The following is a 144,179-nucleotide window of genomic DNA, read 5'->3' on the forward strand; positions in this document are numbered from 1 at the left end:
TTCCACACACTCAGGATAAACGAGACTGGATGATGAGGGAACACAAGGTGAGTGGTTTTATGGCGAAGCTAATGAGGGAGATCGCTGACAGGTGTAGGTGATTGTGAAGGTGGTGCAGGTGTGGGCCAAGGAGGATGCTGGGAAATGTAGTGAAGGAGGTGGTGACTACTAGGCTGGTGACCGTGACAATATTACTGTTTTTACTGTATTTTTTTTTTTTTTAAACATTAAAACAAATCTTAACCCCTAACTTTTGAACGTTAGTGTAGACCAATATTAGTACAATTCTTAAACTATTAAATTAGGTAAATATGCTACTGAGCTTGAACTTATACCCTGGTTTCATCATCTCATTCTTTTGCCAATTGGCCGCAAAGACATTAACAGTAAAACTATCAAATTTAACAAACTCCAGCAGATTATAATCATTTGTTTGGTCACAATGTACATTTTTAAAGATGACTTGCTGTTTGTTTGAATCATAATTAATTATCGATAGGAGACAGATTACTGAGAATGACGTTCAAAAGCCTTCTAAACAGTTGATCGTACAAACAAATTGAATAATTTCCTGGAAACAATTATTGTTATATTGTGAATCATCAGAAGCCTGGAACACTGTTACATAGATGCTATAAATAACATTATTTTGCACATTTTTAACATGTTCATTTTATTAATGAATGAATTCCAATCAGCCTTCAAACACTTCTTCATGTTTTTCTTCTTCAGCTGTGGTTAAATAGATTTAGTCAGATTAATGGGTAACATATGGTATTACATTATATTTTGAACAGCCACACTGAAAAAAAAAAAAAAGATTTTCAGCAAATTGCCATTATTTCTTACATAAGGTTATGTGTTTCTAATAAGATACTCATATGTAATGCACATTTCTTAGTATTTGAGACTGAGGAATTTCCTATTGAGAAAATCCATGTATCGTTCTGTTAACAATTATGTTTAGTATCTTTGTTAAATCCTTACATCCGTATTATGTACGTATTTTGACTTCTCATACTGTCTAACAAGCGTTTACCTACTTAAAGTATGTTTTCTCTAAACTCTTAACACCTAACATCATACAATTAGCCAAATAGTTTATTTTCTGCCCCAAACCACATTTTGTTCATTAAATACCAAGTCTACTGCAGTTCAAGAAAAATCCATGATTTTGGTATTGGTTAAGCAATAAAGAAATTAAAAAAAATTTTTTTTAGAAATGTGTTAATTAATTGCATTGTGTGAAAACAACATGAACATGAATGGATGTTGTGCGAGTTTTGAAAATGTGACTACAGATTGGACAGAAGAATGTTAGCAATTGTAAAAATAAAATAAAATAAAAAAAATTAATAAACTAATAAAACAATACCGTAAAGGTTTTTGAAAAACTTTTTGTTATGCGACTAAAAATTATCAGAATGCATTTTTATTTAGTTTGGAATTTTGGAATTTAGTTGTAATAGATTTCTTTATAATGGATTTTGCTTTATTCTGTAAGCATATTTAATAAAAGTAAATAATGCATAATTAATACAAACATTATACAAAATATTTGGGAAGACCACAAATGCATTTCTTTCTAACAAGGGTCCCAAATCCTGCTTGGTAATTTCTTACAGCAACTACTTAATGATTTTTAAATAAAGTTTAAATAAAGAGAGAGAGAGAGAGAGAGAGAGAGAGAGAGAGAGAGAGAGAGAGAGAGAGAGAGAGAGAGAGAGAGTGAGAGAGAGTGAGAGAGAGAGAGAGAGGATTATCTAAAGGATTACCAACAACAGTGTGACATCATAGCGTCCCTCCCTCTTGTTAATAATCCAGTATAGATGGTGCAGTCGTACAATCACACACACCCATTTCCAAACACGCAAAATCATACCACAGTTTCTCTCACAGAGAGTGTCCATTGACACCTGATCTGAGATCACTTTAAAAGACAAGGAGAAAACATATAATTCATGAAAGAACAACTGTAGAAGTTTAAAGATAAGAGGTTTGAGTGGACTGTATGAGCTCTGTATTGTGTTTTCTCTGAGGGAAAAAAAGGACAACATGCAAGCCTTCCTCCTCCTCTTCCTCTGCGAGATCTTGCTGCTGAGACAGACCTCCGCAAGCACACTGAGAGGTACCAGAACAAACCAATTCAACTTTCTAGACAAGTTCAATATACATATTCAGACAATAACCATTTGAACAATATCAATATTCAGTTCAAATAATCAAATTAATATTTATGAATCATTTGTTTATATAAAGTGTTACAGATTTATCTCTTTCTACCTGTAATGATGAGTAGGGAAAAAAATCTAAATGCTTAACCATGCAACTTTTAAAATGAATTGCATGCAGAGGGAAAAAGACTGCATATGCCTAATGTAATGTAATATTATGAAGTCGTAAGTCTGGTATGCTGTGGATGCATGGTGCTGGTTAAAGGATGCAAGCTCAGCTGTTGTCAATATATCTGAATGTTTTTTATTTGTGTTTAGGATAATGCAATAATTTGCTGCAATTGTGACTATTTTACACCAGTACATTGAAAGAATTCATTGATAATGTTTTTGGTTAATCAGTAAATAATACTAACAGTGAATGTTATATTAACAGTGAATATTTTGAAAGTCTATTTGAAGGTCGTTTGAATGAATTTTTATTGGCTGTCAGTAATGGATTGTACTGAAATTGCTAAACAAATATTGTGTGTGTTTATGTCTTTTATTGGCAGCAAATACAAGGTCATATCAGGAGGCAGGTTTTTTGTGTGTATATCTGTTTCCTGTTAAAGCTTGAATCTGTGCAGTGGGGTTGTTTAAAAAAATTTAGTTCGTGAAAGCTGAGCGCATGGGTGTGGGTTGAAAGTGGATTAATTTAGTTTACTTTTAGTTTCCTTTGTGCAATATCAAAAATGACTTGTATGTGCTTGTAAAAAGACCCTTGACTGTTGCAAGTTGTGCAGACAGACAAAGCATAATATAATAAAAAAGTAATGCCATCAAGCATTGAGCTGCTCATCATATGGCGGTGTCTTATTGTAAAGCTGCGGTCATACTACTATGAGCCCGTAAAATTTCTACAGGCATTGCGACGGTTGCAAAATGATGTCAGGTTCTGCAGCATCTTTTTAAAAAACATAATTCAACCGTATAATACAAAAAAAATGTGCAATCTACTTTACAGCAACACTGCAAATTTAAAGGTTGCATTCTGTTAATTCAGTTAAAAGGTCACTCGTCTTCTCATGATATGAATTTGCTTGTCAGAGTTCACCAAACTTGAATTTTGGAACACAACGGAATGAGAAACTTCTTCGCTTGAATTTGTGTTTCCTGTCCCCCGCATTCAAATGTGTATGAATGGAAGCCAATGGAACGAAAAGTGTAGTGTGACCGCCCCTTAACACACCTCAACATTGACTAATTATCCCGTGGCCAGCCATCTGTTTATAAGGTCACTGAGGTTCGCTAACCAAAAAAAGTACTATAATTGCTATTACCATAGTTGTCGTGTTGTACATACTTTTCCAAAGGATTTCTTTCTTTTGGCGACGTTGCTTCTTCATAGGTCAAGAAACTTAAAGGGGACCTATTATGCAAAATTCACTTTTACATGGTAAAAATCCACCCACTCCTCTTTTTTTAATCATCATAAATCATATGCAGTGTCACAGAATAAGCCGTTTGTTTCTATGCAATGTGATGTCACATTGCACACGCCCCGCCCACGACTGCTGACAGACTCTGCGCTATTAGCATAGACTCCGCCCTGAGTGAGCTGTACACACTCCGCCATGTTTATCTCCTCGCCAGAGCATTCAAAGGGTAACTCTCGCCAAAATTAAACCTAGGCTCTTATCGTTAATCTACCCGAGTCAAACTTTCATGTAAAAGCATAATTAGAATGGAAACACCACTTCTAAGATTGACCGTAATTTCTTTTTAGGTCAAAATGCCTTTTGAATGGGAGTGCATGGGGCACTTCTAGCACCAAAATCGCTATTTTTAAAACACTAAGAAGGCTCGACCAAGGGGCAACATTCTAATCTGAAAAATGAAGCCGGAAGTGCGAAAAACTGCAATACATTGAAAATCCGCTAGAGGGAGGTCCCAAAAGGGAGCAAATCTCCATAGACCCCATGTTAAAATGTCCGTTTTCACAGCATAAATTCATGTTTTTACAGGTTGGTCCCATGGACTTTTATTGTATTTTTCGATAGGTTCCGAGTGCCTGACAACTGTGAGGGGTGTGAATTTTTTTCTAACTCGTTAGTTTAGATCGTATTTAGATATAAAATGTATGACAAATAAGGGCGTGGTTAACTTTGATTGACAGCTTGATTGACAGCTGATAATGAGCATAGGCTGCGCCAAGGAGAATGACAACATAAGAAGCGCCATTTTTTAATTTACAGTTGAAATAGAATACTACTGTTTTTGTATCATGAAATGTAGTTTTAAGAGTTTTTCAGGCAAGAATGTAGTTGTTTAAAGCTCAAATCTGTTGTTTATTTATAAAGATTTCTGAAAATTTTATCCAGGTTGTGAGATGCAGGTGATCACCGGGCGCTCGGCGCTCATGTACCCCACCTGGAACAGCCTTTCCTCGGCTAGTCCTTCTGACGTTTGCCGCTGACTCTGGCGTCTCTGTAGTGGTTAAACATGAGATATAATTAGTCTTGTGTATATCTAACGGGCGATTTTTGGTCTCGTGAATCTATAATTTGTTCCCTGGCCAATCGTTTTGGCTGAGGGCTAAGTAAAGTTTCATAACTTTATAAGCTATTTAACTTTACCGTTGTATGGTTAGACTAGCGCTGACTTTGTATGTTTGACTGAATTGTTTGCTTTATTTGTATAGCTTCTTGTACCTTTTACTTATTATACTTTTATAAAGGCTAATATTGATAAAACTGAAATTTAACAAAAAGAGACTGGGTTGAGTTTTGTCATTTTAAATTTTAATACTACGAAGATGATCTGTAATGTTGTTTACTGAAACATCTGTTGTTTAGTAAAAATGCACATATTGCCTGGACCATATTAAAATGTTTAATATTTTTATATTATATAAATCGAAAAGAGGCAGGTTTGTGTTTTATATTTCGTTTTGTTATAAATAGGCTAATGTTATATGCAGTGAATATAATCAATACGCGTTGCCTGAACCACATTTGTGTGGCTATGTTTAAGATTTCTTTAAATGAAAACGAAAAGAGGCAGTGTGGTGTTTTATAACATATTTCGTTTTATTGTTGCCTAAAATACATACAGAGACAACCGCAGTAGCAGAGCGAGCTGAGTGACGCGCACTGTTCCATTTGCAGAATAACTCCTTGGGAGTCATTCTCCTGAGTCGGACTTGGCAATTAAGTCCGAACTTTGCATAGGCTACTTGCTATCGAGAAACGCCTAATGTCGGCGCTTGGCTTCTTGTGACAAACACGCCGAGAAGCAAGAACAAGATCTGCTGTATGTCATCCATTGTTGTTTATGTTGCTTTCTTCACGCGAAAATGACATTGTTCCAGTCTCACACAAAGCCCGCCCTTTTACCCATATATGGATTGGCCAGAAGGTGGGCGGGGTTAGGATTTCCCGAGATTTTCCAAGATGGCGCCGCCCATACCCCCCATAAACAGCCTCAAAACCGTTCTTCAGAAAGTCTATGGGTGACGTCACAGACGCTTTGTCCATATTTTTTACAGTCTATGGGCTCGACACAACATAAAACTGTGCTCAAAGTATCACCAGGGGCTCTACACATGAATTTGAGCACTGACTACATTGTTTGTGTACACAAAGTTTACTAAAAAGAAAGAAAGGCTATATTTCAGCTACAATTCATAATTATAATGTGAATATTGTATTTGAAACTTAAAACTTAAAAACTTAATCTGCAGTGATTTTTTTTACTGTAAATAAAATGTATTTGTATTATTAGAATGTAATTTTCATTGACATCGAAAAAAGTCATGTGATTACATAATGTATGACACTTGTAATGCATTACTTTACTTGTTAGATCAAAAAGTAATCTGATTACGTAATGCATGTTACTTGTAATGCGTTTTTTTACTCATAACATCAAAAAGTAATCTGATTACGTAATGCATGTTACTTGTAATGCGTTTCTTTACTCATAACATCAAAAAGTAATCTGATTACCTAATGCATGTTACTTGTAATGTGTTTCCTTACTCATAACATCAAAAAGTAATCTGATTACATAATGCATGTTACTTGTAATGCGTTTCTTTACTCATAACGTCGAAAAGTAATCTGATTACGTAATGCACGTTATTGTAATGTGTTTCTTTACTCATAACATCAAAAAGTAATCTGATTACGTAATGCATGTTATTTGTAATGCGTTTATTTACTCAACATCAAAAAGTAATCTGATTATGTAATGCATGTTACTTGTAATGCGTTTTTTACTCATAACATCAAAAAGTAATCTGATTACGTAATGCATGTTACTTGTAATGCGTTTCTTTACTCATAACATCAAAAAGTAATCTGATTACGTAATACATGTTATTTGTAATGCGTTTATTTACTCAACATCAAAAAGTAATCTGATTATGTAATGCATGTTACTTGTAATGCGTTTCTTTACTCATAACATCAAAAAGTAATCTGATTACATAATGCATGTTACTTGTAATGCGTTTCTTTACTCGTTACATCAAAAAGTAATCTGATTAGGTAATGCACATTACTTGTAGTTGCATGTTACAATACATTACTCGTAACATTAAAACAAATCTGATTACGTTATGCATGTTACTTGTAACACATTACTTTACTTGTAACATCAAAAAAGTAATCTGAATGCGTTATGCTTGTTACTTGTAATGCGTTAACCCCAACGCTGATCATTTCAGATGAGATTGAAAAAACGTATCGCTAGGTTTTCTCAGAGGAGGGCTATGATAGAAATGTGCATGTCCATCTTGAACACAATCAGAATTATCAGCTAATAAGGGTAAATATCCATACTCTGGTGCACTGGAGGGAGCATCTGATTCCACAGTTGTACCTTGACAGGCTGTAAAAAATTCTGATGGAATCACGTCCTCATGTTCTGATATCAAAGATACGCGATGTGCAACTTGTATTAAGTTGTATGATGCCTTTGCAATTTATATTTTTTGTATATATTTTATAGTTTTCACATGATTTGATATAATTGTATTGATTAGTTTGTTAAATTCACATACTTTATCGGTTTGATTATTGTCTTATATTTAATACAGTATATCTTCAGTTTAAACCATAACCGCATGCTGGCCACTCAAGTGGACATCTGAAGATCTCTTTGAAAAATTTGTAAAAAAAATAAAATAAAAATCAAATCTTGTTTTTCATGCCCTAAGAGCAATAAAAACACATAGGGAAAAAATCCTGACTGAGGTTATCATAATTCACGCATGAAAGGGTTAAATAGGGCTGTGCTCGAAATATCAATATACAGCAATAAATCGTGAAGTATTCATTGCTGATACTCGTAGGCCTAAAGATACGGATGCTTCTTGCAAACACACAAAATCACCCTGCTTAAAGGGGTCATATAATGCCATTTTTGTACAAGCTAATATGATTCTTTAGGGTCTAAATTAAAAGTTTGTAATATACTTTAATTAAAAATTCTCATTAGTATTGTAAGAAAACACTAATTTTACCTGGTCAAAAACAGCTCTGTTTTCAGCACGCCGTTTCAGTGCATGTGTCTTTAAATGATAATGAGCTTTGCTCACCCCGCCCCTCTGTTCTATGGGTACACCCTATTTTTTACAGTCTATGGGTACACCGTATTAGACATTCTCTGACCGTATCTAACACAATAACCACGTGTTATTCGTTATAAACGTGGGATTATGAATTATATTGAGAACGTCGTACATAGAAAACATGCCGTAATGTACCCTGAGTGTAAACCTTAGACGCATTCATCGTGAAGCCTGCAGCAAGGTTTGCAAATTTCGCAAAGATTAATATAAATACTAATATAAAGGTTAATAAAACATTACACACACATCTTCTGGAGGTTCAGCAGGAACACGTTGGTACCGATCCGTTTTTTCTCGTTTGTGAAGCTGTCTGGTGTGAAATGATTCGCGCAAACATGAAAGCACAGACGATCGTGGGGAATCCCCGTGAGGGAATCCCCGCGTCAATCCTTTGGGCATATCGCTTCAAAAACAAAACTCAGCCACTGCTTCTTCAACGGCTCGGATTTAGGAACATCCAAATGACTGCTGTGTTCCTTATTACATCTAAGAACAGAACACCACAATCGCTTAGACGCCATTCTGCTCCAGCATATCAACAATGGCGGACTACTATGACGACGGCTGTCACAGCTTGCTCAGGGCGGGTCTTGTGTTGAAACACGGCTGTCAATCACAATAGCGGGAGGGGCGTACGATCTTATGACGTCACAATATCGAACGGCTTGATTTCAGAGAGGGTCAAACATATAAGGAGATTAAAACAAAACCACTGGATGGATTTTTATCATGATAGGATGGTTGTGTACAGGCACTGCCAACAGACATTTCAGTGCAATCAACTTGTAAAAGTGCATGTACCATTATGACCCCTTTAACAGAGATATACAAATGAACAATGGACATTTCGAGCTTTAAATGAACTATATAGCAGAGTAAAGGTCTTTAGAAGTATTCAAGTATAAAGGAGACCATAGCAGAAATAATTAACATTACCATTTGCTCCAATGATGAAAGAAAAAATCCACTACTGCCTTTCTGTGACTTTCCAATTGATGAAAAAATATATATCAAGAGAGAGAGCACACCCTTGCAGTAGTGCTTACTTTTTCTTTGTTAAAGTTAGTTATATAAACGAAGCAAATACAAACAAATCAGGTACAATGTAAAAATCTTACTACGAACCTACAGTGCACATCTTGTAGCCTAGTCCAGATTAAAATATAAAAATGTTTAAGTTTGAAAGTAAATATCCTTAAATCTTAAATCTTTACGGGGGTTGCCGGCAGGAGTAACCGCTGCATTTTTGCTGTTCCATCAGCGCAATCTCCTGTCAGAGAGTGGATGTGCATTTTTATTCAGTGCATCTCCTTCACCGGGGTTCCGCCTATGGTTTTGCCGGGAGCATGTCTATGTTAAAAAAATCTTAGAAATGTGGAAACATAGGGCTGACCCCGTTTTGGGATGCGCTTCTCGTGAGTGTTGGGCTTGTTTACGCTACATCAGTGCACGTGGCTCTTTGACACAGCATACAGCATGTTGTGCATAAACGGTTGATGGGTAAAGTATTCTTAAAATGCACTCTAAAAATCTGAACGATTCGTAATAAATAAATATTCGCGATATTTTGAAGTAGCCTACCCACGATAACAATATCGTGAATGCTCATAATCGCTATATCGTATTGCCGAATACCGGCACATGTCGGCTTTAAAACCTTTTTTATGTTAAAACGCATGCAGATAATTTCATGATGAGGAAGAACTGTAATGTCACGTGAGTGTAACCGCGATAGAGATAATAATCAAACCCAAACAGATTTTAGTTTTTGGAAGAGTCTCCAAAAACATAATGTTTTTCCTTCCACTCAAAAATGAAGACAAATGAAGATTTTTTTTAATAAAATCTGAGCCAGTTCTGTACTCTCCATTGACAGCTACGCAACTACCACTTTGATGCTTCAAAAAGTCGTAAAGAGATCGTAAAACTAATCCATATGAATTGAGCCATTTAGTCCAAATTTTCTGAAGAGACAAGAATGATGTCTGATGTCAATGATGTCAACATTGATCAGCGAACATGGAAGCTCAACCGAACCTGCTTGATGCCTAAGAACAAACCTCTTGTAGCTCAAACGTGCTGCATAACACGAGAATGAACCTTATTGTTGGTTCTTGCACGTCAAGCGAACATGCTTGAGCTTCCATTTACCACAACTGATGAATGTTTGTATGTGAATGAAAGCCTAAATTAAATCTGTTCAGTGTATAAAGCGATCGTGTCTGATAAAATTTGGACTAAACCAGTCAATTCATGGATTAGTTTTACAGTCTTGAAGTGTCAAAGTTGTAGTTGCTTAGCTGTCAAAAATTGCATATTATTAGAATGATTTCTTAAGGAGCATGTTACACTAAAGACTGGACTAATGGTTGTAGTGCAGCAGATTAGTAAAAAAATCGTTCACTTTGGTATAGAAGCATGAAATTTGGCACAGATACTCTCTAAGGGCCACTATTTTGGAAAAAGGCGTTGGCCACTCAAAAATTCAATATGCTATTCAATGCTTATTATATCAATTATTCAAACAGTGATCCAAGCATAAAATTTGATACAAATACTCTCTAAAGGACATGTTAATAGAAAAAGATGCTTGTCCCTCAAAAATTCAAGATGGCCACCATTTTTAAAGATGGCCACCGTTCCTGTCGAATATTAATTATTTCAAGTGTTCAAATGGTGATGCAAGCATAAAATTATGCAGAAATACTCTTCAAGGAACACTCTTTTGGAAAAAGGTATGTGCTACTCAAAAATTCAGGATGGCCACCATTTTCAAGATGGCCACCATTTCTGTCAAATAGTCATAATGTCTGCTTTGTCTGCCTCCTCTCCTTTGACCTGTCCAGCTTAGTTAAACTTGCCAGGGATATAAAATTCCCGCCGGCATAGCTCTCAGGTTCATTGGAGTACACAAGCCTCTCCACCACGGCAAGGTGTAGTCCACAGAGAGGAAGTGCCACTGTTAGAAAAAGGATACGCTGCTGGTACAGGTTGCACATACAGTGGGGAGAACAAGTATTTGATACACTGCTGATTTTGAAGGTTTTCCTACTTACAGCATGTAGAGGTCTGTAATTTTTATCATAGGTACATTTCAACTGTGAGAGACGGAATCTAAAACAAAAATCCAGAAAATCACATTGTATGATTTTTAAATAATTAATTTGCATTTTATTGCATGACATAAGTATTTGATCACCTAACAACCAGTAAGAATTCCGGCTCTCACAGACCTGTTAGTTTTTCTTTAAGAAGCCCTCCTGTTCTCCACTCATTACCTGTATTAACTGCACCTGTTTGAACTTGTTACCTGTATAAAAGACACCTGTCCACACACTCAATCAAACAGACTCCAACCTCTCCACAATGGCCAAGACCAGAGAGCTGTGTAAGGACATCAGGGATAAAATTGTAGACCTGCACAAGGCTGGGATGGGCTACAGGACAATAGGCAAGCAGCTTGGTGAGAAGGCAACAACTGTTGACGCAATTATTAGAAAATGGAAGAAGTTCAAGATGACGGTCAATCTCCCTCGGCCTGGGGCACCATGCAAGATCTCACCTCGTGGGGCATCAATGATCATGAGGAAGGTGAGGGATCAGCCCAGAACTACACAGCAGGACCTGGTAAATGACCTGAATAGAGCTGGGACCACAGTCTCAAAGAAAACCATTAGTAACACACTACGCCGTCATGGATTAAAATCCTGCAGGGCACACAAGGTCCCCCTGCTCAAGCCAGCGCATGTCCAGGCCCATCTGAAGTTTGCCAATGACCATCTGGATAATCCAGAGGAGGAATGGGAGAAGGTCATGTGGTCTGATGAGACAAAAATAGAGCTTTTTGGTCTAAACTCCACTCGCCGTGTTTGGAGGAAGAAGAAGGATGAGTACAACCCCAAGAACACCATCCCAACTGTGAAGCATGGAGGTGGAAACATCATTTTTTAAGGGGGTGCTTTTCTGCAAAGGGGACAGGACGACTGCACCGTATTGAGGAGAGGATGGATGGGGCCATGTATCGTGAGATCTTGGCCAACAACCTCCTTCCCTCAGTAAGAGCATTGAAGATGGGTCGTGGCTGGGTCTTCCAGCATGACAACGACCCGAAAAACACAGCCAGGGCAAATGACAGACTTCTACATGCTTTGTAAGTGGGAAAACCTGCAAAATCAGCAGTGTATCAAATACTTGTTCTCCCCACTGTATCTGCGAGACGGAAGGCGGAAGGACCATCAGAATTGAGACTGGTTTCAACAATATAGGTGACCAGTTCAGAAAGAGCCATAGGAAAGATGGCTGGTTGAATCGTTTCACTCTGTGACTCTTTCTCAAGCCTTCTGAGGTGGAGTTTCTCTCTGTTGTAAAGATGAATGAGACACAAATGATGGTATTTCAGCTCCTGTGCAATGGCATCAGCACCACTTAGTTGAGACAATAATTAAGCATCATTCAGTGTTTGTGCACATTCATGTAGTCTGTCATTCAGTTGCAGTGTCATTACCTGACGTAGGTCAGATTCAAGAGATATGTTATCACAAAGAAAGCAAACCTGATCATCTAGACTTTTTTGCATCATGGTTCTGCAATGCTTTGTTTGGCCTTCATCTGTCTCATTACATTGAGCATCGAATTGTTGCTTCTGGGCACGAAGTAACTTTGTGTTGTTGAACCGAAGTCGACAATTGTAGTGATACTTCGCTTGGTTCCTTCTCAAAGTAGCTTCTATACCCCCACCTTCATCCAGTCTTTCCAGGTCCAGGGTCATTGGCATTTTGTTCATCTTGTGAAAGAGTGGAATGTTGGTGGCAATCATTTTATATCCATCATGTTGAGAAACATGATGGGTAGGTGGTGATTGGAGGGGTTCCTTTGTGTCTGTCTGACAAAGACAACATTTCATCCAATCAGTTGGCCTCTTGGCTGACATGGGATTTTCATTTGCCATTTTGGGGGTTTGTTGTCTGATTAAGGCCGAGGGGTTATCCTTTTACCACCTCAATCATAGACTTTAAGTCCCATTTAAGTCCCGTGTGATCTGTACACCTTCCAGGTAAGCATACATGAACAAGTCATGTATTGCCCTGCTTACCCTTGGCTCGGCTCTCCCGCGCTGGCACAACCTGTCAATTCGGGTGCGGCTATCTTACTGTAGTGTGTAGTAGCCTTTATTGTAACTTAGTCACAAGTACCAGCGAAATTAGCCATCAACCTGTCCATACAAACATACATACAATATGACAAGGGGGTAGACAGGACAGGAAGACAGAGGATTGAGGAAAAAAATACAGCATAACATGAGGAAAGGTGAGGAGAAAAAAAAAAGGCAACCCCCCCAGACTATGCTCCTGTAAGGAGTACAGTTTGGGAACAGTAAAAAAACACCTCAGCAACATTAGCACATATCAGTACACTCTACAACATGAACACACAAGACTTGCAACAGGGGAGGGGAGTGGGGGATGGAGGTAACCCAGCACAGGCAAGCAGCCATCCGATCCTGCAGCCATTCTCGGCGCTGGTCACAGACCCGCCTGTCAGACTGGGGGTACAAAGCGTTGAAGGCGAGGGATGGGGGGTGGGGGGTGATTGCATATCTGTATATATGTAAGAGTTCGTGTATGTGTAGGCCTGGAGAGTCGCTACTCCTGGCATCATAATCTAAGTGCCTCAGTCCACAGGATTGTCGCAGGAATTTACACGGCTATTCTCCTGGTCCATTTTGGTCTCCGAAACGATCCATTTGTCTTTGCAAAGCTATGAGCTTCTCCATGATGTTATCCATATTGTGGTTCATAGTCACAGTCTGAGTGCTGACAGCTCTGCCCACTGCTTCAATCATGACGGGCAGCCCTGTGGGACTTTGGACAGCTGTCACCGTCTTCTTAATTCCTCGATAAATCAGGGCAATGCCTAATCCAATCAGTAGAAGACCTGTTATCATGGTTCCGAATAGGTAGATATCTTCAATGTCCTCCACAGAAAGAGCCGCCAGACACACGACCCGCCACCTCTCCCATGTGTCCATCGTGTAGCCAGCTGCGAACGTTGCGGCAGGGCAGTCAGGTTCCCCCGAACACAAGCTTCTCGTCGAGAAGATGGTGTCAATTGCGTTGAGAGACCAGTTGATCAAATCCATAATTCCTTAGTTTGGAGAGCAGTGCAGAGAGAGTCTCTCAAAGTACAAGACAGTAGACTAGACAAGACGAGAGGAGCAAAGCAGGGGAGGTAAGGGAGAGGAGGGGAAGAAAATGCGACCGCCTTCGTTGCGAGCCAAAGAAGTGGCTCTTTGGCTCTCTAACTACGTCTATTACTAGCTAATTGATGAGGGGCTGTTAGGCAGCATTTGGGACACTAAACTTAGCTATACTATTACTACTAGTCAAGAACTACAGTGTAAGTAAACCTAGATCAGCTGACACTGAACCCCATGCTGAGTTCCACAGCAGTGAAGTCACCAGTGTGCCCTGGTTGTGTAATGACGTTCACTCTATTAAACAAAACCTTCCTTAACACATTAAATTGAGCTCTGACAGAAATGGTGGCCATCTTGAAAATGGTCGCCATCTTGAATTTGAGCGGCACACTCCTTTTTCCATGATAATGTTCCTTGAATAATATTTGTACCAAATTTTTGTACCAAAAAGTGACTCTTAGAGAGTATCTGTGCCAAATGTCATGCTTTTATACCAATTTGAATGATTCTCTTGAAATATGCCATTAATCTGCTGCACTATTGCTGGAAAGTGCAGCTTTATTCCTTTTTTAAGTAAATTTCTTATATAAAGTATACACTACATTTTAAAACATTTTAAAAAATGTTAATGGTAATAACACAATATTACTGTTTTTTTTTTTTCTTCAAACAAATGCTCCCTTGGTAAGACCTTTCAAAAACATGAAAAAATATGATAAACTCCAAACTTTTGAATGGTAGTGTAGCTCTGATCATTTGATTTTGGAAGAATTTGATGAGAAATGTTTAAGCTCATGATGAAATCTCAGACTTTTGATAGCAAAAAGTTTGTTTTTTTTTTGACAAAAAGTCTTGGCAAATCTATGAAAATGATGTGATCTCTTCTGAAACTCTAAAGGAGAAATATGCGAGAAGCAGGATAAGTCTTAATTTGTTTTCCATTTATTCTCACTGCCGTCTAGGAGAAATCATTCTTCAGTTTCATATTCTATGGATGCAACAAGTGTTTTCTCACGTTACACCCACACATGGTTTCTGACATTTCTCTGAAACACAGCAGTTTATCTGCTGATTCCTCTGGGAGTGATACAGAAACCAGCTCTGATGTAATAAATGGGTTGTTTGTGTGATCTGGAGCTCTGTGCTCAATGCCAGGGGTTTCCCTCACAGCAGTAACCACTTTCTCTGGCATAGGACACTGTTTCATCATTCATTCTTCAGAAACGCACCACACATTTATGAGAAACTAACCACAGGGGTCCTGCACTGGGATTATTATACGTGTTTGTGTTTTGTTGTCATAGTTTGCAAATCTAGGTAATTTTAACGGCAGAACATGATGTTTGTGTGGGAGACATCGCTGGCGGCAAGTGCATGGGCGCATGACCAAAACACTTTCAGTTACACTGTATAAGTGTAACTTTTGGAAAGAGGAAAATCTGACACTGGACTGATTGTTATTCCAAATCTCTTGGCAGAAACGTTGTAGATACAGTCACATGACTTCTAATATCCCTAGCTGAAGTCATTATGTAAATGTAAGGGACTGAACTGAATCTGACATCACTTTTCCTGTGTATTTGAATCCTAGAGCAAAGACAAAACATGAGGGTGCGTATCAGCGCTGTTGGAGACACCATTGTATTCAAGTTCATTCGGCCCCACGTGGACAGCAGACTGGAGGGATATATCCTGGGCTATGGCAGTAGCATGCTCTCGAAACAATTCATTAATCTGCCTGAGGATGGACAACCCTTTGAGACTGAGATAGGTACCGTCTTTTTTCTTTAGCCCTCTTTCATAGAGTTTGTTGTTTATTTTAACTGATTCATATAATATTTTTAATCTTACAGTTCAAACTACAATCCGGCCTCTAGTTCATAAATGCCAGAGGAGAACTGGCCCCCGACTGAGCCTGGGTTCTCCCAAGGTTTTTTTTTTTTCTCCATTAGGTCACCTGATGGAGTTTTAGGACTCCATTAGGTCACTTGATGGAGTTTTTCGGTTCCTTGCCACTGTTGCCTTTGGCTTGCTCAGTTGGGGATATTTTGGGGATATTTTATTTTATTTTATCAATCAATAAATTCCACTAGAAACAAACCTTGTTGTATTATTTTAATTTAACACTGTGAAGCTGCTTTGATACAATCTGTATTGTGAAAAGCGCTATACAAATATACTTGACTTGACTTGACTTGACTTGACTTGATTCTCCTCTTTTTTCTAGATGCTGAGCCCAAATATCTGATTGCGGTACAATCAAAGAAACCTGAGGAACCTAAGAAACAATGCACAGGTAAGAAACACTGTTGGTCAGCCGATATGTCGCCAAAGCCGATCCCTGATTTTAAAATATGCTGTGCTATGTTGCCCAATATATCATATTCATGCCATTTTCACTGTGTGCTATATGTAAAATTAGTGTTACCTTGTCTTTATAGGAAAAAAACATGATTACCAGTGCGCACAAATTTACTTGATTACTGAGTGCCATTACAGTGTTTACTTCCTTTTTATTAATATATTTTTAAACAATTACTTTATTTGTGAAAAGTACTGTAATAGGATTGCAGAATCAATTGCCATCTAAAATAGAAGCATGTTTATTTTAAAGATTTTTTTTACATTTATTTTCATATTTATTTTTAATTTATTAAATATTAATTAAAATAAATATAAATTATATATCTGCACCGGCCATCAAAAAAACAATTGTCGACCACTACATGGTACCACAAATTAAATTTGACAACAATTTACATCTGCGCATGCAGTGGCCCCAAAAAATATTTGTCCACATAAACCACACTTAAAAAGAATGTCATTGCATTAGATTTGCTTTTATACAACAGTTTGAGAAGTCAATATTGAGTCAAAGTCAATAACTTAGTCTATTTTTGCTTCTCTGATGAAAATTGTTCTAAACAAAGTCTAAGCTGTTTTGTCTTTATCCTGAATGAATAAGGCATTTGAATAATCGATATAGTAAATGACATTACTGCGTCCCAAATTCCCTACTTATACTGTGACACTTTATAATAAGTGTACAGTAATAAAGTACTTACTAAACTATTCATTTATAGTTAATTCATAGTAAATGTATTGTAGTCTCTACATTGTTAGTATATGAATAGGCTGTATACAAATAATGAGTTCTTCATTCATTGTCACTGTAATTAACCAAATTATTATTGTTTAAGTGAATAAAAAAAGATGTTGATGCAGGAACATGTTGCACATGGTGAAATTGCGTTCACCATTGGAATAAGAACTTCGCAACCGTTAAAAAACTACATTAAGTGTGACTTAAGTGTCCATATTTTTTGGCCATTAGTATGCACTAAATTTGAGCTGATTACTGTCTTGTGACCTCCAGGGAAAGTGGATCTAGAAAAACCATTAAACGTTGTGATCGGCTCGGTGACAGAGTCGTCGGTTCTGGTGTCCTGGGGGACACTACTAACCACCTCATTCATGGATTCCGTTCTAGAGGACTGTATTGATGAAGGGTATGTGTCCTAACGCGTCTGTGTGTATGTCCATGAACCGTGTGGGTGTTATCTGGATGACTGGATTTAATCAGATTTAATGTTGTTGACCGTCTTTCAAGATGTGCAATTATTTTACTGACAGAAGACACAGAGCAGGTATAGGACCATGTGTGCAGATGCTCATGTGGTCCACAAACAACCAGACACTCTGATCACCCACATCAAGGGGCAAAACAACAGAACAACAGAAACAACAAAACAACTTTAATAAACTAAACAGTACCAAAAACAGTAAAAACAGAAAAAGGGAAACAGTAAAATGGAGTAATAAAATTAACAGATGTTTGAAAAAAAAAAAGAATTTGAGTGTGTATATATGTGCAGACAAATACACACATTTTATTTTTCTATCATGGTGGAGACTTTCCATCTTTTGTATTTGTACTAAACTAATGATGTTTTCTATCTCCAGTTAGTATGTTTATTAAGTCATGTTGCTCATAGATACGGTTGGCTGATCGCTGCAAGCTGACTTCAGTTTGACTGTCCTTGTGAGGACATATGGTCTGCACAATGTAGGCAAAACCTAACCCACTCACACTCTCCTTCCTTGGACAAGTTAGTGGAAAGGAAAGCTTGACTTCAGCCCTCTACAAAACAACAAATTTGTTCTCCAACTCCATAAAAACCTAGCAGAGAGAGAGAGAGAGAGAGAAATAACTGGGGAAAAAGAGGGCATACATTTTTAAAATCTGGGTTTTGCCAATTAGTGCCATATCAAAATTCTCCTTTGCCTGTTAATACTGCCTTTTTAAATTAAGTTATAGTTTCTAGAGTCTGGTTTTCCTTTTTTGTCTCCTCTCAGACAGTTCACAGTGCGCTACAGAGAGAAAGAACCCAGCAATACCTGGAACTACCAGACCTGTCCATCCACCAGCACAGTCATTGACAACCTCAAACCAGATGCTCTTTATGAGTTTGCGGTCCGACCAGACACTGACAAAAAGAGTGGAGCCTGGAGCCCACCAGTCACCCATAACACAGCTGGTGTGTCCCACTACAGATCATCATCCATTTTGTCTCACTCTATATGGCTGTAAAAAAACCTCTTTACAATATTCACAAATTTATACTAGAATACTTGAGGAAATGAATAATCACAATTGAGATTCAGCTTCAATATCTCAGTTTGCCCTAGATAGCAATTATATTAAATGGAGAGGCATGGAGACTTTTGTTTGAAGGGATAGTTCACCCAAAAATGAAAATTCTGTCATTAATTACTCACCCTCATGTCGTTCCAAACCCGTAAGACTTTCGTTCATCTTCAGAACACAAATGAAGATCTTTTTGATGAAATCTGAGACAGTTTTGTACTCTCCATTGACAGCTACGCAACTACCACTTTGATGCTTCAAAAAGTTCATAAAGAGATTTTAAAAATAATCCATATATATTGAGCGGTTTAGTCCAAATTTGGAGGGATCGAAAGAAAGCTCTCAGATTTCATCAAAAAGATCTTTATTTGTGCTCCGAAGTTGAACGAAGGTCTTACGGCTTTGGAACGACATGAGGGTGAGTAATTAAGGACAGAATTTTTGGGTGAACTAACCCTTAAGTCTTGTGTTTCTCAGTATTTTTCTTCTGAGAAAAAGACTTTAGGAATCTCATGTGTTTCTTATGTGTCTCATGTTGAGTCATAGATTTTAATATGCTATATCTCTCATCAGATTCTGAGCTGTGCTATCTACAACTACATCTACTATCTACATTAATTTTATAGTTATAGACCCTTATTGAGTCAACAATATCTGACACAAAACTGATACTTAAATGTACTGTAACTGAGAAGTAACTGTATTTTTTCCTACAGATCAAATAATAAAGCCATTTAATGAACTGATCCAGGCGAAGGTTAAAGTAAGTATATAGCTGTGCTGTAGGGACAAACTTTTTATTCTCCTTTTCTCTCTCTTTTGTTAACCTTGGATGTTTTTTTAAACAGAAGCCAGTCTTAGCAAGCCAACCATCATTGTTGCCTTCAGTGCCAGGTTAAAGACTTCTTTTTCCATCCTAAACACAGTCACTGATATGAGTAATGAATAAATACGTAATTAATTTTCCTGCCACTTTCTAGTCTCAAACATCATTACCCAGACAAGAGCAGCTCCTCTCCTCAAACACACTGGCCTTCCAAAGCCATGGAAAACTTCAGGTAAATGACACTCTCTCACCTTTGAAGCCAAGCATAATATTACATTAGCAGAATGGAATACAGGCATAATTCACACACCATACTGCACAGTATTTACTGCATACTGCCTACTATTTCTTATTGCTTGTAATCAGTATGCAACAATTGAAAAGGTTGTATGATGCCTTGTTGCCACATTACCTCACTACGTAGCATGTACAGTGAGGAAAATAAGTATTTGAACACCCTGCTATTTTGCAAGTTCTCCCACTTGGAAATCATGGAGGGGTCTGAAATTGTCATCGTAGGTGCATGTCCACTGTGAGAGACCTAATCTAAAAAAAAAAAATCCAGAAATCACAATGTATGATTTTTTAACTATTTATTTGTGTGATACAGCTGCAAATAAGTATTTGAACACCTGAGAAAATCAATGTTAATATTTGGTACAGTAGCCTTTGTTTGCAATTACAGAGGTCAAACGTTTCCTGTAGTTTTTCACCAGGTTTGCACACACTGCAGGAGGGATTTAGGCACACTCCTCCACACAGATCTTCTCTAGATCAGTCAGGTTTCTGGGCTGTCGCTGAGAAACACGGAGTTTGAGCTCCCTCCAAAGATTCTCTATTGGATTTAGGTCTGGAGACTGGCTAGGCCACGCCAGAACCTTGATATGCTTCTTACAGAGCCACTCCTTGGTTATCCTGGCTGTGTGCTTCGGGTCATTGTCATGTTGGAAGACCCAGCCTCGACCCATCTTCAATGCTCTAACTGAGGGAAGGAGGTTGTTCCCCAAAATCTCGCAATACATGGCCCCGGTCATCCTCTCCTTAATACAGTGCAGTCGGCCTGTCCCATGTGCAGAAAAACACCCCCAAAGCATGATGCTACCACCCCCATGCTTCACAGTAGGGATGGTGTTCTTGGGATGGTACTCATCATTCTTCTTCCTCCAAACACGTTTAGTGGAATTATGATCAAAAAGTTATATTTTGGTCTCATCTGACCACATGACTTTCTCCCATGACTCCTCTGGATCATCCAAATGGTCATTGGCAAACTTAAGACAGGCCTTGACATGTGCTGGTTTTAGCAGGGGAACCTTCCGTGCCATGCATGATTTAAAACCATGACGTCTTAGTGTATTACCAACAGTAACCTTGGAAACGGTGGTCCCAGCTCTTTTCAGGTCATTGACCAGCTCCTCCCGTGTAGTTCTGGGCTGATTTCTCACCTTTCTTAGGATCATTGAGACCCCACGAGGTGAGATCTTGCATGGAGCCCCAGTCCGAGGGAGATTGACAGTCATGTTTAGCTTCTTCCATTTTCTAATGATTGCTCCAACAGTGGACCTTTTTTCACCAAGTTGCTTGGCAATTTCCCCGTAGCCCTTTCCAGCCTTGTGGAGGTGTACAATTTTGTCTCTAGTGTCTTTGGACAGCTCTTTGGTCTTGGCCATGTTAGTAGTTGGATTCTTACTGATTGTATGGGGTGGACAGGTGTCTTTATGCAGCTAACGACCTCAAACAGGTGCATCTAATTTAGGATAATAAATGGAGTGGAGGTGGACATTTTAAAGGCAGACTAACAGGTCTTTGAGGGTCAGAATTCTAGCTGATAGACAGGTGTTCAAATACTTATTTGCAGCTGTATCATACAAATAAATAGTAAAAAAAAATCATATATTGTGATTTCTGGATTTTTTTTTTAGATTATGTCTCTCACAGTGGACATGCACCTACGATGACAATTTCAGACCCCTCCATGATTTCCAAGTGGGAGAACTTGCAAAATAGCAGGGTGTTCAAATACTTATTTTCCTCACTGTATATACAGACCTCCAGTTATCATCTCGGAAATAAATGGGACCATTGTGCATTCTTACCCAAATTTGCCAAAAAATGTGTCAAAAGGGAGATATACACAGTATACATATGAAATTGCTCTACATTGTCTCTTGCTGTTTAAAATCTTTTAACTATTTTTTGTCATATATTTTCAAAACTGTGTTTTCCATTGTCTTGTTTTCAATAGTTAAATTTTTTCCTTTAAAACTATCCTCTTCTTGAATGTGAAAAGGTCACATTTACCTCTCTTACAAAACAATAAATTGTTTTTACAACTAAACACCTGGTTTTCTTCATAAAACAACATTAGGCCTATAACTAAAATGACAAAAAAAAATTCTCACTGCTTTTCCACCTTTAAATGTTTAGACAACTTTAAACGCTAAACAAATCAAGTACACCTGCGTTAACTCATATTAATTATCCATCTATGTAAAACAAACTAAACTCTTCTGTTTTATGTCTGTGACCTGAATTGTTTTAATTGGACTTCTTGGACTTCACATGCAGTGGGTCCCCTGTCACAGTTTTCAAGATAAATTCCAAATAAATGTCCTTCACGTTTATCAAAACTCTGTGTGCCAGATTAGACTTTCCTGAGAGAGGGACAAATTGAAGGAAATGTTTTTTAGCATTGTATTGCCCTTCTTTTTGGTAGCTGACTTGGCATTGGGCAGTTAAAAAAAAACATTTATGAAAACGAAATTCAACTAATGTCTATAATTACTTTTCTTCTATACAAATTCATTTAAATTAAAACATAAAAATGTTCTTTTAACTTCTGTGATATGAGATCTACATCAGTGCCTTCTTATTTCTGTTTTTGTACTTGAACTGTCACATTTTCTTTGCATGTTTGTCATACATATTGTGTCTGTTTTTACAGTTTCATTAATAGGAGTGGAAAATCCCACAACAGCTGCTGATGATCAACCTGCCTTGAATGAGGCCCTTAGTTCCACTGACACACCTATCTTCCTGGCCACGCCAAAAACCACAAGCACAGTTCGAACTCAAAACCCCACCAGTCACCCTAGCACTACCCAAACAGATCCTCACACAGAGCAACATACTAGTTTAATCCCACATCTACCTACGACAACTCAGTCAGAACCGTCCACAACCAAACTACAAACCAGCACAACCCAACCACCACCCACTACAACCCAAAAATATACCATCAAAACACAGATCTCAGTTAAAGTTCAACCATATACAGCCAAACAGCTTCTGAATACAGCCCAGCAGTTTAGTGAAACAACACCTAGTTCATCTACAACCAAACTACCACTTCACCAAATCCAACAACACACCACAAGCACTGTCCAGGAACATCCCTACCCATCTAAGAAACAAGACACCATAACTCAAGAGAGTCTCCGTACAAGGAAAATTCAGCCCAGTACCAAGCTGCATCGGTTGAGCTCAACCCAACGTACACAAGGCACGTCCAAACACCAAACCACTCACACTTTCTCAAAATCCACTTCCTATTACCAGTCCAGCACAATCACACATTCTGAACAGCCAAACAACAAACCAACAACAACACCTAATTGGTCTACAAATGTCCATTATCCAACAAACACAGCTTTGAATTCACCCACAACTTTAGCAAACATTCAGAATGGATTAGTATCACGGCAGACTACCGATTTCATCAGGCAACCAGTATTTAGCACTAATCCATCTATCCCTGAAGAACATTCTGCATCCCATATTACCACAATTGAAGATTTGCCTCTTAGATTTAGCACTGATCCATCTATCCCTGAAGAATATTCTGCATCCCATATTACCACAACTGAAGATTTGCCTCTTAGATTTAGCACTGATCCATCTATCCCTGAAGAATATTCTGTATCCCAAATTACCACAACTGAAGATTTGCCTCTTACCGAAAACGTACAGGAACTGACTCCACACCCTATATATCCACTCACTTTTTGGTACCAGCCCCAACCCAATACCACAGCACAACATTCCACAACTACAAAACAGCAAGCTAGCACTGCCAAATTCAACCCCAAAACATATTCCCAGGTTGAAAACCAGCCACTTAACCCTGAAGAACAGTTGCCAGGTACCCAAAAACCTAAAACTGCTTTCATCAAATCCAATGCTATTCAAAACTCACCCGTGGCGGAGAAGGTAACAGTGAGGACGAGTCAACCAGGTCCACCAGAGGGTAACTTCTCCCCTAGACATATAGTATAGAAAAATATTAGTTCTAGTAAATTGAATTGTAGAAATCTGGCAAACTAAAATGTATCATTTAAGACAGGGGTGTCCAATCCTGCACCTGGAGGGCCACTATCCTGCAGAGTTTAGCTCCTATCCTAAATAAAGTAAACACACCTGAATCAACTAATTAAGGTCTTCCGGATTACTAGAAACTTCCAGGCAAGTGTGTTGGGGTAGGACATTGGTGAAGGACATTGGCCTTCCAGGAGCAGGATTGGACACCCGTTGAAGAAGTTCTTTGATGTTTTTCATTCATTTTCATATGCCTTCTTTTTAATTATTGGTGCCAGAAATTCCTTTAACAGCCTGGATAACCTAGACAGGCTAAAAGCTATTGGTCAGGGATCTTCTGAGAACATTATCATTACAATATTTTTACCTTTGAATGAGACTTATGTCAGTCTGCCTCTGTATGTCAGCTAGTTCCCAGCCAAAGGACGAACAGCTACTATCACTGCCAACACTTACAAATGAGGTGGCTAATAGGAATGATGGTAATGATGTCAGCTCCAGTTTTACTCCTTCTAACTGTGCTGTTTGTCACCTGTCCGTATTAACCGCATATATCTTCATTGTACACAGTATTGTTGTGATTGTCACCACCACTTCCAAACGTCATCCTGCTGGGCAATGCTATTACCACCTCACTAGAGCTGAAAAACCCCCACCACTTCCCCTCAATCGTCTTTAAACCATCACCTACGGCACCAACTCTCACATTACCATGCCATGCGTTCAACTCAAATGCCTGACTGTTTCATCCACTCTTAAAAACACTGCCACTGTCATAATGCTGCGCACACCATTTCACACCATCTTCACTTCTAGATTTGTTGGCTTCTGTTTTTGGATAGCTGGTGCTCTTTTGTGAGCTTCCCAGACACATCCCCATTCAGTCAGTCAACAATTCTGTTGCCATAATCTTTAATCATGTTCTCTTTCCCATCACTGACTGTGTTTGTGTTTATCTAGGCAGAGGTAACTTCCGTAACTCTTCGGTGTCCCGCCCCTTGGCACGAAATGTTACACAGAGACTGAGGCCGCATGGTCGTGTCCCTCTGATTCCCCCTACAAAGACTTTCAGGCCACCCCCTGTGTTTCGTAACTCAACTCTCAACAGGAAAAGGGGTATAAAAACATTGGCGGTCTTCACATTGACACAAACACAAAGACAAAGTTTTTCTTTTAATTAGGGCCTTTAACTGTTCAGCTTTCCTTTCATGCTTCCAAAGATCTATCCAGCCATCCTTACTTTCATTAATTCATTAATTCTGTCATTAATTTAGTTTTTATATATATTTATTATATATTTATATATATATTATGGATGTTAAACTTTCTCAGTTGATTGAATTGGCTTTTGTATATATCTATACATTCTTTTTTGCATGTGGTTTCTCTGTTGGGTTATAAATTCATTTCTTTAAGGGACTCTTAGGACCTGTTGACAAGATTTGTGTAATCTAAAGGGAAACCACACTCACACACAGTCTCTTTCTGCCAGAGGTCTGTTTCTCATCCTATCCTCTTCACACTGCCATTTAATTCTGCACTACAGCTGATTACTCCTGTGACACCTGATATTACAGCTGAAACTAAACATTTCAACATTTTAGTCTTTTTTTCCCTTCACATCTGGTCTCTTACTCTTAATATTTAACAAAAACACTCCCGTACTCATATTATTGTTTTACAGTGTTTCTGTATGCTTTTAACACATTTCTTTGTCATATCCTTTGAATGAAATGGGTTTGATTATAACAGTCTTTTGTATCCTGACAGTGCCTCATGGTGAGCGCCATATAGGCCTTTTGGCGGCCAAAACTCAGAAGGGTCCCAGAAAGCAACATGGTAAACTCCTTCATGGATTCTGAATGCTAATAGTTTTATCTTGTAAAGGGGGTTTCAATATATTTCCATTACAGTCCTTGTGATGTTACTGTAGTTTCAAAGCCAGTTGTGTTCTTCAGTTTTGAGTGATTTTGTAGCCCCTGTCCCAGAAAACTGTGAATCTAATTTTGCATAGTGCTAGACTGGATACAGTTTTAACATATTGTTTGAGATAGATGTCAATGTTTGGTAGAAAACATCTCTTGTTTTGAGAACGATTCCCTTGCAGCTGGATTTTATGACAATTCTAGGCCAAAGAAAATATTTATGTACTGTTCATGTCATAATGGATTTTCAGAGTTCTTTGGAAAAGCATGGCAAAACATGAGCATGGACCCTCTCACACTTTCTCCATCACCTTCTCCCAACCAAAGATAACACTGAAACTAGTCCCTCTGTCCTTATCCAATTGCTCATCCCATCCATCCAGTCCGACTTTTATTCAAAAGTCTACTGCCCTGAACACTTGATATATGATTGCTTGAGGAAAACGTGAAACTGTTTTACATTCATTCATTTTTTTCATCCTAAATTAGATTCCTGAAAATGATTTGGAGTGTTTTGCGAATCACATATTGGAGTACTGGACCATTAAAGAGAGCTGTGGGGAATAATCTTGTTTTGAATTTGATTAATTGACATTTTTTGGTCAATATTATCCTGGACTTCTATTTTGAGTGAATATCCAGAATTATAGCGGTGTAGTTCTGCACTCCATCATAGCATTGGTCCCGTAGAGCTGTTCTTGGAGACGTTGCAGTCCTGAGAGTCTGGACAGCATTAAAGGATCCCATTTGGCTCTCACAATACCCTGACTGTGCGGACATTAGCCTGATGTCATGCAGTATTTTTTTTTTTAAATTCCAACCATGTGAATGTTATTTGGAACATACTTTTTCTTCACTTCTAAATGATAGTCAGTGCAGTGTTTTCTGGCCTTGGACATTTATAATAATGTGAAATAGCTGTTCCTTTACGCTGCTATTATTTTTAATTGAAAACAAAATGAGAAGGACCAACACAATAAAAAAAGACATAGCTCTCTTTTTTTGTTTAGACTAATCTCAGCCACAGCATGACTTTATGGGTTTTTAATGTTTTCACTGAACCCTTGATTAACCAAAAACAGTTACCCCGTATCTCCTGCTAAACTTCTGTCTTCTTTTACAGTTAAGACAAAGCTAAACCAGGTTTCAGAGGCTGAAGAAAAGGGTGAGAACACTGACAAATAAAGAAATCAAAGTCGATATGGCGACAGTCTTGATGTGCATATATTTTGTTGCTGATTGATGAAACATTTTCCATGTTAACTTTTAGAAAATATTATTGATCTGAAGCAGATGGACCCAGTCCAAGATCTGAAACCTCTAGCTCCACCCACTACTGAAAAAGCAACCAATAAAGAAACTTCACAAACAACAACACCACAATCTGCTTTTGAAGGTATGTGGTAATTCATGTTCTGTGATTTGTACAGTTCATTTATAGAAAACTATGATGAAGACAACACACTGGATGCTGAAATTAGAGTATTTGTGTGCCAGTTTCTATTATAAAGTTGCAAGAAGATCTGCTGAGAATAATAGGCGTAATAAGTCTAACAGAGTTGGAGTCTTGATCTTTTGATTGTTTCATGTATGTCTTTGAATCTTAGGCAGTCGTTTTCACACCGGTGAAAACTCCTCTGTATTCAGTCCTCATCCCGTATCTGAGGTGGATGCAACGGGAAAGAAACGTTTTGTAGGTAGGTATATGGGTCAAAATCATTTATTGAGGAATTGGAGGTATATTTTACAATCTTTTGACAAGTCGTCGCCTGTCGTCTTTTTGCAGCGCCTCATGTGGTCTATAGAACTGACAAACGCCCGGAGGAGCCCTGCTCTGTCACTCAGTCTCTCAGCTTCTTTCCTGATGAGGAGGTGGTATACATGAATGTCACTGGCCCGCCCAAGACCCCTCCATCCAACCTTACTGTAGTCACAGTAGAAGGATGCCCCTCTTTCGTCATCCTTGACTGGGACAAAACAGACAATGAGACCACAGGTAGACTTAAAGTCGACATGAAATCAAAATTGACCCTATTTACTTTGTTAGCGCATATTACTAGTCTTGTGGTGAACAATTAATCCGTGCAAGTTAATACACAGAAAAAAATTTTTGCCGTGGTAATCTTTAATCAAAATCTGAAAAGTGACTTCCGGTCTGGAATGGCGTTCCTTTCCTGATGACGTCAGTTTGACGGCTTGGGTTGAAAACGCTTAACCACTCCCCTCAAACCGTTAGTCTGCTATGAGCAGAGTAGGAGAGGAGGAGTGCTAAAGTAAATCCCTGCCCTTTGTTCAATATTCCGTTTCACTGGGAAATACGTCACAACACTGGAGAAAAGTCGTTTGCAACTTCCGGTTCACGGGGACTTTAAAATAGAGAACTAGACATAAACTAGAGACAGTATAGAAGTTGGTGATGGACAATTTGAGAAATGAAAGGAAAAAGTTGCAATGCCCAATATGGCAGCTGTAGGAATGAAAGTTAAAAGAGCCAACAGCCTTTTCTGACGAATGCAATGTCTGTTTTTTAAAGGGTTCACTCAAAAATTACAATTATTTTATTAATTACTCACCCTCATGTCATTTCAACCCCCGGGGGGGGGGGGGGGGGGGATATCAGAAAACTCTCGGATTTCATAAAAAATATCTGTGTTCCGAAGATGAACGAAGATCTTACGGGTTTGGAAAGACATGAGGGTGAGTAATAAATGACAGAATTTTCCGTTTTGGGTGAACTAACCCTTTAACTCTGGAATGTGCATTAGCTGGACAAGCCTGAAAAATATATTTTTTTAGTGTTGGTTTGAGCTTAGGAAGTAAAATATATGATACCATTGTTGTCAGATTATATTGTTGATTTGAAATATGTCTTTGAACGGTACCCTTGACAAATTTTGACAGATTTTTAGTCTTTTCTCCATTCCATCAGAAAGGATCTGAAGTTTTATGCCCATTACTTACATAAAAAATAACTGCCCGAGAGAGGTGTTGCCAAGATGGCCGCCAAGTGAACTGGTTTGACTTGAGGCTTTGCTTAGACTTACTTTAGTTTGATTTAACATGATATATGAGATATAAAACATTTTTAAATCTGTCATTATTTTAAAATTTATTTTAAAATAAGTCAATCCAAACCTTTCATGGAAGAAAGGATATACACTGCCATTCAAAATTTTGTCTTTTTTTAAGCTGCCTCTTATTCCAAAAGCTGCCATTATTCCAGTCGTTAGTGTCACGTAATCCTTCAGAAATTATTTTAACATGAAAACAGTTGTTCCCCCTTGGATTCTTTAATTAAAAAAAAAACAAAAAAAAAACATTATTTAAATTAGAAATCTTTTGTAATTGTCTTTACTGTCACTTTTGATTAATTTAATGCATCCTTGATGGTTAAAAGTGTTACTTTAAAAAAAATCTTACTGGCCCAAAACTTTTGACTAACGACACCCCCCCTCCCCCCCATCCCCCCCATCCCAAAAGTACACACAAAAAAACACACACCATTAAATTATATTGAATACAATAAAACAGCTCAAACATTCCGGAAAACATCTCCTTCTATGTTCTATTAAAGATGTGAAACGACAATTTTTTTTTTTTGTTGTCTCAATAGAATATGACGTAGTTTCCTCAACCAAGGGTCCGCATGGAGAAGAGGTGTCCATCCAGACAACAAATCAAACACATACCGCTGTGGAGAACCTGAAACCAGAGAGCAGGTATGAACACATACCATGTTCTGTGTCATGGACTTCCTAAATTAAGCTAATTGCAGATGCTACACAGTACACACTAACCCATAGACCTATTTTAAAGAAGTCTTTAAGCAGATTGGAAATGAGGCCATCATTTAGTCCCTTCATGAAGCAGTTTTCATTGTGAGACCTTCAAGGTCCCCATATTATTTGTTACAGTAACATACATCTAAATAATAATATCTGGTTGTCTGACCAATACTATTGGCTCAGAATGGTTAACTCCATTTTCTCTTGCAGTTATGAATTCAAAGTTACACCCAAGAACGAGCTGGGTGCAGGCCCAACAAGTGATCCAGTCAGTTTTAGTACTGAGTCGGGTAAGCGGAAAGAGAAATGTTAAAGGCCTAAGACATGAATTCATTGTGAATAAATTGTGTGTTTAAGAATATCAGCGAAAAGCTCCAACCACAGTATGTTCTGAGATCATTGTGAAATCATCTGGCTCATCCAGTGACTCTGAGCTCTATTTATTCCAGAAGTGTCCCCAATTGGCCATTGTATCAACAAGAGAAGCATTAATGATTTTTACCTTCAGAGTCACTCTTTTCCATAACAAAATCAATGGCATGTGAAGTTCTAAAAAAGAAAACAAGCGCCAAAAAGGGAAACTTTCGTGCTGTTTCAAGATATCTGAAGCCATACGAGAGCTTTGTGTGAAAAACAGACCTTAATGTAAATCATTCAAAAACAATCGAAAGCATCGCAGTGAGTCACAAGTTGCGTGAGAGCCGATTGTGTTTGATGTCATTCAACAATTTAAATAAACTGGTACTCATGGAATAATAGAGTCAGGCAGGCCAAGGTAACTTAAGAACAAAAGATCGATCTCACAGGTGTGTGAAATTGGCATTGAACCATTGCTGTATAGTTAGCATATAAGCATTACTGTCAGCAGTGAGAGTAATGTGGCTAATGTGCCTAATAGTTCCAATGTGTTCACTCTTCTGTGTCTATTGAAGCCATTTAGGTAAAAAAAAATACAGTACTGGGGCCCTGATAAACTGCCAGAAAATAATAATAACCATGAGGATATCTGACACAAGCCCTGGAAAATTGTACATCATGAAGGACAACTCAGGGGAATTTCCTGGTGCTTTAGATTTTTTTGTAACTTTGTTAGAAATAAGTCCAAAAACATGCTGTTTTGATATATTCAGACCTTGAGTGGAGTTACTTACCTGATGGCATATTGTCTGGCTTATGTTTAAGGAAGGAATTCTTACCTTTGACAATTACGTGTTTGGATCAACCTAATTCACATATGTATAGTTTCATAGTAGGTATGGGGGAAAATGGTTAAGAAATGAACAATTTTATTCAGCAAGGATGCGTTAAATTGATCAAAAGTGACAGTAAAGATATTTATAAATTTAAAATAAATGTATGCTACAAATTATTTCTAATTAAACTAAATGTTGTTTTTAAAGTTCTATTTTTTAAAAAACATCATGAAAAAATATATTACAGTTTTCACCAAAATATTAAGCAGCACAGCTTTTAAAATTGATAATAATAATGTTTCTTGAGCACTAAATCATCATATTAGAAAGATTTCTGAAGGATCATGTGACATTGAAGACTGGAGAAATGATGCTGAAAATTCAGCTTTGCCATCTAGGAATAAATTACATTTTAAATATATTTAACTAGAAAATAGTTATTTTAAATTGTAATAATATTTCACAATATTCTTTTAAAAACAAACAAAAAATCCTACTGACTTCAAACTTTTGAACAGCAGTGTATGGCGCTCATGAAGCTAAATAGACATTATTGAAAAATCACAAAATATTGATTATGCATTTATGCATTATGCAAGTTGCTTTGACATCATGTTTCTTCTGTACTGCAGCTGATCCTCGCGTCAGTGAAACCCCCACTGGTAAGTGTTTCAATCCAAGTATACAATATATATTTAAAATACAAACACGCAATATACAAAATGTACAAGTCTAATCTAGACATGTAAAATGTCTAAACTATATGGGCTCTCATAGGTAAAAATGCCATCTGGTCATCGTTTCCGTTCAAAGCCGACTCGTACTCAGAGTGCAACGGGCGGCAGTTCATAAAGCGGACCTGGTACCGCAAGTTTGTGGGTATCCAGCTGTGCAACTCTCTCAGATACAAGATCTACCTGAGCGACTCTCTTAAAGGTCGGTGTCAACCATTTACAGACTCACCAAATATTTCTGCTAAAAGTAAGTTAGTTACTTTTTTACTTTTTAATTCTTTCTTCAGGGAAGTTCTACAGCATAGGAGATCAAACAGGGTATGGGGAGGACCACTGCCAATTTGTTGACTCGTTCCTGGACGGACGAACCGGTGGTCCTCTTCCGCCAAACCAATTACCACCCAGACAAGGTTTCTTATTAAAAAAAAAAACGTTTCTTAAACAAAAACACAATAATCTCAGACAAAAGATATGATGATTTCTCCTCTCTTATCAAGGCTTTTTCCGGGCCATGCGTCAAGAGCCTGTCCATTTTGGGGAGATCGGAGGAAATTCCATGATTAACTATGTGGCCTGGTACGAGTGCGGGATACCCATTCCTGGGAAGTGGTAGGACCTCGAGGAGCAGATGGAAGACATGACGGATAAGAAACAGCAGTTCCCATGGAAGAACCGGCCTTTTTTGATTGTCTACAGAGTATGCATCTCTGTTTTTCGGTTATCGAGCACATATAGAATTATTTATAGCTCAAACAGTTCAGCAAACGCACAGAGCTGAATAAATGTTACCATTGAGATTAAGAAGTTAAACTTTTGATAATATAGGGAAGCAGGCTCCCTTAAAGGCTAAATAAAGGTGTATATTATTTATCAAAATGTTGAATATGTCACTTAAAAAAATGCAGTAGTCACATATTTAAGTGAATATTTTTAAAGCTCTTTTCTTGCATACAATTTTTGTTATAGCTCAATTATTTAGTGGTGGGACTGTTTTGGGATGAGAAACTTCTGCTTAGGAATTGCCAAAGTAATTCCTAAAGGTGGATTGTTCTCCCAGTAAACTGACCTTTTTTGGACATTGCAAGTGTTGTGCTAAAGGTACCAGGTTTACTGGCTTTATATGGTCATGGCAGGAGTTGAAAAATTGGACATATCTGTAGTGTTTCAGTTACACTGGTCTCATGTGAATAGTCTCATTAAGTCTTTTGGCTTTGCTTATAAAATACTGTGTATTTTAACATTTATCTGGGTGCAATGCTTTGCCCCTAGACTTTGACCATGTTTTTTTTTTTTTTTTAAATAGAGTTGAGTTTTTTTCTGTTATTGTTAGTGAAACACGCTGTTAATAACGTACTGAACGTAATGAACCCAAAATATTCCTTCAACAGCTCAAGTTCAACATCAAACAAGGAATTTAAAGAGTTGGCATAATCCAAGCCATGCAGCTTTTCAATTAATTGTTGTAATTATCCTGTTTTATACTGTTATACTGTTTTTAATGTCATGCAATATCACTTTAACAAGGAAGTCTATTGTTTTGTACAGAAGTTCAGTGACTCATGATTTCCAGAGAAAGCTTTTAAATGCCAGATTTTATGAAAAAAAAAAGTTTTTACATTGATATTTAGATTTTATAGATGTTTATCTGCTTTACTAATAAAAGCACGAGCAATTTATTTAGTTTTATGATCTCTTTTTTTGTGGCTGTAATTTTTAAAAAGAAAACACAATTGTTTCTGAATCTGATATAAAAAAAAAAGTCCTGTTTTCATAGTTTTAGAAGAAATCTTCAAATCAGTTAGAGAAAGACCTGAATCGCAGATAAATGTTTATTCTATAAACAAATGAATAAAGCTCCCATTACTTCAGTCTCAAAGTCTTTATTCACCTCCTGAAAACAGTTACAGTTTATACAGAAATGATAGGCTTCACTGCAGAGGGCCAGCCAGGGGTTAGTAAAAACCAGGACATTTGAAAAAGTAAAGAAAATAAGTAAAGAAAACTAAACAAATATCACTTACTTTGATTATGATCATTTTCTAGTGTTTAAACAGACTCATTGTTTATGACAAAATAACACCAATGAGGAGACCGGTGATAAAATAAACTGCACGCGCACACACACACACACAGCTGTCCACTCCCACACCGTTTGGTCTCCCATGTGTGCAAACACACACACACACAACCTTCACTAGCTCACTGTCACACGCATTCATTCATACATGCACCCAAAGCACAAACAAACACAAACACAATATTAGGATGTCAAACATAGATTTCGGGGCTGATGTGTTGGAGACAGAGAAAACTTGTAGCGAGGTGCTATGGGGACATTAAAGGGCTTTTACCGATACCCAGGGCCCGGCTGGGTGTAGCCCTGGCCATAAGGGGGGCGGTTCCGGGCATAGGGGTTGGCACCCCCTGGGGGAGGGGTGGCGCCAGGCGGCGGGGTGTATCCAGGACGGGGCTGATACCCCCCTGTGGCCTGGGAGGTTGGAGGCAGGCTGTAGTTAGCTGGCTGCTGAGAGGCCTGGGATGTGTAATTTTGAGCAGGAAATGCTCCAGGTGGGTACTGGGTGGGTCCTTGGGGAGCAGGAGCCTGTGACTGGTTGGAAAACCCAGGAGCTGAGCCAGGGGCACCAGCTGCCTGAGAGGTAGTGGTGGGGTAATTCTGAAACTGCTGTTGAGCAGGCGGAGCCTGAGGAACACCAGACTGAGGAGTATAACCAGCTGCAAAAGAGTGTTACATTAATAATTTAAAATAAACAACATTAAGGCTTGGTAATATATATATATATATATATGCTTCGGAGTAAACAGAAAAAAATATTTCAACAAGCCACTATTGATTGCATTTCTTACATATATTTTACATATTTGATTATTTACTTTTTAGTAATTGTACAAGTTCTTATTCTTTCATTGTAATTACAGGTTATTAGCATATTTGTTTGTCTAAAGAGACAGATTTAGTCTTAGTAGCTAGATTGCTTAAAAGTGCAAATCAGAAAGTGCAGTTAACACAACTTTATGTACAAAAGAAAATAATATTAAAATAATAAATAATATATATATATATATATATATATATATATATATATATATATATATATATATATATATATATATATATATATATATATATATATATATATATATATATATATATATTTGTATTCACAGGCAAGGCTAGTTTTTAAATTATTTGCCATCCAATTTTGTCCAAACTTTTAAAATTAAGCATCAGACTAACAAAATAGTGTATGAATAATTGTTTGCAAAAGACTATCAGTTTTGTTATGAACCAGGCTTAAAGCTCAGCTGTAATTTAAGGAGAAATCATTAGTACGCATTTTAAAGAATTACCAGGGTACTGCATCCCGTACTGCTGCTGGGGTCCCGCTGGCGGAGGATATCCACCTGGAGCCTGATACTGCTGATACATCTGACCTGTTCAATCACAGAAAACAAGTTTTTTTAAGGATTAAGATTCACAGTGTTAAGGGAGGGAATTCCCATAAAAATCAGAAAGCAGCATATTGGATCCTAGTGTGGATATCCCACTGTTACTTGGTTTCACCAACAAAAGTTTGAGAAAAATCTGGAACACCAGAGGGCCATAAATATTCGGAACTGATCTCTCTCACTCTGCGTTGGAATATAATTTAATGTAGGACATCTGGCATGTTACTTTGGAATATCAACAAATAAAGCGCTAATACAGAGGAGCTGATTGGAAACATGCAAAATAAGAAAGCCATTTAATATTGAGCGTCAATGGTTCGATTAAACGCTGGCGGTCGGTGACAGTCTGACCGTCTGTATAGGGCACAGTTCCTGATCCTGACCAACACATTTTAAATACTTTTATACCTATTTCAGACAACACAACTTTAAATGTCGGCAGATCGCTGTGCTGTTCAGACTACATGACTTGCTGTCTGTAATCTGGAGTCTTGAAGTCGTTGTGGTGTTCACACTACGTAAATGATTTGCAACCGGGGCTCAACACTACACTACAACTGTCAGCCAACGACTCTATCCGGTCCCCAAACCACGTTTTGTCACAACACATCTGGAACAGGAAATGACGTGAAACAGGAGTAAACAACAACAACAACAACAACATAAAGGCATTCGTTCTCCTGCCAGTTAAAATTTTGCTCCATTTCTAATGTCCACACTTTTCTTGATGCCATGTTGCTGCTGCAGTTTTTCTTCCAGGGACCTCAACCCATGCCTTGGTCTTCATTGGCTGAAGCTCGGCGCGACAGCCGAGATAATTTATCATGCTAGATATTTGTTTGGCGTTGGAGAGGCGTCAGCAAGCCTCTTTGATGTCGTTGAGTAGTTCACACACAGAGATTGGCGAGTGCAGATCACCTGCTAGTTGACTTGCAAATCGTTCTTAAAATCCAATAGCCTGAACTTGGCATTAGTTGGATTCCAAATGAAAAAAAAAAAAAAAAAAAATATATATATATATATATATATATATATATATATATATATATATATATATATATATATATATATATCTTACAATTATCCTAATATTTTTAAAGACCTTAAACAGCAATATAATCTTGCACATCAACAGACCTCACATATCACGATGGGTAGAGGTAACAGCGCAAAGCACGCAGACAGATTATCCAAAGTTCATAAATGTTTGTGTGCATCGCACCAAGATACTAATGAGAAAAGGCTGTGTGTGTGTCCCAGTGCGGCATGCGATGGGAACAATAAAGCAGAGAAAAGCATCACAACTCCATAGCTCCATGCAACCATGGCAACCATCCGCACAATATGCCAAATCTAGAACAGCTCTGCACAATTTATCATGTGCACTGCGTCTATCTGGAAGAACTTTGGAAGAGGAGGGGGTGGGATCAAACCCAATGGACGGGCGGAGAATAACATTATGCTCTTGACGCGAAGGCCATTTGATTTGTGGTTTGTTTTTCTTCCGCTGGACAGATTCCCAAGGGCCTCAGTTAGAAGACAACATCTGTAAGGTGCTTTTATGCTGCAAACAAATAAGTTTTGTGTGCATTGTTTGTACGAGTGTGAGAGAACATGTGTAAGTACAGGTGTGTGACCTTCCTGCCAAATCGAGATTCAGCCTGCATTTCTCAAGTGCACTGGACTGATGTGGAAGTTTTTTGGATAAAGAATGAGGGGAGATATTCAATGGCCAAGCGGAGAACATCATGCTCTGAATCCACTACAAAGACTTTGTGGCCATATGATGCTTTGTTCATTTTTCTTTCGCTGGACTCTTTCCCATAAGCATCAGAAGAAAAACATCTGTAATCGGGATGTGCAAAACTACATTCTCAAAATCGACTGGCCAGACTGAAGGAAGCGCTGAACAATTAGACTGATTTCTACTTTACACTTTTTTACACTTTCTACAAGCGTACTGGAGTACAATTTGTAAAAGCGGTGTTTTACCATCCATGGTACTAGAGGGAGGTTGTTGGACCCCTGAGTAAGGTGGGGGAGCCTGGGAAGCCACAGCAGAAGGGGGCGCTGCAGAGGATGAAGAGGCAATACTGTCTGGAGTAGCAGAGCGCTCCTCTGCAGCAGCGGTGGCGGCTACAGCTGGAACTGGAAAACCAGGAACAGATAAGGAAAATGTGATTCATTATAAATCAGGTGGTTCCAGCAGACAAACACACCTGTGCCAGCTCATCAACTGAAACTTACATTAATGCAGCAAGTGGCTATAATAAACCATTGAAAAGTACGAACTATGAATGTATATAAAGTGCTATAGCTGAAAAAAAAATCTAATTATACAATTACTTAGCCATCTATTAACGAACATTGAGTTTCTTTTAAATATCATTTTAGGTTGTTTTTTTTAACACTGGGGAAAAGAACTCTGATTACAACAAGCAAATGAGAAATTTCACAATTAATAAGCCACAAATAAGTTCTATGAAATCTGTACATGTGTAAGGTACCTTGGGCATGTTCCTCAGACAGGCCAAATGCAGAAATGACATTCTTGTTGACCTCTTCCTGGTTCTTTAGGGGGTCAAACGCAGACATGCTAGCAGCACTAACCGGCGGGGCATACTTCATAGTTGAATCTACTGCATCATTCACACATTCTGTCACACAGAGACATCAAAACAAGACAGCTCAAGTACTGCCTTTCTGTTCCTCTCTAGGTAATTTATGAGGTTCAATTTAAAAGAGAAAGTTCACCCCAAAATTTTAATTCTGTCATCCTCCTCATTCTGTTCCAAACCCATATGATAAACGTGTTTGAATACATTCAAAAGAGACACATCAAGACATAACTTATTATTTATGAGTTGCTATGTTTCACGGTAGTAAAGTCTTATGGGTTGGGAAAGACACAAGGGTGTGTAAATTATGTTTTCACTGAAAACCCTTTATGTTCTCCAACTTATGCAAAATCACTCTAGAAGCTCACTTAGATTGTATGTTTCAAATGCTTTAGTTACAGTATTGGATATGAAGAACAAGAGAATAGCTCATGTGTGTACCGGTTTCTGGGTTGGTGCTCTCTGGGACAGACTCTGAGGGGGGCTCCAGGCTGTCCAGCAAGCTGTTGACTTTATTCCTCAAATGGATCAGTTCTCTACGCAGGTGCTTCACCTGAGATGACTCCAGTGGCCGAGGCTGCCCATTCACTGCGAAAAACACAAGCATTATTTTTGAAAGCACTGTCTAACACTTAGTTCTAAATATTTCCATAAAACTATTGTTCTAATCCATGTTAGTGGACTTCTAACCAGCTGCCAGACATTTCATCAACCACTTCATTTCTATTTTTGTCATGCCTTTGTTTCATCCAAATTCCTGTCCTAACATATTAAACATCAAAAATGTTCTGATTCGCTAGGATTTTGTCATTTCATGCAGCTTTTCGCTTTCAGTTAGGACGGAAAAATGACTTAACACTGAAAACTCGTCTCAATTCGCCTGGATAGGATGTCAAAGTCAACAAGTGATCAACAAAATTAGATCATTTAGATAGCCAGACTATATGATGAGGTAATCCCGAGTTTTGCCGTTTTGTGTGAGCTCTGAATGCTCTTTCCTAAGTCCATATGTGTGAGACCGCCTGCCACTTGAACCATTCCAGACTCTTCAGAGTTCACACAAGCTCTAGCAGGCGTCCAACCCAGCCCCTGGGAGCCAGTCACACGTTTGGGATGCATACATACACGTGACGTTATACAACCATGAACCAGCACATTTGAACTCTTAAAATCTTAATTCTTTACTTCAACCATCCAACAAAGGGCAGGGCTACATTTGCTAATACAAGGTCAAGACATGACTTCATCTGGCTGGAGCACAGATGCTTTGGACAGTGCACAACGCAAACTTGACCAAAAGTTATTAATTTTTATTTTTATTAGGAAGAGAAAGTTATATTTTGAGTTGGTACTAAAATCGGTTCTCTCAGATCACATGGTCTACACAATTTGAGCATAAATACTGGCTTTTGTTACACCCACGCAGATTGCAACCTTTGATTTTGGCTAGACTTGCCAAATAAATCAGTGCAAAATAGTGTATGAATCAAGCAGACCAAATCTACAGCTTCGGCAGCGTTTATGATGACACATTTGAAGAATAGTCGGCACATGCTGAGAACTGGCACTGACACTGCAGTGCAGATGTACCTGTGTGAGCCAAACATCGCTAGAACAGAGAGAGCATGACGTTATTGGGCAAATAACCGGGTCTAATTTTCCTCTCTTAAGAATATTTGTTTGTGCCACAGACCAGTTAAAAAGAAGAATTGCTTTTCAGCATGCAGCTCACGAAATTGAGAGTAGATTTAGAGCCTATAAAATGACCCTGACCCTTTAAATTGATGACATGTATAGAGAAGCTTGTTAGTTGCAGGGCTTCCACTCTTTTTAACCAATGAATTTACACGACTCCTCATGTACAGGACATGATTTTTTTAAATTATTTTAAACTCACAATTTCTACCCGATTAAATATTTTAGAGCTTGGTATAACTAGAAAAATGTATGTTCTTTATAAAACAAGTGCTCATGGCATTTTAAGATTTTATTAATTTTAATGACTTTTCTAGGTCTAGAAATCACATTTTTAAAATTAGGCTTCCTCATATATCAAGGTTTTCCAAGACCAAGGGAACCCTGGCTCTTCAAATAAAAAATACAGTTGTTGAGGAGGTGAATTAAAATACAAAATGTTTTATTTTAATGTTTGTTTTATCTTAATTTAAATCATTTTAAGTGATCTTGAGGTGCCCCGGCCCCCTGGTTGAGAACCAGTGCTTTATGTTAATCAAAAGAAGTCACTGGTCACAATGCATGTATCAGAAATACTCATTCTGTTTTAAGTACTGCATTAAATCTGTTAACATTTAGGATACATTTAAAAATCCAAATGTTGTGTCATATCAGTGGCCCAACAAGTATTTGGACAATCAAGTCACACTTAAAGGGGTTACCACCAGATTTTAAGGTTCCATTGCACCCAAAATCCCAAATGAACTCCCCACTGATAACCTCACATGGTCAGGCACGGTCATTTTCAGGTCAAATCTTGTTCTATTGCACCCTCTGCTGGACACTAAAAGCTCCAGATGTGTTATCATTGAAAGAGAAAAAAAACGATGACATCTGGTTGGATGAAATATGACCACGTTTAGCATTTTTAAGATTAAAAGAGCTTAACTCCGCAATAATACACCATCCATGCCGATGTGGGATTATGTGCTTAACAGAGAGTCTCTTTTTTATCTCTGTAAAGCTGCTTTGAAACAATCTACATTGTTAAAAGCGCTATATAAATGAAGATGACTTGACTTGAGAGTCAATTTTAACCCAAAGGTTAAAGAATACAGCACCATATAACACTGTTTTGAGTCACAAAGACACAATGTTGAATCAAAAATCTTTAACTTGATTTAACTTTTCTTTTTTTATGTAAAAAAACACCATCCAAAAAGCATAAAAACAAATATGGGCTGCATTTGAGCTGCTTGGTTCTTATAGTGCTATACACCTATTCTGTCAAGGGACACCATGACCACTGGAGCGTTTTTGGAATATGATCTTCCTGCAGGTAAGATAAACCTACACAAGCTCACTGACCTTAACTCTGAGCATGATTAGCACTGATGCGAACAGTGTTGTTGTGCCTGTATCTGTGGCCTGAAGTTGTTATAAGAATATAACTTGCCCCTCAGTTTGTAAAATGAACTAAAAACACATTTACAGATATAAACGATATAAACTTACAATGGAAGCCTAGCAGGCAGGTGGGCTGGAGGACTGAACAAAAATACAAGCTTCAAGCTTCAGATTTTAAAGCAAATAAAAAAAATCCCCATTAGAACAATAAAGTTGTTTTACATAGTTATTTTAAGTTGCGACTACTTTTTACACCAATTAACTTCTGGTTGTGCATTACATAATGTATTGTTTTAATTCTGCTATATGTAAACAATGATTTACGTAACATCACATTCCTTTCATGCTCCTTCATGGTGCAGATACCGAGTGAAAGTAACAGTTTATACATGGTAGTTGGTAATTCCAATATACACATCACCAGTTTCATACTGACACCCAAGCCTTCCACTGTAAGTGTATTACTGTAAACACTTTTCATTGACTCTAGAATCTTCCTTTATGTCAGGTTGAGGAAAAAACCCTAAGCATTGCTGGTTTCTTACCAAAAAGAGTGAGCTTCAATATTCTACTGCACTGGATCGCAAATGACAAATCAGAACTGTCAAAGATGGTGATAAGGTCATCATCTGAAAGAGAACAGACAAATGAATGATAAAAAAGATACAGTACAGAGTTTTAGAGATCTAGACCGAAGTCTGTGGTGCAAATCTACTGAGAGATTTGATTAAGAACATATATAGGTTTATTTGTCTTATAGCATTATACAACATGAATGATAAGCAAATAGATAAATACTAGTGCTGCCAAACAAACCTCTTCTCTGCATAAATTATAAATTGAATATAGATTAATCCTTACTAAAGCTACAAAGTTATTCAGTCAAGGTCAGTGAATGATTTTCTCTTTGTTCTTTGATTAACATTAATGACAGACAGCAGCAGGTTTATTAGGCTGCTGTCACTTTAAAACCAGACGCAGATGATGCGGATCTGACACGCATCCTATTTTCTCATAACTATTCACATTAATTTAATTCTTTTTAACTTATTTAAGACTCTGCTGACGAGGATACTGGACAAAACGGTGTGGTTTATTTAAGTGCGGGGAAAAAATTCAATGCGGCTCTGGCGCGCTGTCTGAAGTGGCATTCTGTGTGCCCGTTTCGGGTGTTTGTTGACAGAGTCGCTTCACAGACAGTGCATCAGTACATATTTGAGTTCTTTTTTGCATCTTATGCTTGAATGGTTTAACAGCACTTGAATGAATGATAGGGTGATCATATACTGTAGCGTAGCCCAAGGATGACACTCACGTGACATTTTGCATTATTCACAATCACGAAAGTTTATTATTTTTTTATTATTTGCATGCGTATTAAACCTTGGCAGTTAAACATTTTATTTGCACGCTGTTCTGACAGGCACACCCAAAGCGGCACACACAAAAAGCCTGTCAAACAGCGCGAGTACTAAACTAAGGTATATTTAGCGTCTCATTGCGCTTCAACTGTCAAATACACACAAGGTTTACCAAATAAGTAAGTTATGTCTTAAGTGAATGTAAACAGTAGGGAGAAAACCGGATGCGTGTCTGTGTATTAGATCAGTGCATGAGGTAGCCTATTAAAGAGAGCGGCCTACTAGACCTACTATCGCTTGTCATTAATGTTAATAAAAACAGAGAAAATCACTTACTGCTCTTCACTGAATAACTTCAGTAGCTTTAATAATAATCAACGTAAATATAATTTATACAGTGAAGTCTATGTTGTGTTTTATTTTTACATATATTTATTCAATTTCTTACTAGAACTGAATACTACTGTTAAATACACCTACTGTGAAAAAATAAAGCACTGTTTATTTCATTTCTATATTATATTGCATTTGTAATGTGTATCTTTATTCTTATTTATAATAACAAAGATAAAATAATGAAAAATACTTTCATCTTTGCCAACCCCTCCTTTGGCCTAAATGGACTGTCATTCTTTTATCTTTATTTATACATTTTGTTACCTTGTAAGGCTACATTTTTAAAATGGGTAAATTAATTTGGCTATAAAGCTCAGTCTCTTGGAAAATAGTAAATTCAACATGAAAAACTGTGAATCATGATTTTCCTGAAAAAAATCAGGAAAATTGCCATTTCACCCAGCCCTATATTGAGGGGGAAAGGAGGTTAATGTTTCAGATTAATGATTACAAGGGCATATGAATTTAAAAAAAATAAAATAAGGGCATATGAATAAAAAAAAAAAATGAGGATGTGCACGGATAAATCATTTATTATAAGCACTGCAACATTCTATAAAAAATAAGCATATTCCAAATAATTTTTTGATTTCATGGTGACTTTAAGACAGACCTTCATCCTTATATTTGATGGCGACTTCATCGCTGCTCTGTAGCTGCCCACGAAAGACTCGCTGCATCATCAGCAGGAGCTCGTCGTAGGTGATGTCTTCATTGTGGATGGGGATACGACGAATATCATCCCCCAGCTGAGCTTTAATGATCAGCTTTCCACTCAGGTCCAGCTGGCCATTCATACTGCTGGAAAAACATTTTTTTACTGTAAATACTGTATTTGAAATTTTTATATATATTTCAAAAAAAATGGGTTACACTGACCAATGCCTAACGAGCATGGTATCCAATTTAATACAATCGCAATCGAAATGATGAATCCACTGCAGACTAAATACAAATTGTCAAAATGGCCACTTATGCCAGCCAATATGACACTCTTACTATTACTGCACTATTAACTTTAGAAGCGGGCCATTTATAACTAATGCATCACATGCACATCTGATAGTACAACAACAAGAAGCTGAAACGAAACACACTATAAGAGCTTCAGCAGAGCTCTGCCTACATTAAATGTACGCATATACAGACTTATATAGCTAAGAGCCCAGAGTAAAACCTCTGGCACGATCTATGAAGACACAATCATTATGTTCTTCTATCAGAAGCACATAATTCCAATCGCAACACAACAGTTAACTATGAAATGTGATAGTTGTAACTCAATGAGTGTCTTCACCCACCACTAACTTTCCTGCTTTTGTTATGGATATTAAAAACGTCAGGGAATCACTTATGTCTTACTCAAACCCATACTCTATGACTCATCTATGAGGTTTCATCTGAAAAAGTGCTACTGTCCATTGCTGGGACATACTATAAGTTCATGAAAGTCTAAGGGTCAGGAGATCTAAGATGATTTGGCACATGTAAGTTACATGGCTCGCAATCTTTCCCGGTACAGACTTTGGCCTCAGACAAAATGATAGGGAGACACATTTGGGTTTTATATCACAATACAAACGGTTTGAGTGTGCGCGTTCAAACAAGAACGATCTCATCCGGACTTTCAAACTATGTAGCATGTAGACAGACCTGTATTTGACTCATATTGAATTCAACGACAAACACGATTAAAACTCTGCCAATTCTTGCCCGCTGGTGGCAAACTGGCAATCAAATCCTGATTTACTTCGCTCTTACATTACTATTTTAACACGTTGTATGAATTTGTCGTGCATATGAAGGTTTTCTCTGGTTGGACATGTTAAATAGGGTAGATGACAGTTTCCAATAACAACAGCCCATCAGCTAACGCTATCTAAGCTAACTGAAGATCGTTTAGACGAGAAGATGATGTGGTTTGGGGGTTTTAGGGCAACACCACACATCAGGCCTTTTAAAAGTCAAGCAAAAGAATGATTCGTTGAAACCATCTCATCAGGCCTCATTCACCTGATGATGCAGCAACTTCCTGCCAAAAAAAGGTCTGAGCGTGACAATTCTCCCGGCGTAAATAATTAAATAATTACTGGTAACAAATCTCACATAAGTTATTACAACAATCATTCCTGTGTTTTAAATACTGCTATTAAACTACCCCATACTGTTTTTTAAAAACACTGCCTTTTATACCAAACGTCTCTGTTGTTGTTTTTTTAGCTTGCCCTAGTTTCACACAGGCTAAGCTATGCTAATGCTAGTTTGCTTGATAACCGGCTAACTGCTAATGGTTATTATCCAGGATATTTTGCCCTACAAACCTGTAAAGTAACCATATAAACGTATGTACATGTTTGTACGAGAAGCCCCGAGTCTCTACCTGGTGGTTTGGACGTGTCAATCCCAGCAGCAGCCTGTGTGTCCTGGACTTCAGCTGAACGACGTCTGACTGACTGATGATCGGAAACGCCTCACAGCGACCTGTACGTGGCAAAACCACAAACGCGCATGCGCGCTATCCGGACACTTGTAAATTTAATTACTAGGCCTACTGATGAGGTGGCCTATATGGCGTCTGAATTTTGTTACTAAACCAAAAAAAAAAAACCATATATTCTATATTAAATTGATGAGTTCACTTAAATAAATAAAACTGACTGGAGTTTAACTGATTTATATTTAAAGCCGGCAAAAATAGATGCCTTATATGAGTCACATAGTAGTTGACTTTTATGATGTTATATAGGCTATATGACTATACTATGTTAGACCTTGTTTGATTTGAAGCTTAGAATGAAAGCATCAGTATAAAATACATTACAAAGAAATATCTAAAGAAATATTTTATTTATAACGCATTAGAAATTATGTGAATTGCTCTGTTTTCTTGGACGTGGACCAGACCTCCTGAAGAAACAAATTAAAATTAAACAGAATTCTAGGTCTTGTGTGAATAAATGTAAGATTTGTTGGCTTGCAAATATACATATTATAACATTAAAAATAATTGGATGCATTGTACAGCAACAACTAAGACAGAAAATGAGCATGGTCAAGTATGCAATAGTGTTTTTATTTCTTCTTCTTCTCTTGTGTTGAGTTGAACCAGGCATCTAGAAGCTTCTTGCTGTAGTAGATTTGCCATGCGTGCACCTGAACAGCAATCACCATGAGTAGATACATCACGGAGACAGCCGAGAAGCCAAATATAAACCGGTAGGCCTTCCCGTGTCGGTACAGCTGCTGGGCCAGTGGAAACATTTCCATTGCACCAAAAATCAAGGGTGCCACAGAGAACAAACCAGCACTGATCATGGAGATCACAAGGTAGCTGATGTTGTTCTTCGGCATGGCCAGGGCTCCAATAAACGAGGGCAGGAGACTCAAAAGGTAGGGATACTCCCACTGGTAGGGCATGGCCACCAAGTCATGCGACACCAGATTGAGGTGACTGACAGCCACCTGAGCCGCCACCAGTATCCATATGAGGAAATGCACTACGGTGAGCTTCTTTATCTCTGATTTCAATGAAGCACTGAAAGACATTTTCAAAATTCAAACACATTCTGATGTAAACAATTTCATTGGCAATCCTGTAACATATTGCTGTGACAGTTTGAAGGTTATAGTTACCTCATCTGATAGTGAGAAGCCACTTTCTCTCTGTGTTTAAAATCACTCCCATCAGTCCCTGCAGCTCTGGGGCCAGCACGCGATGCCATTGCCAATTTCAAGATAACTGTAACACCATACAAATGTTATGGCCTGACATATCAGTTTAGCAATTTGAGATTATTATACAGACAGAGCATATTTGAATTGAAATAGAAATATCCCAAAATGCTGAAATTAATTATTCAGAATGTAATAGCCTATTAGACACATCAGCAAGTCAAGTCAAGTCAAGTCAACTTTATTTATATAGCGCTTTTCACAATACAGATTGTATCAAAGCAGCTTCACAGTATTAAATAAAATAGTACATCAGTGTTTGTTTCTGGTGTAAAACATCCACAACTGAAATATCAGCAACTGAAAAGGACAATATTACCTTAACATTTAGGGGTCTGAATAGAAATAGTCCTGTAATATCTCAACATCTGATCAAGCTAACGGACAATTTACATTAAAGCACCCCAGCACATAAATGAAAGGGGGGGAAACTACATTAACCCAATAGCATATAAGCTATACTTTTATGAATTTCGCATGATTAGGCCTATAAGCATGCAAGATGAAGCATAACAAATATAGGCCTATGTCTATTTGGTACAGAAATTAAATAAAGGCATTAATTGTAGATTAACTGATATATTGAAGAATATAGGCACATATTGCCGGCCGGCTTCCGGATGAAGGATACATTTACCGTTTCAACTGCGCGGATCACTGGAAATAGAAAGCGGTTATTTCATGTGATGCGCCTTTTAATAAAATAACTTACCGTATGGATTGGTGAAATGCGACCGAAAGCAACAGTGACAGGATTAGATGAGGAAATGTTCACACAAAGGATTTTTATCAATGAAGGAAATGTTGCTCATGCGCACAAAAGAATCTCTCTGCCCCTCCGTGCGATGTGATTTGACAGCGCAGTATCACAGTCTGCGCATCCTCAGCATCACCGAGTATACTGAGCCGGTTGCTTGGCTCATGAATATTTATTAGGTTCATTGAGGTCCATTTGGATTTAAAGAAAGAGGAAGTAACAGCTGGCTGCTACTATGCCGTTGTTGTGGAATATTCAGTTCCTTTGAAAAACGGTTCCAGGGGGTGGAGTGTAGCCTATAGGCTACATGAATATTCATGATATTTCCGTGTTGTGTTTTTACTCTTTGATGTCTTTAGTTTTATTTATTTAATTTGTGAGGCCTTAAATTTAATTTCAATAGATAAAAAAATTGTTTTAAACATTTTTATCTGCCAACAATGTTTACCTTGTTGGCATTCGGTGACTACAGTATAGCCTATAGCAGAGTGTTGACAACAATGCCTAAATTAAACCTCTACAAATCTGTGCCCTAATAAAATGTATATAAGCTAGGCTGATGTGAGTATTTGTGTCATTCTTTAATTTTTTTATTTATTTTGTAGGCTATGGCTATAGCCAGTGTTTCCCAGCCTCCACAGTCGCTCAAGGCTCTCAAGTTTCCTTTCTCAACACCAAAATACTCGTTTTCCTTCCATTGTTTATCAAAAACAAAACACTGAGACGTTTTTCAAAATATGTCCAACTAAAGAAGTCATACAACTTTGAAACATCAAGTACATCAAGCTTCTCTTTAACAGTCAAATTAAGTTGAGAGAATACGATAAAGAACTGCTTCTAATAATACATATTAAAGGAACACTCCACCGTTTTTTGAAATAGGGCTTATTCACCTTCTTTCCTACATTTAGATAGGTGGGCAAATGCATTTTTGTCTCAGTGCATGCATTGTTTTAGTTTGACAGGGTCGGCGCTAGCTTAGCTTAGCATAATGAATGGAATCCTTTGTTGCCAGCTAGCATGTCCTGAGTAAAAGTAATATAAAAAAACAAAAAAAAAACACCTAATTACTTCTTGTGTGTATGGGTGTGTGTCTGTGCGTGTGGATGTCAGTGTGTGTGCATGCTTGCGTTTGTTTGTATTCCTGCATGTGTGTGTGTGACAGTATCATCCTAAACCAGCAACCCTTCGCTCAACAGTACCATCTACAGGCCGATGAGTGTACAGTCACTAAATGTGCACATAAATGAATTTATTTTATACCCCCCCATGGATGAAATTCTACAAAACTTAGCAGAGGATACCCCCAGAGGATGTCAAGTTAATCATACACATGAAATATGGTGCAGTTCTGAACATCTCCACTGAAGATAAGGGCGATTAAAGCAGAATAATATTGCATTTTCATTTTTTATGGGAGGGGCGCAAATCACAAATGAGTGATTATGAGCTAGGTTGATGTGGGCCCTTAAGAGCAACATACCATAAAAATTTCTTCATCCTCGGTGCCACGGTTCAGGTAGTTATTTAGGAAAAACTGCATTTTTTTGGTTTTGGGGGGGCCCAGCGCGGGGGGGGAGTGGCCCCCGGGGACCAAACGAAATTTTTCCGTAGAAGTCTAGTGGGGCTACATGCCCACCAAATTTCATGTTCCCCGGTGCTTCGGTGTCCCTGGTATCGTTGACGAAAAATTTACGGGGGCCCCAGCGCGGGGGGGGGAAGTGACCCCCGGGGACCAAACGGAATTTTTCCGTAAAAGTCTAGTAGACCAACATACCATAAAAATGTCTTCATCCTCGGTGCCACGGTTCAGGTAGTTATTTAGGAAAAACTGCATTTTTTTGGTTTTGGGGGGGCCCAGCGCGGGGGGGGAGTGGCACCCGGGGACCAAACGAAATTTTTCCGTAGAAGTCTAGTGGGGCTACATGCCCACCAAATTTCATGTTCCCCGGTGCTTCGGTGTCCCTGGTATCGTTGACGAAAAATTTACGGGGGCCCCAGCGCGGGGGGGGGGGGAATTGGCCCCCGGGGACCAAACGAAATTTTTCCGTAAAAGTCTAGTAGACCAACATACCATAAAAATGTCTTCATCCTCGGTGCCACGGTTCAGGTAGTTATTTAGGAAAAACTGCATTTTTTGGGTTTGGGGGGGCCCAGCGCGGGGGGGGAGTGGCCCCCGGGGACCAAACGAAATTTTTCCTTAGAAGTCTAGTGGGGCTACATGCCCACCAAATTTCATGTTCCCCGGTGCTTCGGTGTCCCTGGTATCGTTGACGAAAAATTTAGGGGGGCCCCAGCGCGGGGGGGGGGGGGTGATTGGCCCCCGGGGACCAAACGAAATTTTTCCGTAAAAGTCTAGTAGACCAACATACCATAAAAATGTCTTCATCCTCGGTGCCACGGTTCAGGTAGTTATTTAGGAAAAACTGCACCAAACGAAATTTTTCCTTAGAAGTCTAGTGGGGCTACATGCCCACCAAATTTCATGTTCCCCGGTGCTTCGGTGTCCCTGGTATCGTTGACGAAAAATGTACGGGGGCCCCAGCGCGGGGGGGGGAAGTGGCCCCCGGGGACCAAACAAAATTTTTCCGTAAAAGTCTAGTAGACCAACATACCATAAAAATGTCTTCATCCTCGGTGCCACGGTTCAGGTAGTTATTTAGGAAAAACTGCATTTTTTTGGTTTTGGGGAGCCCCAGCGCGGGGGGGGGAGTGGCCCCCGGGGACCAAACGAAATTTTTCCGTAGAAGTCTAGTGGGGCTACATGCCCACCAAATTTCATGTTCCCCGGTGCTTCGGTGTCCCTGGTATCGTTGACGAAAAATTTACGGGGGCCCCAGCGCGGGGGGGGGGGGGGATTGGCCCCCGGGGACCAAACTAAATTTTTCCGTAAAAGTCTAGTAGACCAACATACCATAAAAATGTCTTCATCCTCGGTGCCACGGTTCAGGTAGTTATTTAGGAAAAACTGCATTTTTTGGGTTTGGGGGGGCCCAGCGCGGGGGGGGAGTGGCCCCCGGGGACCAAACGAAATTTTTCCTTAGAAGTCTAGTGGGGCTACATGCCCACCAAATTTCATGTTCCCCGGTGCTTCGGTGTCCCTGGTATCGTTGACGAAAAATTTACGGGGGCCCCAGCGCGGGGGGGGGGGGGAAGTGGCCCCCGGGGACCAAACGAAATTTTTCCGTAAAAGTCTAGTAGACCAACATACCATAAAAATGTCTTCATCCTCGGTGCCACGGTTCAGGTAGTTATTTAGGAAAAACTGAATTTTTTTGGTTTTGGGGAGCCCCAGCGCGGGGGGGGAGTGGCCCCCGGGGACCAAACGAAATTTTTCCGTAGAAGTCTAGTGGGGCTACATGCCCACCAAATTTCATGTTCCCCGGTGCTTCGGTGTCCCTGGTATCGTTGACGAAAAATTTACGGGGGCCCCAGCGCGGGGGGGGGGGGGGGATTGGCCCCCGGGGACCAAACGAAATTTTTCCGTAAAAGTCTAGTAGACCAACATACCATAAAAATGTCTTCATCCTCGGTGCCACGGTTCAGGTAGTTATTTAGGAAAAACTGCATTTTTTGGGTTTGGGGGGGCCCAGCGCGGGGGGGGAGTGGCCCCCGGGGACCAAACGAAATTTTTCCTTAGAAGTCTAGTGGGGCTACATGCCCACCAAATTTCATGTTCCCCGGTGCTTCGGTGTCCCTGGTATCGTTGACGAAAAATTTACGGGGGCCCCAGCGCGGGGGGGGAAGTGGCCCCCGGGGACCAAACGAAATTTTTCCGTAAAAGTCTAGTAGACCAACATACCATAAAAATGTCTTCATCCTCGGTGCCACGGTTCAGGTAGTTATTTAGGAAAAACTGCATTTTTTGGGTTTTGGGGAGCCCCAGCGCGGGGGGGGAGTGGCCCCCGGGGACCAAACGAAATTTTTCCTTAGAAGTCTAGTGGGGCTACATGCCCACCAAAATTCATGTTCCCCGGTGCTTCGGTGTCCCTGGTATCGTTGACGAAAAATTTACGGGGGCCCCAGCGCGCGGGGGGGGGGGGATTGGCCCCCGGGGACCAAACGAAATTTTTCCGTAAAAGTCTAGTAGACCAACATACCATAAAAATGTCTTCATCCTCGGTGCCACGGTTCAGGTAGTTATTTAGGAAAAACTGCATTTTTTGGGTTTGGGGGGGCCCAGCGCGGGGGGGGAGTGGCCCCCGGGGACCAAACGAAATTTTTCCTTAGAAGTCTAGTGGGGCTACATGCCCACCAAATTTCATGTTCCCCGGTGCTTCGGTGTCCCTGGTATCGTTGACGAAAAATTTACGGGGGCCCCAGCGCGGGGGGGGGAAGTGACCCCCGGGGACCAAACGAAATTTTTCCGTAAAAGTCTAGTAGACCAACATACCATAAAAATGTCTTCATCCTCGGTGCCACGGTTCAGGTAGTTATTTAGGAAAAACTGCACCAAACGAAATTTTTCCTTAGAAGTCTAGTGGGGCTACATGCCCACCAAATTTCATGTTCCCCGGTGCTTCGGTGTCCCTGGTATCGTTGACGAAAAATTTACGGGGGCCCCAGCGCGGGGGGGGGGGGGGGGGGATTGGCCCCCGGGGACCAAACGAAATTTTTCCGTAAAAGTCTAGTAGACCAACATACCATAAAAATGTCTTCATCCTCGGTGCCACGGTTCAGGTAGTTATTTAGGAAAAACTGCATTTTTTGGGTTTGGGGGGGCCCAGCGTGGGGGGGGAGTGGCCCCCGGGGACCAAACGAAATTTTTCCTTAGAAGTCTAGTGGGGCTACATGCCCACCAAATTTCATGTTCCCCGGTGCTTCGGTGTCCCTGGTATCGTTGACGAAAAATTTACGGGGGCCCCAGCGCGGGGGGGGAAGTGGCCCCCGGGGACCAAACGAAATTTTTCCGTAAAAGTCTAGTAGACCAACATACCATAAAAATGTCTTCATCCTCGGTGCCACGGTTCAGGTAGTTATTTAGGAAAAACTGCACCAAACAAAATTTTTCCTTAGAAGTCTAGTGGGGCTACATGCCCACCAAATTTCATGTTCCCCGGTGCTTCGGTGTCCCTGGTATCGTTGACGAAAAATTCAGTAAGGTGACGAAAAAAAAAAAATAAAAAAAACTTTGACAATCCCTATATGACCGCTTTCGCTAGCTACGCTAGCGGCGGTCATAATTATAAAGCATACATCATGTCTGTTATTTGACCATGTGTTGCACTGAAAAAAAAACCTACTTTCATGTAATGTGTTTTATAATGGTGTGAAATCATCCAAAATTCTATCATCCATAATGTTGTGTTAATCGTGTTTAACATTTGAAAATCTTATTTAAAAGTATTTTTCCCATTTTACAGGTGAACAATACAACTATTTCTGATCTATACTGTAGGGCAGGGATTCCCAAACGGTTTTGTCAGCCAAACTCTGTTACTTGAAGTTCTCCTGAGATTAATATTATTATTTAAATAATTTAACAATACACTTTCATGTTCAGTTCTCTGATGTTGGTTAATGATGACATGACATGCATGTAAACAAAAAAACAAACATTTTTTTTATTTTTTATTTTTTTATTTTTACAGTTTTACGTTTTTTATCAATTCATGCAATGCAAAATTATGTGAATGTCTGGTGTCTGAGATAATTATTAAAACAGGGCCTTGGCACTCAACGGGAAAAGCCACCATGTGTGTCCAGATCACACTGCCATAGCTATACACTGCCAGAGCTACCAGTGACTTCAGCTCTTCAGCTCTAATGATTATTAATTAGGTCATGTGACTATAGCTATGTCCAGGGGAGGTTATTATGGAACGTGAGCGATAAAATGAATGTTCATGACTTTGAGCCAAGGTTTCGTCATAACCATAATTGTTATTTATCTTTTCTAAATTGTTAAAATGATTTTAATGGCTACTCTTAACAATAAATGAGCAGTATAGCATTTAGGTTCAAGATTAATTGCAACAGATCACATTAGAACTATAATTTTTATAGTATGTATTTTCATACATGGTAAACATTTATACTAAATTTGATGCTTTAAATTTAAGATATTTTAGATTAAAGTAGTTTCCCCTTACTATATGGCATGGTTTGCAAATTCCCCACATGATCATAATTAGGTGATGGTTTTTAGAAGAGATATATTAATACATTTCTGGTACAGTAAATTGATTGACATACAATTATGAATGTAAATCATCTTTATTACAAAATTCAAAGAAAAAGTCACCAATAAGTAGGGAGGGGGAGTCATTGGATTAGACAATTTTAGCACCGTTGTTCACCAACATATAAAAACAAAGGTTATTACACAATTTAAAAAAAGAGTAATATTTCAGGTGAAAATTCAATTCAGAGTTGGGTGGAAACAAGGGAATTGATATGAAATATGATTTGTGATAGTGAGATTTAAATTATTGTGAGAAAAACTCATTTTTATGACAGTTAACTTTGGGAACAGAAGTGGTTTTCAGACAAGTTAGTATTTATAGTTTAAAAATAATCTTTTTTGGGGGAGGGGGATCAAATAAAAATCTAGCACACATGCTCTCTCTCTCTCTCTCTCTCTCTCTCTCTCTCTCTCTCTCTCTCTCTCTCTCACACACACACACACACACACACACACACACACACAAAGTCATACAAACAAATTTGTAATTTGGTTGCAGTTCACACAGCGCATGTGTTACAATATTAGAAGTGTGCAAAAACTTTAACATTTTTTAAAATCATTGATAAAGAAAGACAAATATGATGTGATATTTTTGAAAAATTGAATGGCTTTTCTCATCTCATTTAAAGCAAATACATTATTTATCATGCAAATGTCACAATGACATTACAAATAGAGTTCTAAACATTTTAAAGCATATATACTCATGTTGGATACCATCAATTAAGCAAATACATAAATACATTACAAAAACAATCTTCTCAAAAAGCTGTTTAAATGTGGTGTTGAATTGAAGTTTCTTACTACAATCTGTGAGAGTCTTTGTGCAGGTTGTATCTTTATATACAATGTACTCTGTAATTTAACATTGCATATACTAATACAGTCTGTAGATTGATATTGTTGGGTTGAGTTTAAAAGGGCTGTCTCTGAGTCTTCTGTATTCCCTGTGAGAATGTACTTAAAAATACTGACATTTTTAAGTCAAACATTTTAATGTCAGTTCTTTCTTCCCTCTCTCTCCTTCAAATTCTCTCACTTATTCTTGCAATCTACATTGGGTAAAGTAAAAAGCCGGAGAAGGAGGAATGGACATACTGTCCTGCATAAAATCCAGCTGCCTGGTCAGATGGTAATTGTAAATAAACTGTGTCTCCTGGTTGTAATGGAATCACTGCACTCCCAGATGCTTGATCCAGGAAACCCTTCTTGTACTCATCATATGTATACATAAGTGGCTCCCCATTCCTGTAGAGCCCCACCCATACATTGGCACCCTTGCAGTGCAAATGATAGGCAAAGTAGTAGATGCCTGGGAGGTCACAGGTGAACACACCGGTCTGAGGGTTGTAATTCTGACGCCCATTATACAGTAGTTTGTCAAGCACTATTGGTGTGCCAACTGGAGGGAATGGTGTGGTCAGCTGGGCAGTGAAAGCAGGCATCTCCAGACCATTGGCACCCATCATATCACCCCCACCGGCATACTTCCCTTTCTTGTATCCACCAGTTTTAATACCATCAAGGGCAGGGCCCATCTCAGGAAGAACACTCATCAGGTCAGGGGAAGGAGGGGGGCCTGGGGGTCCAGGAGGTCCCGGTGGACCTGGCATTCCTGGCTGACCTGGGTTTCCATTTTGGCCAGGTGGACCTGCGGGACCAAGAGGACCAGGGATTCCGGGGCTGCCTTCACCGGGTGGACCAGCTTGACCTGATGGACCAACTTCTCCCTTTGCCCCGGGTGGTCCAGGAGGCCCAATTGGTCCTCCAGGCCCTGCAAGACCTGGAATGCCTTTAGGACCCTGTGGTCCTTCTGGGCCGGGCTGACCAAGTTCTCCTTTAAGACCAGGCAGGCCAGATGGACCTGGGGAACCAGGTAGACCATTGCTTCCTGCTTCTCCTTTGGGACCTATGGGTCCTGGTGGTCCTCTTGCCCCAGGTTCTCCATCTCCACCTTGGAGGCCTGGTTGACCAGGAAATCCTGGAGGACCTGGTTGCCCCATAGGCCCCCGATCTCCCTTGTCTCCTTCTAGACCTCCCTCTCCTTTTAGCCCTGGGGAACCAATTCCACCTGGTGCCCCCATTGGTCCAGGAGGGCCTGTAGGACCAGTTTGACCAGGTGGTCCAGTCATGCCTGGTTGACCTCCATAACCTTTGTCTCCTTTTGGTCCTTGAGCACCAGGAAGCCCTCCCACCCCTTTATCACCCTTTGGGCCAGGGTATCCAGGTTTGCCAAATCCAGGTAATCCAGGTTTGCCAGGTAACCCTGGTGGTCCTTGTAATCCCTTGTGGCCAGGTGCCCCTGGCTGGCCTGGTAATCCACTTTCTCCTGGACTTCCAATACCAGGGGGCCCTTGTGGTCCTTGAGGGCCCAGTCCACCAGGTGGACCCTCTGGACCTAGCTCTCCAGGCTGTCCAGGTTTCCCTGGCACACCAGGTGGACCTGTTACACCAGGAAGACCAGGCTTACCCACACCTGGTAATCCTGCCTTCCCTGGGAGCCCAGGTGGCCCAGCTGGCCCTTTGGGCCCCAGTGGGCCTGGTTGTCCAATTCCTCTGTCTCCTTTAGGCCCAGGTAACCCTGGGAGACCAGGGAAACCTTTATGTCCTGGATCTCCTTTACCCCCTGGCTGTCCTGGTAATCCTTGTCCACCAGGCTTTCCTATTCCTGGCAGGCCTGGGGGTCCAGGAGGGCCGTGTGGCCCAGTCATGCCTGGTGGTCCCTCTTCACCTCTGGGTCCCTGTTCACCTTGCTGTCCAGGCTGCCCAATACCTCCTGGCTTCCCGGGCATACCTGGCATTCCTGGCTTACCAACTCCAGGGAATCCTGGAGGACCAGGAGGTCCTGACCTTCCAGGAGGGCCTAGCATTCCATTACCTTGAGGCCCAGAAGGTCCTTGGGGCCCAGGTGGACCAGGGGGCCCTTGAGGTCCAGTCTCTCCCTGAACACCCTGCTCACCTCTGGGAATGGTCTCACCTTTGTAAAGGAAAAGCAGGGACGGGATTAGGTATCAGTGACCATAAGAAGGTGTGTCAGCATAAGTAACTAAAAAAAAAAAGTAACCACATTTAAAAAAAAAACAAATTAACCAGTGAATAAAGGGACTTTATAAGTCATGTAAAATGTATATTATGTACTGTATAAACTAATTATAATCACTACAAACCCTGTTATATATAAGAACAAATAAGAACAAACAAACAGTAATAATGTAGGCTATACCATGTATATCATGTACAGTGTGACCATACGTTCTAAGATAAACAAGTGTTCATACCTTTGGTATCTTTGCCTTTGTTCAGGTGCATTGGTAGGTCTTTTCTGTAGTGTGGATATGGCATGTGTGGCATATCCTTTCCCATGCCCATATGAGGCATCTGTGGTAAGGATTGGTGCTGTTGAGGATGTGGCTTGTGTCCATAATATGCACCCCCAAAAACTGATGGCAGTAGAGCCAATTCCACGAAAACTACCAGGAAAGCAGCCATGGCCATGGCCTGTGGGGGAAAATGAAATAACCATTAACTGTAAAATGACCTAATAATATAAATGTACATATATTTCTAACAGTATCAACTAATTATATAATATCTGCTGTCTGAGGAGAGCACAATAATAGGCTTTTTCCTTCACAAAGGAAGATTATGAAATATTCTTTATAATCAATTTCAGTCTTTCAGCTAAAAACAAAAGAACCGTCCATTTAGTTTAAAATGTTGAGAGCAAATTCTGAGAACATAAAATACTTCTTTCAAAAACATTAAAATCTTACCAACCCAAAACCTTTGAACAATATATATTAATTGATAATATAATCAATTTCAATGTTAACATCACCCTCCATAATTATATCTCCTCATACCTTCTTCTAACCTGATTTGAGATTAGACAACATTACTTTCTCAGGCATCTAAATTTAGCCTATACTCTTAAACGTGACCTTAAAGCTGACTTTTTAACTGTAAAAGCAAAGGACAGGAAGCAAACCCTTTATTGGAATTTCTCACTTCTAAGAATCTCTGGGGAAGTTCTCAGTAACTAGAAAGAAATTTCCAGCAATTCACCTTTCACACTGCAGGAATCCCAGACAGTAAACAGTAATGTCCATTTATGTGCACACCGCTTTACATTTTTGCTTGTCTCTTGTTAAATGACCAAAAAAGTTTTCATAACACGTTACTGTGATGCTTTAAATTTAATGGGAAAACAATAACAACTTAGATGTGAATGAAACAAAGATTGCATCAGGATGATGGGAGAGACAGAGTTGACCTTTTGGCTTTTTCTCAGGCTGCTGAGAATCACACAGATATGCCATAGGCCCTCTAGGTTTAAAGCTTTTTGAGAGAGATATAGTTTTGGGCCAAAGACCTAAAGACCAATACGAATGTGCCGTACACTATCAAAAAACATTGTTCGGTTGATTTAGCTTCATGTAATGCTGATAATAACGTCCACTACAAAAGTTGTTAGAAAAGCATTATCATGCATTAGCCTACCCTTATTTAATTGCACATATAAATGTTATCATAAGATTTGACAGTGTTTATCAAATGTTTTGGCATAAGACATGTAGTTTCATCCAGCCATACTAATTTATTGTTGGCTACAAAATGGTTTAGAGCAAAGTAATCAAATCCCACATTCTAAAATGGGTGTTTGCACATGTGACAATATGTGAAATTATGAATGTATGTTTCTAGATCAGGTCTGCATGGATGTCATTTTGTGATGAGGAATGTTAATTCCAGTGATCATGCCAATTGCATAAGAATGATCTGAAAGACTAATATATCTAACCTACTTTTCCATGACCAGGTAAAAGAGAGAGAGAGAGAGAGTGCAGAAGGGAAGAAAAAGGAGGAATGTAAGCTCAGCTGATGAAAAAGAATAGACCAAAGTCTACAGCTGCAGACAGGTAAACACTGATGTAGACCTTTTCACCCTATCAGCAGGCCTCCTTTCCCTCCTTTCTATGGATTTTTTTTTTTTTTTTTTTCAAAGGTCAGAAACAGTCTCATTCACCCACTAAAAATAGAGCAATCAAATCAGTAAACAAGTACAATGTTACTTACAAGGAGAAAAGTCATTAACACTCATTAGCACTAACATTAGCAATGTGATTAGTTAGGCATCACTACAATGACTATAACAATATACACTGAACTAAAACAGTGATCATTATAACAACATATTAACATATTGTCATAACTATATTGGAAAACATAATTAGAAAGAAATAAACAATTTATGTTTACACTATGGCCCCAATCCTGCCAATAAGTTAAAATATGAATTGTTTTCTAAACATAAATTGTAAAAGGTAAAAGACCATGCTAATGTCCTGAAACCACTTTTATACATAATAATGAATTCACAGGAATTTTAGAGATGTATATGTCAATGTCTATATTTATATACAATTATCAGCAAAAGATATAGATATTTCAGTGATAGTCACCATGAAATCAAAAATGTTTAATGGAACACTGCAGAATTTATTATATATTATTAATCCATGCACATCATTATTATCAAATTAAAATTCATGCCCTCGTAATCTTTTATGCCCATCTCTCTTGCATCAACATCTCTTCTCTGATGACGTGTTTACTGGCGCAAGGGTGGAACAACCTACCCATCACTCACATGAGATCACAGCAATAGCAAACCACAACCATCAAATCAGTTCTCGATGGGCATAATCACATCACATCCCTCCATACATCTTTTCCTGTTCAAGAAGCTGTTTCACTCTGATATACATCACAATGGAGAATAAATGACTGTAGCAACTTCCATTTCATATGACTTTTAATTCGCTTATGGCATATCATCTGTGAATATCATAACTCTTGATTTTGCAATACACTGCTTTCTAAAGGGTAGGGTTCAGTATGTTTTTTTATTCATATTTTTATTCGGCAAGGGCATGTTTATAAAGACATTTACAAAAGATGTCTACTTCAAAAAAATAATTCTGGGGGGAAAAGAATCACGGTTTTCTCAAAAATATTAAGCAGCCTAACTGTTTTCAACATTAATAACAATAGGAAATGTTTCTTGAGCAGCAAATCAACATTTTAAAATGATTTCTGAAGGATCATGAGACACTGAAGACTGGAGTAATGATGCTGATAATTCAGCTTTACCATCACATAAATAAACAGCCTTTTAATATGCTGTTATATAATATAGGCTATAATAGAAAACATTTATTTTAAATTGTAATATTTTACAATATTACTGTTTTTACTGTATTTTTTTATTTAAAAAACGCAGCCTTTGTGAGTATGAGGGACTTCGTATAAAAACATTCAAAAATCATAACAGCATTTTAAATGGTGGATTACAATGTAAATATCACCTTCCATAATTATGAAGTCTTTTCAAACTTTTGATCTCAGGCAGCTACGTTTAGCCTATACACTTAAACATGACCTTTGACCCTAGTAAAAATGAAAGTCCTCCGTGCTATTTGTGAAATGTTCTTCAAGAATCTCATTGCTTTAGTAACTGAACGTATGAACAACACGGCAAATAAGTCTAGTTAAATAATCACATTCGGCCTCTCACTGAGACACAGATGGCCAACAGTGTTTACAGAAATCCCTTCCCTGCTCTTGTCTGCCTAGTCCCTCATTCTCCCATTCTGTCTTTTATTTCATTCAGTCTCTCACACCCTTTTTTCCCATCTTTACAGAGCAGTGTGTTCACAAAGAAACACATAAATCATCAATGACAACACGTTTTTTCTGTCTTTCTATGGGAAAAAAGGAGGGAGATGATTCTTTCAGCAAACCAAGGGAGGACTATAAGAGGCTGTGATCCAGTAAGACAACATATTCTAGATTATGATTTTAACTAATATCTAATAGATTTAGATTTTTCTTGAATAGAAATGTTCATTTAATTATTTTAACATGTGAAAGGAATAATACTGTGGAATAAGTACTGTAGCTATTCATTTTCAATGTCCATGTTGAATTACCTGATGTTCCGGGACAACTGAATTTTGGGAAACCAGAAGGAGTGATTGTACTAACATGCATGTGTTGCAGCAGACCAATCAGAGGGCGCTCAAATAATTCATATGCCAGTCAACCTACAGAATATTGTGATGTGACACACATATCTCCTTTTGTACAATGTAGCAGACAGACTATATTGACTATATACCAGCTGTAGGAAAAAAAAACAGGCCTTTTTGAGGTACAACAAGGTCCTCATTCTCTTTGAGCATCTGTTGGGTTACTTAGAAGCATTTTAACAGCTGAGCGTTAATAAGAGTGAGAAACACGGCAAGGGTCTGCTAGCCTCAAAGTGCATGTGTGGGGAGAGAGGATGTGAAGAACGTATGTCGGAAAGAATCTATCTATCTATCTATCTATCTATCTATCTATCTATCTATCTATCTATCTATCTATCTATCTATCTATCTATCTATCTATCTATCTATCTATCTATCTATCTATCTATCTATCTAGTTTAGATCTGTTTTATCTATTTACTGATACTCCACTGATACATTAAAATGTTCTATATAATTAATGACGAGTTATAATCTGTTATAATAACCAAAGCAACACTTGCTATTTTAGTAAATCAATGGAACAAATCACCAGTTACAGACAATAATCGTTAGAAACATTTATGATTGAATGGAGAGCTCCATTCCATCTATCATCCAAATAATTAATTTATGGCTCTGTTTTTCAGGTTCACTTGCTATGAGATCCTTCATTAATCTGGATTGTATCGATAATTAGATACATTTGAAAGTTTCTTTTCACCTGTTGTCTCATGAGCAGGTTTGATGACCCACTAAAGTGATACTGAAAGCTGATTGGCTTGAATGCTTACCTCTGACAATGATTGGTTATATTTGCAGAAAGAGGCTAATTTCTTTTTTATTACTATTTGCAAGTGTTAAACTCCAACAATAATATAATATATTTATATTACATTACTGTTGGAGCTTAAAAAATATAAGATAGGTCTGCTAGCCTCAAAGGCTAGTAGAGTACTAGTGCTAGTACTAACTAGTGATTACTAGTAAGAGTTAATAGTAAATCCAAAGCAAGTACTTTGCAATTAGTTTGTATAACGAGGCGAAATTCATTTCAGCCACATTTTGGATTGAATCAAACAACGTTTCGTTATTTGAATGAACATTCTGATCTGTCTGTTCACTAATGAGAAGAGACTTTATGCAACTCAAAAGTCTCACTATAGAAATTTCTAGAAGTGGCATTAATCACTCACTACACTGTAAATTATTATATGATCAATAAGCTATGACACAGCAACGTTTTTTAGTGTATATGCTGAAAATGCTAGATTGACAATAACACAATTTATTTCTGCAATAAATGTAGAATGTACTGAAACATTCTTTCAATGTATGAATTGTTGAAACAATGACACAAGTCACATCCCATTGTGCCATTAATGGATGTCTGCTTTGTATTCGTCTCCCAGCCGAGAGTTCATCTAACAGTCCACTATCAGGTACACACTATCACAATCACACATGCATGCAAAGACACCATATGGCTGCCACCAGGAGGGGGAGCTAACACATTAACCTAGAAACTGCACACCAAACTTGTTAAAGCAACATGATGTTTCTGCTCAGTATTTCTGTAATAAAATTGAACAGAAAATAAAATATGCATATCAAGTAGACTGTACAGTACAACTGTATACACATCTATCACTTTATAAACCACCCATAAATGATTAAACATGTTAAAAGTGAGTTTGCTTTATATTAATCACATTTCTGCAGTAAAATTCATCAGCTTCATTTGTCAGACAGATGAGAGATGAGATAAGAGCCCAAAGATAAACAGTGTTTTACAATCTAGTATGAAACGCAAATGCACATCTTTGCCTGTTACAATAAATGCAGTAGGGTAGCTTCTAATAAGGTTTCATTTTAGTTTTCAACACGCACTATACCTCAAACACTGACACAGAATTATGCTACAAATGGGGGAAACTATTTACCTTATATCTATGCTGAACCACTTCCCTTTTCATTACTTGTCTATTTGATCATAATTATTTTGAAATTACAAATTAGATCAAATTTTTCCAATAGTTTTTACAGTGTACATCAATGAGAATCAAGACAAGCAGTTAATAAGCAGACTAATAAAACGATGAATATATTAAAGTGTATTTTCTTACCTTTCCTTTGAACGGCTGTAGGAGGAGATAATCTCAAGGATTTTCAGGCTCACACTCAGAAAGACCCTGAAACACACACCTTGACCAACTGACCAATGCAAACTGGACTTAAACAAGTAACAGTCTGCAGACGACCACCTTTTATTGACAGCAGGGTGGAGTCAGAGAGCAGGGGAGGGAGAAGAGAGGCCGATTGAAGAGAGAAAGGTTGCTACAGTATGGGTGAACATGTGACAGTATAAAGGTGCAGTGTTTTCAGGATAGACATTGAGATTTGTTTGATTTTCCAAAATCGCTGTCTACTGATGGAAGCTACACCCTTACTGTGGTGCATGATGTCTATAGCCTTTCCTCTTCACTGATTAGTCATCACATTCTCAGTTGAGGTAGAGCTGCACAGTTAGGGTTATAATCCTAAACTTATAAGATTCCTCTTAAGTTAGGATGAGTTCAATATTGAGTTTACTGTATCGGTATTAATCCATATATTTTAGTTATAATTAAACTTATTGAATATTTTAAATATACAAACATTTTAATATAATATAATATAATATAATATAATATAATATAATATAATATAATATAATATAATATAATATAATATAATATAATATAATATAATCAAGTGTGTGTGTAGATTAGAGTTGCTAATTTTTTTTTAAAAGAAGTATGCTCACCAAGGCTGCATTTTTCAGAAATACAGTAAAAGCGGCAATATTGTGAAATACTACTACAATTTATAAATTTGATGGAAAATCTGAAATTTCAGCTTTATTATTCCAGTCTTCAGTGTAACATGATCCTTCAGAACTCATGCTAATATGCTGATTTGGTGCTTAAGAAACATTTCTTGTTTTTATCAATGTTGAAAACAGTTGTGCTGCTTTACATTTTTGTGGAATCTGTGATACATTTTTTCGTTATTCTTTGATGAATAGAAAGTTCAAAAGAACAGCTTTTAAATGAAATAGAATTTTTTTGTAACAATTTACTGATACTGTAATTGTTGTTACTGACACTACTAATATGTCCTTGCTGAATAAAAGCAATAATTTATTTAAAAAAAAACTTTTTTTATTCTGAACAGCGTGTAAATGGCTGAACAGCATATGATTTTGTGTATTGTAATGTGCTGTAAAATTGTTTCATATTTTTGTGATTCATTATTAAAATGACTATTGGACTTAAGCTGTATGCAAGCTCAAATGAACAGAGCTCATTAGTGGAGATATGAGATCTGAAAGTTTGGGACATAACACCACACGCATATTAGTTGTAGAAGAGGAGCATAGGGTCGTCATGGGGACAGGTGCAATCAGTGTACTTAGCCTTTGGTAATCATTGTGGGAAACAGGCTGATATTGCCCTCAACCCTGTGTTAATGAACAGTCAATTATGGTGCTGTGAGGATTGAGGTGGGGGTGGAGTGTGTCCACTGTGACGCCACCATGTGAACCTAAATGCTTTTCAAACCTTCGCCTGTTGCACCAAAATCAACTGTAATTACTCACTCAGTATTTCGTTCATGCCTGCTTTTCTATTCATTCTGTTCCTAGAATGTGTTCGACCAACACGTCATTAACCTTTGCAATAACAGCTGTTATGAAGCAAGCCCACGGGGAGATGTGTTATGAAGTGCAGAATTTGTGCACGTGCAATAAATCAGAAACATTCATACAGATCCATTAGAACATCAGAAATGGTGCGTTCTGTTCTAGTGGATAACTTTGAAATTCATGACAAATCTTGTGTTAACCCCTAGCTAATGATCTTAGGCCTGGTGTCACAGACAGGGCTCAGATAAAGCCAGAATTAGGCCTTAGTTAACCTAGGACATTTAAGTAGATTATATAAACATGCCTTAGAAAACACCATTACAGGTGTGCATCTTGAGACAAAACAATGGCACTGATATATTTTAAGATATTAAGCAAGTTGCTTTCAGTTAAGACAGCTCAAACAGCTCAAACTCATTCATTCATTCAAACATGCACTTTAGCCTGGGACTATAGGCTTAAGCCTCGTCTGTGAAACCCGGAATTCAAATTTTTACACAATCGCTTAATAAATAGCACCCTAAGGATAGGACTCTCCCCAGTACTGCACATTCACACACTTTTTCACAAAGGCACAAAACTCAATTAGCTGTAAGCATGTTTGCTAATCACAAACACTGTCCTGGCATCTGTTTCACGGTTTGCCCACAGGAAAGAAAAAGGTTTCAGAAATAGAAGCAAGGGAATGATTATTGACATGAACAAGATTAAAAGTCTCTCAGATGTGAAGTCTTTAAATTAGCTTGTTAGCACTCTCTTATTGATATCACTACTGTAGCCTCTCAGTGCATCATAATTCAATTAAGTACATAGTTTTCTTGCAAGAGTACAGGTTTTCTGTCACATCTCTCATGTAATGTCCCAAGTCAGATGCCTGTATGATGCTATGTTTACTTGTTTTGCATCATGTTTTGTTTATATTGTATTCTGCATCATGTACTGTATATCTGCAGCAGGGTTATTGTAAACTGAAAACATTGAAAACGTCTAGGTTACGACTGTAACCTCTGTTCCCTGAGAACAGGGAACGAGACACTGCGTCGATGGCGCTATGGGGAATGCCCTCCATGTGAACCGGTGTCTGAAAAGCTATCCAATCACGGCAATCGATATTGACCGGCGACAGCCTATGATGTCACTACTAGTGCGACCCGGAAGTATAAAAGGGGCACCTAGAGAACATGTCATCCAGTTATCGTCTGAAGGGACTGTTCAACAGGTATCTGAACGAAGGCATCAGAAGGCATGGCGAACTCAGGGAACAGAGGTTACAGTTGTAACCTAGACATTCCCTTTCGAAAGGGAACTCGCACTGCGTCGATGACGCTATGGGGAACGATATACAATCCCACCATGCTGAGGGGCCTAACAAGGCCGCTCAAAGGCTTGGAACCAACAGCTTCCATGGAAGGGGTTCCTTTAAGGGAATATGGCCAGGGGGTCCGAAAGGAGTCCCGTCCAGTCACTTTCCAAGGTGAACATAAAGTCAACCCCACATGCCAACAGGGAGGCTGACCTGGTCATATTTACTGACCTAGTCTTGCCAACAACCTGTATGTTTCCTAAACAGAGTCTCTCACAAAATCCAATAGGGAATTAATGGCAGTAGTTCACTCACAAACCAGATCATAGAGATGGGCATCCTGGAGAGTAGACCTCAGCATAGCGCTTTATAACCCTTGCAGACGAGGGGAGTAACTCTACTCGATCCTGGATCTACACAGTGCTTCATAGCCTTGTGGAGGCTAGGCACTCTAAAGGGACCCTAAAAAGGGGGGCGCCTCCAGCTCTTGGCTGATCTAACAGGGAGGCCTCGTGAGAGTCCTTCGACCTGCCGACCAGACTTAGGGAGTTAAGTATTCAAACAGAGCGATCCTCAGATAGATTCTGGAACACTATGCTCAACCTGATAAGTACTGACCAGGCTCTGGGCTAAAATCAGGGAGGCTCCATGGAGCCTGCAACGTGATACTTAATGCCTTTGCAATGCTAAGCATCCAACTCGTTGGGGAGCCTGTTAAGGCCTAACTACTTGATAGCAAGGATGTTAGCAGAGTCAGCCTTCCGAAGCCTAGGTGCTCTCACTCACAGACATTTCTGTGGGCCTGGTTATACTTATTTAACATTGCCAACAGGCAGTGTACTCAGCAGAAGTGCTATCGATCCTTTGAAGCAAGGAGAGTACAATCTTAAAGGAGAACTCCGGTCAATTTTAACATTGAGCTCATTTTTTTGTACATTTGGAGTGCTGTCAATACAGAGAACAACGACAAAAATCGGTGTTGCCTACACCGAGTTATTCTATTTTTAAAATTTGCACCCTGTTACTTCAATAGGGCAAGTACTAAACCTGCTTTTAGCCTCTTAACATCCTTGATGTGTCATTACAAGTGCACAGAAAATGTGAGTGATTCCTTCTGAGTGAACACGAGTGGATCTGACTGCAGTAGATGTAAAAGAAATGTATAAAAATTATGTTATTTAAGCCAGCGCAAATACCTTTGTTTACATCCTGTTTTCGGGTGAAGCCCAAAGTAGTCGATTGCCGAGTTCACGCGCATAGGTTTAGTACCTATGATCACGCGCGTGAACTCGGCAATCGACTACTTTGGGCTTCACCCGAAAACAGGATGTAAACAAAGGTATTTGCGCTGGCTTAAATAACATAATTTTTATACATTTCTTTCACATCGCGTTTGTCATATAGTTCTTTATGTTCCGACCAGGGGGGCAGGGTTTTCTATTATTTTGAAGGTACCCCCGGGCGCCGCCATTGGCTAGCGGACCCCCACCTGCTGTTAGCATCCCATTGACTCCCATTCATTTTGGCGTCACTTTGACAGCGAATAACTTCACATCTGAGGCATTTAAAGACCCCATTTGTCCATTATTTATTTCTAAAGAAACACGAAAATGCATAAAAGGCTTCATTACCTTGTAGCTTCCGTTATGGCCCCGTAGAAGCAGTTTTTGTAAAAATAGGCTAACGATTGCGTCATAACCACGCGACTCTCTGTCGCACAGTAGAGAATTACCGTATGGACAGGAGGAGAAGCTCGCGCGCAATCGGGGGGACGTGGAGGCAAAGTGACAAAATAATTAATCAGAATACATAGCAAACGTTGCTCCTGCTCCTAGCTCATGGACAGCTCCTACTCACGCTCTCCGTCTCTGCAAGTTTCGGAAGGGAATGATTCAGATTTTTCTTGGCACAGCTACTAGAAGACAGACGGGTTGCTCACGTCACATCTACGTCGTCAAGCTTAGTTTGAGTCTGCGCAGTACGTTCGACCCCCAAGAAGTAAGAGTTTCTAATTGACTTCACTTTGTCTCCGTTGAATCCAATGGGGTCGCTGTGTCCATTTCTTTCTATGGTTCAGACACCAACGAGACCAGCAGCTCTACATTCATCTTGTCTTGCATCTTCCTCGTCTTATTTCTTTCTGGCAGTTTAGATGCTACTTGGTGTATATCTTCTTCACCGTTACGTATGTGTGCTCGGCAAGACCGTTTTGTGTTTGAGCGCCCCAAAGTTGTGTTTTACTGTAACTTCAGAAGCTCCAGCCACGTGAACAAAAGCGCCAATCTCATTGGTCGGATAGTTTTTGACTATCCAAACCAAAAAAACGAACCCGAGGCGTTTTTTAAAAAATGACGCTTTTACGCGTGGCGTTTTTCGCGCCGGTGTGCACACTCACATTGGCACCCTTTGTTTAGTCACGAGGCGTTAAACGTCGGTGAATATCGCGCGCGAAATTCGTCCCGGTGTGAACAGGCCTTTACGCTACCGGAGTATTGAGGAGGCCAACTGTAAGGCCTAGAGCTTTGAATGTCACGGGCGTCAGTTTAGTATATTCTCTACTAAACCCAAGGATATGGAGGCCTCAGTAAGTGGTCAAGGGCATACAACCGTTTGACTTGAATTCTTATATTTCAAGGGGCTCAGAAGAAAAATCCTTTTTAACTTAAGGCCTTGCTGCCAGCTACTACACTCGATGCTGTAAAGGGCCTGAGCACACTGCTTCTTACTCTCTAGAGAGAAAGACCTGACACATAGATACATAGATATCTGCATCGGAGGCTTTTCGAAGGTAGCCTGCTACCTATGCTGCTATCTACCCTGTTACACCACTAGCATTTACACCTAATGCAAAAGGCGGGCCTTGGCCAGACGACTCTTGAGTAAGAGGAGTAGTGACGTCATAGGCTGTCACCGGTCAATATCGATTGCCGTGATTGGATAGCTTTTCAGACATGGTTCACATGGAGGGCATTCCCCATAGCGTCATCAACGCAGTGCGAGTTCCCTTTCAAAAGGGAACTTTGTTTTTTTAACTGGAACAAAGCTGAGATAAAATATTGCATAAAAAACTTAAACTAAACGTAAATTAGAAATGGTGTCTTGGCAAAGTTTAAGTCTTTTTAAGTGCTAAAATAAATAAATAAAAATAAAACTGAACTAAAACTGAAACAAGTTTATAAATAATAATACTAAAACTATACTATACTAAAATACCACTTCTCTGCAATGACAAATAATGAAATGAGATATATTTATAAATAGATTAGGAAAAGTATGCCTTATATGCAAACAGCATCCCATTTCAAACGTTAAAACGTCTTTAGCTAATCCATCTAAAATAATCTTTGACTTCCTTAAAAAGTGTAGCTTGCCAATGCTCATACTTCTGTAAATATTTGTACTGTTTACGATTAGCTATATGTTAAATGTATTGTGAGCCAGGTTGCTAGGTGACAGGGTCTTCGTAGATTGTATAGTGAACAATGGCAGTAAAATTGCTACATTCCCACAGCTGCTGTTGTTCTGTATTAAGGCCTCGGAATGCAGAAAGCATGCAATCATTACCACGGAAACCTATCATGGGACTCCAACCCACAGAGGGCAAATCAAAAGTAGCTCAAATCATTCTTGTAAACACCAACACCACACACATCATCAAAATCACTCCAGCACAGGTGGTTCAGGCCCTTTTTTACTGGACAAAAATGTAATGAACTACTAATCATGCATCAGCACATTCTCATTGTGTGCATGGAATCGGGTGTTTGAATGAGTGTGTGTGAGGTCTGAACCCCCCTTGGTTCTAAGATGCTGACCTGACCGGAATCTGTTCTTGTTGTGGAGACCTGCGGCTGATTGGCTGCTTCCTCTGGGACTTGTAAAGCCATCGCCATAGAGACCTAAACCTGTCACCGGTAAGATTTAGGGGTCCCAGTGCTGGTTTTAAAAGTTTCAGTCTGACAGCAGGCAGCAAAAGTTTGTTTCTCTGAAATAACACACTACTGTATATGTCAGACTACATTGAGATGAAGGTACTATTGTTCATGGGTACAGCTACAAAATCAATGCATTTTATGCTTTTGAGGATCCACTTACAGACTTTGAATGCTGTTTGATAGAAAACATCTTATCAAAATGATTTAAATGCGTTGTTTATTGCAAATGTCCTAAATCTGGAATCACTGTGACTTCAGATCCAGTTTCATAAAAATGAAAAAGGCATAAAATGGGTCATAAACCCAATTAGTCATAAACAAACAATTATCTTCCCAATAAAGATATAGTATGCACTGACGTTCAAAAGAAATTAAAGTGTCCAAAGTGACAGTTAAGATTTTGTACATTGTTGAAAAGAATTATTTTCAAATAAATGCTGTTCTTTTGAACTTTCTATTCCTTAAAGAATCCTGAAAAAAAAAAAGTATCACAGTTTCCACAAAAGTATTAAGCAGCACAACTGTTCTCAACATTATTTCAGAAGGATCATGTGACACTGAAAATTCTGCTTTGCCATCAGGAACAAATTACAAAAATGTTGTAAAAAAAAAAAAAAAAAAAAAAGGTATTTAATGTTTCATAATATTACTGTTTTTGATTCTATTTTGATTTTAAAAAATGCAGCATTGGTGAGCATTAGACACTTCTTTCAGAAGAAAACAAAACAAAAGAAAACACGTTTAGTTCAAATTCTGCACTAGTGTATGAAATATGACAAAAAATATGGACAAAATGTCTCTAGTTATCTCTTTAGATTATACATAATTTATACTTTAAATGATCACCCCACAACAGAGAAGATTTTATAAATGTTACAAATCCAAACAAATTGTTTAAATTTGCACCAACACCAATATATCCAATAATCAGTTTATGGGATTAATACGTTTATCATATGTGAACCCAAGAATTGGAAGTTTTATTTAAATTAAAGCAATACCAAATACTAAGGAGCTCACACACATACACACAAATGTTTTATGTGTGTGTGTGTGTGTGTGTTTGTGTTTGTGTTGTGTCTGATAGAGCTATAAGAGAGGGTCACTGTAGTGTAGAGGAATAATGTTATAATAATGTATCTGTGTGACCGTGTACTTCACATAACTGTGTTACTGTCTCCCACCACACACTCACTGTCAGTCCATCTCGCAGTGGACATACATTTAGTTTAATAACAGCATACTTTCTAGTCAGTAAGTTATCGCACAACTATCTGACTCTTTGTGTGAACTTGTCTAAATGTCATGCTTACATTATTGCTGGTGCCGTCATGTTTGACCTACAGATTGTGGGTGTGTGTGCACTGTGTGCAGTGTGTGGGTGGGTTGTGTGTTTAGCTGTAGGAGTTTACTGTGAGTGTGTGAGGCAGATGGCTCACCCCTTACACTTCCATGTTCCTCCGTACACACTACCCAGAATCCTTTGTCTCAGTCAACAGCCTGTAACATTCCAGGACCGTGAACGGTCGTGGGGAAGGTGACATCATCATTCTGCAAAAGTCAGATGGCATCGTGACTATTGCCATTTCTACATTTAAAAAGCTTTAATAGTGGCCCAAAAATGGACCAAAAATAAACCACCAAAAGCGGACAGTTTCCATCTGCATGGCTGACGTGTCTCTCATTGAAGTCTGTCACCTTTGCCACTGTGAGACATCACTGTCTATGTGTCTGTGCTCACACATGTGTGAAAACCTATTACTAATAGTACTGGAGCCATATAGCTCGACACGTGATAAATGACAAAGTCATCAGAATATATTTTGACAAATTCAGAAAGCCAAATAACATGTTCATGTTTAAAGCAACACACACTTCCTAAGCTTGTGACTTTGTGTTTGCATGCTCGTGTGTGTGGCCTGGCGGTTCTCAGGGAACCGTGGAAATGGCTGCCAAGCTTAATTTAGGGTGGACAGGCAAAGCCCTCTCCCTAAGGGCCCCGACCCCACATGTCTGCCCGAATGCTTTTACACATATGGACAAAAATTGGGACATGTCAAGTTGCAATACTGCCAGATGTTGTATAAAGTATGCATGAAAAGTCACAACCTAAATATCAACATGTGAATACATAACAATAAAAAAAATGACAACTATACTATTTTAAAGACAGAACGGAAATCATTTAAATTATGATGTAGGGTAGGGTTAATCTACCGTTAAAAGGTTTGGGGTCAGTAAGATTTTGTTTTAAAAGAAATGAATCGTTTTATTCAGCAAGGACCCATTCAATTGATGAAAACTTATAGTAAAGACATTTATAATGTTACAAAAGATTTTCTTTTTCTAATAAATGTGGTTCTTTTGAACTTGAAAAAGGCCTGAAAAAGGTATCATGGTTTCCATAAATATATTAAGCAGCACAACCGTTTTCAACATTGATAATAATAAGAAAGGTTTCTCGCGCACCAAATCGTATTAGAATGATTTCTGAAAAATCATGTGACACTGAAGACTGGAGTTGATGAAAATTCAACTTTGTAAAATCAGATCCACAGCAAAGCAATATGTTGCTCAAATTGGGTGCTCAACAAGGAAATTGATAAAAAAGGAAAAAAGTCGGTACACCACGGCTCCAAAAATGTGAAAAATGTAATGATAGACTCACACAGGTGGTAACGTTTCGAGCACATAGGCTCTTCGTCAGACAATTAAAAGTTTTTTTGGAAAATTCAGCTTTGCCATCATAAGAATCATCATTTACATTTTAAAAGATATTAAAATAAAAAGCTATTTAAATTGTAATAGTATTTCACAGTGAACAGTGAATATAATCTTAGTATCAAAACTGATATGTTAATTAGGCTATAATCTATAGGCCCGGTTTCACAGATAGATCTTAGATTAAAGGAGAACTCCGGTCAATTTTAACATTGAGCTCATTTTTTTGTACATTTGGAGTGCTGTCAATACAGAGAACAACGACAAAAATCGGTGTTGCCTACACCGAGTTATTCTATTTTTAAAATTTGCACCCTGTTGACTTCAATAGGGCAAGTACTAAACCTGCTTTTAGGCTCTTAACATCCTTGATGTGTCATTACAAGTGCACAGAAAATGTGAGTGATTCCTTCTGAGTGAACACGAGTGAATCTGACTGCAGTAGATGTGAAAGATTCACTCGTGTTCACTCAGAAGGAATCACTCACATTTTCTGTGCACTTGTAATGACACATCAAGGATGTTAAGAGCCTAAAAGCAGGTTTAGTACTTGCCCCATTGAAGTCAACAGGGTGCAAATTTTAAAAATAGAATAACTCGGTGTAGGCAACACCGATTTTTGTAGTTGTTCTCTGTATTGACAGCACTCCAAATGTACAATAAAATGAGCTCAATGTTAAAATTGACCGGAGTTCTCCTTTAAGCCAGGAGCAGGCCTTAGTTCAATTAAGACATTTAGGTAGCTTTTATAAATGTGCCTTAGAAAAAAACATTACTGGTGTGCATGACAAAACACTGACAATGACACTGACATATTTTATGATATTAAGCATTAAGCACGTTCTTAAGGGGGGGATAGTATATTTATGGTATATTTATATTATACAATCTAAAATTAAAATAATATGTATTAAAACTTCCCTGCTGTCAAAGAAACACAGCTTAAAAGTAATTTTCTACAGAGAGAGAGAGATTAAATAAATTATAGATCTCATTATTTTACAGGGAGGGTAGTTCTAGGGATATAACATTTTGCTGTTCCCAGTGTTCACTGACTTTGCAAAACATTGGTGTTGATGCCTTTTCACTTATGTAAAAAAAATTCTATCTGGTGTTACCTTTTGGCCTTCTCACCTCAGATGGAGCTCCGGTCAATGTTAGATATCACTCAAAACTACAGCTAGCACACCCTGCTGTAGTTTCACACCCTACAGTCAATTGTGATAACATGAATGACCTCTCTCACACTGAACTATACCTGCCTTGGCCTCCTTGTCGTCTGTCTAGTCCGACATGTGTATATTGTCTGTACAGGAGTGTGTTATGGTCTCCGAGTACAAATTTGATGTCAGATTTAGAATGTGATGTTTGCTCAGCTCTTCTGATTCAGTGTTTTGGTAAACATGTGACAGATCTAGCATTTTGACGTGACGTGGGAGTTGTATGAAGTCTTGGACTTCATTCTTCATTTTAAATGTGCTCACTGCTCAGAATGTTTTTCTTTACTTTAGGGCCGGTGAAACTTACAGAATGTGTTTCACACTATATTCCCATTACATGCTTAAAAATAAATGGTCCAAAATGAGGTTTTACAGTCATAAGAAAACTTTTATTTCTGTAATGAACAAAGGTACTGCTACTGTGCTCTGTGTACTTCTGCTGTACTGTAACACAACTGTGTTGATTATAATGAGAGCGTTCTCAATTTGTTTTATTGTGCAACTCACTATATAGTGTAGTACAGGCTGTGGACAGTAAGACTGTGCATGCGCAGAAACACCCAGTTCAAGACTTGTGGGTCAGAAAGTCATGTAAAGCAAATTCCTGGAGAGGAGTGGTTATGGACCTAATATTTGGTTTGCAAAGTGATTGTAAGTACTGCCAAATAAATAAACGAATAAATAAATAAATCTTGGAAAATATAATATGAAGATATGATTGAGAATATACAGTTACAACTACTAAGAAATACTGTACATACCATTCAAAAGTTTGGAGTTGGTAAGATTTTTGAAAAAGTCTCTTTAGTCCCTTATGTTTTTGAAAAAAGAAACAGCAGTCATTATTTGAGTTTTCAATCTTGATCCTTCAGAAATCATTCTAATATGCTGATTTGGTGAAACATTTCCTCTTATTATCAATGTTCAAAACAGTTGTGCTGCTTAATATTTTTGTGGAAACTGTGATACTTTTTTTTTTGTAACAACGAACAAGTCTTTACTGACACTTTTGATCAGTTTAATGCATAGTGCTTAATAAAAGTATTAATGTCTTAAAAAGTATATATTACTTACCCAAAATTTCTAAATGGAAGTGTATTAATATATTTTCATATATGTTTGTTCAACAAGTGCTATGTCTGTTCATTTTAATCTGACTTATTTTATTCTTCACTGCAAAAAGTAGGAAGTTAAATAGTATAACCGTTAACCCAATAACATGATGTGATCTAGAAGAGGGAAATCTTAAAAAAAGTATGCTTACAATTATGTAAATAAAAAAATGTGATCTAATTAAAACTAAAATATAGTACTTGTATTATAATAGATGACTGTGGTTTAGTAAATGCTATGGTTTCTGTAAATAACTGTAATAATTTCAATATACAAATACACACAATCATCCACCCACGTGCCTACAAATACACACTGTGTATAATAAACGTGTAACTTGGAAGAGAAGGAAGATTGTGAGTAACACTGAGGTGCAGAAATGTGGAGAATGTCTAGCATGTTTACATGGAACAAACATGAACACACATACAAAGAATTGTCCTATCTGCGGGATTATTATTCAGTCAAAGATTAGTGATGCTGTTTGACAGAACATTTGACCAAAAGACTGCAATAGCAATATAGGCAAAATCCAAAATATAGATCCTGTGTCATAAGATTTGTGATACCGTAACTGGTTTACAAGGCTGTGTAAAGAATTTAAAGGACAGAAGATGACAGTGGCATGTGTTTGGTCTTATCAGCCCTCTTCTTTGTTAGTGTGTTTATATGACTGGGTTAGTTATAATTGTCTCTTGTTCTTGAGAATGTTGCTCAGACAAAAAAAAAAATATTTGCTCAGATGTTGCTCTTTCAAAGCTGGAATTCTCAGTTTTACCACTGAGTACTAATGTAGACAGTGATATTAAAAGTCCAAATTCAATATACAACTTATTGATGATGCATAGGGGAAGAAGATGAGCCCAGAATATGAAGGCAACATGCTAAATTGCACGTTGTGTTTTTTTTTTTTTTTTTTTTTTTTTTTTTTCATAGAAAACCATAAAGAAAACGCAAGCAAGGCCTACTGCATTAAGACAGTGCTTCATACCAACCGATCTACAGTAAATTTTCATGGTTTGAAATTGAAACAGATGGAAAATTGACAGACCTGTGCTGCATGTCTGTAGAAAATATGTTTTTACCTCCAGATCGCCGCACCCTTCACGTGATGAAAACTGTGAATATATGTGGTATGCTGAAGAATAGTACTCATTATAATTAACAGCTTCTTAGCCTATATATAAGAAAACTGATAGTGATAATAATGAGATAGGCTATATATCATTTTATCACTATCACTATCAGTTTTCTTAAGTAGGCCTAGGCCTATTATTTACAGATTTACATTCAATATAATAATTATCATCATTAATGTTTTCATCTAAATGCTTGTTACAAATATTTCGGGTTCTATAATAAGCGCTATTGCTTCGAATTAATTCAATATATTATTATAGTTAAAGATGGATGCGTGTGATTGGTTACACGTGCGCGTGCGCGTCAATGCGTACATTGGTAACTTCCTTCTCGCGATACGTTTCATTCACGATAAAGCAACGGTGTACGCATCGCTTGGACGTGCATTAATTAATATCAGCCTTTTCAGGTATAAAATGCACACCATCATTGTTCTAATATCTTCATAAGAAAGACTGTTTACTATACTAATTGTTTCCCAATGTATGAGTTTTAACATTATGTTAACGTGGTTAGCAAACGTACCGCGATTAGCGCGTAAGTTACACGAGTGATGCAGAGATAAAGTAAGGAGTATTCCTTTATTCATTCATTTTGTGTTATGAGTTTATTTCGTGCTTTTTCACTGATAGTGTATGTATTTGACATCATGGGTATGTAGTCGAGTGAACTTGGATGAACATAACGTTACATGTTATGAATGAAATTTGAGTATTGCAGCATGTAATTTAAAGCTAAAAGTGTAAAAGTGAGACTATACACACACACACACACACACACACATATATATATATATATATATATATATATATATATATATAGTTGATATCATAGTTTAGATCATTTATAGTCTAACTTACAAAGAATTTGATGCAAACACAGCAGGAAATTTTGACAATCTAAATATGAAACAATCCATATTTAGAAGATGTAGTGTAGTATCATCTGTTAATATAACCCCGCATTTATACTGTGTGTGTCTACACGGGAGTCAGACATGTAGCCGCGGAGCTGCTAACATAACGTAAAACTAAATTAATTCAGGTTGGTCATTTCACATTTCAGTCAAGACCCCACTTAATGCTGACTGTCACAACTCTGACTGAGACTAAAGAGGCACAAAGACAAAAGTGATATAGCTACTGGGACAACCTTTGACCTTTTTGTACAGTTTAGTTATTTTTTAGCCTTTAATTTAATCACCCTGAAAACGGCTGTTAAAAACACAACTTTTATACACATCCCCATAACCAGTCAGACATAACCTCTGTAACTTCTGTGACCTCTATAAACCAAGTACCACCAGACAAGTGCTCTTCCTCAAGCACAATTCATGAGTCATACACACATAGGCCTACACATTTATGCAAACAAATTTCAGAAAAAAAGATTTAATAATGGTACATGATGGGCACATTGTGTATGTTAAACATTAATATAAAATTCTTATATGTAATTCTTAAAAAATGTGTTTGCAAACACCACTTGTTTTGTTATTTTGTTCAAACATTTAAAAAAAAATGTGATTGTGATGATTAAAATATTTTATATATATATATATATATATATATATATATCAAATAAAATAATAATTGTTTTTAGTTCCTCTCTGTGGTCTGCCAAGACATCAGCTGTGAAGGAAACGTTACAGCACAGCGGTCAAATTCTTCTCTTCTGCAACCCACCAAGTCTGAATCCAACCAAATCTCCTCACAAATTAAACAAATGCTTCCACAGTGACTGACAGGTGAAGAGACTCTGACCTCAAGGTTAAATAGGCATACTGTTTATTGGAATGAAGGGCTGTGTGTATAGATGTGTATATGTGAGGTGGGGTTGAGGGAATCAAGGAAGACTTGTCTTGGAAGGGCTGCGTTTACAGTGGGAATCCATGCTTGCTGGAAAGGAAAATACACATGAAGTAGGAGCGAGAGAGTACTGATGGAGATCACACAGAGAAAGAGAGAGAGAGAGGAAGAAACCAGATGGATCAAGAGACTTCAACATGATTTACAAAGTCTATCTGCTTCATCCATGTCTACAGAATTCCAATCAGGAATTTCTGCATTGAAGTTCAAGAGGGACTGGCGTTCAGAGAAAATGGTATTATATCTTGTCTCACCATGCAGTATTCATGCATTTCAATTACATGTACAGCACAAATGTTCTCAGATCCATCAACGCTGTTTTTTGCACGCCAAGACTTAACCATAAGCATGAAATAAACAAATAAATAAAATGACTTTAAGAATTCTTATAGAATTGTAGATGTGCTGTGCATACCTGTCCCACTTTCTGAGCAGATCTTCCGTTTAAGCGTTTCATGTACCATTTGACATTTCTCCATAAATCCTGCATGTTGATTAGTTGGGGGGAAAAACTAATTCAACCGGTTACACTGTAAAATCTCGAAAAGTCGCAACACACACAAGTACACAAAGGCAACTTATTTTACACTTTCATTCATATCATATTAAATTTGGCATCTAAACTGATTAAGGTCATTTCTTCTCAAATCAAACACTTTTGACCATAGTTGTATTCTTGCTTGGACCCTTTATAAATAGAGAAAAAAGTTGGTGTTTTAGATACCATCTGAACTCATGCTGTAGTTTGTCCTTCAGAACAGACAAAATCAATAAAAATTCCCCTCAAGAGCACAGGAAGATATTGTGACTCATGTACTTATGAGATGGACCACACTCTGTGTGTGAGTGACAGTTGAAGAGTCATTTTTAGCAGTGATGGACAGACGCATACACACACAGCTGTGCCTCGACCCAGAGTAGATTATGCCCCATATACCTCACACATAGCTACTACTGGAGAAGGTAGGCCTACAGAGTAAGAAAATCATCAGCATCTAGCTTATTATTAAAAAAAAAAACTAATTGTAAACTCCCATGTCCATTATGATCTTCAAGGAGCTGTGTGTATGTACGTTTATGTATTTATATGAGTATTCCGTATGTGTGTGTTCTCCATATGTGCAGTGAAAAGGTCTTTTGTCCCTTGCCTTCCCCACCCCGGCCTACATTACATGCATTTTCACTCAAAGTATACATGTGTTTTTATAGGACAACGTAGCAACATAAAACTTTACAACCATGAATATTTCATATCAAACAACACAACATGACAAGAACAAATATCATTAACATTTCACGACATATCCTACATTAAAACAATGACAAAATAATACAAATTTGTCCTAAAAGCATTAAAAGAAATGGTTATTACCTTTCAAATTCAATCCTTGTATGCCCACAATAAACCAGCTTAGTTGTAATTTACACTGCAAAATTAACTTATTGTTAAATATGAAGCCAGCAAACCAATTTGTGCTTTATAAATAAAGATGCAGCAATGAAACAGCCTGTGTACAGTTAATAATGATGAGTTAAACCTGTAGCATATCCAGAACAACACAGCTAATAAACAGTATCAAGCATCAATAATGAAGAAGCAGTATAACATATCACAAATTCCTTGTTGCTGAGAGTTATTTCTAAAAATGAAACCTCTGTTTCTTTACTAAATGATCAATATAGGGTTTAAGCAGCAAAATGTAATCTCTCTAGTATTAAAGGTGGGCAAAAAAAAGAGAGTTATGAACCATATCGAACACATCAGGAGTCCATTAGATATCCTGATGGTTCCCTGTGTCTACAATTTGATGAAACGCTCAAAGCTTTGAGGATTGTGACTGATCTGCTCATGTCTCCCAACTGCAAAGCAATGCTGAAACTCAGACTGTGTGATCTAGATGTTCTGCGCTGCTCTGCTGCGCTCTTTGTTTTGATAGACTGTCTGAGTCGGCCACCGAGGTGCTGATGATCAATGTCGACTCTCAGGGGTCACAGAGGCAAAGGAGATTCACTCTGTCTCTTCTTAGTTAATGAGGTGTAGTGCCTTAAACAGATCCGAGAGCAGTTCATCAAGCCTTGGGCTTAAAGGCTAAAAAACGAACAAAAGTATCATAGGAACATGGTATTCTTTGAGGTCCTTTTGAGTTACATGCGGCCTATGATATTAAAAATAACGGTTCCAAAAGGAGGCTTTCACCGTGATGCTAACTAAACTAAATATCTATTTTTTATTATAAAGAACCTTTTGTACAATGGAAATGTTTCATGGTTGCCAATGTTTCATGATGCCATAAAGAACCTTTATTTTTGGTATGTAGTATATTATACATAAAATAGATTAATGTAGTAAACATTCAGACCCCTTCAGGGTCCAGATCCAGACCAAGACTTGTTGGACAATTTCAATAGACGAAGAAATACAGTAGAACAAATGGACTTATTGCAGTGTTCATTTTCAGATAACTATTTTTTGTTGTTGATGCTGTTGTTGTTGTTTTTTGACTATGCATGCATCTATGGTTTATGTTGGAATGTACTTGTGATCTGTGGTCACTGTTCTATTGTTTTGTTGTGTTAAATAATAATAATAATAATAAAGAATTCTGTGCTATTTGCACAGCACCATGACCAAAACTTAAAGTGCCATATTTTTTTGGTGCCACTGACAGAAATATTTGATTAAGCTAAACATAGAGATTGACGGAAAGCACAAAAGAGGGAAAAGATGTGATTTGTTCATCTGTGTTTGACATGGCAAGGCAGGATGGTGTGACATGTCTGTGCTCTCATCTACTCATTCCTTCACAGCAGACATCTCTGACCCACATCAACCCAAAATTAAAAGAACAAGGAGACTCAAAAACAAGCTTTTTAGTCCAAGAACATGTAACGGACTGTTGTACAACAAAAAGTTCATAGCAACAAATTAATGTTTATGATTGCTGTTGAAGATTTAGTACCACAGAAAGTATTTGGACACTTATGCCAAATTTAATATTGCATCAGATCAACACTAGAAGAAGAAAAAAAAATCATTTTTCTTCAGGTGCCTGGAGCCAAAGAAATATGGAAAACGAGCAAGAAGCCACACACTGGATTCAGTACAGAAATGATCACAAGTACAGCTCTATCACAGGTGGAGCTCCGAGAGAGTCTGATAATTGGCATGCATGACAAAATATTACAGGTATTCAATTATAGCAAAAAAAAAAAAAAAAATATATATATATATATATATATACAATTTCTAATCTTCTTATTTTTCCCCCTTTCTTTGTGATTTTTCTCTTATATGCATTGTTTTTATACTTTTTTTTGGTAAAAAGTCTATTAAGCTCATTATGTCTGCATTTATTTGATCAGAAAATAGTAAAACAGTAATATTGTGAATCATTGTTACCATTTAAAAGAACTGTATATTTCTATTTTAATATATTTTAAATATAGGCTAATTAAATATATTATATTCTAATTTGTTCCTGTGAATTTTCAGCAGCCATCACTCCATTCTTCTGTCTCGTGATCTTTCAAAAAAAAAAACATTCTAATGCTGATGTGGAGCTCAAGACTCATTTCTTGATCTGTGTTGAAAACAGTTGTGCTGCTTAATATTTTTTGTAGAAACATGCATAATTTTTTTTAGGATTCTTTGATAAAGAAAGCATTAATCTGAAAGCGAATTGTAATGATTTCTTTCTTTCTTTCTCAAAACATTTTCTCTTTATCAATTTGTTGTTTTTGTTATTGGTGTGCTTGTGATATTTTCCCTTTCTTAAATATCACTTGGTTTTTATATTTTGTTTTTTAATTCAACAATATTTATATCTAAGTGTGACATAATTAGCAAAACATCATTCATTTTGGGCCCACTGTTATGTCCGTATAGCGTATCAGACTGCTTGCACTGCCTCGTATTTCCACGGTGTGACAGTAGTGTTCTTTTAGTAATTCATCAAGATGACAAGGAGTCTTCCACCTCTAGGTGGCGTCATAGCGTTAGAATTTATGATTATCTGCTATTTCCCATGTCCACATAGAGAATGTGGACGTGCAGAGCAGACCTTGTTGTGTAGATAAAAGATAACAACCCTGGCTGAAGGACACTGATTCACCACTGAGCTATCCCAAGGACAGAAAGAAAGGAAATTAGATATAGCGAGAAAGAGTGAGTAAGAAAGAGAGAGATGAATTTGGTGTTCTTGTGGTCCAGGGGAGAAAAACATACAAAAGTTAAACTCCTTCCCTGATATTTTGAACAAAGTGTGAGGCATTTAGAAGAGAACAAAAACTATTTGAATCAAAAACAGAAGTCCATGTTTCCATTAAGATGACACACTATTTATCGTTAGCAACCACTCTATAGAGATTATGACACTTTGGGTGTTATTTTAAACTCTACTTTGTATGAAAAATATACTTGAAGGCCTACTTCATGGTATCCTTGCAGTGGTTGACAGTTTTCATATTGAAGTAGGCTAACTTAGAATTTGTACAAAAATTATGCTTTGATTCTCAGAAACTGAAAGCTTGAAATGTAGTAAAATATATGCTTTCCTCTCAGTTACACTATGATAACAACACATTTTCATTTGCAAGGGAATGTGACATTAAACCTCCAATCCACTGATCTCATAATAATTTCAGAAAAATGTCATATGTCTCTTCATTCTGTTTTTTTTTTTTTTTTTTTTGAAATTTGACATTTATAAAGCCACCAAGTGACTTAGTCTCAGAACTTCCAACAGATTCAATTATAGCTCTGCATCAAACAGAAATATAAACATGTATCATTAAAACAAAACATTTCTACATTTCCAAAAGATGGTTAAATAGCCTACCTCTTCTTTTTTTATTTCTTCTTTTTATATTTCAGAGTTGTGTCTGTTTTTATACTGAAGGTCTTTCTATATTTCACCCTTAGGTAGGACTAAATTTGCTTATATCATGTGTACAACCGTGATATTTGATGAACCAGAAAAACAAAATAGCTACTGTTTAATAGACGTGTGATCTTCATAATATGATTATTTTGTCAAAACCATACATTTTATGTCTGACTGAGATGATAAATAAGTAGATCAATGACAGTTAAAATAAAAAATATGAATTAATCCCTTGAAGTAAACAATAAATGCCAAATTGTATGTATTTTGTCCTACTCAGTGTTAATCACAATCATCATAAAAGTTATTATTATTGTGATTATTATTAGTAGTAAAACCATTACGTAGCCAAACAATAGAAATGTTAATTTATGCACAACTTTAAAAGTCTTTATATAAAAAGGTCATATCTGATTATTAATAGACATAATAATAGTAGCCTAATATAAGACTTATATTGCATAATAATAAGACTAAGAACAATTTATTAAAATACATCATTATTATCTTTAATAAAACAATTTACAAATTAAAAAATAACATATTAAGGTCATATACAATGTTTTTTTTTTTTTTTTTTTTTTAGCTTTTACAATCATCGTAACATCTCAGCTTTAATAATTTACTTTTACTTGTGTTTTTATTTCCAGAATAACTTTGACGTTTTGTTCTGAGTATATATTTCTGTCAAACAAAAACAAACCATTATCACTCCTTATCCACAACAATGTATGGAATACCACAGAATTCCCATCTAGGGGCCGCTGTGTGGTGGGAGGAGCGGAAGTTGAGGAAGTCGTGTATTAGATCGGGGGATGAAGAGCCCGTGTTTGTTCTAACCGTGCGCCGCAAGAGTTCAGGAAGCGTCAATAAAACCATCCAGATACTAAACACACACGGTCCCTCGCGCACACTTATCGGGACTGTGACACGCGCACGGCTGGATCAGGACACTTTTGCATTATGCATTCGGACTGCAGGCTGCTGGGATGGACGCGTCGGTAATGGTGGGCAGAGGGACCGGAGGGGCTGCGGTCTTCATCCTGATCGTCTTCATCGTACTCCTCGGTGCCAGAAGCTCGCGGGCGCAGAAGGGTACGTGATCTTCCGATGGGGATTAAAGTTTTTATGAGTTGGGAAACTTCTCATAAACCGCTTCACCACCTCTGGGTTTGGGACAGATTGTGGTTTCACAACAAACTCTCGGGGTGGTGTGCTGTAATGGTACATAGTGGTATCTGAAAGGTTGTAGGTTCAAACCCAGGCTCGGTTCATGAATAATCACAATTGTGTGTTCGATCAAGACAGACACTAATCCACACCAGTAACTAACCAAGACTAGCAGGACTGAACCTGTAATAAATCAAATGGGTAAACACTATAAATAACGGAGTTTGTGCTGAATAATTGCGCGTACATTCTTGCATTCTTACATTGTTGCTGTGCTACAGCTGGAGCAACAGAAGAACGTGATGACGCAACGCCTGACATGGGCCGCGCGCTGCCCTCGCTGCTTTCCCAAATATGTAGTGAGTTCATGAGCTGTCCAGTGTCAGGCTGCTGCATTTAACAGCAGTATGTGTTTTTTTAACAGATTTAATCCTTCTCATGTAATCTTAAGTTAATTTAGTAAGTTTTTGCCAATTAGTTTTACACATACAAAAACAGCACTTATGCGAAATATCATACAAATATACTCACTCACAGAAGTTGAAGACTGGATATCAGCCCTCTAGATAAAGATATTTGATTCTACATGGAGCGAGTTGCCCCCTCATGGATGCCACCATTTTGAAGTCACACGATTTGTCATGTACTTCACTGTTACTAGATTTCCTTTTCTCCAAAACTCCCAAAAAAGCCATTAAAAGGTAGAGTAGGTAATTTTCGGAGAGGCTAGCAATAGTGATCTAGCTTTGAAAGCACAAGATCCCACCCTCCCTTCAAAGCGCTCTACAAAGCCACGACACCTTCAAAACACATGATTTCATACAGCAGGGAGAAAACAAAACCGCCACGAGAGACAGCATTAAACTACCTCATGTCTCAAAGCACATAACATTACAATAATAATGTACATAAACAACTCAAAGAGCACTGACCTGTACCACCTGACTGCTGCAGATTCATTTCGGCGTTGATAGTGTTGCCATTGAAACGCATCATTTCGAGTCACGGTTCGCTCTGAGTATACGGGTTTCCATCTCTTCCATGTTACAGTAGTTATGGCTTAAACGCAGCATAAGCTCGTTGTTTTGGTTCAGGAGGACCGGCTGCTGTTTCAGTTGCGATGCTCAGTGATTGACGTCTGTCTAGCATGAAGCGCGCTGATGATGATGTGTGATGTCTGCGCGAGCAGGGTGCGCAGAGGTATGAAAATGCATACACTGAAAGGCATCAGTTGCATCTGAAATTGCATACTTCCCTACTATATAGTAGGCAAAAAACAGTATGTGACAAAAGTATGTCTGAATTCACAGCACCAATAAAAGAGAAGGCCAAAAGTACCCAGATGACCCACTTGCCATGAGGCCACGGAGGAGGATTTATGAATGGCAGTGAAGCGATGTGACTGATGCTGGTAGGACACATGATAAGGGCAACATGGCGAATGTAGTACGTCCGGATTACATTCATACTACACACATTCGTACTGTATAGAACTTACTTTTTAGCGGTCGTGAAGTAATTACATATTCAAAATAAGTGCCTACTCAAGAGAGTATGCGATTTGGACATTTTAATGTATTAGCCTATTGCATATATATTGCAACGATCGGACAAACATTTTATGGTCCTACGCCTTCCACAGACGAGATATATACACATAATTACATTTAGACCACTTAACTTAGTTATTGCTATCAGGATGTGAAGAGACTTTCAACCAGCATAACGACAAATGTTTCTGGAACAAATCGGCTGCCATGCCTTTAATATTGTTATATTGTCACAAAAGGTCAAAGTTTGTTAAATAAACTGCTGCTTAATATTTTTGTAGGAACCGTGATACATTTTTATCAGGATTCTGTGATGAATAGGACGTTATAGGACAATATCTTTTGTAACATTATAAATATATTTACTGTCACTTTGATCAATTTAATGCATCCTTGCTGAATAAAAGTACTAATGAGAAATTTTCAGTGAAACATGTGACAAATAGCCCCAGTTTCTCATAATGGCTGTTATCTGAATTAGCTGACAGTGCGTTCAGGGCATAAAACTTTGTAAATGTAAGGTTTGTGTGGGTGGAGTAAAGCTGAGGGAAACACTGAGTCTAGAGGTGTAGGTGTGTGTGTGTGTGTGTGTGTGGAGGGGGCTGTTGTTTTTGCTCCGGGGGTCTGAATATTGTCCAGCAAGGATTACGTAACAAGAGCGCAAGCTGAGTTTCATTCGGTGTGTAAACGCGTGACAGGCGGCGCAAGCAGCTGCAATGCAATGCGATCTCATCTCTCTGTCTCTCTGTTTCTCCCCTCTAGAGATTCAACAAGGAGCTCTTTTACACAATTTCCAAGCTAAACATTTCACCAAATGAAGTTTAAGTCTTAAGTGACTAAAAAAATATCTGTTCTTAATTTGGGTACTTTCTGTTTGTCAAATGGTATTCTTTGAATTGCCTTGGAATAACATTTTAAGATCACGGTGCATTATGTATATATATATAAAAGTACCTTTGAATTTGAGCTCTGCAGGGTGCTTGATCGTTTCTGGATGTTTTTCAGGGGACGGCTGTGGACACACTGTGTTGGGTGTGGGCAGTGGGAGCCTGGCGTCATTGGGGTACCCTCTGTCCTATCCCTCGCACTCCGTGTGTGAGTGGGAAATCAGCGTGACCGCTGGACTCACAGTCCTTGTGCACATTGCGGATCTTGATATCGATACAAACAACTGCCAGGTCTCTTACCTGCGACTTTATAATGGCATCGGCCCAGGACGAACAGAAATTGGTGAGAAGCACTTTTGGACTTGATGTGCATTTGTCGTTGTTGTTTTTTCCTGGTCCTCAGTCCCATTTGTACTTCCAATACAAATAGAGAGAGAAGATTAAAAAGTTATTTTTCTTTTCAAAACTTTTGTGATCCACAGGCCACTGTTCCACTTGGTAATAATAACATTTGTTGCCAACAAATTGCCAGAAACTGATGTTAAAGTCACCGTGAAATCAAAATTGACTGTTATTATTTTTTAATGGAACACTGCAATGTTTGTTAATAATGTTTTATCTGTGCACAATACATTATATATCAAAATTCATGTGCCCTTATAATCTTTAAGCTAAAATATTAACTCGCACCCACAAGATCGCATCAATTAGCAAGCAACAATGAACCAATCGATTCCCACTGGATAAAATCAAGTCATGCCCTACAGTATTTCTTGTTCAAGAAGCAGTTTCATTCTAATATACATCAGAATATGGAAGAAAATATGTATACAATTTCTTTTTCATATCAACTTTAAAAATAGGTGTAAACAGGGTCTTGGTAATGGCAACAAAAATGTCCACTAATGTACAGATTGTTGCCAAGTAAATGGAAATTGAGTATCATTCTCATTTCTCTCTCTGCAGTGAAGTTTTGTGGAGGGAAAGAACGGAGAGACCCTGTCATAGAGTCGGAGGGGCATCGGGTCACAGTTCAGTTCATGAGTGGACCACACAACAACGGCCGTGGCCTCTTCCTCTCATACACCAGCAGTCAGCACACAGGTAACCATTCTGGAACAGATTTTTTTATATATTTATTGATAGTCTTCACCTCTTTCAAAGCTTGGTGTAGATACAGACCATGTAGGCTACTAGTGGTGGAATGGTACATAAAAATGATGGTTCGGTACGTACCCCGGTTTGGTATGCTATCAGCACAGCAGGGGTGGAAACAAACCATGTTGTTGTTGTTGTGTTATTAAACTAGTTTACTGAACAAACTAGGTCTTTCTTTAAATGAATAAAAAGTCAGTCAATATTCCTGGAACTTTCAGCAACATACACTGCAGTTTATGGTGCTGTTGTAATTGGGAGAAGAGATTTGAAGTGCATACTCTTTTAGGTGCAAAATGTGTTATTTTAGAATAAGATTAGTATTATTGCCTTTCTATTTCGGCAATTGTCCATCACAGACTTAAGTGTCACATGATCCTTCAGAAATCATTCTAATATGCTGATTTGGTGCTCAGGAACCATGTCTTACTATCAATGTTGAAAAATGGTTGTGCTGCTTAATATTTTTGTGGTAACAAAATATTTTTTGTTGATCAATTTTACGTGGTTTTGCTGAAGAAAATTTCAATTTCTTTAAAAAAAAAAAAGTTTTAAAGGGTAGTGTATGTGTGCAAGTGCAAGCTTGTGATTTGTATGAATTAGTGTTGTTGAAGTAGGCTTGGATGTCTCGGGACACTAAAAAGAGCTGCTATGGAAACTTTGTGTGTGTTTGTCCATCCAGATGAGAGTGACGGACATCATGTGAAACTGATTATTTCAGGAGTATGTTTCTGACTCTCAGGGTGTTAGGGTTTTTCCTGGTTCCAGGGTGCGTCCTGAGAGCTTATGAATGACAGGCGGTTCATTTAACAGATAATTTAAAGTTATTCATGGAAATGATGTAATGGCCGTTGGTTCTTATGTCATACTGTGCAAAGATATCTCAGAAATGGAAATGCATCCAAGCAACTAGATTTTTTCCACTTTCTTACAAATGTGAACACTTTCCTGTGCGAAAGTGGATGCCATGCTGCTAGGGAGTTGTGGGTGGTTGCCAGGTGGTTGCTTACTTGCCAACTCCTGAGTTTCTGTCATATTTTTGTCCCTAGTTTTGGCTCGGGTCCCTCTTTCAGTGACTTTAGGATTTTTCATCTTTACATCAGGTGGAAATCAGATTGCTTAGAAAGTCAAGCCAAGTCAAGGTCTCGAAGTTAAATTTCTGGGATCAGTAATGGCAATTATAAGTAATAGCACACCTAGGTTAAATACGCTGAACACTGAATGAAGAAAAATAGCATCCATGTCTGTAGCATTGATGATGTCTAAGTTTAGTATTTAGAGAAGTCCAAAGTATACTTCAGCTTTAATGTGAATGCTTAGCGTATACATACAGAATACATAAGTTGTGGTCTCACGGCATGTTGAAATTTCCACAGCTATTATGAGATTCGACTCGAGATTGTAAGAAGCGTTCGCATCTTTGTGGAACGCTTGCTTGTTACATTCTGGTTGTGTCTATTGATTTCTACAATCGATTCATTTTTGATTTTGGTGTTAATAATGTTGTTAATAATTGAGTCTGAGCAATAGTTTGCAGAGTCAGTTTCTTTTTTTTTTATGGTGAAACAGTAGGCTGGGTCTATTGTGTGTTAGTACTAATTAGTCAAAAAAAAACATTCAAGGTACATATGTGAGAAAAATCTGCCTGTGTGTGTACATTACATGCTAATAATTAAAAAAATTTGTCACATGCACTATACACATACTAGTGTAGGCTATACTTAAGGCTTTAAAATATTATAGCTGTGTACGTCACACATACCTTTATGTACACGTAAAAACGAGCAAACATTTGGATTTTTTCAATTAGTGATGTGATTGAACTCTAAGCATGAGAGAAAGTAGTGCTAGTTATTTAGTAATAATGTCTAATGCTACAGGAAAGTTTCAGTTTGTGATTGTTGAAACTTCAGTGTAAGCACATTTGTGAAGGTGCTCTTTACAGCATGGCGCATCCTGAGCCTCCAAATCTCTGGAATCACAGCTGTGCACTCTTGTGTTGGATGTGTCTTAACAATAACATTTGCACTTTGACCTCTGGGGCTGTCTGAGGTCAGGGGTTCACACTGCCATGTGGGAGCTACACCTGTTTACCGCAGTGCTGAGAGACTGTGTGTGTGTGTGTGTGTGTGTGTGTGTGTGTGTGTGTGTGTGTGTGTGTGTGTGCGCAAGAGAGAGAGAGAGAGATCATATTTCCCATGAGTCAGGAAAGAGACAGATGAATCCATGCTGTGGGTATGAGTAATGGGTACAATAAAACCACAAAATACCTTGAACCTTAGATGCGCTCACACAGTCATACACAATTGTGGCAGGACATTTTGCACCACTCACTTTTTCTTAAAAAAAAAAGTAACGGATGAAAATCTAGTTGGTATTGATCTGTTCATTCAGATAGAGGCTTTTATCCACAAAAATGAAACCTAATACACCAATATGTTACACCACTTACTGAATGGCCAGTGTGCACTTAACACACACGCACAAATGGCTGCATATTTTCTTTGTGTGGAAGGATGACATTAATCAATAGTTACCATGGCAACCATCTAATGTGCTTTTTTATAAAATGCGTCTCTCTTTTTTCATCTTTCAGACCTCATCACCTGTCTGGAGAAAGGAGAGCACTTCAGTGAAGCGGAGTTCAGGTACCCACATTTATAGCTGTCTGTGTGTGTGTGCATGTTCTTGCGTATGTGTGTCTCATTTTCCCAACCTGCATTTGCAGTAAATTCTGTCCTGCTGGATGCCTGACTGATTTCGGAGAGGTTTCGGGAACCATACCACACGGATACAAAGACGTAAGTATGCCACTATTGAGTGGATTTTGGATTAAAGGGTTAGTTCAGGCAGAAATGAAAATTCTGTCATCATTGACTCACCCTCATTTTGTTCCAAACCTGTATGACTTTCTTTCGTCTGTTGAACACAAAAGATGTTTTGAGGAATGTTGGTACCCAAATAGTTGATGGTAGCCATGGACTTCTACTGTCAACTGTCTGGTTACCAACATTCTTCAAAATGTCTTCCTTTGTGCTCAACAGATGAAAGAAACTCATGAAGGTTTGGAACAACATGAGGGTGAGTAAATGATGACACATTTTTGGGGTGAACTATCCCAAAGCGCAAAGTATACTTCAGTTTCAACGTGACCATGACCATACGCATACACCCAAACGTGCAGCCTTTCAAAGTATACTCTGTTTGATAGTGTGTGCAAACACAGGTGGCCAAAACACACACACACACACACACACACACACACACACAAACTAGTCAAGTATATATGTATAGCGCTTTTCACAATACAGATTGTATCAAAGCAGCTTCACAGTATTAAATCAAAATAACACAACAAGGTTTGTTTCTAGTGGAAAAAACGTCCACGTTTGGTAAGGCTGATCAATAGTATTATTGATTGATTAAATTAAATTAAATATCCCCAACTGAGCAAGCCAAAGGCAACAGTGGCAAGGAACCGAAAAACTCCATCAAGTGACCTAATGGAGAAAAAAAAAAAAATTGGGAGAACCCAGGCTCAGTCGGGGGACTGCCTTACCAAACGTGGACGTTTTTTTTGGCGTTTATGAACTAGAGGCCGGATTTAACTGTAAGATTAAAAATATTATATGAATGCCTGGCTGAAGAGATGGAGCTAAATGTGAAAATGCTGTCCCTCCTTTGGTGGATCTGGATATCCTAGGTATGACCAAAAGCCTCGAATTTAGTGATCTTAAAGAGCGCGATGGATTATAGGGCGATAGGAGATCCGTTAAATAGACTGGAGCTAAGCCGTTTAGGGCTTTATAAGTCAGTAGCAATACCTTGTAATTAATACGGAACTTTATAGGTAACCAATGTAGTGATGATAAAATCTGTGTTATATGATCATATTTTCTTGATCTAGTAAGAACTCTAGCGGCGGCATTTTGGACTAACTGTAGCTTGTTTATTGAGGATACAGGACAACCAGCTACCAACCAACCAACAACACACTGGTATAAGGATTCATTCTTGTCCAGTGTTTTGCTATTTCTCTCCAGAAGTTAAGAGTGATAATTTAAATGACTTTCTTTGTACTCTAGAGTTGTACTGTTGAGTTGCGTGTATTATCCCCTCACTTTATTGCTAATCTTTTTTTGTTGCGGTCCTGGGTGGGTTGTAGCTCTTGTTGTTGTTCCATCTCTGTTTCTTTTCTTTTTTTTTACTACTTGTGAAAGTGGCTGGGCCAGTATTGCCAACTTGTGGACAAACTAATTTGGAGAAATAATGTGTTACGACTAAAGTATAATTCAGTTTTGACGCGAACGCTGAAAAATGTGTACATTTTTGCGAACATGCAGTCTTTAATAGCCAAACACTGCATTTGATAGTGTGCGCGAACACAGACTCTTGACTCATGCACACTTGAAAGTCTTTATCTTTGACCAGTGTCTGTGCTATTTCTCTCCAGAATGACCGATACAAATGTAGTTTTTTAAACTAGAGTTGTCTGTATCTCTTAATTCTCCTCATACAAGCGTTTGTCAACGCGGACGTCAATTGTTGTTGTGTTCTTGCTGTTGTTCCGTTCCCCCATCCCCTAATTAGTGCAAAAACGAAGGCACACATGCGAACTGAGCGTACAGGGTGCGCAGTTAGAAGAATCTGTCTGTGCACATGTAATACTAGCATACTATGCTGATGATGAAATTCACGCCACATGCACTGTAGTGTACACATACCCTAGTATACACTTAAAAACCGAAGCATACTTTGGGCTTTAGTCACTCTTTTTCATGCCGCTACATTGAATGAGGGTCGAAGCTTTTAAGCCTCAAAAATGAAGTAAAAGCACACTAAAGACATTTTAAAAGTGCTCCATTTGACTTATGCACTATATTCCAAGTCGTCTTAAGTTGTACCAGAAAACGACGGACGTTTTAAGCCGCTATTCATTGATAATCTTCTCTTCCAGTGAGCTCTCAATTTGAGAACCACTGCGACCAGATTGAGTCATTGAGTTCACTGAAAATATCTGACTCGGACAAACCAGACACCGCTCAGGGACACAAGAAGTGCGAGTGCTCTTGCCTCTTCATTATATAGTTTGTTTATCCTCTTTAACTGTGGTGATTCAGTTATTGCTCTTCAAAGTAAATTATTCTCTTTGGATCAATGTTTGAAAATGTTCCATCTGAATTCTTTACATTCTTCAGCAATGTTAATAAAAATTGTCCTTCATTCCATAAGGAATGTGTATTAATGTGGTGCAAGAGAGAAGCTATTTAGAAATTCTTTCTTCAGTGAACTGCATCTTTTTAGAAAAGGTTGGTCATTGAAAACATTGGTAGCTGCAGAAAATGGTCTTTCAGGCTCTTGAGGTTGCACAATTGCACAGCTAAGCGATTATATCATGTAATGTTTAACTATTTGCTCATACTTCAAAGCAATAGCATATTTTAAAAACTAATTTAGCGTTTCTGCCTGCTCTCTTATCAGGCTTCCATTGTAAGTGCATCGCCTATAAATGTTTTTAAAAATGAAGTCAAAATTATTGTCGCGGTCAGCAAAAGCATGCTGAAGATGCTTTCAGTTGCATTTAACAGCAGAATATTTCTAAGAGTGACCACACACTGTTTTATCTGTACATTAGGTCATTTCTGATGACCTCATCATTGCTTTAATGCTTCCTGTTTGCTTTAAACTGAATGATTTCACATGTGAATTTGTCAGTTTGAACACAATAGGCAGTTGTCTTCTGAGAGCGTGTTTTTAAGCTTGAACGTGGTTGAGTTTGAGGGAAAGACAGAGCGAGAAGCAGGCGTTCTTTTGAAGTTAAGTCATTGTAAATAATTTTGTGTGTCACTTTCAGAGCTCTCGGTCTCCTAGGGGCGTGTTGGTATGCGCGTCTGTGTGTTTGGATGTATGTGCGCGTGTTTTTGTGTGTGTATGACAGTGTGTTTCTCAGGGAGATGTTAGATCAGGTTTGGCTGAATGGTTTTCTAATGCAGACCAGCTGACAACAGTCTTGTTTCTCAGCTCAGATACACCCTCAGAATTAGTGTGGGGCCCATATGACGCCTTGCGAACGTGTGTGTGTGTGCCGAGTTTTTTGTGGTCAGAGCAGTGTTTTATTTTGCCCAGAGGAAGTGGTGTGTGTTTGCGGTGTCGTTGTGTGTGGGTGTTGAGAGTTTGCCTAGTGTGTGTGGGTGTTGAGAGTTTGTCTAGTGTTTGTGGTCTCTTATTGGTTTGGAGTCCCAACTCTGTGTGTGTGTGTGTGTATAATCAGACCTGATTTTTTTTCCCTTTTTAAACTAGCAATTTTACTATTATTCCAGTGCCGGGCAGCAAGTGGCTCTGGCCATGTACACATTGCAGATAGATGCAGTCGTCATTTCTCTTCGGAGTGCTTTAAGTCCTCCTGCTTATGAGTTTTGGAAGTCGTGATTTCACTATGATGTGCATTCGAGTGTCACCGTGAATGTAAGTGAAACATAAAACGCGCATCTGTGGATCAGATTGTTTAAAAGTGTTTATTAGGAGTGTTTTTCTTACTGACAGGCTTATAAAACTGATTTAAATGCCTCTGATTCTATTGCTTTCACATGCACTACAGACATTTCAGCCTTAACTGAAGTGTGCAGGCTTGATTATTTATTTGATTAATTGTGCATCCTTTGGACACAGACAACTTATTAAGAAAGACATGAAGCTTTTAAGCTCTAATTCAACACAATTGAGGGAAGGGTGCACATTAGGTGTGTAAATGATACTTGCATTTTGTCCTTTATGTGCTGCCACAGCAGATGGCAAATGTGGTACATTTCCTGTCTGTCACCTCATAAGCTGCTAAATGAGTTGTATTTTCTGGCAAGCTTTATTGCTATTCTTCTTCAATAGTCCCCAAAATGCATGCAGAATAACACTGTATTGTCAACATTCACAACTGAAACCTAATCTCAATACCAAGTTGCATCTGACATGATTCTTTAATGGCCACCAACATAATTTAGTTTAAGAATTCACAAATTCGTGTCGGCAACCAATTTTTTTTTTCTTAAACAACTCTACAAAGTAGATGATGAGAGCAGAAGAAAAGAAAATTGCCATCGTTTATTCATCCTAATGTCATTCCAACCCTGTTTGACTAATTTTCTTCTGTGGAAACTTTCTTCTTTTTTGAAAAAGTCTATACAAGAAAAATCAGTGGGGTCCAATCTTGTTTTAGTTTTTTTCAAACAGTTGAAACATTCTTCAAAACATCTTATTTATCTTATTTTGTGTTCCACATGCAGAGCAACATGAGGGTGAGTAAATGATGACTCAATTTTAAGGTTTGGGTTGACTATCCCTTTAATTAACAAAAACTAATTGGTACATTTGTCAGCTGTAGTTTACTAAGAATTACAGAATAATAATAATATGTCTCTGGTCGCTATGGTTAGTTTGTTGAAAAACACCTTACATGTTTCTATGGTTTTCACAATATCTGCAGTAACCCTGAGTTTAAGTTATATGAGCGACTCATTTATTCTGTACACAGCACACACTGAAAGATAATTTAATGAGTTTCTTTCCCGTAAATACACTACCAATCAAAAGTTTGGGGTTGGTAAGTGTAAAATATGTTTGAAAGAAATCTCTTATGCTCACCAAAGGCTTCATTTATTTGATCAAAGAGTAAAAACAGTAATGTGAAATATTATTACAATTTAAAGTAAAGTTTTTCCTGTGATGGAAAAACTGAATTTTCATTATCCAGAAATCATTCTAATATGCAAATTTTGCTGCCCAATAAGAAACATTATTATTGTCCACAGTTGTGCTGCTTAATATCTTTGTGGAAACTGCAATACATTTTTTTCCAGAATTCTTTGATGAATGGAAACGTCAAAAATACAGTATTTATTTGAAATGGGAAATCTTATGTAACATTATAAATGTCTTTACTGTCACTTTTGATCAATTTAATGCATCCTTGCTGAATAAAAGCATTCATTTCTTTAAAAAAAAAATCATACTGACCCCAAACTTTTGAGCAGCATTGTATACGCATTTGTCATTCCCAAAACTTTACAATGTGTTTGTGGCCTTTGAGAACTCTGTGTGTAACTCACTCTAAACTCTGCAAGAAGTTCCTCTTATGATTCATCCATCATTCTTTATCATAGTGGCATAAATGATACCACTGCAATTCTGCTTCAAGGATGTGACCTCATCATGCCAAGTCACAGCTTGTGGGTTTTAGGTGAGTGAATCAGTGTCAGCTGTCTTAATGTTTCACCGTCTCTTTCTGCAGTCTTCTCCACTCTGTCTGGCCGGTATTCATGCGGGTGTGGTCTCCAACACTCTGGGGGGGCAAATCAGTGTGGTCAGCAGCAAAGGCATCCCACACTACGAAAGCTCACTGGCTAACAATGTGACATCTGTGCCGTGAGTAGCCCATTTGCATTCTTGCTTGCTTTCTTCATGGGAAAATCTATTTAATTTGATTACTGGGCTTGCAAGGCATTGCAGTTTTGAAATGTCTCTAAACTTTTTTTCTTATTCGTTCTGCAAATTCATTCTGTTGAACTGCTTAATGCAGGGGTTCTGCATTAGGAAACATTATTATGAAAATATTATGTTTTTTATATATATATATATATATATATATATATATATATATATATATATATATATATATATATATATATATATATATATATATATATATATATATATACATATATATACATATACATACATACATACATACATACATACATACATACAAACATACATACATACATACATAATCTATTATGTTGTGTGTTTTTTTACAATTATGGAATTAGTCAAGTTTTCTAACTAGTAAAAATCATCGGTCTTTCTTGAACTTGTACTTTCAAGTTGGAAAGCATTTTATGATTTTACAAGATTTTATGAAAGCTATAGTCATATATTGCACTCTTATTTTGCAAGAGCGTATTGAGGTGAATTAATGATTAAGTACTGTCATAAACATCAAAGCAGCACTTGGATCCATTTTGGCTTTATGAATCGTTTGTTGCCATAGAAACAAATACTTTGAGTCAGAGGACCCAAACTGCTCTAAATTGTCATCCTGGTAATTATGGTAATTCCGACATGACGTGAACACAGCATAAGTGACAGCTTAACATTTGCATACTGGATGCATTTATTTGCAACCTTCTATAGCCGTCTACACTGCAAAAATCGTGTTTATTCTCACGTACAAATCTAGTACAAATCATGCTGTGTGCAAAACATCTCTGATGCAGCATTTCATTTAAACCGAATCGAAGCCCACAACCTAGACTTACTAAAGCATTTTGCTGCCTTGCAAGCACTGGTATTTCCTTCTGGAAATTCAAACCTAGTTTGATTCCTTTCTTTGATTGAGTTTTTTCCCATTTGTGTAATAAATTGATTGATTGGTAGACAGAATGATAGCTCTGTGTCTTTCTCCCTCTTACAGTGGAAATCTCTCCCCCAGCCTTTTTACTTTCAAGACTAGCGGTGAGTGAATCAGTAATGTATAAAACTTTTTGTCTTCTCTATTTTTTGAATGTGCAGTACTCTCCAGAAACCAAAATAGATAAAAAAAAAAAAGTTTATATAACTTGATTTAATAAAGAAGTTTGTTCTTTATTCCTGTCACTTCTATAGAAATGACCTACACCTTGATGATCTAATAATAGAAACTTTCATTTTCTCTCTCTCTGTAAGGTTGCTATGGCACTTTGGGTTTGGAGTCGGGGGTGGTCAGCGACTCTCAGATCACAGCCTCGTCGGAGTGGGAATGGGGCGGTCACGGAAAGGAGCCCACCGTCTGGGGCCCCACAGGGGTCCGCCTCAAAACACCGGGTCGCCCGTGGGCAGCAGCCAACAGCGACACAAAAGAATGGATTCAAGTGGACCTGAAGAAAGAGAAAAAAATAACAGGTAGAGTTTGTGTGTGAGAGAAAAGATCAGTGTTTTCATCTACTGTATGTCTTGATTGATCATTCAGTCCGAATGTACTTCTCAGGTATTATGACCACTGGCTCCACCCTCCCAGAATATCAGTTTTACATTTCGTCCTATGAGGTGTTATTTAGCCATGATGGACGGCAATGGAAACCCTATCAAGAAGTGGAATCAGATAAAAACAAGGTATGGAGGATTTCCTATTGTAATACACCTAAAAAATACAAATATCGGGTAAAACGAAAAAAAGATACTTTTTCTTTTAAGTATCAAATTAGCTAGGTGTATTATCAACACTTGACTTGTCCCATCTACCACCTTGATTTTATATATGTATATAGGCATGTATATATATGTGTGTGTGTGTATTGTCGTATTCTAACTGCTGCAGAATGACATCACTGTTTGTATATTTCCAGGAAAAAGGGTTTTACATTCCTGTGGTTTAAGGACCCTGAAATTAAAGTGCACTCTGTGGTCATTAATTATGAATGTCCATCGACTGTCAGAGAGCTTAACGAGAAGCGCATTGATTTGGCGTAAATAAGATGGACCTTGGTCTGAGGCCAAATGTTCTTTGTTGCCAAGACAATGTGTCCTTGTGTCTCTGTAACAGATTTTCCAAGGCAACACCAACTATTTCCAGGAAGTACGGAATAACTTTATTCCTCCAATTGAAGCACGGTTTATCAGAATATGTCCCTTCCAGTGGCACCAGAGGATTGCTCTTAAAATGGAGCTGCTGGGCTGCCAGCCGCATGCAGGTGAGACTAATCTGAGAAATCTGTTTCCGATTTGGCCAAGTAGCTATGCTAAACATGATTGGATCTCTTTCTGTTGGTCAGCGAGGCCAAGAATCTTCCATCCAGTCCCTCCTCCCCCTCGCAGAAAAAGCACAGTGCCCCCCCTGCAGGAGAGGACGACACACACGCCCAACATCCGAAACACCACCATGCCTCCGCACTCTCATGATGGTAAAAGCATTGTTTATTAAGTTAATTAACATATGTGCTAGTGAGCTGTCTCGCCGTATATTTAGGCAATGTCATCTACTTTCTAAGGGGTCATTTGTTTAAAAATGCAAGATGCAGGGCTGTGAGATGAAAAAAGGTCATGTTTTTGAAAAGTTTGAACTACTTTGAACTTGAGCACCAGGTTTTTAGAACGGTGTTAAACATGTCCATCTAGCGCATGTTTACATAGAAAAAACAATGGAAAAGCAGCACAGTGAATGCAAAACGTGTTCTTTTTGAACGGCCTCTCAGGCAGCATTCTTAGTAAAATGGAACATCATAAATGATCGATTTAAGATGTTTTATATAGACCACAAACTCGCTTTTCACACAAAAAGTGCTTTTCATATGAAGTGCACTGATTTAGGTTTTACAGTTGATTCCAGCAGTCTCATTTTAGTATGTTGCCAAGTTAAAACTCAAAGTAAACAACAAAAAGTAAAAAAATTGGGTGAAATTGTCCCTTTTTAATTAGTTGAATCAATCTATCGATACTGTTTAGTACTGAATACAATATTTATAATCAATCCTTAAATCGATGTGTCATCTTGCATGAAAATTTCTGAATTGTTTTCTGGGATTGCCTTATCCACAAAGGGCACAAGCAGTGCTATCTAGATATTGGATAGTGATGCGCAATATATCGGCACTGATATTATTATTTTTTCCATTTAATTTTTAAGTATCATTTGATATTTAATTGTGCATGCTAATTTTCCAATTTAACATTTAGATTACCTTTGCCATTAACTTAGTCACATAATATTTTATACATTAATAATTTGATAACACTGTTAAATTTAATCTTTAACAAATCTCCGTTTGTATCCAATTTGTATGAATATACTGTTTTTTTTATACTGTATATTATAATGTTATGATGCCAAAATTCACACATTTTTCATTTTTATTTTAGACACAATTTTATACATTTGAATATTTAATATTGGTTATCAGATGTAACATTTAACTGGAATAGCCTTTATGTCAGGAGCATGCTTATGATGCCTAAAAATATTGTCTAGGTAGGCTGATCACTAGGGTTTTGAACCGTTCTAATGGTAGATTAATGTTATTAATGTGCTGTGTAAATGTTGCAGAGGTGGCATTGGTGGCAGTGTTGGTCCCTGTATTAGTGCTGGTTCTGACAACCCCGGTGTTAGTGATGGTGTGCTCGTGGCTGTGGAAGAACAGGTCAGTAAAAAAAAAACTAAACGTTTAGGTATCTCAAATGATTTGGTATCTGAATAGTAAAAAAAAAATCACCAGCCAAAATATTTCAGCCTCCTTTTAAAACCTTGTTGTTCATAAAAATTCAAACCTACAGAAAAAGCCCAGAAGTGACTTATGAACTTCCGCACTGGGAACGCACAGGTGCGTCTGTTCTCACTTGTTTCCTCTTATGCATTTTCCCCTACATGAATTATTAAACGTGTGTAAATGTGTATTTTAGTGTGGTGGAAGAGTATGAAACAGCTGTTGCCCTCTAAGCTGGATGGAGACGACTGTGTTCGTTACAGTTCCACAGCCCGAGTGGACCACCAGAGACCCCGAGTGGAGCCTGCAGGTACACATACAAACAAACTTGTAGATTTATGTTCCCCAACAAACCCTTTAACAATCTATTTTCTGCCTTTCCCATCTGCTTAGAATACGCCCAACCACTTGTCACCGGTACCATGGCCTCTCTCGGACAAAGGTCAACGTTTAAACCTGAAGAGGGCGATGCCCCCGAGTATGATGCACCAATTCCCCCGGAACATTACCATGATTACGCTGAGCCCCTTCCTGCTTCTGGCACTGAATACGCTACGCCAATCATGATCGACAGGGCAAACCACCTATCAGGAGGCACTCTACCATTCAGGGGCCGTGGTTTAGTGGCTCGGACAGACAGCAGCCAATCAGCAAGCTCAGCCTATGACACGCCCAAGAGCACATCTGATCAAGCCACACCCACAGAAGGACAGTTGTACCAAGTACCACAGAATACCCACAATGCACCGTGTCAGAAAATAGACTGAACAATCACAGAAGATTGGACCCTTTTGGAAACCCTCGGCTGAACACTACCTTTCCTAGAAATCTGCAGATCAGAATGTGCGCAAACGTTCCGCTCCTAGCCATCTCAAATTGTGCGCCGCGCAAGTCCTATCACTGAAATAACACAAAGGAATGTCAGGAGAGAGAGAACAGCAGAGATCTCGTTACACTACTGTGTTTGGTGGGTGTTTTGTGTGTTCATGCGTCTAAATGTGTGTGTACGAGTGCATATATGTGACTATGCTCTGCTATCAAACTGTGAGTCTTTAGATATCTGTGCATTTTTCTGAGAGCGGAGATGTATTCATCTCGATCGCTCATTGTCAGGCACATTTTCTCCCCCTTAGGCAAAGATATTTTCATCAAAACCGCCCTTGTGCAGAATAACAAATGATCAAATTTCAAATGAATCGACAAACACTCTCATAACACTGTGATTCACTGTCATTTTGCACTGTTGGATTGTATTCTGCTGTTACATAGGTGCCTTCTTTGTGACATAGCAACACATACTGGTTTCTCTACTTCTGTTCCATAACCTAGTGAGTTAACTTGCTTTGTACTGCCTTAATAGTGCAGTGTACCAACTTATAGGGAGTACATTTGACATTGATTCTCCTAGCTAGCAATACGATATTTACTGATACCTCATAACATGCTGCAATACATTTACAATTTTATTAGATAAAGGGGCCTGTGATCAATATTGATATTTTATGCCTATTTTAGTTCATAGTTCAGTTACATTTTTTTTATTAACTTACAAATGCAACCAAAATATAATTATTTAACTCTCAAAAATGTGCAAATCCTACATCCCAATTGGGACATCCACAACAAAAAATACTTATTTTTTAATAATACAGAAAAATAAATAATGAAAATCATCATTTGCTTATGCAAAGAGATGAGCAATGACAACAGTCAAGAAAGTCTTTCAGCTTTCTGTGCTCCCAAAATGTGCAAATCCACATTAGGACAAACAAAATTAGGTACTGAAAAAAATATATACTTTTTAGCTTTTAGCCACAGATGTTTTTTTTTTTAGCTTCAGACTTTAATTGCATCCAGTCAGAGGATATCAAACTGGAGGATATTTTGAGCTGATTTTTGTTTTTATTTGTCATGCAATTCCTAGCAACGAGGCAACTGTTTCTGGTTTCTGAGTTTGTGTTCAGAATGACTCCAAGTCAATAAGTATATGATGCCTAAAATTGTACTTGTTCAGATTTGAAAAGCGTGTAGTGTATTCCAGCCTTTAGATGTCATGCTTTAGATAGGCAGCAACTCGCCTGCTCACAATTTATAGTTTGATGTTAGCCTGTTGCTAAGCTAACACCTCAGCACTCTAAGCAGCACAAAAATACATTGTACACACAAATATTGATAACAATACTCTTATATTTTACTTATATTTAACTAGGTTTTTATTAATACATTTCAGTATTTAAAGACGTATGTGATTATTTAAAATCATCAGAACATTTGTCTCCACTCATCCGCCATCTTGGATTAATTTTTTCATTGATGTCACTGCAGTAAAGCCTGCCATTTGGAGCATGACTGTGATGCCTTGATTGGCAGCTCACAAGGTTTTGGAACAGATTTTTGTTGATTTTGCATCATTTAGTTAAGTCTGAATTAATTAAAGAAGAACCGACTGACAAACATTTATTCAGCACAGGAAATAGCAATGCCTTTGTTTAAAAAAAAAAATAATAATAATTGGTACAGCAATGGTGCTGGTGCTGCATTTTCAAATTCCATGGAAAAGTCCTCTGTGCATGACTGCACATACACATTTATGCAGATATATCTTTAGTCATGCTCGTGAAAACCTGTACCATGCAAAGATCCATTTTTTCCTGCTGATGTGTCTTGTTTTAATATTCCCAAACCACTAACAGGTCAAGTTTAAGCTACCAAGCATGCACTGCTTCCACGGTTACACTGTCCTAGTGGATCCTTTACGAAAGGTGAACCTTTAGTGGTCAAAGGTTAAAGAGCAAGATACAGGATGCCGACATTCTTGCCTATAATAGGATTCTTTCTGTGCCAAGTTGTCTTTATATCTTTTTGTTTTTTTTGTGGTTGACTTGAAGACCAAACAACTTGATGGATAATCAGTCCAAACATATTATCCATTTGATTTTAATGTTATCAGACCAAACGTTGCCTCACGCTATGGATTTTGGATACCAGGATGTTGCATGTTCAAACTCAGATTTGTACACTGTTACGTTTGTCATTTACTACAATATCTGACAAGTCATATTTCGGTACTTGCGTTAGTTTACTGGCTTAAAGCAATGAAATGTCTACAGTGGTGGCACTATGGACATGTATGTGTGTTTCAATGTATTTGTGAGTTTAAAAGTATACCAGATTCAGTCGTGTTTGTGCATGTCTGCTTATAGTTTTTGAAATCTTATCAGAGTTGTATGTAATGTGTTTCTGTGCACTGTATCCACAAGCCTGTGTGTGTTCATGTTTGTCTGCCGTTCACTGTACATCTGTCTCTAAATGATTGGTACTGTAGATTGATTGTATAGAAAAACAATTTAAAAATTGTAAATTTAAGTTTTATTAAAAAATAAAATGTAATTACAAGAAATACATTTTTTTAGACTGCTGAATTGAGGAATAGTTCACTGACCTTTAATTTATGCAGCAGTGCTATTTCTCATATTTATTTATTTGCTATTAATATAACACAATTTAATAATGTGACCTGAGCAGTTGAAATCCCAAAGCACAATATCAAATATTTTGAGCTTCAAAATATTAATGGGTAGATGACAATATAAGAGTCTCCCCAAAGACAATAAGATAAATATTTCGATTTAACATGTATGTATGTGTATACAGAGCTCATGTGATACAAATTTCCCCAAATATTAGCGTCTGACTGAATGACGAATGCGTTATGCCCAACGTTTCATGCTGACAAAAAAGTCACTTTGTAAACTAATTGGAGTGCTGAAAGCGCATAAATACATACGCCAAATGTGTAAACTGATGCATTCTTCTTCAAAAAGAACACAAATTGTATGCTGTATAACAAGTAAATGTAGTGTTGAGCAAACACAGGTGGTGGTTTGTTATCGCGTGTTCACATATCAGGATTTCGTATAATGTCACAGACGCCCCCTGCTGGTAGTTTACTGATATACTGCGTACTAATGGAGTACGTACTGTATCCTTTTTTTAATAGCATGTTAAACATTATGCAATTCTTTCTGGTTAATTAAACACACTGGAAATGGCAGATCAAGTCAAACGTCCCCTTTGTAAACTGCACTTTTGCATACGTACTTTTACAAGTATGTACTGTAGAAAGTAAATTTGCATACTTTGCACAATATAGTCATTACAGAAAGCATAGAGAAGTTAATAGTATGCTATTTCAAACTTAGATTATGTCAGATGTGAAGAGACCTCAGTGCAATGATTTTAGACATCTGAAAATTATAATTATCACAGATAAAAAAATTAGCACAGATCACGCACTTAATCTCTATTTTTAATCCCAGATTTTCAATGTGTGTTTTTGAATGCCACTGTATATAAAACTATTAATATTATTATGGAACCATACAAAATGAGTTTTGGCCAAAAAATGGTTTTCTCATAATTAGATAGGATGATATGTACAATGAATATGTACAATTAAATTGCTTCCAATATGCCTATAATGGCAATGTTTGTCATTCTTTTCTGATGTATATTTCCTTCTTCCTTTGGCTTATTCCTCCATGTTCTTGCCCTTTTTGCCCACTTTCACAAACACCATTGTGAGTCCAATAGCTGCCACCAAGATTAGTCCACCGGTCACCAGGTATGCTATGGGCAGGAAGTAATTCTGCCCACCAAACCAGGTCACCATGGAGATCACCAGCTCCTTCTGACCTTGAAAGGGCTCAACAGGAAAATCTGAAGGTATTAGTCAAGGCTAAATCTAAGATAGAAATGAAATGGATATATATAGGCCCGGTTTCACAGACAGGGCTTAGATTAAGCCAGGATTAGGCCTTAGTTCAAATAGGACATTTTTTTATAAACGTGCCTTAGAAGAAGAAAAACATGGTGTGCATCTTGAGTCAAAACAATGGCACTGACCTATTTTAAGATATGTCAGATATGCAAGTTGCTTTTAGTTCAGCTCAAACATGCATTTTAGTCTGGGACTATCTTAAACCTTGTCTGCCAAACCAGGGGATAGTGTCTTAAAGGGATAGTTGGCCCAGAAATGTCAATTCTGTCATGATTTACTCATCCTTATGTCGTTCCAAGCCTATATGACTTTCTTTCTTCTGTGGAACATCAAGAAGTTATTTTTTTAGAAATGTAAGAGCTATACATAAAATATGTTGTGCTCCGCAGAAGAAAGTAAAGGGATATTTCACCCAAAAATGAAACTTTTGTCATCATTTACTCACCCTCATGTTGTTCCAAACCTCATAGAGTTTCTTGTTGAACACAAAAGAAGATATTTGTTTTATATTATTATCTATTTGTTAGATACTACCAACATTCTTTATAATATCTTCTTTTGTGTTCAACAGAAGAAAGACACCCATTCAAGATTGGAACATCATGAGGGTAAGTAAGTAATGACAAATTTTTCATTTTTGTGTGAACTATCCCTTAAGTCATAGAGGTTTGGAACGACATGAGAGTGAGTAAATGATGACAGAATTTTCATTTTTGGGTGAACTATCCCTTGAAATGAACTAAGAAAAGCAGACTTCCCATTGTGACCATCCAATTTTGTCAGTGGTGTAATAAGTTAACCAAACCAAAAGCCTGGCTGTCAGTGCTGCCGAACCCTTTCCTTCCATTTCCAACCAATTCTGTCCTCCATGAGCAAAGGATACTGTAAATTATAGAGACGCTGTAGTTGCCACTGGGCAGGCCTTGATTGAAAGGCCCTTGAGCACGATTGAGAACCCCATAAAGCTTTTTGAAATTAGGGAAGGCCGCCTCTCTCATCCAAACAATCAGGTCGTCATTTATGAAGCCATTGTTGTTGGAGTCTGTGTCATCCAGCTCATAAACCGGACGCTGCCAGTATAAGGGCCGAATCGTGCCTGAGAACAAACAGAGAGACAACAATGAGAAAAACAGACACATGCTCGTAACACATGCAGCATATGGTGGTGTGTACCTTCAAAGGCTTGTCGGAGTGTGAATGTGTTGTTGGTCGGAGGGTTACGGAACTTGACATTTTTGTCCGTGTACCAAGCGATGCCCTTCCTGTAGAGTGGGACTTGTACTACTGGCTCATTCGTTGGATAATAAATCACTGTTAATGAGTCTAAAATAAAAATAAAATGGTATAAACAAATCACAAGCAGCAAGCAAAATGGCTTATTAACATTATACTAACATGTGTCTCACCGTTGAACATGCTGTTGGCCACAGCACCACATGGGGCAATGGGTACACTGTTTGCATCGTATTCGAACGGAGCGCAGTACGAACTCGGTGCCTACGTGAGCAATAACATCTTGGATGTGATAACAGCGCTACTAATATGAAGCATAGTGAGAGATCAAATAAAGACAGACGTTATTTTAATCAGTGAGTGGGAGGGATGAGGAAAGAGCGTGAAAAAGGAGTGCAAACAGAAGGGGAGAGAAAGAGACGTCCAGCACCTTCAGGTTGTTCTTCCTCCCCACCATCTGTGCATCATCGCGGGAGTCCATGTACCTCCGCAGGTTCTGATGAAAGTTCCTCAGACCGTAGTAAAAGAATACATCGCCCTGAGGGAGACAGCATGCTATCAGACAAAGTACTACATCATGTTGAAAGGAAACACGCTGATGACAAATTATGAGGCTCATATGGTATCTCATTTAAATTAGGAATCAGACATTTGTAATATGAATTTAATTTAGTATGTCTTCTCTCTCTTTTTTTAAAGTACGGTTTGAATACTCTAAAATCTGAAGCACAGAAACTTTACCACAGAAAATAATTTGAAAAGTTAGACAATTAATTACGTTATTTGAGTTTATGTAAATCATCGTTTTACCAGTGGGACTTTTCTAGGCAGAAAATGCTCTAATTCTGCTGGAAACCAAAGTTAGGTTTACTGGTTTTAAATAGTCATGCCAGGAGTTCAAAAATGGTATATTAATTATAAAATTGGATTTAACTTTGTGCAGACAAGGCTAGTGAGTGATACACTAGTATTATGTATGCATAAAACTAATTTTGTATTTTGCACACGATTTTCCTTTTCAAAACATCATTGTTGAAAACAGTTGTGCTGCTTAATATTTTTTTCAAAGCCATAATGCATGTTTTTTCAGGTTTCTTTGATGAATAGAAAGTTCAGAAGAACATTTTCACTTTTGATCAGTTAAATTTTTCCTTGCTGTATAAAAGCATTACTCTCCTTAAAGAAATCTTTAAAACTTTTGAACGGTCAAATCACTTATTGAACTGACCCACCAAAAAGTTTTGGGGAATGTAGAATTGGACTGAGCATGTGCAGGGCGTTCCGGTGTTGTTGGCGTGCTTCCGCATCTCGAAGCATCGTTCACACGTTCCAGCATTAGTGTAATCCACCTATGCAGCAGAAAGAACAACATACGACATGAGTGTAAAATGTGACTGTGGTTGGAGTTATGGCAGCACATACTCCAAAATGTTGTGATGTGGTGCTCGTGTGGTTTGAATCCCATTCACCCCTTTTCTTTCCATCATTTATCAATGTGACCATACTGAGAAAGTTTCTTTATAGAGGTATCATAATGTAGCAAACCAGATTTTTATGCTTAATAAAAACAGAGTGATGCCCATGCAAATGCTGCTGTCATTTTGCTATATGGTTGCTAAGATGTTCAGGGTGGTTGTTTACTGGCCCAATTCAAAATAGCGCACCCCCAAGGCTATGATATTCTGGTCTATAGATATGGCTCCCTTAGCAAGCAATGCTAATAACAAACAAGACAACAATCATGGTCATATGTAGTTAGTCAGCTACTTTAATTAAACAACTAAATTGAATGGTTTAATAAGTGCTAATGTAATGACTGTGAATAAAAAAAGTCTAACAATTTGTCTTTTGACCACCAACCTTGAGGAAAAGTTTAATAATAGTGAAACGAAACCAATATTTTGAATTGATCAAATGACAAATGTTAGGTCTACATTATGAGTAAAAATAGCAAAAGGACTTGACTAATACATGAAGTTACACTATAAGAGCACAGTAAATTCATTTGTGGGTTGTGTGGATCTTGTTTCCAGAGGAACACATCCTTCTGGTCTGTTTCCCCACTTCCTGCTGTCTTGCACATTGGCACTTGATAAAAAAAAACCCATCTAACCTTCAGTTCGTGTGTTTTCTGAACAGTGATGAGGAGCCAGACGCCCAGAAACAAGCACACGAGAGAGAGGATGTAGAAAGTTGGCAGCACGGTCTGTGCCGTGAGAGATGGAGACCAGGCGGGTAACCTCTGCTGTTTAAATGCGGAGTTATCCGGACGCCTCGAGAATGGCCCTGTGTCTGCCTGCTTCTTTCCCATCTCAGATTCTCTGCAACTTCACCAAAATAGTAATAATAACACAAATTCAAATAAGAAAGCGTTTCATTTAACTGCCACCGAAGGAAGTTTTCCCAGTTCCCAGTATGACTGAACCTTTGAACCTTATGTGACTGTTACTTATTAACTACAACCACCCCACCTTATACACACAGAGCAGTTCTCCCTGTCTTTAGCTCTGACTGTGAACCTCCCCAGTGCTCCACACATTCTTTTCTATCAGAACTGAGTCTCTCCTCATTCCTGGACTCTGCCGTAATGTGTGGGAGCCGCATTTGAATAAATGTGTGCGCTTGGTGCCTGAGCATGTGTGTTGTAACAGGATATTGCATTAAGCAAAATATTCAGAATAAAGTATAAACAGTCTAAAATGGGAGGGGCTCCTGATGCACAAGACAAAAAAAAAACTGACAGATTTTTTTTGTCCAATCAGATATTTTTATTTTTAATTGTAAAAAACAAACTCACACATGATATTTTTTCTCTTGCAGCAGACATATTTCACTAAAATACATTATAATAGCTCTATCAAATACATGTTTAGCAAGTAAATGAATATGAACGTGTAAATAACAGAGAACAGACTGTCTGCTCAAAAGAGTCCTATTTTAAATGTTCCTTCCCTGCAGCTCTGAATTAGACCACGGTCCATCATTTTCAGTAAGTCTTCTTTCACCTGAAACACAAAAAATCTATATTTTAAGCTATTTTCCCCACAGTTATTAGCCAGTAAAACATATTTTTTAATGGCTGTGATGTAAATGAATCCCTTTTGGCTGTGTACTGTCGATATGTCCTATTTTTACAGGAAATATGTTGGCAGTAAATAGTCTGTATTAAAGGGTTAGTTCACCCAAAAATGAAATGACTGTCATTAATTACTCACCCTCATGTCGTTCAAAACCCGTAAGACCTTCGTTCATCTTCGGAACGCAAGTTATGATATTTTTAATGAAATCCGAGAGCTTTCTGACCCCCCATAGACAGCAACATTATTACCACTTTCAAGGCCCAGAAAGGTAGTAAAGACATTGTTAAAATAGTCCATGTGACTACAGTGGTTCAACCTTAATGTTATGAAGTGACGAGAATACTTTTTTGTGCACAAAAAAACAAAAATAATGACTTTACTCAACAATTTCATCTCTTCCGTGTCAGTCTCTGACGCTGTTCACGTGAGCACCACTACCTTTCTGGGCCTTCAAAGTGGTAATGAAGTTGCAGTCTATGGAGGGTCAGAAAGCTCTTGTATTTCATCAAAAATATCTTCATTTGTGTTCCAAAGATAAACGAACACTTACGGGCTTGAAACGACATGAAGGGTGAGTAATTAATAACAGAAATTTCATTTTTGGGTGAGCTAACCCTTTAAGTGTGTATCAAAATCATCCATAATTTTGTCTAGTTACATTAGATATCAATATTTTATGTATATTTCATCTCTATCGGTATTATAATTCTTTAAAAAGTATCTTTGTAATGTTGTAACAAACATGTCTGTCCTATATGAAAACAGCATATCAGTGCTACCTCTGGTATATCCACCATTCTCCTGAGCTTCTGGTCTCGGTAGTTCCAGTCCAGTACCAGATACCTCAGTCCTTGCACAGTCAAACCCTCTAAAGCACAAAAATCAAAGAGCGAAAAAATACGTTTCACAAAACTGAAAACCATGCAAGTTGGTTAAAATAACATTTACAAGAAATGTGCATCAAAACAAACCTTTTTCTAACAAGGCAGCAATTCTCCCAGGAGTTCCAACAGCAATATGGGTCACACCTTTACTCAGTGACTTTATCTGGTCATCCACTTTGATGTGTTTTGCGAACAGCTTTAGCACTTTAGCTTGGCCTTTAAATGCTATCAGCTGCCTTAAATGCAAAGAGAGAAAAAAGTCTAACACTTGGGAAAACAAACTCTGTATTATTCAAAAAAAGAACAACTGAAACTCACTTAATGAGATCAATAGTTCTGAGAGCGGATCCGCAAACGATGAGCAACACCACTGACTGGGTCTGGGTGTGCTGCTTCTGGATTTTAGCCCACTTTGGACAAACTGAAATAAAATGTGTAAATATGAATTGTGTTAATAAAAACTATTTACATGTATTCATTAAGCAATTAACACAATGGACACAATTTATAAAGCCCCCTGACTTGCCATTAAACAATTTGGTGTCAGTAACTGTTGCTTTTATTCAGGAAGGATAAAAGTAGCATTAAACTGATCAAACGTGACAATAAAAACAGTATAATGTTACAAGAGATTTATGTTTCAAATAAATTATATTCTTTAATGATGTACTTTTTATTAATCAAAAATCCAGGAAAAAAAATGATGGTTGTCAATATTGATAATAATAATAATAAATGTTTCTTAAGCAGCAAAGCAGCATATTAGAATGATTTCTGAAGGATCATGTGACACTGAAGATTGAAGTAATGATGCTGGAAATTCAGCTTTGCCATCACAGGATTAAATTACACTTACAATATATTAAAATAGAAAAGTTTTTTAATGTAATATTTTTTTCACAATATTACAGCTTTTACTGTATTTTTGATCAGATAAATGCACCTGTGGCGAGCATAACAGACTTTTTTCAAAATCATTAAAAATCCAAACTTTTGAATGGTAATTTATATTCTGTAAAGGGTAAATCTTTGCTTATTCAAAATGAGTGTGTCAGACGCTCCTGGTTTGAGGTCAATATTTATTTTTGGGTGAACAATTCTTTTATTCTTCTGTTGAACACAACAGAAAATATTTTAAAGAATGTTGATAATCAAACAGTTGACGGTAGCCATTGACTTCCATAGTAGGAAAAAAAAATACTATGGAAGTCAATGGCTACCGTCAACTGTCTGGTTACCAAAATTCTTTAAAATATCTTCATTTGTGTTCAACAGATGAAAGAAACTTGAGGGTGAGTAAATGAAGACAAAATTTTCATTTTTAGGTGAACTATCCTTTTAAAAAATTGAAAGACTGCATAAAAAGACATGTTTTACCTTCTTTGAGGTAAGAAGACAAGCTATGTGTAAGGTCATTACAGCTGAGGAAACAAGAGTCTGAAACAGAAAATACAACGAACAAAATCAACCTCCTCATCTAATATGCAGATTCAAGCGAAAGCAGACACAAACACGCATTAATCGACTCACCCTTTAGCGTCAGGTCCTCCTGCTCAATAACAGAACGGGTCAGGCTGAAGTGATTCTTCAGAAGGCTCATAAGGTCAGCTGGAGAGCCCGGCGCAGGTTCAGAGCTCGTCAGGACATCTGTGATAGTTTTCTTCTTCTAAAGACAAAGGAGAATTATACAATAACATGTTTTAAAGCAAATACATCAGTGGCAGAGACAGTGACAAGAAATGCAATGAATGAATTCAGATAAGCTCCGTCCTCTAATATTTAAGAGGCAATTCTCTTAACATACTAATAATAACCAAGACCTATGAAAACTGAGAAATAAGCTATGGTCCGTAAAATCAAAGCATCTCTGGGGTAAGGTTGTTCTTTTTGTCACTTTTCAATAGAGCATGAAATGAAAAAAAAAAAATCTAAATCAGCATACTGAACTGGGCAAAAGAGTTTGACATCTACAGTAACATTAATAGAAATGTGAATTATAATTCTTACCTTTCTTCTCTTCTTGTTTTTGTTGGACTCCTTATCACCCTTTTCCTCTGATCTCTCCTCTGTGATGAAACATTCTTTCTGCAGGGAAAGACAGTCTTTACTTAAAGATGCCCTGGTTCTGTTTTTGCTCACAAGACCTTTTGTCTCAAAGACATCTCTTTGATGAAAGACTTAAAAGCCTGAACCCAAGAAAAAAAGATTTGCAAAGTCGAGGTAACAACATTTTTCTAAAGTGCCCATATTATGCTCATGTACAAGTTCATTATTGTATTTTTGAAGAAATCTTCAAAAATAGAATTCTGCTAGAATAAATTTACATGACTTAAAGTTCAAAAAACATTCTTTTTCTCATATTATACATTACTGTAGCACCTCTTTACACCCTCTGTCTGAAAAGCTCTGTTTTAGTTCCTTTGTCTTTAGAGCCTGCCTTTCCAAAAAGCCCAGTCTGTTCTGATTGGCCAGCTGGTCCAGTCTGTTGTGATTGGTCAGATGACAAGAGCATGTGTCGGAATGGCCCTTAACAAAATCGGGTTTCAGCTCCTGAGGTTTCATGCGCAGCTGTAAACTATTATTAAACTATTATCTAGGATGACATCGGTATTGAAAGCCCATATAATGTTTTTTGTTTGTTTTTTGCCCAGGAAGCAGAAAAAAGGTGCCTCCTTGCAAAATCACTTATTCAACGGTTCTTTGAGGGTGGGTCAAAGCCAGACATTATGTAAACTAAAGGGTTAGTTCACCCAAAAATGAAAATTCTGTAAGTAATTACTCACCTTCATGTTGTTCCAACCCCATAAGACTTTCATTCATCTTCGGAACACAAATTAAGATTTTTTTACAAAAAAAAAAAAAAAGATTCGCACAAAAAGTATTCTCGTCGCTTGATAAACTTAAGGTTGAGCCACTGAAGTCACTTGGACTATTTTAACAATGTCTTTACTAACTTTTCTGGGATGGCAGATATCGATTCCCTAGCAGCCTATGATGGAGTGAGTCACCTCTCAGATTTCATCAAAAATATCTTAATTTGTGTTCTAACGCCTTACGGGGTTGGAACAACATGAGGGTGAGTAATTACTGACAGAATTTTTATTTTTGGGTGAACTAACCCTTTAAACTCTCTTTGGTGTGTGATCTTTGTAACCTTGCAGATGGTTTACATGTTCAAACAGCTATATTACACACTAAAGGAAAGGCAAAATAATAGAAGCCCTTTAAATAGAAGTTAAATATTTTTAACAGATTCTAAAGGAACCCCCACCCCAAACCCACGGCACTGGTTGAGCCACACTTGAGCTTTAAAGGGCTGGTTCAGGATTTTTGACATCGGACCTCATTTTTAAGTCAGCCTGGTTGTTATTCATCAGTGGAGACATTTTTAAAAAAAAAAATGATCCAGTCCTTATATTTGGATAGTTAGCCGATGCTAGGCTAGCGCGAGTCAAGGGTAGATGTTAGCCAGCCATTAAAAACCGTTTTACCCACTCCACAGTGCACCAAACGCAAATCAATTATAACACTAGATATCGATGCAAATGTCCGTTGAGAGAATAATGTTAGAAATCAAACTTACCTTTCATCACATTGCATTAGTTATAATTTGTTCCCTGTAATCATAAGCCTTGTCTACAGCAGCAGCGGAGTGATATTGATTACCTAGGCAACCGAGTGAGCCGGTACACACATGTACTACACACACTGTAGAGCGCTTCTTTTCTGTGTTTACTTTTTGCCGCATTACTAACTGGAGCAAAGTAAAATTCCGCAGCTGCTGAGAAACTAGTTCCTTTGGGATCATTGAGATGAAAGGTAAGTTTGATTTCTAACATTATTCTCTCAACGTACATTTGCATCGATATTCTAGTGTTATAATTGATTTGCGTTTGGTGCACTGTGGAGTGGGTAAAACGGTTTTTAATGGCTGGCTAACATCTACCCTTGACTCGCGCTAGCCTAGCATCGGCTAACTATCCAAATATAAGGACTGGATAATTTTTTTAAAAAAATGTCTCCACTGATGAATAACAACCAGGCTGACTTAAAAATGAGGTCCAATGTCAAAAATCCCGAACCACCCCTTTAACAGAGTGCAACAGTGGCAACACACTTTTTCAATGTGAAAAATATAAAAATCTCTTTTCTTTTGAGAGCATAGGGAGATTACATCATTAGCAGTGCTTCATGGATGTGGGCGGTCGCTGCAGAGCTCTTTTGAGGTGATTTGCTTGCTGTGATTATGATTGTAGCTTTCTTTGCTGAATCATGGGTAATGTTTTTCACCAGGAATTCAGCTTGAACGCAAATAATGAACACGGATAAAAGGATATGTTGAATTATGTGAAATGATGGCTTCGACAAAAGCACTTACCATTGATTAATTTCATCTCAGTAGATCTGTCTTTAAAATGGTTTATAAGTTATCTTTTAAAATCAATTTTCCTATGAACTGAAAGGGCTTTTTATTTCCGGGACCTGACTGTTGCATAGCGTTGCCACCCGTCCCGGTTTTCCAGGGATTGTTCTCTTTTTTGAGCAACAGTCCCGGAAAATTTATATTCTTTCCCGGGACACAAATTGTGAAAATGTACTCCTAAAGTAGAATTAACTGGTTTCAAATTAAACCGTTTCCTTCTACTGTTACTGTGTTTTCTTCATGGTTGTGTACATCCAATCCTGTGTCTGTAAACGGGTAAAACAGTGGATTGGCCAATGCCAGGCGTTTACTTTAATTTGATTGGAAGCTCAACTTGTCGCCTATCGCCTAGCAACTGCCTGTCGGTCGCACGCATCCACACACATCCAGGATGAAACAGTGTGAGTTCAGTTCCTCGCTAGCTTTCTATTTACTCAGTTTTGTGAAATGGGGGGAGAGATTCGCGTTTGGTGTGAACGCACCATTCCAACTCAGACTGGGCGAAAAGAGAAAACTTTTCTGAATAGGTAAGGAGACCCCCCCACCCCCCCAAAAAATTCATCTGAGTGTCCCGGTTTTTCACAAATCAAAGGTGGCAACCCTACTGTTGCACACTATTCAGTTTGATTTTGATTTTATTTTTTTTGCCTCACAAGCATCACTTTTGTGTGTGTATTACCTTAACAGTTTTCTTCTTTTTCTTGGTGCCGTCTTGAATATTTTTTTCACCCTTCCTTTTCTTTGATGTGGATTTATTTGATTGTTCTTCTGTAAGTGGCTGTGTGTCCTCCTCTTGAATCTGTTTATCACCCTTCCTTTTCTTTGATGTAGATTTAATCGGTTGTTCTTCTGTATGTGGCTGTGTGTTCTCCTCTACCTCTGACACACCTCAATGGGACAAAGTTTACACATAAACGAAATGTCATGATTGACGTTAATAACCAAATTAATAATAACAAAAAAGCTCAAATACAAACAGTACTACAATACTACAACTGTTTACATGGGAGAAAACTACATATCCCAAGATGCACCGCAGACAGGACAAACACGTGTTTTGCGTAGTCTGAGTCTAGTAAGAAATGTTAAGCCATAGATCCGCCAATATGAGGCTAACCAAGTTCCAACTGATGCTCGTTTGTTGACAGAAGTTTCATGTAAGTTACAAAATAATTATTAACGATCTAACATAACCTTGTTAGGCAGAAGTTTCTAGAGCACTAGTGTGCCCTAGCACAGAAGGCTGTTTAAAACCGACACGCGCAGAGCATAAATACATGACACACACACATTGCAGCGCTAAGTATAGTTCAAATAAACAAACAAAAAACTATGTTTTTTACCTAAATTATCTCCCTGGGTCCACCACTCGTCTCCCAAATCATCAGCCATGTCTCAAACCGCAATCGCATGTCTGGAGTTTGCGCACGGCAGATTCGCATAGTTCAAAAATTGCGCGAATCTACCCGGTAAAAACAAGACTATATTATATAAAATAAATAATAATCAAATACATTTATTTTACAATAAGACTTATATAATTGTAAGCAGAAAGAACATTCGAGTATACTAAAAGTGTACGTTGTTTTCTATTGTTCTTTAGTTACTTGATTGATTATTGAGGTTTATTTGTTATCTAAAAATATATTTTATCCTAAAAAATTAGGTTTTCATGTGGTTTCATTATGCGGTAGCCTATTCAGATTAACTTAGTCTGAACCACTAGGCGGCGCTGAGTCCTATAAAATTATAATGATCACTCTGCAGGGTGTTTACCGTCTCTATGTGTGAATGTTGGACCGGGATGGAGAATTTGAGATGTGTGTGTGTGTGTGTGTGCGCGTGCGTGCGTGCGTGCGTGCGTGCGTGCGCTCGTTTGTTCCACTTTCCACCACACTTGTTTGACTGGTCATAGCTCTATAATTTATCCTTCCTCATTCCGAGCTCGCGCCTCTCTACCCCTCCATGCGCGCACGCATAGACACACACAAGAACGCGCAGGCAATTATTTATTCATCACAAACATGAATTAAAAATCTCTGTTTCCCTTCAGCGTACAGCACTGAAGGAAACTTCACAGGCTGTTCATCTAACACAGAGATCACTTGTGGTTATCCAAAGATGGAAAAGATTTTGTAGAGAAATTCTCTAAAGCCATATCTAATTATTCAAGAGCAGTTGGCAACTAAGAGAAGGGTGCCTAGTTTGCTTTAATGCTGTTGTCCCAAATACTGGTGAAAATTCTCAGAATTTTAAAGTCAAGACCAAGTTCATCTTATGAACTGTTTTTCAGCTTTTTTTAACGTAATAAAATTAAGATTGCAATTCCAACTCGAGTAGGAATATTTTAGTCTTACACTTTCAAGTGCAACCTTTAAACACACACACACACACACACACACACACACACACACACACACACACACACACACACACACACACACACACACACACACACACACACACACACACACACACACACACACACACACACACACACACAAAGGAAGAGAGAAATATAGGCTACCCTCAACATTGTAATTTTCCCCTAATTGCAACCATTTTCTTTCTTTCTTTCTTTCTTTCTTTCTTTCTTTCTTTCTTTCTTTCTTTCTTTCTTTCTTTTTCTTTCTTTCTTTCTTTCTTTCTTCTCTCCCTGAGTGATCCTAGTAACAAGTAGGTTCTCGTCATGGCAACATGCTCTGAAATAGACTGTGAAGCTGCGTTGGATTCAAGCCGCGGTGGTCAAAAGACTGATGGAGTGTGGAATGCGTTCTCTGCATTATGGGATTCATTGTTTCAGTAGATTTTCTGTGTTATTGAGAGCTCTCCTTTGGTTTACAACACTTTAGACCCACGGGGACGCAATGGAGTAATGCAGCAATCAAATAAATGCTTAAAACAGAGTGCAAATTGTAGTCACTGGCATGTTACCTTTTGTAATTTTGCTGACGCTTTGATCCAAACTGACTTGCAGTACCTAACTTTATTACAGGCCAGTCCCTCTGGTGTTACCTGAGGTTGAGTGCTTTGATCAAGAGCACAATACTGTAGTTCATAGATCACCCCATTGTGGATTTTGAACGTGCATGATTCATTTAAACGCTGGTTTTCAGTACAACCCTGCTCTCGCTTGGGTGATGTTGCTTTCCCTACAACAGTTTTATAAACTAGATGTTAATATTGTGTGACATTTCAGACATAACATGTCCAGTTATATATTTTTATGTTTGCTCCGCTAATGAAAATAGTCTCAAAAGAACCCAGAGCAAGATCAAGTGTTGGAATACTATGCAGCTGCATTCTACAGTGAAACAATTCCAGTGGTGTATATTGTTCAAGAAACATTTCTTATTATCAAAACTTGAGCTGTTTAATATTGTGAAAACATTGTTCTGGATTGTGTACTATAGTGTACTGTATTTACATTTATATAAATATTTATATATATATTTCCCGGTTGTGAGCCTGGCAACAGAAAGGATCTCATTAACACTCATGAACTAAGAAGGAAACCATGTGCTTCTGGGGAGCTGAGAACGTGCCGCTGAGATGAATGGGAAAGCAGATCACTTTTTACAGGCATTTTATAGACTTCCTTGATTGTAACTTAATACAAAACTATATATGATAATAAAATAAGTTGGCCTTTATATTGATGTAGGACAACTTGTTGTCCTGTTGCCTTCATGAAACTGAACCTCAGCAGTTAAAACAAAAAATTACCTGAATAAGCCTATAGTTTTTTACAGGCTCTAATGTTGTTTGGTTCCCATCGTTCCGCAGAATGCCTTCATTTTTGTGTTCCACAGAAAAAAGTAGGCCAGGTTTGGAACATATAGCCTAAAGGTGAGAAAATGATGACAGAATTGCCTTAAATTAAATGTATTAATTTAAATTAATTTCTTATTTATTAAAATGCATTGTTTAAATTAATATATTGTTAGCTAACTGCTTGATTTGTATATATGCACATTTCTGAAATGCATAACTTGGACACAGTCACCTCTGATAACAGATCACTCTAAATTGCAATGTAGACACATCGTTTTAAAGCAGCTTTACAGAAAATGCATTATATAGCACTATACAAATAAATGTGAATTGAATTGAATTGAACTATCCCTTTAAGGGGTCGTTTACACGACACTGTTTTCAACTAAAAACTGAAACTTTTAATGCGTTTTTGGCCATTCATTTACACTACAACCTGAAAATGCAAACTTTTAAAAACTGGTTTCATAGTGCAAGTTTTTGGAAACGATACCATTATTAGCCGCGTGTCCATTACCCTTCAAATTGCGCAAATTGAAAATATGCCCAATGGAAACACGAAAACTCCCATTTATCGCAAAAACGTTTTTACACTCGCATGAGGTGGTTTTTCAGGCAATCCAATATGTTTGGAAAGAATACGAGACAGAGTTCTTTATTAAATTCATATAAGACAAAAGAATTACAGGAATAATGGATTCTAAACCTCAAATAAATGCCACAATCAAGACCTCGAAGCAGGTATGAGGGAGAAACACCCAGAAACGCCTCATACATGCCGCTCACAAGTATAAGGGTCGTTCCTTCCATTAATGCTTGGAAAACACACATAGGCCTACGTCTCCTTCAATTAATAATAATGGCTAGTGCAGTGGCCGGGATATAGTAGGCCTACATAAACCTACCAACGTCCGTTGCCATGGTTTTTGGATTTACTTATCGCGAGAAGTTGTTTTAGTCGCATAACATCGGTTAATGGAAACACCGTCATTTCGCAATAGTTTTTTGTCGGCATTTAGAAAAAATTGCAAACGTTTTGAGCAAATCTGTAATGGAAACGCGCCTACTGTCTCTGTGTAAACGACAAAAACACGAATTTGTGAAAACGGTGATGTCACGAGCATGCTTATTACTAGTTTTTCTTTACAAAGTGACATCGGCAACTACTGGTTTGCTACATAAAACCGCGTTATTAGTCATTTACGCAGATACGTGTGAACGGGGATTGTTTTGACAACGTTGTTGTCTTTACGCGAAAAACGCAAAGGAAAAACTTTTCTGTTTTAGTTGTGTAAACATACCCTAAGAACTAATATTGACTATTCTGTGCCCCAAGCAGGCCCTTCCCTCAATCCAGACATATCATTTAGTACATCCCAAGGTACGGCTGTACCTGTGGTTGAGTATGGGTTCAGTATGCATAACAAATAAGACTCCCAGTGTGGATGCGAACTTTACATTGCAGTGGCCTATTTAATATCAGCATGCATATGATGCATCTCTTATATATGAGCACCATATGTAACGTAACAAGAGACAGGGCAGTTAGGTTGGCTGGAAGTTGCAAGAGGTTGAGAAATAACAGGAATAGGTCATGCCAGAGTTTCTAACAGAGCTTTGAGAGCCCCAATTTAAGCAGCACAAAAGAATGCGGTTTATGTTCAGAGCTGAGAGTCCTTACTCAAACGCAGTGCTGACAAATCCAGGTCAGAGCTTCTCTCTTGGAAATGATAAGAGTTTACTGTTGCTGGAGATTCAAATGCTGCAGAAAAGTACGAAACAACTGACACAATTAATTTCACGAGGTGCAGAATCTATTTTGCATTTTTTGAATTGTCATTGTCACCGTTTGCCCTCCTTCCTATGATGATGATTTGAAGATTAGAGGGCAATTTGCCGGGTCCCCATCTGAAAGAAGAAAGGTGATTTAACTCGGCTTTGAAAGGCAACAATCTAATCTCTCTCTTTCTAATCATTCTAGCTTATTTTGCTCTTCCTTTTTTTCTGAGAATTTGACCTCTCTATTGTGTCGAGGCAGTGTGCACCGATACACACGCAAACACACACTCAAACACATCTGTAATATATGTGTGGGAGCTCAAATGGTGGCAATTTGTGCGGCTATAAGCGATTGGTTGACACGGAGGTGCTGATTATGGGGTATAAGTGTTAGGTTCCGATGGACCCATCCACATTGATGCCCTGATTATGGATAATTTACCCCTACTGTGGCAGCATGGGACTCTACCCACGCTCCCATTCTCTCTCTTTCTCTCTCTCTCTCTTTCCTTCGCTTGTGTCTCGTCTGATATCAGAGAGAGATGGAAAGAAAGGTTGTCATTGATGCTTTCGATACCACTACCATGCCAGTCGTTTCTACGGTAATGCAGAAACTCATAAAGTCACTATTGAATTGAATATCTGCAGTCTAATATTCTTTGACAGGCCCATGAGGTTTTTCTCTATTCTACCAACCTTATGACTCAGAATAGCAAATAACCGCAAATGACGATAGTCAAATCTCTCTGGTATGCTAGATGGCATGCTGGGCCTTTTTTATTTAGCCTTTTCTGCATCTAATATTGCACCCAAAGTACCATCTATAAATTACACAGTGTGTGTAATATATAATCTGGTGCAAGTGTGTAAGAAACGGCCTGCGGATCAAGCACAGAGTGTAGCGCTCCACATTAAATCATTTATGGAGCCTGCATTTAAGCAGGCCGTGTGCATACAGTGCATACATCATTTAGCGGAGCTTCGCACACATGGCGTAGCGACATCTCCTTTATATTTGCGTTTGACCACATCTTGAACTCAATTCAAATATAACGTATAGTATTTTGCCGGGAAAGGCCAATGAATACACCCACGTCGTCTTGCTTGTTACTCGCACGGGAACGATCCACCCACAGTGACACATGCTGCCGTTAGTGTGTGGTTGAACGCAAGGACACAGATTTCTGCAATATGGATTGTGAGGCTTGAGCTACAACTGTGTTAAAGTTGATTCTTGATGTCCTGGAAGAAATGACTGGCAAAACAATAACATTTGTGTGATGAAAGGACCAGCTTAAACCGGAATGAATTCCCAAGGCTGGTTTGGTGCTGGTTTGGCTGGTGGACATCAGCCCACCAGCATAAAAAAACAACAGCAATGCTGGGCTCTTTCTTTTCTCTCCATTCCGCTTCTCCCTTTATCTTTTTATCTCTCCCTCGAGCGTTCCCAGCATCATTCAATAAAATTTGTCAGTCCTGCATTCTCCCAGATGCAATAAGTCTTTGATACTGCAACCATTCCTTTCCATTAGAGTGGATTCCTCTTTATCAATACTGCATTTAAATGCTGCGATCAATAAACAAATTATTCACTGAGTGTGGCATCTTTTCCCTGCTGTCTCACACCAAATAGTTCATTAGCCCATGCCAATGCACTCCGTGGAGTGGAAATATTCATACGCGCACATGCATACAAGGTATTGACTAAACATGAGGCCAAAAGTGCACTGCTAGTTTTGACATTAGTGCTATATGCAATAATTGCACACAGTTAAATAGTATTTCATCACTCTAAATTTAATACTACCAGAGTTTACAAAACAGCATGTAGCAGCCATGCAAGAGTGATAACTCTTGTTTAAATTATACTATAACACTGAATTGTAGCCATGATTATTTTATTTATATATATATATATATAGTAATAAAATATAATAGTTAATAACTTATATGTGTCACAGGGCTGGTTGTATAAACATACAAGAAGATGAAGGCAATAATGTAATATTAAATAAATCCAAACTGGCACAGAGCAAAATACAATGCATCCACAAAAGACAACACCGGACCCCTAGACTGAAACAGAACTGAACAAAAATACAGGTGATAATGATGGTGATTGATGAGTCCACAGCTGAAAATCATCAGTGTCCATGACAACAAATGAGTGATTAAGGCAGATGATGACAAAACACAAAGAGTCCAAACAAACGTGATTGTGACAATATGATTAAGTTAATACCGATCTTTGTAATAAAAAAGGTTTTTTTTAAAAGCACAGTTGGCATGGGTATTGATTAATGTGGATTTTACAGCTCAGTTAATTTGATCTTGGACAAGTTTGATGAGAAATATTTGAGTTAATATTAAAATCTCAGACTTTGATATTCTGGTACAGTTGAGGGCAGTTTGAGACGTCATAGAGATCTCTAGAGGACACGTGTGAGATTACCCGGGTCTTTTTACCCAGCAGATGATTCTGAGAAGCAGAAGACCTCTCAAAACCTCAATTTGCTCTCGATTTAATCTCACAGCTGTTTAAACAAATGAGAAGTTAAATAGATCCCATTTGTGATATTTCTTCTCTTACGGTAAGCTTCCTCTTCACATAGGCCTAGTGTAGGTATAGTTTCAGTTTGGATACAGAACAGTTATTATATGAAATGGAAACTATATCCATATCCTGTACAAAATGTCCTCAATATGCTAAATGGCTGAAACGCTGTAAAATTGAGTGACAGTATGGTACAGTTATGTATTCCCAGGTGATGCCTGCACAGATTTTACATACCCAACAGCTCAGCAGAACCCGGGAAGAGCATGACTCAGAGAAGCGCTCATACTGCCAAATGAGGATGAAAGAGACACTGGTTTAATCCACCCAGTAGATATGAGGAGGGGTTGAGAAAGAGAGAGAGAGAGAGAGAGAGAGAGAGGTAAGTCCTCACAAACTGTGTCCGATTCTCCCTTGAAAAGCTGCAGGGTAATTCACTCTTCTGAATAGTGAACTGTCCACTCAAATAACTCAAGACTCATAGTGATGTATCAAGATCCTCTCTCTGGAGGATTAGGAGAAATATGATGTGCATTTTTATGTTAAGGTGGATTTGTGCGTGCGTGTGTGTGTAGGTGCGTTGTGCTGTGTTTAAACGTGTGTGCATGGCAGATCTGGTCTTAGTCTTGAGGCGAGCCAAGTGTGACCCACTTTCCCTCTGAGCTTCTCTGCTAGAGATGCACTCAGGCAGGCAGACAAGCACACACTCACACACACACAGACTCACACGCAAACGCACACACGCTAAACGCCAACATCAGAAGACCGAAAGGAGGGGAGATAGAGAGAGGGAAGGAGCAGGGAGATGATGATACATAGCCGCTGCTGCATTCTTCAATTCAAAAATCAATCCCTGTTCCAAACCCGCCCCTCCAGCACTTTGTCATGTGCAAAAACACAGCACCCATTTTGCTGGGGGATTTTCATCCAACAAGTAAGCACAGCTGCACCCCTGTGTGTGTGTACTTGTGTGTGGGCGTGCATACGTTGCATATGCATGCCCAGAGAGTCGTCAACCTCGGCTACATGCCAGCGTGCGAGTCCTCCATATAAAACAGCCTATATACATTAATAGTTCATTTTATATTAATGAGTCCCAAGTGTAATTGAATCACTGGGAAGACCTGCATGGAGATTACCAATCGAACCCTAACCGCAGAGCACTGCAGGCCGCTAATGTGTATTTATTATCAGGTCAGTGCTCGTCATGCAGTGCACTACGTAGTGCACACTAATAATTTTTGTTACACGAATGCTGTCACAACAGCACTACTAAAATGATGGTGTTCAAGAAAAATGTTCACACTCAATCAAATTTAAAGTCACCATGAAATCTAAATAGACAATTCTTATTTTTATTATGGAATATTGTGGTGTTGTTTATCCATGCGTATATATATATTTTTTTTATTCATGCGCACTCGTAATCTTTAATAAATAACATTAACATTAACGGTAACACTTTACAATAAGGTCTCATTTATTAACATTAGATAACATTACCAAAGAAGGAGCAATATCATTTTACAGCATTTTTTGCTAGGTAATAAAATATTTTTTTTCATTGTTTGCTCATGTCAGTTCACAGTGCATTAACTTATTGGTAGGTCATGTTAACTAATAACTAATGTGAACAAATGAAACATTGTAAAGTGTTATCACATTAACTTCTGTCAATCACTTTTTTTCATATATGAAACAAGATGTTTTTTGGAGAATGTACAGGCTATCAATAAAACAAAAGCAGTCACCATAGGTCCTGTCAAGCTCCAAAATGAATTGAAATTTCAGTAATTATTCATTGAAAATCTCTCTTACTTCATTTACACTTTTGCATATTGAAAAGAGCAGCATTAACATTCTGCCTAACATCTTTTGTGTTCCTACAGGTAAATTATGACAGAATTATCACTTTTTATGTGGACTGTCGCTTTAATCATTGTCAACAGTTGTCTCAGTTTAGTCTGTTTTAGTGATTTTTAATCGTTTGGACAAATATCTGAGATAAAGTTGATATTTAACAGTTAACCTATGTAGAAATATAAACTTTATAGAAGTTTTACATTCCTTGAGTTATGAAAGAGCAACTGCTGGGTATTTACAAGGGAACCTTTTAAAAAAAAAAAATCTTCTTTTGTGTTCCACAAAAAAAGTGTTCTACAGGTTTGGAACTACTTGAGGGTGTAAATAATGACAGAATTTTTATTTTTGGGTGAACTCTCTTTAAGTTAATTTATTGAGCAGTTCTCAGCATGTAATTTTTTTTTTTTTGTGGTATGTTGCAGATATTGTCAAATGTTATGTCAGAATGGCAGTGTCAGTTACAATCGGCTCAATATTGCCTATGTATTTGCAGGATTTCTAAGTGTGACTGTATAGAACTACACCTACAATTGTTCATTCACAATTCAGAAGAGACTTTCAGGGTTTTTGAAGACTTTAATCCAGTGACTATTTGACTTTATGTAATCCCAGTGAAGCCTAAAAAAGTGCTTTGCCACCACGCTAGTAGATGATTATACATTATTGGAAATTACTAGTTGTAAATATGTGCTGGGTAAAAAAAAAAAAACCCACATTCAACCTATAATTTAAGTGGCATAGATGTTATTATCAGTTTTCCGTGTGAATGTATTTCAGAGTTGAACATGCATTTTGGTTTGCATATGAAAGCTATTCCAGACGTTATGAGTCTACCCTCAACAGCATCATAACTTTTCTTAAAGTATTTGGACACTGAAGCCACGCTTAAAAATGTATGAATATCATTGCATTAGGTGAAATATGAAACCAAGTGACATTTATTTAAAAGAATGATAGCAGAAGCACACCCTTTTCAAGCAAAGCATTTCACAAAATATTTATGTTTTAAGATTCCACTAGGTTTGATATGTTGCTTTCTAAAGCAAATGGCATCGGTATTTTTTAAGTGTCAAAATACTTTTTGGGGCCATTATTTTCTTTACTGCTGAAGGAAGACTATCAAAATCCCATTGAAGAAAATAATTAGCCTGGCGTGACCAGCTCCTTTTTATGTATACTCCTCTTGTGATTAGTTTTCTGATGCAGGTCTTTGTGAGTGCCACCTTAACGTAAACACAGCTAATTAGCGGAAAGGCAGATGTGAGCTCGTGAAAAAAATAAAAAATCAGAAATGAGCAACTCATCGTGCGGCGTCAACTCATGTCAGCGAATAAAGAGAGGGAGCACAGGAAGCAGTCTCATAAGCTCTTTTTGGAGCGCATTAGCAGTACTTGATGAGTGGTAAAACGCTGCATTTGTCATTGTGACACACTCCTGGCCCCCACAGAGACAGACTGCAGTTAAAACTCAGCCCTGATAGATTACAGAGACGACTACATTCATAACCCAGCTGTATACCTCCACGTTGAGACGTCGCATATGTACGTCCCGCCTGCAGATGTTCAGGTGTTTATTGATGGATGCATTCGGATCTGCATGGAAATGGCCTGTTATAGCTTTGTTTGTTTATTTATTGTGTCTGTCTTTTTGACAGCAATCCATCTTGGTCTCACACCAGGGTCATTGTGTGTGTGTGTGTGTGTGTGTGTGTGTGTGTGTGGCAAGGGAGGAGAAAGAGAAATCGCATGTCTTTCAAAGTGTAGTTCATCTTGTCACCAAGGAACCGATTTATCATAATGATGCGTCACTGTACACAAAGCATCATAACAAAAGCATAATGTCTGTAATGCAGGTCAAATTAAACAAAATGCTGTGCATGCACATGCAAACATGGCCTTTAATGCATTTGGCTAAGCAAAGACCATCAATAACAGTGATCTGAGCTTCTATTGCAGTCATAAACAAGCTTTTTATTCTCATTCTCTGTCTCTCTCGGAAGTATCAATATGCCTAATGAAGAAGATTACAGGACATGCATACTTGATGTCCCAAATGATCTACTGAAATTTCCATTTCCATAAGAAACCCCTAAGCGGTGCAAAATACTGAATGCAGACATGAGCAAATCTCGTTTACCAGGGGCCTTTACTGTGAAGCCTGTATTGTGATTCTGTGAAAGACGTGCAGTATTTTGTAAAGATCAGTTTAACTCACTTTTATATTGCACAGTGTTCTGCTCTGATTATGAAGTCGCTGCTCTTCAGTAATAATGGAACGTATTCATTTTCTATGCATTTAATACACATTTATTAAAAAAATGTGTACCCTGACTATGCAGAGGTTTTGCTCTTTCATATCTCAGGTTAATGGAGTTATGTTTTATTTAAGCATCAATTCTGTCTCAAATCGTTTTTCATTTCATTTTCTCCTTTGGACAAAAAAAAAAAAAAAGATACCGCTGTTGACACAAGAATATAGATTCTTGAATATAATATAAATTCCTATAATATGATTAATAATTGAAAGATGACAACTTAATTCAATAATACTTTTAATTAATTTTAAAATATTTAATTATTATTTACTAATACTTATTTTAAATATATAATTTGGTTTTGGGAGATTACAAAATTAAAAGGCAAATGCAAATAGTGTGATGCTACCAACCATTTAATCATGTATAGGATAGTAAAATATACTGGGCTTATCAACTTTTAAAAGGAGGAGAAAACCATTATTTTTGTTGTTTATGTCAAAGGTTGTGCGTCTAATCATCTGTCTCTTGATAGAAACGAAATAAATTAGGTAGATGCCAGCATTAACAGGTTACTTGACATCCACTGATCCTTGAAAGCATGAACAAAACTACAATGTAAAAAAATTAATACAGCTTCACTTGCAGGTTTGTGCCAACCATAATTTGTTTTGTGCTGTGATTTATTGACTGCCAAAAGAATGAAAACACTGAAATAGACAGAAATAGAGACCAAAAATTGACATTTTTCCAGTTTGATGTCTTGCTAGTGATTTTGTATTTTTTGGGCCTGTGAGTGTGTTCATGGTACTATTCTTAATAATGTGTGTTGTGTGTTCCTGTCCAATATATAAATATGGGTCATGACACAAAACCAGTTGAGAACCTGGGGCCGGTTGCATAAACGGCTAAGACTAGTCTTACAAGTTAGTCATCAGTTTTTTTCTTTAAGTCAGTTACATAGAAATGTAGATTGGTCTAATTTTATACCCAAAAGTAAGACTGATTACCCCTAACTAACTGCTAGTTGTTTATACTAGTTCTTAAGACAAAGTCTTAACATGATGTTCATGCAACTGGAGTCTTTATCTCGGGGGAAAAGTCTGAGAAGCAGGAGAGGTGAGCAAGCGTCTCCATTCGCTCTCCCATTAATATCATTGCTGTCTAGCAGAAACGCCAGCCATGTTAAAGAGATCTCATTTGTGACTTATTTTTTTCCTAACTTCTAACTTCTGCATGAGGGGATTTTTGCTTAAGTGCTGTGCTGAATCTGTCCCGTGGAATGATATGAGGTTTGCCTGCAAACATCTTGAGATGTCAGCATCAATTCGGACTGAGTACTTCTTAAGGTCATAAAATGTTGACGTTGAATGTGTATTTTCGGCCGCTACCATTATCCCACATTCAGGGCATCCATTTTTAGAACAAAAGCCATGATTTCATATCCCAAAATAACAGTGACTGTACACAGGAGGAAACTGTCTTCTGCACACACATCACAAAGCTGCTCAACTGAAGAAATGCAAGTTACAACAAACTGCTTCATCATTATCTCTCTCTCTCTCTCTCTCGTTTGCTTTCTTCTTGTCTTGAGCTCTCTTTTTCTCCCCTTCATCTTTCAGTTTCGCTCTCTTTCTGTCTTCTCACTCTCTCAATCCGTCCCTCCCTCTTTCTCTGTCAAGGAGTGGGCTTTGATTAAAATATATCTCTTTTTGTCCCTGAAACCTGACTCGGTGTGCTTCACACTGTACCAGCTCACATCATTATGCGATGAGCACCAAACAAAATATGCTCCTCTTTGTCTTATTCTCGTCTGTGACTCATTCATTACCATGTGAAAGATCAAACTCGAGCACTATAGCTCTCACAAAGGAGAAGCACGCTAAAGTGAGTTTTCCAAGCCATATTTAAACAAACAAACAAACAAACAAACAAGCAAGCAAGCGAACGAACAAGCAAACCACTCTGTGCTGCAACGCATCACGTCCTCGTTTAACATGGTGTCTTTGATTTGCGTGGCAGGCTGCTCGCAAGTTGCCTTATGAAACCGAATAGCTTATCTAGAGCATCTTGAGAAAAAGCTGGAGGAAATATTGTTATTTCATTTATTAAAAAAATAAAAAAAATATGAGTGGAGCCAATGTACCAAGGCAGGCCTGGTCCTCTCCAGATGGATTCTGGGCAGCCTCATCTTCTTCATCCATTATTGATGAGTGGGGCAAAGAGAAATAGGTCAGAAGAGAATGAACTACATTCTCTTTGTTCACTCGGATGTTACATAAATGATTGAGATTTATTGCTTCCACTGTCATATTTAGTCACTGGACTCTGATCACCTTACAAGACTGCCCTCGGATGATTGTTTGCAATATTAATATGCACTTCTCTGCTTAGCCTTGTTCCCAGGTGTAAATAAGTCATTCTTTTCATGTAAGTGATAGGCAGAAGTGGAAGATGATTTAGATGCTGAGTTAAGTGTAAACTCAATACCAGTTGCCCACTGCTTGATGGCAAAGATGGATGGCTCATGCCCCAGGCCAATAGGGCCAGTGTCTCGGGACCTCTGTCGGCCAGTGTGCTCCTAAACCTGGTAATATCTATCTATATATTTATTTCCTTGTTTCCCAGTGTTTCTTTCCCGTTTTCTGTGTTCTAGTCACTAGTTAGTTAGCTAGTTTACTGGTTTTGTTGTTCATGTGTTTTGTTGAGTTTCTTGCTAGTGTATATACCAGTTTCCTCAGTTCAGTGCATGGTATTGTCTTTGCATGTTGTGCGTAAAGCTGTTTCATTTGTTACTCACCCTTTTTAGATTACCTTCTTTGTTTTATTTTGTTAATAAAGTTAAAGTTGCATCAGATCCACATCTGCTCTTCATTGCTTTCATCATCCTCTACTATAACAGTTCTATCATTCTATCTTGCTATCATTCTGGCCTACAAACTTTCAAACTTAAAGGGTTTTTTAACTGTTTTTAAAACTTTTAAACAAGATTTTTGTCAACACATTTTTGTCAATATGAATTGAAATCAATTAACGCTAAAACGAAAATAACATTTTTTTTGCACGTTAAAAAATAAATACGACCTCACGTTGGTGTCAATCACGTTTACACACGGCCTCTGAAACTTTTGTCCGTCATAAAAAATTTGGACCGGGTTTGATTTTCTGCGTTTTTTGCATCCGTTGCAAGCATTTAGAGAGGTGTTTTGACAATTCAGAGCCCCAGAATGACGAATACGAAAAAACGCATACGAAAATTTCGGACACAGTGTGCAAGGACCTTTACACTAAAATTCGAATTGCAATTCTGCATCCTGTTTGTTAACTCAATTAAAATTCAGGAATTGTTTCTGTCATCAACCATCTAAACCAGCTTTGACTATTTAATGGGCTGCTTCACATCAGAATCTGGTTTTACTGTAGTATCTGTATTTTTCAGCCTGGCACAGACGTAATGTAAGGGCTGGAGTCTGGACTGTGTTATCAGGGACCATAGAAAGGTATCTCTTCAACAGTGGTCAACAAGACACTACACTACAGGTCAACAAAGAGTGTCAGTGTGTGTAATTGTTTGGAGAGCTTCTACATGACTGTGTGTATGCCCTGAACCTTTTGGATATCACGCCAATTTTAGTACGTTATTGTCAGTTTGAGAAATGGGTTATTGTTCTGTATTCTGGAACAAAGTGCAATAATTCATTACAATGCTAATTCTGCTGATGACCTTTCTGCGGGTACGCTCGCCCGTTAACACACGAACACCCACGCATTAATCTTCCTCCGTAAATGAACCTTTATTAGAACAGTGTTGGTGTTCAGAGGGCTAAGACATCAATAAATTAATTAGAATAAATGTAATTAGGAGTTGGTGATTATGATTAAAGGTTTGTTAGAAAAGTCTGTCAGAGTGTTTGGTTTTGCACATTGTGTTGTGAAGCATGCCTAGAGAATGCTCGCAGCTAGAGAGAAACTAAATGATGACTTGATTTCCTATGAAAACCACTATCACAATGCCATCTCAACCCTAGGCATTTGCTCTAAGGCTAAAAACTAAACTTGTCAAATTAAATTTGAAAAACTGCTGCAGAGTCATTATTTATATATGGCACCTGATCTAAACTGTGACAGCTTAGTGAATAGTGAACACTGGTAAAAGAGCATGAGCATTGACTCAGAGGTTAAAGTGCATGCTAGATAATAATATAACAACTCTTATGATTATTAAAAAAGAGTTATTCTGCGATATTAGAATTATATGTGTATGTTTGTGTGACAGAAATGTCACTGAAAGAGATAAAATGATTAAAAAGTTGTGGCAAGTCCCTGTAGCAAATTCCTTCAATTTTTGGAACCTGTGTTATCTTACATATATTTCAAATCTTATACGGTGACAGTGAACTGAATAATCCAATATGAAAATCCCGCCAATTATTTAAAATTCTTTCTAGCACTTTTGTATTTGATATTGAGTTGATTTTATAATCCCCAGCCATAATTGTTCGGCTTTTAAAAAATTAATTCAGTTTTTACGTTTTTGACATAAATGGAAAGCATGCAATGTTTCTTTATGTAAGCAAATATTTGCCCCTCAGTAGTTAATTTGTTCCACTTTAACACATGTATTCTCAGTCCACTCTACTTCATACATTAACCTAAATCTGTTCAGCTCTTATGCACATGAGCAGCTTTAATCAGGGCAAAGTTCAAAACATATGGTCTGGGATCAAATTCAGGATCGCTGAAGTCGTAAGTGTTAACCTGTGAGGTTTATTCTGACAGGCATTCTACTGCTATTTCTGCCCCAGTGATTCATGGGCCATTTAATGCAATCTGTCACACTCCAGCATCATCCTGAACTCTACACTAGCTGACACTTCAAAGACAGCTCTGATAAATGGGCCTGTAGTCTCCAAGGAGGCCGTTTTCAGAGTCATGGCTAATCTTACAGCAAACATTGCAATAATTATGTCTAAATGATCCTAGTTCAGCTGCCATGTCTATAATTATTTGTTTTTATCAAAGGACAGTTTGTCAACCAACTTCCTTCAAATCCTATTAAATTAAGTTTTGTTTTTTACCCAATACACATGGAAAGACCCTGTAACTTATTTAATGCTTTCACATATCACGCCTGCAAAAGGGTATCAGTGTAAATAGTGATTGATACTATTTGCACCAAGCATATACAGTATATAACAACAAATAGCCTTTTGTTTACACAGTGGTGGGCGAGTTAGTGGAAATAACCAACGCAATCTCACAGCAATTCGTACGTATTTCACGAGGTGGCTAATTTGTACAAAAATTCCTACAACCTCACTAGTACGTTTTCGTACGATTTGTCTATAGACTTCAGTGATGGGTAGGTTTAGGGGCGGGGTTAGGGGTGGTCCGTCCCAGTGACGCTTTTTGAAAAATCCTACGAATTTTGAAATTAGCCTCCTTGTAAAATATGTACGAATTGCCTGAGATTGTGTTGCCTTTGTTAACAAGCTTGGTATTTTCCACTCAGTGTAAAATAGAAAATGCCTATATTAATGGTTCTTGAATGATTCTTTGTAGAACCTTTCAGCAAAAAACCCTCTTGATTTGTCTGCATGGTCCATGGACCCTCTGGTGCTTTTCTGCAGATCAATCCATTCGTTTCATATTTGTTTTCCATTACAATTTTATAATCAAAATGATAATCATCATCATTTATTATATAACATTTGATTAGTTGGTTGGGGCATCTGGTAGGAGATTTAGGATTTTAATTAACGCTGCTTAAACAGAGCTGATTCTTACTGTGTAAACAGAGAGTGATTGAAAACAATTATAAGTAATAAAAATAATTGACTCGAGTAAATAAAAAAGCAGCAAATAACCATCTGATCATTTGCTTAACACACACTATGAGTTTGTTGAGATCCGCACTGTTCTTGTGCCTGACATTTTAATCCTCTTTGAGCTTAAGAGCGCTGTAGTCATGCAACCAATGTCTGCTGGATCACAGTTTCGCGTTTCAAATGGTTAGCTAAGAGAGGGGACTATTCATGATTTATATATGCCAGAAGGCTTTTCTTTAATGAGGTCTCCGCCACTTTTTCAGGGTCACAGCCTGTACTTCACATATATGTCAATATTCATTTTAGTATAGGCTTATATATATGATTTAAATGATATGGTTGTTTCTGGAGCTAATGTATATGCAAGTGAGCAGCACTGTCCCAGCCCTGCAGTGATGAGGGGATAGAGAGGTGAGAGGACAGCCACATATTCTGGGATGTAGCAGGGATGTGTTCAGAATCACCGGGACTTTGGTGCATTATATGAAATCCAGAGTTAATTTAATTTCTATATTAATCTCACTGAAAGAAAGAAAGTCACCTGCTCTCATATCACCTGTATAAAGATGTTCAAAGGCAAGGGGTCCAGGAGGACACCCACTCATTTCTACAAGAAAAAGGAAGAGCGTGCCCTTCAGCTGAGTTATTTTAGAGTCGTCCACCTGGACTTTCTTTGAGGAACAGGAGAGGATAGATGAGAGAGGGATCAGGGCTCCCAGTGCTGTTTCTGGGACAGTTCCCCTGACCACAGATGACGGAGAAAAGAATGACACGCGTGATGGAAAAAAGAAGGTAGAGGTAAAGGAAAAGCAGCAGGATGGAAGAGCAGTCAACTGTGATGTCTCGTGGGGCTGAATCTTTTGGAGGGGATTTCCGAGTGGGTTTTTTGTAAGGACAGAGATTATTGAGATGAAGTTAGATGCCATTTTCAACATGCCACCCACTGTAATCCTGCACTAGCTGCACAGTGATAGCACAGTCACCACTGACTTTTTAAGGACGCCGTGACACCGAAATTCCGAATTCTGCAGACACAATGACAGCTACCCTTTCGCAGGCTGTATGACATCATAAAACCCTCCCAGCCATGATGTCATCACGCACCCTCCACTGACACAGTGACACCATAAGTTTGGGATGATCAAAATATATACAGTATATGGGAGTATGAGTCATTTTATATCACGGTGTCATTTTTATAAACAACCATAAACAATGAAACACCACTTCATGATGTGCCAAACCCAAGTGTGTTCAATTTGAAGCTAAATTATTCGTAGTTATTCGTAGCAGTCATGTGACTGGCACAGAGACCTGCTGGGGTGGTTGCACCAGCTGTGCATAAATTAGCTTGGGGGAACATAAAGGGGCACTAAGTTATAACTTGCGCACTACTAAATATTTTTGTCTTTCACCATTAAACTTATTGAAACATAACTCTACGTATATTTATGTAAGCCTCCGATCCTAACGATTACACTAAATTGAATCGAATTGCATCAATAAGCTAATGTCTAACCTAACTTCAGTCCTTTTAACATATATGATAATGTTGACATTTACTCTTGTTTACATTTTAAGAGAGAGACCATTATGTAAATAAATGACTTGCGGCTCATCAAAGTGAAACTGATCTAAACAGCTTGCCTCTGTGTGCATCAATCAAATAAAATCAGTCATAATAAATAAATGTTATTTCTTTTTTGTATCAGTATTCATTGTTTTTTATTAATTTCAAATAACATTTCTGAATGGCATTTACACATTTCATGATTAAGTAGGCTATCATATTTTAATGGAAAATTGTTTTTACCCAGGCACGGCCCCCCACGGACATCCCCCCCACCGGTATTAGTGCACTATATAGAGGATAGGGAATGATTCACATACTGAATCGTTCCCTATCCCCTATATAGTGCATTATGTGTCATTCATCATGTAAAAAATAAAGTGACCGATTTTAGCCGCAGCTTCAGCGTCTTTTTATAATGTAGGGGGCGGCATGCTTAAGATTCTAGACAGCATTTGATTGGACAGAAAATCTGATGAGAAGCTGCAAGTGCAGAATGATGTCATCAAATTCATTGATCTATATAGAGTGGTGAATTTGTAGGCCAACCGGCAATAGCTAAAGGAAGGCTATAAATAAACTACACCACGGTCCACAAATTCAACGTCAACATCACTAAGCTTCCGACAATCTTTCAGTTTTTATAGAAACATTTACCCATAAAGTTTGAGTTAGAATAGTTTGTAAGAGCACAAATATAACCATAACAATACTGTAAAAGCGGACTGAGCTTACCTTTTCAGTGTGATGACATTTACTCTCCTCGACAGCCTATAGTCCAATTTAGCCACTTGTTAGCAACCGCCTTTTTCAAGACACGTAACAGCTTAAAAAAATCATGAGTAATATTAATGTATTTTATGTCATAGATTAAATGTGAGTGTCTTGAGCTTGTGTTCACCACAGACCTTATTTCAGCCATTTAACCAAAAATCCATTAAAAAAAAACCCATTGACTTCAGGACGATGGGACAGGAAGTGCTAAAATGCTAACTCCTTCAGCATTTTGGCCTACAAAAAGATATCATAACCTATCTGCAACACTCTATTGGAGGAAGTGAGAGACTGTAAGTTTTGAAAGCTTATATATTTTAAATGCAAATTTTGTCATTGTTTTGAGCGTACCCGTTTATAACAGGCCAAAATATTCATACCTGATAACTAAAAGCAAAAAATATAGGCTAAAGCTAAAAAAGAATAAGTAGAACTTACGAATAACGTTAGCTGGTTAAGCCATTGTGAACAAACTTCACCTGTGATCCATATGCATCACCCACCGCACATTGATATCTCTAAAAAGACATCCCAAAACAGCACATTCAGTAACACTTAACGTGGCTGAATGTACAAAGACAGAGTTAGGCTATATTAAAATATAAAATTCAGTAGGCTGTTGGCCAACATGCTATTGCACATTGCGCATTTTCTTTATAACAAAACAGTTTCATTTATAATGGTTTTCTTTATGAAAATGTTTAACGTGAAACTTCGCACGTTGAGTTTATATTTTGAGTTCATATCCTGCCAAATAATTCAAGTATAGGTCTCTGCGGAACAACAAGAAGGTGTTTCCCAATTATTGGGCGTTTTCAAACCGGTCTAGGCATTTTCCAACCATCCAATCAAAACCGTACGGAAGCCCTATCAGAAGCGGAAATGCGTTATTATTATTTCTCGTACGGAAGCCCTTTCAGAAGCGGAAATGCGTTATTATTTCTCGTTTTTTCCATGTTTTTTTCTTGATTTTTACTATTATGTCGATATCGCGACAACATTTATGTAAAAATAAAATAGGTGTATAAAATACAGGCTACAGTACCTATTTTCTTAGGAAAAAAAAAAAGTGTTACATTAAACTACTGAGAGATCTTTAATATGGAATTCTTTCATAAACCAAATTTCCCGTTCTTATAAGATACAGATCTTGTATATAATAGCCTGTGAGTGTGTATTATTTTATAATCTCTCCTACCTGCATGCAATTTTTCTCTAAATGTAAACCTTAAAAGCTAAAAGTATTAAAAATTACTTTAGTAGGCCTACTCAAATTTTTATAATTACATTAGTTTTATTTTCGTTTTGTGTGTGTGTTAACAACACAACATAAATCAAGTTGTAACGGTGATTAACAAGGAAAATTAATAGTAATTTCCAATAAAGTTACCAAATCCTACTGTAATGCAATGGCGAAAATGATTGTATTTGTCTTTCTCACCTGTATTTTTCAAAATATGATATGTATATGTAATGACTTATATTTAAGTGATATTTGTAGCTTACATTAAATGATATATAAAGTAAAACGTATTGACCTTTAAATTAAGGTAAAATGTGTTAACTTAGAATAATGACTCTGAAAACTTTAAACATTAGCATCACTTTATTGACCATATAGATACTGTAACCAATATGATGAAAAACTATACTGATGAATGCAGCATTCTCTACTTAATGTAATAATAAAAAAGAGAGAATCCAATAAAATAAAATAAGCAAGCAATAAATGTGGCAAGTTCAAACATGAGGAACACATTGCATGAAACATTAGATGCTTCCTCCAGCCTCATAGAAACAGTCGTCTCCGCAGTATCCTTGGAAGTCATCAGAGCCAAAGAACCCCTGCATCACACCTCTTTGCCCTCTTCCTCTGTAGCCTTCACCACAGTTTTTGTATGTAGTCTCACAATGGAGACATCTGGATAGACTGTATGGAACCCTGTACAGACTTCTGAAATTTTCACTGAATGCCTTCCAGTTCACAACACCTGAAAAAAAAAAAAAAAGTTGTCAGCTGACATCATCATTGTCTTAATATTCAACGATACATAACTGAGAAAAAACAGAGAGAGAGCTGTGATTAACTAAACAGTGACACTAATAAAACTTACTGTCCAACCACCGAAAGTGAGCCTCTCGGCGGAAACTATCCATGCTCACAATGCTGTTGAAGCACCTGCAGGTGAGGGCAAGGGAGCCAACTGCAACATCACCATCTTGAAGCACAACCTCCAGTAAGATTTCACGAAGGACCAGCGGAGGAAGCTATACATGAACAAAACATAACAATCTGAACTTTTTGTGGTTATAATGATTCCCTTGCATTTTATAAATTGAGTAATAACAAATACATGCCTCCTGTATGTTCAGGGGTTGGTCAACGGTTGCCACTATGAAGGGACAAAAGAAGAACATCAGTAAATGACAGTCAACATTTACTATAAATAGAGCACTTCAAACAAAATAAATCATACCAGTTTTGTGTGGCTTGTCAGTCCGCCTTCTCTTTCTTTGCTGGATTTCCATGACCAATCTTGATAAATTTATGAAATAAAAACACATTAATAATACAGTAAATCAAGTTTCATTGCATGAAGATATGACAACTAAAAGTCACACTAACTGTAAAGGCATTTTGCCATCCTTGTCATTATTTTTTAGAAAAGGACTAATAACAATAAAAAAGAAAGAAAGAAAGAAAGAAAGAAAGAAAGAAAGAAAGAAAGAAAGAAAGAAAGAAAGAAAGAAAGAAAGAAAGAAAGAAAGAAAGAAAGAAAGAAAGAAAGAGTCAAACACCTTGGTGGGAATTTCTCCAGCAAAAGGACAGACCACCATCTTCTTATACTTGGTATGTCTGACTATAGTTGGAAAAAGCACAAGTTTATCAAAACAATTCTTAAACTTACAGAATGTTTTTTTAATGAGCTTGGAAAACCCACCTCTGAAAAGTCAAATGTTCCCCCCAAGATGACATAGAGAGCATACTGCAACATGAATTCTGTATTAATAACTGCACATGGGTTTAATTCTGACATGGCACCTGCAGAACCAATAGTAGCCATTGATCCTACCATTAGAATGAATACTCCACAGCTGCAAGACATCTCTTGTCGAGGTATATCCTAGATATAAGTAAATTACATATGATATAATTTTTAACTAGTACCACTAAATTCCTAATTCATTAAAATTTTCAATCACATTTGGTGTAAAATGAAACATACCCCAAGGTCCTCAGAATAGAATTCTGTCCATGTCCCAGGCCACAGGCTCTGAGCAATTTCTCTGTCAAAATAAATGAATGCACCCCCAGCCAAAAAAAACACACAAAAAAAACAACACATTAAGATATGCAGTACAAACAGCCAATCAAACAGGGTTTTTAAAAGATAACTACCCTGCAATACTACATATGATTACCAAGTAAATTTGAAATAGAACAGAAAATAATAAAGGCAGAGTTTAACAGGAACTGTCCCGCCTTTATTTTTCCCATGGATTTCTTCTTAATGCAGGGATGCACAAAATTAATTAATATATGACCCTAAAATTAAAGTGTGTTGCAAGTAAAGTATTTCTTAAATTGTATGCAATGAGAAAAAAGCCAATGGGAAAAAAAAAAGAAAAAAAAAAAAAAGAACTGAACATAGAACAAGAGAACACAAAATTCTGTAACAGGAAAACCTGTATATGGCAATGTAAGTGCCATCTCCAAAACCTGGAGTTTTCAGGGAATTGAGAAAATACAATTCACGCAATTTTGGCTTCATGATCTGAAAAAATGTTTTCACCCTGTGTTAGTTGTTAGGAAACGCATAATATCAAGGAAATAATCAGAAATATGCCGCTGATTTCAGTTTGAACAACAATTGGTATTGTATGTTTATGTATCGCAACATTAAAGCAGACTCACACACAGCATCCAATGCTCTGGCACCCAAGATGGGAAGACCACAGCATCCTTGCTCATAATTTCAGGCTACATGTATATTAAAAAAAATATTTTATAGTATATAGTATGTTTAATGTTTAAAGACATTACAAATGTCAGTGATCCTTACAGGTAAGTGGTCCATGGGATGTGCACAAATTGGTGGCAACCATGTCACTATGACATGGCTGTCAACTGGATAGATGTCCACATTCTGGCCACAAAAAGAAAATTGTTAAGAATTGAACAAAATGAATTTATTTATGCTCTCAAACTTTGAGGTTAAACCTGGGAGAGTGCAATCTGTTGCAGCACACAGAAGCAGGAATTCAGCACCTGTGTGAAAAATATCAACATTTAGCTACTTTGAAATGGACATTATTTTATTTATTATGATTTTAAGTTTTGATTCATGTTTTTGTCTGTTTCTTACATTTCCTTCCACCTCGCAAAGGTTTGTCAGTGTTATTAAGTCTTTCTGTTTTATGACAATAGAGCCCACAAGAGCTACTTCATCATCAGAATTTGCAGAACAAACTTGAGCCATCTGTCAAGAGAACAGAAATTTTCTATTACTTACAAAACAGATTCTTAGTAGTCTTAGTCTTCTAAAAGACCTGGCGTTGCACACAGTGAATATTGTTGGCTCTATGATGAATCAGTTGTAAGTTGCTTAGGATATGACTGTCTGAATGCATAAATGAAAATGAAAAATCTAAAATTTAATCATAATAGAGAACTGCAGTTGTGCAATTAATAACTGTTTAGCTATATTACCCGTTTACGCTGTGATCGAGTCAGTGGCTTTCCCCAGCAAGCCTTGCTAGGTTTTATCAGATGTAGTCTGGTCATTTCAGGAGCCCTGTTCTCTTTATTTAAAGACACATAAAAGACATAATGATTTGTAAATAGCAAATAAGAGATAAGGTTCAAAGTATACATGTAATAAACTTACCTACAACCAAACGTCCAAACAAATCAGTTTGGAGGTTTATAGTCGTTTTTGGATGCCCAAGGTCCTTTTGTATTTTTGACAGCATGGATCCATTTTTTTCTTTGTTTTGCATGTGCAAAATGTTTCTTACAAGAAACATGTGGGTGGTGGGAGACATCATATTCAAGAAATAGTTGTTCTTACGCATTCCAGCGAAAAGTTGTTCTGCAGCTTGTGTGTTCACTCTGCCAGCCAACTCTGGGACAATCTGAATCTTTCTAAGTGTGTCTCGCTTATCCTTACTGTTGGCCTCGTGGAACTTGTCAGATAGAGCATAGTGCTCGGAAGAACCAGTCACTGGATGGCAATTATCATCCTCATCCATCTTCTTCTCTTTTATCCAGGGTAGGCTTATAGTTAGGGTTCCACTCTCTGCAGCTGTTATATTGTTTTCTGTAGATTCCGCAAGTCGTCCCTCAAAGGGTGTAAATGGCATTGCTTCTGGCCTCCTTAAGTTGGAATGGGTGGCCAGTCCTCTGGCAAAATCATAAATACAAATGTTTGGGATATGTTTCCATGAAAATAACATGTCCGTAAAGTCTCTAGGACTTTCGGCACGGAGGAGAAATTTTACACTGTAAACTATACCACAAGGGCATAAAATGGCTGCCCATCCACCTGACAAAGAAGAGTATAGTTTGTTTAGTGAATGAAATTCATTAACTTTCAGAACATGTACATTTGAACTCACAGAGCCCACCATATACCTGATGCTCCCCAAACTTTTTGAAAAATCTTGTCGTATGCACTTCTGTTTTGCATTTCTTTTCTCAGTCTGGATAGAAGATCAGTCTTTGATCCTTCAGTGCCAACTCCACAGGCCTTGCAGAGTTTTCGAATGTCTGCAACCTGGTAAAGCACAAATATGTTTGATATTACATTACAATATGAAACTAGCTCTTTGTGTGTTAGTTCTAACTACGACTAGAAGGTAACAACTGATTTAGACCTGCATAGTGATTGTTTCATTACTGGTCAACCATCACCATTTTTAATAAACTGCAAATCATAAGAGGCTATAGAGATTTATACTGAGCTGGTGCATACCTTTAGCTTCATTAATTCATCACTGAGTCTCTCTTCTGTCATGTCCATTTCAGTGATATTGTCTAGTGTATTTGTGGTCTGCACTTTCTTCCACTCTGTGTTTATCACAGATGGTGACCTGCGTGTGTGTCTGCCGATCCATGGGGCCCAGTTCTCATAATTGGGTTTCAAAGTGTAAGGATTTGTGTCTCCAACTAAAATCATACAGAAAATAAAGTAGTGAAACAAACTCTTGAAACAAGGCATTTTGTTTAGATGTGGAAATACATGTGTAATGCTATGGTTCTCAACCACATTCCTGGAGGCCCCCCAACACTGCATGTTTTCCATGTCTCCTTAAACACACCCGATTCAGATCATCAGCTCATTAGTAGAGACTCCAAGATCAGAAATTTGTGTTTCAGACAATGGAGAGATGCAAAATGAGCAGTGTTGGTGGGCCTCCAGGAACGTGGTTGGGAACCACTGATGCAATGAACTCAACTAGTATGTACAAGAGACAAGGAAGTTGTTTACATTATTGCACATGATAGCCTAATTGTCTTGTTGCAACTTACTCCTCAACAAGCCAGTTGCAATCCTCTCCCTTGAAAGAGTCTCCCAGAACTCCTCGGAATTCACCTCTCCATTGAAGGTTTCAGTTGGCTCACTTATGTCACTGACTGGATAAAGAATCAAAATTAAATGAACACAAATTAACTGCAAATAGAAAATGACAAAAAACTGTGATTGTTTACCTGCCATGTTGAACACTCCCTTTTTATGTAAATCCATTACAACAACTGGAGGATGATGTCCACATTTTAGACACGAAAAGGCATAATCATGGTGAGTTAGTGCCTCAAAATGTAAATATGCATGAAGAAACTCTGACTCCTTTGGGTAAGGCACGTGTGTTGTCTTTTGCAATATGGAACGCACCCTTCCAACTGACACATGATCCTAAATGAGAATAGTCATGAGAACATATATCAGTGCTAGATTAAGTTGAACAATCTTGAGCCTAATGTATTTTAAATTTCAGAAACAAAACCTGAACAGAATTCCTTATGAAGATGCATAGAAAGATGCTTAGCAGCACTTTATCATTAAAGTTGTGAAGCCCATGCATCCAGTCCTGGTATCGGTAAAACATATGACAATTACTGCATTTCTTGCAGTATGTGGATATTCCTAATGAGGTAAATAAACAGAAAATAATAGTACAAAATGTCAAATAATCACTTGGCAATTATTGTGAATAGCATACTTTAATACTCCGCTAATACTGGAGTATAATGCAAAATATGACATGTACTACTCACAAAAAGTTAGGGATATTCAACTTTTGCAAATTGACTTATTGTCTGGGGAGGCACAGCATCCCACTCTTCTTAAAGGGCTGCCCTCAGGTCATTGAGGTTATGGGGTGCAGGGTCACGACCCTCTACATGGTACTGTGACAAGCCAATACTATCTGAATAACACCATTAATTCAGTTGTTGTGCCTCTGCATGAGCAACACAGGCCTGATTTCATCTTTATGGATGACAATGCCCCAGCTCATTGAGGTCGCATCATCAGGGAATAGTGGCAGGAGGCTGGGGTACCTCAAATGGAGTGGCTTGCACTTTCTCCAGACATGAATCCCATAGAAAACCTATGGGATAAGCAGAGTCGTCATATAGAAAGTCATAACCCTGCACGCCAGAACCTCAATGACCTGAGGGCAACCCTTTAAGAAGAGTGGGATGCTGTGCCTCCCTAGACAATAAGTTGATTTGCGAACAGCATGAGATGTCGTTGTTAAGCTGTAATTGATGCTCAAGGAAAGTTACAAGTTATTGAGACATTGACATTTTTGTTGTGGTATACCCACCACTGTTGTTAGCTTTTGTTTTAATAAATTGCTGTAGAAGAATAAATGCATGCTTCTACTTAAATGCCCTTCTTTTATGATATATTATCACTGTAGCACAAACTTTTTACATTTTCCATAACTTTCAGCCGAAAGTCGAATATGCCTAACTTTTAGTGAGTAGTATAAATCAACAGCTTATAAATATTAAATATTATCATTAAAAATGTACAAACCAGCAATGCCTACCAGTCACTACACCAGAGAGCGTCGCCACTTTAGCATTTTTGGTGATAAGGACAGGAGCACTGAGAGGAACAGGTCCAGGGCACTGAGAGCAGAACTCCTCTTCAGGAATAAGATGTTGAGGAATGTCTTCCTTCTTTACATCTTCTATAAAAACATCTGATAGTGTGTCTGGAAGCTTTTTGTTATGGTATATATATTGTACCATCTGCTTCAGGCCATCACTCTTTGGAGGATATTCCCATTGCAGGCCAGACAAGTCATCATGTTCTGCTGGTTCAATCTCTGCAGCTGCTTCTGGCATGGTTGTGAAGAGCTCCCGCTTCATTTGAAAGAGACACCATTTTGCTATGCACTTATGCAGACACGATCTCCTACCTTTGATACAAGGGCAGTGCCAAGTGTTTGTCTTGGAATTGTAATTAACCAAAACTCTGCCCAGTCTACTGTAATAAGAAACCCTTGGCTCATATACTGATATATAATGCTTGTAGTCGGGGCCTCCAATAGTAACAAGGCTAGTAAATGTTGCACCTTTACTTGTAGCCTGACCTTGCAGTGTAAGGCATTGGTTTTTCCTTGTGTTACAAAACCATTTTTGCTCCACCATCTCAGTCAACACGTCCTCTGATAACTCTTCATGTGGTGCAATAGCACAGGAGTAGTCTACTGATCTCAGATGCACACATGATGTAACCAAAAGTTCACTCCTTTGAGTCATTTCAGCACAAGTGTTGCACATATCCATTTCACACATTACCTTGTGTGATGAGCCCCAAATTTTCTTCGCCACATGAATGGGAATACAGGGCCCACGAAATGATTTTGCTACAACATATATCCCATTCTTTTTATCAACACACTGTGTTGGTAAATGATAAGTTGAAGATACGAGATGTATAGGTTGATGTTTCCACTCAATGTGTTTTTTCAAATTTTTAGAATTTAGACTCACCCCACAGTGAGGACACCTCACAGTGATTTGCTTTCTTTTAATCACTGGAGGAGCTGCTGGATGACGTGGTGGATCAGGTGCTGCTGGGGGCAGAGAAGGAGATACTCGTGGTGGATCAGGTGCTGCTGGGGGCAGAGAAGGAGTTACTCGTGGTGGATCAGGTGCTGCTGGGGGCAGCGAAGGAGATACTCGTGGTGGATCAGGTGCTGCTGGGGGCAGCGAAGGAGATACTCGTGGTGGATCAGGTGCTGCTGGGGGCAGCGGGTGGAAACTGCAAAGATGCCTTTTTATAGCAGCTTTATTTATGTAGGTCTGTGGACAATGACAGCAGTGAAAATGCTTGGCCTTTTGGCCACAGCCAAGGCCACAGCTGTATATAACATAATCTAAAGCAAAATTGAAAATAGCCATGTTAGTAGACGTAAAAAAAATGTTTAATACACATTTATAGGATATGCATATACACTCACCTCCATATTCAGTTGCTCTTATTTTATGCCCAGCTATATGGGCCACTATTTGATGATACTGTCTGGGCTTACATATTTGAGATGTGCAGAAGGGGCATGTGAATAAATTAGTATCTGCAAGGTAGCGCTGTGGTTGAGGCTCTTGTCCTCTCCGCTGAATTGTGATGTGCTGAATAGACAACAAATTCATCCATTTTAATTTAAAAAAAAGTTTCCTCCTCTGTACATAATCATTTTATATTTTTAACATTCATCCATTATGTTAGTATATAGGTTTGATTAATGCCTGCACTGATATAATGAAGAGTGTTGAACATTGACTAGTGAGCTGATCTCACTGCTAAAAAAGGTCAAATCATGTTTCTATTTAAATCTAGTGGTCTGCAGAGGTTTTTGTTAGGGTTATGTTTAGGGGTACATAATGGGTTATGAGATATAATATAAATAACAGAAAAATTATAAATATTACATTAAAATTGATATTAAAAATAATAAACTTAACAAGCAATGCTTTTTCAGCTTTTCTGTGGAGCTTTTCTTGTTTTCTTACAGCGCACCTCACACTCAAACACCATTTCATATATGAAGGGAGTGTGTTCTGGACTGAATGAAAACGTAATTTATCCAAAATATTATAGTTTTTAATAATTTTTTAATTAGATAAAATTTGCAGTTAGATTAATGTGCACAACACTTTCCTTAAAATGTATTTATAGTTATTTTTTTGTACATATTAGTACCTATACCCCCCGGTTTCACAAACAATTTTAAAGCCTAGTCCTAGACTAAAATGTAAGTCTGAGCTGTTCCAACTGAAATAAACTTGCACTGACTGATCTTAAAATATATCAGTGCCTTTGTTTTGTCTCAAGATGAACACCAGTAATGTTTTTTTTTTCTAAGCATGTTTATGAAAAATATTTAAATGTCCTATTTGAACTATGGACTAATCCTGGTTTAGGCT

The 144,179-nt window shown here is 37.9% G+C and overlaps 9 protein-coding genes across 15 annotated transcripts in view; 2 read left to right on the top strand and 7 right to left on the bottom strand.

Moving 5' to 3' along the window:
• The first annotated feature begins 1,822 nt into the window (after nt 1-1,822).
• abi3bpa (ABI family, member 3 (NESH) binding protein a) lies at nt 1,823-33,093 on the top strand. 4 transcript variants are annotated; one of them, XM_081367343.1, is made up of 22 exons: nt 1,823-2,128; nt 15,579-15,758; nt 16,215-16,283; nt 17,364-17,496; nt 18,344-18,525; nt 19,352-19,398; nt 19,484-19,529; nt 19,616-19,693; nt 22,406-23,707; nt 24,183-24,257; nt 24,736-24,891; nt 25,546-25,614; nt 26,824-26,865; nt 26,971-27,096; nt 27,308-27,397; nt 27,487-27,696; nt 29,314-29,419; nt 29,696-29,775; nt 31,311-31,340; nt 31,456-31,614; nt 31,700-31,822; nt 31,910-33,093. In XM_081367343.1, exons 1-22 carry the CDS (start codon nt 2,056-2,058, stop codon nt 32,023-32,025), a joined length of 3,492 nt encoding a protein of 1,163 aa, XP_081223469.1. In that variant the 5' UTR covers nt 1,823-2,055; the 3' UTR covers nt 32,026-33,093. The 4 variants fall into 4 exon arrangements, with proteins under 4 accessions (XP_081223469.1, XP_081223470.1, XP_081223471.1 ...); XM_081367344.1 differs by lacking the exon at nt 24,183-24,257; XM_081367345.1 differs by lacking the exon at nt 24,183-24,257 and having other exon boundaries at nt 22,406-22,967; nt 24,740-24,891.
• A 146-nt stretch (nt 33,094-33,239) lies between these two features.
• Nucleotides 33,240-44,877, bottom strand: tfg (trafficking from ER to golgi regulator). 2 transcript variants are annotated; one of them, XM_081367347.1, is made up of 8 exons: nt 44,717-44,877; nt 42,950-43,137; nt 41,125-41,208; nt 37,940-38,086; nt 37,388-37,537; nt 36,873-37,028; nt 34,782-34,865; nt 33,240-34,145 (listed from the first exon to the last, which is right to left on the bottom strand). In XM_081367347.1, the coding sequence occupies exons 2-8, from the start codon at nt 43,131-43,133 to the stop codon at nt 33,760-33,762; spliced, it is 1,191 nt and encodes a 396-aa protein (XP_081223473.1). In that variant the 5' UTR covers nt 43,134-43,137; nt 44,717-44,877; the 3' UTR covers nt 33,240-33,759. The 2 variants fall into 2 exon arrangements, with proteins under 2 accessions (XP_081223473.1, XP_081223474.1); XM_081367348.1 differs by having other exon boundaries at nt 42,950-43,134; nt 44,717-44,806.
• Nucleotides 44,878-45,149: 272 nt separating this feature from the next.
• Nucleotides 45,150-46,938, bottom strand: jagn1a (jagunal homolog 1a). Its single transcript, XM_081368540.1, has 3 exons — nt 46,781-46,938; nt 45,970-46,075; nt 45,150-45,871 (listed from the first exon to the last, which is right to left on the bottom strand). The coding sequence occupies exons 2-3, from the start codon at nt 46,056-46,058 to the stop codon at nt 45,409-45,411; spliced, it is 552 nt and encodes a 183-aa protein (XP_081224666.1). The 5' UTR covers nt 46,059-46,075; nt 46,781-46,938; the 3' UTR covers nt 45,150-45,408.
• Nucleotides 46,939-53,032: 6,094 nt separating this feature from the next.
• col8a1a (collagen, type VIII, alpha 1a) lies at nt 53,033-56,507 on the bottom strand (the record flags this gene model as incomplete). The annotated part of the gene is made up of 2 exons (XM_081368044.1): nt 53,033-55,989; nt 56,291-56,507. 2 exons carry the CDS (start codon nt 56,505-56,507, stop codon nt 54,065-54,067), a joined length of 2,142 nt encoding a protein of 713 aa, XP_081224170.1. The 3' UTR covers nt 53,033-54,064.
• Nucleotides 56,508-82,688: 26,181 nt separating this feature from the next.
• dcbld2 (discoidin, CUB and LCCL domain containing 2) lies at nt 82,689-102,310 on the top strand. The gene is made up of 15 exons (XM_081367641.1): nt 82,689-83,045; nt 85,676-85,900; nt 86,524-86,661; nt 89,309-89,360; nt 89,441-89,513; nt 94,994-95,127; nt 96,176-96,216; nt 96,427-96,642; nt 96,728-96,852; nt 97,283-97,430; nt 97,512-97,640; nt 98,780-98,873; nt 99,007-99,053; nt 99,133-99,246; nt 99,330-102,310. The coding sequence occupies exons 1-15, from the start codon at nt 82,940-82,942 to the stop codon at nt 99,701-99,703; spliced, it is 2,016 nt and encodes a 671-aa protein (XP_081223767.1). The 5' UTR covers nt 82,689-82,939; the 3' UTR covers nt 99,704-102,310.
• A 601-nt stretch (nt 102,311-102,911) lies between these two features.
• Nucleotides 102,912-107,466, bottom strand: tmem30c (transmembrane protein 30C). Its single transcript, XM_081367642.1, has 7 exons — nt 107,063-107,466; nt 106,182-106,298; nt 105,380-105,487; nt 105,123-105,213; nt 104,890-105,039; nt 104,600-104,812; nt 102,912-103,655 (listed from the first exon to the last, which is right to left on the bottom strand). The coding sequence occupies exons 1-7, from the start codon at nt 107,258-107,260 to the stop codon at nt 103,468-103,470; spliced, it is 1,065 nt and encodes a 354-aa protein (XP_081223768.1). The 5' UTR covers nt 107,261-107,466; the 3' UTR covers nt 102,912-103,467.
• A 235-nt stretch (nt 107,467-107,701) lies between these two features.
• Nucleotides 107,702-115,235, bottom strand: cmss1 (cms1 ribosomal small subunit homolog). Of its 2 annotated transcripts, none has more exons than XM_081369660.1 (9): nt 114,680-115,235; nt 114,016-114,224; nt 110,921-110,998; nt 110,444-110,579; nt 110,291-110,350; nt 109,232-109,334; nt 109,001-109,149; nt 108,809-108,897; nt 107,702-107,954 (listed from the first exon to the last, which is right to left on the bottom strand). In XM_081369660.1, exons 1-9 carry the CDS (start codon nt 114,726-114,728, stop codon nt 107,871-107,873), a joined length of 957 nt encoding a protein of 318 aa, XP_081225786.1. In that variant the 5' UTR covers nt 114,729-115,235; the 3' UTR covers nt 107,702-107,870. The 2 variants fall into 2 exon arrangements, with proteins under 2 accessions (XP_081225786.1, XP_081225787.1); XM_081369661.1 differs by having other exon boundaries at nt 114,016-114,215; nt 114,680-114,752.
• Nucleotides 115,236-135,338: 20,103 nt separating this feature from the next.
• Nucleotides 135,339-136,579, bottom strand: LOC308692499 (uncharacterized protein). The gene is made up of 5 exons (XM_081368551.1): nt 136,532-136,579; nt 136,210-136,268; nt 136,091-136,125; nt 135,847-136,000; nt 135,339-135,723 (listed from the first exon to the last, which is right to left on the bottom strand). Exons 2-5 carry the CDS (start codon nt 136,259-136,261, stop codon nt 135,503-135,505), a joined length of 462 nt encoding a protein of 153 aa, XP_081224677.1. The 5' UTR covers nt 136,262-136,268; nt 136,532-136,579; the 3' UTR covers nt 135,339-135,502.
• A 114-nt stretch (nt 136,580-136,693) lies between these two features.
• LOC308692139 (uncharacterized protein) overlaps nt 136,694-144,179 on the bottom strand; it is a 7,928-nt gene continuing 442 nt past the window's right edge. The window contains exons 2-15 of one of the 2 annotated variants that reach the window (XM_081367900.1): nt 143,216-143,384; nt 141,794-143,131; nt 140,741-140,880; nt 140,445-140,649; nt 140,265-140,369; nt 139,708-139,901; nt 139,368-139,509; nt 138,622-139,278; nt 138,444-138,535; nt 138,100-138,213; nt 137,955-138,002; nt 136,960-137,880; nt 136,807-136,857; nt 136,694-136,719 (exon numbers count right to left, since the gene is read on the bottom strand). In XM_081367900.1, the coding sequence (XP_081224026.1) occupies nt 137,758-137,880; nt 137,955-138,002; nt 138,100-138,213; nt 138,444-138,535; nt 138,622-139,278; nt 139,368-139,509; nt 139,708-139,901; nt 140,265-140,369; nt 140,445-140,649; nt 140,741-140,880; nt 141,794-143,131; nt 143,216-143,384 (3,327 nt within the window). In that variant the 3' untranslated portion in view covers nt 136,694-136,719; nt 136,807-136,857; nt 136,960-137,757. Of the gene's footprint in view, nt 136,720-136,806; nt 136,858-136,959; nt 137,881-137,954; nt 138,003-138,099; nt 138,214-138,443; nt 138,536-138,621; nt 139,279-139,367; nt 139,510-139,707; nt 139,902-140,264; nt 140,370-140,444; nt 140,650-140,740; nt 140,881-141,793; nt 143,132-143,215; nt 143,385-144,179 lie in introns of those variants that run through there. The other variant, XM_081367901.1, reaches the window with a different exon arrangement.

This window comes from Scardinius erythrophthalmus (assembly GCF_964197995.2).
Source record: "Scardinius erythrophthalmus genome assembly, chromosome: 6".
NCBI classification, from domain to species: domain Eukaryota; kingdom Metazoa; phylum Chordata; class Actinopteri; order Cypriniformes; family Leuciscidae; genus Scardinius; species Scardinius erythrophthalmus.

Coding starts and splice junctions, on each gene's coding strand:
- tmem30c (XM_081367642.1), bottom strand. CDS start 107,260: ATGGGAAAGAAGCAGGCAGACACAGGGCCATTCTCGAGGCGTCCGGAT. Junction 104,813..104,889: donor ACTCCGACAAGCCTTTGAAG/GTACACACCACC, acceptor GTTTGTTCTCAG/GCACGATTCGGCCCTTATAC. Junction 103,656..104,599: donor CAGCGTCTCTATAATTTACA/GTATCCTTTGCT, acceptor TAATACCTTCAG/ATTTTCCTGTTGAGCCCTTT.
- LOC308692499 (XM_081368551.1), bottom strand. CDS start 136,261: ATGGAAATCCAGCAAAGAAAGAGAAGGCGGACTGACAAGCCACACAAA. Junction 136,001..136,090: donor AACCCCTGAACATACAGGAG/GCATGTATTTGT, acceptor GTTCATGTATAG/CTTCCTCCGCTGGTCCTTCG. Junction 135,724..135,846: donor TCACTTTCGGTGGTTGGACA/GTAAGTTTTATT, acceptor TTTTTTTTTCAG/GTGTTGTGAACTGGAAGGCA.
- abi3bpa (XM_081367343.1), top strand. CDS start 2,056: ATGCAAGCCTTCCTCCTCCTCTTCCTCTGCGAGATCTTGCTGCTGAGA. Junction 17,497..18,343: donor GAGGACTGTATTGATGAAGG/GTATGTGTCCTA, acceptor GTCTCCTCTCAG/ACAGTTCACAGTGCGCTACA. Junction 19,694..22,405: donor AAAGCCATGGAAAACTTCAG/GTAAATGACACT, acceptor CTGTTTTTACAG/TTTCATTAATAGGAGTGGAA.
- jagn1a (XM_081368540.1), bottom strand. CDS start 46,058: ATGGCATCGCGTGCTGGCCCCAGAGCTGCAGGGACTGATGGGAGTGAT. Junction 45,872..45,969: donor GCTTCTCACTATCAGATGAG/GTAACTATAACC, acceptor AATGTCTTTCAG/TGCTTCATTGAAATCAGAGA.
- dcbld2 (XM_081367641.1), top strand. CDS start 82,940: ATGGACGCGTCGGTAATGGTGGGCAGAGGGACCGGAGGGGCTGCGGTC. Junction 83,046..85,675: donor AAGCTCGCGGGCGCAGAAGG/GTACGTGATCTT, acceptor GATGTTTTTCAG/GGGACGGCTGTGGACACACT. Junction 97,431..97,511: donor GGGCTGCCAGCCGCATGCAG/GTGAGACTAATC, acceptor TCTGTTGGTCAG/CGAGGCCAAGAATCTTCCAT.
- tfg (XM_081367347.1), bottom strand. CDS start 43,133: ATGAATGGCCAGCTGGACCTGAGTGGAAAGCTGATCATTAAAGCTCAG. Junction 41,209..42,949: donor CATCAAATATAAGGATGAAG/GTCTGTCTTAAA, acceptor GTTCTCTTTCAG/ATGATGACCTTATCACCATC. Junction 38,087..41,124: donor ATTGAAGCTCACTCTTTTTG/GTAAGAAACCAG, acceptor TGTTTTTCGCAG/TGAATGGGCAGCCTCGGCCA.
- cmss1 (XM_081369660.1), bottom strand. CDS start 114,728: ATGGCTGATGATTTGGGAGACGAGTGGTGGACCCAGGGAGATAATTTA. Junction 110,580..110,920: donor AAAACAAGAAGAGAAGAAAG/GTAAGAATTATA, acceptor CTTTGTCTTTAG/AAGAAGAAAACTATCACAGA. Junction 107,955..108,808: donor GAATGGTGGATATACCAGAG/GTAGCACTGATA, acceptor TTTGTGTTTCAG/GTGAAAGAAGACTTACTGAA.